Source organism: Centroberyx gerrardi, chromosome 4 (genome assembly GCF_048128805.1).
Source record: "Centroberyx gerrardi isolate f3 chromosome 4, fCenGer3.hap1.cur.20231027, whole genome shotgun sequence".
Lineage (NCBI taxonomy): Eukaryota > Metazoa > Chordata > Actinopteri > Beryciformes > Berycidae > Centroberyx > Centroberyx gerrardi.
This window is the reverse complement of record NC_136000.1, coordinates 16,328,078-16,457,637: the sequence shown is the minus strand read 5'-3', so window position 1 is coordinate 16,457,637 and position 129,560 is coordinate 16,328,078. Positions and strand designations below refer to the sequence as shown.

At 42.1% G+C, this 129,560-nt stretch overlaps 2 protein-coding genes across 7 annotated transcripts; both read left to right on the top strand.

Moving 5' to 3' along the window:
- Positions 1-13,108: 13,108 nt before the first annotated feature.
- mef2aa (myocyte enhancer factor 2aa) lies at positions 13,109-75,826 on the top strand. Of its 6 annotated transcripts, none has more exons than XM_078282931.1 (11): positions 13,109-13,214; positions 20,713-20,842; positions 33,420-33,643; positions 42,197-42,400; positions 59,069-59,203; positions 60,831-61,053; positions 67,455-67,639; positions 69,456-69,479; positions 71,144-71,270; positions 71,407-71,530; positions 72,079-75,826. In XM_078282931.1, the coding sequence occupies exons 3-11, from the start codon at positions 33,590-33,592 to the stop codon at positions 72,413-72,415; spliced, it is 1,413 nt and encodes a 470-aa protein (XP_078139057.1). In that variant the 5' UTR covers positions 13,109-13,214; positions 20,713-20,842; positions 33,420-33,589; the 3' UTR covers positions 72,416-75,826. The 6 variants fall into 6 exon arrangements, with proteins under 6 accessions (XP_078139057.1, XP_071783344.1, XP_071783345.1 ...); XM_071927243.2 differs by lacking the exon at positions 13,109-13,214 and adding an exon at positions 17,808-17,922; XM_071927244.2 differs by lacking the exons at positions 13,109-13,214; positions 59,069-59,203 and adding exons at positions 17,808-17,922; positions 58,870-59,001.
- A 2,277-nt stretch (positions 75,827-78,103) lies between these two features.
- On the top strand, positions 78,104-112,262 carry mctp2a (multiple C2 domains, transmembrane 2a). The gene is made up of 23 exons (XM_071927240.2): positions 78,104-78,266; positions 79,052-80,098; positions 81,285-81,344; positions 81,436-81,544; positions 84,499-84,641; positions 84,815-84,891; positions 85,003-85,117; positions 85,218-85,241; positions 87,648-87,830; positions 88,581-88,711; positions 88,819-89,005; positions 89,471-89,564; positions 89,660-89,762; positions 89,852-89,954; positions 90,092-90,193; positions 90,352-90,426; positions 90,740-90,859; positions 100,969-101,088; positions 102,205-102,246; positions 107,208-107,317; positions 107,436-107,545; positions 108,759-108,856; positions 111,016-112,262. Exons 2-23 carry the CDS (start codon positions 79,079-79,081, stop codon positions 111,073-111,075), a joined length of 3,186 nt encoding a protein of 1,061 aa, XP_071783341.2. The 5' UTR covers positions 78,104-78,266; positions 79,052-79,078; the 3' UTR covers positions 111,076-112,262.
- The last annotated feature ends 17,298 nt before the right edge of the window (positions 112,263-129,560 follow it).

Here is a 129,560-nt window from a genome sequence, read left to right as displayed (position 1 = left end):
ACTACTCTATTGATACACAGATGCATAGATTAGATATGGAAATATTTATCTCATCATGTTTGTTCTGTATTCTATCTCATCAAGATTCAGAATGCAATCTTTTTGTTAGTGTCCAGCAGTGAAAGTCAAACCATATCAGCATGATATGTTTGGTCAAATGAGGATGAAGTGAAGTATCCACCAAATGTCATATTGATATTTTGTGAATGGCAAAGGAACAAAGAGAAGAGAGAGTCATATCCTCAGTTACATATGGATTGAACAGGATGCACATGTAACCAGAGAGATGAGAACGCAGCTGGATTTTGGAGTTTGGCATGGCTTGAAAGTGTGCTGAGATACTGTGTTCAGCCCATAACAAAAAAAAAAAAGCATAACCTAGACAGCGGAGTCCATGCCACTTAACATTCATAGCAATGTGTTTGTCCTGTAACACTGCTTGATAATAACAGTGTTATTTGGTATTACATTGCACTGCTAATAGGATTACATTCATTTTAAAGTATCTTTAATCAGGTATCTCACTGACAGACATCCTCATCAATATAAAGTCATATTCCATCAATGCAAACTGAGCAGTAGCCTATGCTGTTCCTTTCAAAAGCTCTGATACCAAATATGGAACGTTTGTATCCGTATCTGCAGGAGGAACAATATACATAACACTGAAACTGATAACTTTAGCCTAGATACGCTACATATAGAGCATCAATGAATACTGTTCTGTTAGAGCCTCTTCACCTCTCATCCAAACAAGATGTTGGATGGTTCTCATATAAAATTGATGCTTCTACCTATGTGAATTAACAAGGCTTTGCTCCAATTAAAGGTCTGCAATGGGAAATGGCGTAAGAATAATGATAAACTGAGTCAAAGAATGAACCAATCCAAGGCCACTTTGTCTGCTCACCATATCTGCTTCTTATAAAATCCACGAGCATCAAGAATTTACTGTAAAGCAACTGCGGTGTCACAGTGCTCGCATGCACGTTTTGCAAATGCAGGTCAATGATGTGTTTTCCAGGTGCCACTCTGCTGGTGATGGAGCTGCTGGTGTTATAGGTACAGTGGGCCTCTGCAACGGCTTTAAACACATGATACTCATTACAGTAGAACATCTCTTCAGCTGCTAGGGAAAAATGGAGCTTGGAAAATTGGAGCAGCATACCACACAATCCCTCCCTGTGACTTCTTATAGCCTGGTTCTCTCCAGCTCACTTGGCATTGGTGAGTTAAACACTGTATGAAATGAAACAGGAAGAAAAGGCTCAAGGTGTTGAGACTGTGACAAGTGTTCTGTTTTGACCTGGGATGGGCCCAAACAGACTCAAAGTTCTCCTTACTTAGTATTAAGCTGTACTTTGACAGCACTGTGTTTGCAGTACAGTCTGCTTTTTGTAAGTTATAGAATTTAATCTTCAAGCAGTATACTGGATGCTAAGATGTCTACAGATTTGATAAGGTTATTGATACAGTAGTTCCTCCTAGCCGTTTCTCTATTGAAAATCCCCAGCAGCGCCCACTGGGACGTTTGTGCTTGTGGTACAGCTGCCCATGTTTACCATCCTCCACCTCCGGCTCTTTCCACTGAGAGAATGAGTGCTGGCTGGGGTGCAACTCTGCAAATCCCACCTGGATGTGGCATTTGTAATAAACAACCTAGGGGCATGGCTGCCACCCTCCCTCATTGCACTCCCAGCGCTCCTCCTCAAGCCCCTTCCCCTCACACAGCTCTTTTCACAAGCTCCCCAAACAGCTCCTCATTTGTCCCCTGATTAGTGCCATATATATTGTGGTGTGGTGTGTTGTGGTTTCTTCACTTACTCCATTGGTAACATGTGACATGGCTATTTCACTGCAACGCCCGCCCTGCACTACTCTCTCTCTCTTTCACACACACGCACATGCACACACACATGCGCGCTCACTCTTTATCACTGTGATAGCACATGAGGGGGAAGATACAGTCATTCAGGGAATTATCTGCCTCATTGGTGCCATATCTCATCCCATGCTTTTGTGCCAAACGGCTGTGTTTCCATGGAGCCTGCCTGTGTTTACTGTGACGTGCCATGGCAGGGCCCTCTCTGGTACAGAGGGACTTAGCGCACAGCAGTGGAGGGTATTTCAGTCCCCGTCTGGAGTTTTGGGGCTTACTTCTCCAGCTCTCCCCTCTCCTCCCACCTGCTCTCCTTGCTGTTCCTTCGCTGGGTGCCTGTGTGGCTGTGTGCTGGTGCTCCTGGCCCTGTTCTTAGACAGACAAGGCTAATTGAAAGGGAAGGCTGCTCTCTGCTGATCAGCTCTGACAGCAGTGTCTTGCCAGAGGTGGGTGTGCCACCCCATGCTGAGAGTTTTCACAGCAAAATAACAGCGCTGTCGTGAAAAACACAGACCGTGCCACGATTACCCGGGCAGCTTGCCAAAGGAGCCAGATGAGTTTTGCGGACAGAAGAAAAAAGGGGGAAAACCCACTTGGTCCGCTTTAAAATTGTAGAGAGGAGAGCTGTGCCAACGTTTAGTGAAAGTCTAACAGGCTCACTCCCATTCTATACGGGGTTAGAGTTCAACGAACACCTTTTTTTTAAGTATGCAGCAGCCTTAGCTTTTTAGATAATAGGTCTAGAATGTGTCTGTTTGTGTTGCTTTCCAAGGTTACAGAATTAAATGAATTGTTCATACCAAAGGAAAATTCAGTCATTCACTACTCATCCCCACTGAACTTTGTATAAACAAGCACAGATCTTGTACAGACCCACGGCCCCTGTGTTCAATTCAATTCAATACACTGCAGCATTACGACACGGTTATCAGTTAAATAATTCCACTAACGTCACTTAGATACCACAAGCAATAACGTTACCTAAAGTTAAAGTTTATAAGGCAACGGAAGACGTGGATGTATGTAAATTAACGGCAGAGAGTGGGGCTCAGTGTGTGTGGGAGCAATGCTCGGCTAGTGTTTATCAGTTGTGAGTGTGGCTCTGTGTGGGATTTAATATGGCATTATCAGTATGGGACTGAATGTGCCATTTAGCCCATAGGCGAGAGGCCATCTCTTAGTCAAAGATGCCCTCTAGAGGCCATCTCATGAAAGCGACATCTCACAAAGCGTTACCTGACTGGCTGACTGACTGACTGACTGACTGACTGACTGACTGCATGACCTGAATTTGCCTCGTGATGCCCTTGGCTGCGCCGTGGGAAAAACAATCACAGCGCGAGTTAGCCTGCATAGTTCCATCTCAACCTTCCTCCAACCCTTACAGCTCTAAAAAAATACATAAAATGACCATCAAACCTCTCTAAACAGCACAATGCAGCACAATCCAAGTGTTTTGTAGCCAAACGATTGCATTGTGGGTCCAAAAGTCCCATATTTTCCTCATTATTGCCTATATTTTCCTCAACAGCATCTAGAACGTGCCAACCGTTGCACATTCTAACTTCCACTAGAGCGCTGTAGTGTGCGCACATGACCAAGCACTTGACTGTTGGATATTTTATGCTCTTTTTTGGAGCTGTAAAAAGACGGATCCATTGACTTCAGTAGTTTGGAGGAAGGCTGCGATGGAACTACGAGGTCAAACTCAAACTGTGCGTTTGGTTTTCATACGTACTTCAATGGAGTTTCGACTGACATGGGGGGTGAGTAGTTCATTTTGGGGTGAACTATTCCTGTAGGCCCAAGTTTGGTAATCCTATTCCAACAGATAATTGACAGTTAATTGTTTTCATTAGCTTCAGGTTCTTAAATAAGCAGCACCTCTTTCAAAGTTTTGTGTTCTGTAGTCTTACCCTGCTTGCAGGTCCTTCCCACTGCCCATATCAGAGGTGCCAGGGACCAGTGTGACTTGATGCACCAGGACAGGCTGGGACCCCTCAGCAGGCCCGCAGTGGACAGCTGTGATTACTGCTGACAATAATTTATGGTCCCCTCTGATTGAAAACATGAGAGCTGGAGATAGGATGGCGGGTGCAGAGTCGAGGCAGCACCTTAAGATATAAAACTGAGGCCGCAGCTGCTGTCAGAAGCAGGCCTCCTGCCAAGCTCTGCAGGCCTTCTGCCCATCCAGACAGACACAAGCTCTCGTTCTGCTCTCCTGTTTCTTCCTTTATACTTTCCTTCCCCCTTCTCTCCTCCTCTTTGACTTTTCGCCTCGGTCCTCCTCTGCATTGTTTCTCACATCAGTTCTCTCTCGCTCTACCTCTCTTCACAATAATGCGTTGTTCTCCATGTTCAACTTCATGTAATATCACACCAAATGACCATCTCAGCAGTTTAGGAAAAGCAAACACGGATGAACACTGTTTGTAAGAATTGTGTGAAATGTAAGAGGAACAAACCCTTATCCACCCCGACTGATCAGGTGTCTCTATAGTGTGCATTTCCAGCCTTGAGATTACCATGCTAATCCTAACAACAGCACTGTGCAGCTGGTTCGAACAAGTATCTGCACCATTGTTTATATTGTCATCCCTGCTGGATCTTACTCATGGGGAGAAACCATTTTAGTGGATTTGCATTTACTATTTCAATGCCATATCCAGGGATGAAAACATTCCCCTGAAATGATGTTCTGGGTATTATGTTCAGTTGCTAAAGAGGCCATGAACTAAAGAGAAGGGGGCAGCAAAGCTCTATTAGAAATGCTGAACCTTGAATTAAAAAATTCTTAGATTGAACTGAGAAGTAGCCCAAATGGAATCAGCTGGGATGAAATCAGTAATACACAGTGACCTGATTAAAATGATTTGCTTTAAAAATATATATTTACGTTTTATTGTTAAAGTTTGGATGCATCAGTTTATTATGACTGAGACATAAAACATACCAGCATGGATCTTGATGTCATATGTAAAGCTTTATCCTCCTACACCTGATTATAGGGTCACAGTTCCCACCTTCCTTGCCTGGAAGATTGCTTGTTCTTAATCTCTTATGATTACCCTTTGCCACTAGGTTGTGGTCATTAATCCCTCCCCCTATAGTGACTGACAATAATCCCTGCACTTTGTCCCAGCGACACCACAACCATTCATCACTCTGTCACCTCTCGCAGGGGACCCAATGGTGTCCATTTATCCATTGGGGAAAAAAAAAAATCGGTCTGTGTATATTCAGACCATAGCCTCCATGACTATGCATGGAAAACTAAGGAAAAAGCAGAGAGAAAGTGAAAGGAATAATGTTGAATTCTGTGTGAATGTAGCCCTGTTAAAAATGGTGTAGGATTACTTATTAATGGCACTGGAAATATCCATTATACTATTACAGAGAGAAAGAAAATGCAAAAAGGGAAACTAACATTTTTATGGCCTGGTTGATTCATGGCAGAGTTGCAGTTTTTTCATGGTGGTTGTTGCTGGTTGCCTCGTGTTTTTTCGCTCAGAGTAGACTGACACTATCAGACCTCCTATCTCTTTTTTTCGTTCTCTCTCCCTCTCCCTCCCTTGCTCACTTTCATTCTCTGCCACCTGCACACCCTCACATACACACACATCGATGACATAAAAAGACTGCTTTTTGATGAATAAATTTGTATATTTTAGAACCTATCCCCATTTCAGCAAGTATTCTCCAGAGGCCCTGCCTTCTTCTCTCCTGAGTTCCCCTGCAACCCAGTGGAGTCATTAGTCTGCTTGCTGTGTTGAACTCTTTAATCATCTGTGTGTTACATAAAAAGAGGACTATTCCTCTGTGAAACACAACGGCATGCTCAGCTTGGTTGGGGTTTGCTTTGATGTGTATAGGCTGTTGTGTTGTGTCTGCACTATAGGCTTCTTCAGGTTCAGTTTTTCCATTTCTCTGTGGAGGTGAGATAAGATGTCAGTCTTCTTGTTGCAGTGAAGATGTGACTGTGAGTGTATCGTTTTTTTTTTTCTCTCTTCTAAATGGGAACAGTGGGCATGTGTAGACATACACCCTACTACAGCGCAGTCCCAGGTTTATCCCCTGTCCCTACAGTCCCATGATCACATTCATCTCTCCTGTATGATGAGTATGTCAGTGAATGCAACCGCTTGTACATGCCTGTGGCAAGAAGCCCATCATTACAATACACATCTTTACAACAGCTCATCTACACTCTTCTGGAAAACATGTGTTGATAACATATGTTGTGTCAAAACAGTTGACTTATATTGTGTCAAACAGCGAGACAAATATGTGAAAAGGAATGTGCTGAAAATGACACACACCCTTTTTAAGAGTAGCCACTTATAAGTTAGAGCCATAAAACTTAAACTAGTTTTTGTGTAGACTTTGTGTGTTAATTTCATTCAAACTTGCTATAAACATACACACACACACGCACAGATACACATACACATGCTGCATCACTGTTCCATGGGGAGGGAGGCAGGCGCCTGCTGCCATGGTATCAGGTTGCAGGTCTGTCAGACACAATGGTGAGGTGTGCCCCATGGCTGGGCCTGGGAGGGCAGAACAATGGAGCCGCAGTGCAGACGGAGCAGCAGAGGGCACGAAGAGCCGATCTGTCAGCCTGGCAGAGCTGCGCGGGCTACTCTGGCCCCAAACCCTCTCCTCACACATACAATGGAGGGTGGGAGATCAAGAGCATGGGAAATGGAGGGGAATTCCCAGCATGCTATAATAAAATCGAGTCTTCTATTTTGGTGACTGAAGGAATAGGACAGACTATAGGCTACGCCCAGAATACATCATAACTTTGAGTTATCACAATGAAGTCATTTCAATGGGTCAGCGTGCAGCTGGAGATAATCAATTTATGGGTCGGTGGTTCACTATTTTGGAGTACTGCTCATTACTTTTGAACATAAGTAAATGGCTTGTCTGACTGACTGCCGAACTTGCACAGTGAGGCCACAACCACGTGAGCAGATGAATGAAACAGCCTCTGTTCTCTTCATGGTTATCAGAGCTTGTCATTGTACAATATGGTCACAAATGACATTCTGACATTTTGAGAGGAAAGAAACAATTGTTCAATAGTTTCCTCTCTCTGAATTTTAGTAGAATAATGAGTAGCATTTGTGGCGCACATCTAAATAGTCAGCTCAATATATTGAATTGTAAAATTGAATCATGTCAAGCCATGACATCCCGTAAAGCTGAGCGGTTTGTGTTTGTCTCTCCCCGAGCTGCCTGTATCAATCGCGTTTCTCTGTGTCTGATCTCTTGCTCCACTTGAGTTAGAGAAGGGGGGTGGGGGGCTAGAGGATAGGAAGAAAAGAGAAAAAAAAGAGAGAGAGGGAGAGAGAGAGAGATCAGTTTGGAACAATTCTGTCCTGATCTCATTGTGCTCAGCCATAACATCTCCATTCTTACCTTTTATCTATGGAGCAAATATGCACTGCTCCAATCTGTTTAGTGAGACCAGGCATTTAGTGAGGGCTGTGTACAAACGGAGGTCCTGAAGACTGTTGGCCTAAGAGTGGTGACTAAGGGGGGCTAGTGAAAGCCAGATTTTGTTAAGGCTCTTAATAAGGCACAGTGTGATATATGAGCCCGCAGGCGGCAAAGCTCTGTGTGCAAACACTTCAACCACTCCTGTGATAGGGCAATCTGTGTATGGAACAGTGGATGGCCTAACAACGTTGTTATTTCACACGCGACCCTATTTGGCCTCTCTGATATACTTAATTTGGTAGCTGAATTTGATATAGTGCTGCAAATATTTGCTTAGGCACACATTAACTCTGTTTGCCTGGTATGTTACGATAAACAAACCGCAATGGTGTACTGAATGTAATAAATGTTAAACAGTGCATGCAATTATATACTTCACATATCTGGCCCTCCGCACTGAAAGCATGCTTTGTGGACCTGAGCTCTATTTTGACAGATCGTTATTCCCCTTCCTGACCACCTAGGGTTACATTCAAAAATTAACTGTTTATGAGATGCCTAGGGTAGATGGCAGATTTTAGCCCATATTTCAATGTGATGAAAATATTAATTTTGACAGGAAAATTTCACAGTTTCAGGGAGCAGATTATACATTCAAATGCATGTGGAAAACAGGTACTGGTTTCATGCAGGCTATAGATAGAGTATGCCTTTTGGTCTGAACTAGCTTTCTCTATACCTCTCAGCTCTATTAGCTCCCCTCTAATTTCTGAGCTTTCCCTCCTTTCTGAATATTTGTTTTTCTTTTTAAACACTCATACATTCAGCCCCAGACTCTTGCAAGCTCTCCTCCTGTCTTTCTTTCCCTTCTGCCATCAATTCTTTATTCTGTTGTTGGTGCTCTTCCCATGCTCTCGCCATGGCAATGGTGAACATCGCTAAGTGTATTTGTCATAATATATTCAGGTCTTGAGAGACTGTTGTCATCTCAAGGTTTATTCCCCTCTCTGTATTGTATTCTTTGTTCACCTTTCAGGACCTTATGAAACACTTTTTTTTCCTGCACTGCATCATCTATTGTTCCGTTTGGAGTGCCCACAAAAACACTCAAAAAGACAATAAATTACGCAAGGGAGGTTTCTATGTTGGACAAGGGTTTGATAGACCTTCGTCATCAGACCTTCTGCATCCATGGAATCAAATTGTTGGATGATGAAACTCAAGTTTAGTTTGAGCAAATCGTATAAAACCAATGCTTGTCAATTTCCAAACAATAAATGCTTCTGCTTTAATTTAAACTTTTAGTCCAAGGACAACTATTCAGCCTCAGAAAAGGGTATCATTCATTTAACAGTAGTGCTGCTACGTTACAGCACCCCTAATACAAGCCCAGAATACAAGGAGAGTGTGTGTGATCACCAAGAAGTGGAGCATCAGCGGTCAGTTGTGTTTGGCTTATAATTCAACATGCTTTTAGCTGCGCTGCCTGCTGATTCAGCTGTTTCTTGGTAGGGATAGTGAATTATCTTAATCCTGTGTATCTAGGGGACACTCTCTGAAGGAGGAAGAACAAAAGAATGGCACAGATTGTATTGTCAGGCGGTGGCTTGACAAACACCACAAAATATGACTGTAACAACTCATAGATGAGTTACACTCTTAGGGTTCATTCATCTCTGGTTTTCTTTTTCTCTTGAGTGACAGGTAGGAATACTGGCATAAAACAGCCTGGATATTGTGCAGAGGAAAAATGAGTAAGGGGTCCTGTTTTAGTGCTGCAACTTTATATCTTTCTCTGTGGGAATACATTCATACCCCGCTGCTTCAGAAGGCGCAGGCAGTTTCTTTTACTCCTTGATACTGTAGTTGTTCTGAAGTAAGCTTTTCCGAGGATGGTGACAGCTTGCAGCACTGGTCTGAGAGGAAGAGAAGACAAAGCACTCTGTACTCCGAGGCTGTGTGTGATTAATGACAGAGGTGTGTGTTGCAGTGGGCACCCTCGGAGCAGCTACAGATCAGTCTTCCTGTAAGACAAATCTGACACTCACCAACCCACCGCCCCACCTGCTACCCCCTCACCGCCATCAAACCCTCAGCTCCTCACAGCCAAGTGCACTCAGCACGACATCACACTCATAAATCATCCTAAACAAAGCATGTTTAATCTGTGACGCGCAGGCCTGACACGCAAATTTATTACCTGTTGTAGGAAAACTGCATGTGCCCCACTGAGTCAAGCCTCTATTTACCTTTGAGAAACCAGTAAAATACTGGAAAGACAAAGTCTCCAACAAAGAAAGCTGATGATGGCGGTGTCTTTCGGCTGAATTCACGAGACAAAGCCCCGCTTTACTCAACCACTCCTTCAGCCTTTTCATGGCGGATGACATGCTTGCGCGACTTTCTCGACTGCACTTGCCAAAAAGATTTAGGGATTTTTCTCAAGCACATTTGTAAAACATGAATACCAAATTATCTCTTGTGGATTAGAGTTGGATAGCTGCTCTATGCCTGGTATGAGTCACAATGCTTAGTGGGAACTGGGCACCTACTACCTACAATTGCATGATAGTGTAGGTTTTTAAACATCATCCATGCAGCAATAGAGCATTGTGAAGGAATGTGCATGTTACATTGTCCTGCATGTCCATGTTCAAAAGCTGCAAATACAGACACTTCAGAATGTACTACAGCAAAAACACAAACACAAAAGCCAGTAAAAGACAAATAATATTATTCTGAGGATCACTTTCAAAGATTGAAAACATATGTACCTACAGGTCACATTACATTTCAGGTGCAATCAGTCTTTGGAGCCCAGCTAGTGTACCAACATCTAGTCAAAATGGACACATATTTTAAGAAATATGACAGCATTTGGAGCATGGAACACCATGTATTTTCTAAACACTGCCTGTAGGTAAACAGTGACAGTATATTCTGATATCTCTAGCTTTCTTGCTATATGGTCTGACAAACTGAATTACAGTAGCAATAGCTTGATGTGGAGTCATAGCTAAAATGCCAAGGAGAATTGGTTGAAAGGCAGAAATTAGAGTGGTCTCTCCCACACATTCCCTTTGGCAGACTCCCTTGATCCTGCTCCTCCTCAACATGTCTTTACACTGAAAATGGTGGGAATGTGAAGTGATGGCACCTGCTGACTGGCTAAGGCGATGTCAGGAACACACACAAATACACCCACAAACACACAAACACACACGCACACAAGCAACAGCCGGGTTTCTTTTTTGCTTATGATGCAATCATCGAATCATTTGGAAGAGTCCAAAATTCATGAATTTAGCCAAAAGTGAAGCATAAAAGTTATATCCAATAAATGGCAGAATGGTTCTCAATTATCCATTAATGTTGTTTTTTGAAAATGCAAATACAAAGAGTTTCCATTTTGTTCTTATTTTGAAAAAAAGAAAAAACAATGAATAGTTAAATCAGAGAAGGTGTCTTGCTCCATCTGAATAGATAAGGTTGTTGCTGAAAGCAGCTAATATCACCTAGCAACATATGACATTGTGAATTATTTGACAGTCATTCCAGGTGATTAATTAAATAATACTTGAAATTAGGGACAAAATGAATAATGGCAAGAGCGGTTTCATTTCTGACCTTGTTCAATTTTTAATGAGCTCAGTACGACACGGACTACATTTTATAAATGGAGCTATAGGGTCTGTGATAATTAAGGAGCGCGTGATATTATCTGGATCTCTGTACCTCTGTAGGAGAAAGGGCCCGTCCAAAACAAGCAAGACAATGGGATGTTTGGGCCACTCCACCTTGCAGCTGAAAAGTGCTCAGCAGTGTGATAAACAGAGCTGAACACATCCCGGTCCCGGGAGATCGGTGATCTCAAGAGAGATCATCAGCTCATCATAAGGACCTTTGTATGCCATCACACTCCGCCTCAAGAAGAGCAAACCTATTGCACAGTGTCAAAGCTGTGCTGCACCGCTGATATAAACAAGGGAAAAACAACAACACGCAACACTTTGGCAGTCGGTTCTATCATTAAACCACTATGACAACTTTGAAACGGCATTTATTTTCACCAAATAATTTGATTAGATCCTGTGAAGTAATGTCGTGGACCACGTTTGACCATTCCGCTTCACCGAACACCTTTCCATTGACCCACATTTAATGGTATCCTCATGGCTCTATGTGATCTGCTCCACTTTCCTCAGGGAACTGATATCATAAAGGTTTTCATTTCAAGTGTCATACCTCCACATTAACAGTTGTGTGCTATTCTATGCTATTTGGAGCTGGCAGGCCTTGGTTAGTTTTAATTACAGTGGGTAATGAGAGAAGGGATCCAGACTGTGAGACATGGAGTATTTTTAGATCCTCAACTTGATTATCTAACACATAGCTGCAGTCTGCTCAGATACAACTTTGTTGGAAGACTTTTCTTAGTGAATATGATTAATATTACTCACAATCACTCTGGACGGAAAGTTTTATCACTTTATAATCGTCTATTAAAACAGATTGTTGCATTTTTTTTAGATGCCACCCTATAACAAACCTTCTGGGTCTGAATGTTTTTGTACTCAGATTACTATAGAAAGTACTAGCATATTTGTTTCATATTCCCAATTGGTAGGATATGCAAGGAACTCCATAGTTTTCAGAGTAATTATCTCAAAATTCACTCAAACTGATGAAATCACCGGCCATACCGCAGTATGGCGTCTGTTGGCAGTATTTGCCCCATGATTGAATGTGTAGTGTGCAGCGAGTGAAGGACTAGGGATTGGAGAGGGGTGTTGAGGGCTTTTCAGAAAGGCTGTTTTAATGAGCCTCAGATAATGAAATGTTATTTCAGAACTCGGTGGCCAGATTGCAGTCTCAGAAAATTGTGTGACACAGGGATCTGTTTGTGCTGTTCTCATTTACAAAATAAACATCTATTTCTTTCCCTCACTATCATATACTAGATCAAACTTGACTTATACAGCCTAATAAAGCTCACTGCATGAGAAGCGTGTTTTAGTCCCTTTTTTAATTGGAGAGAAAGAGTGTCTGGGTCTATTTGTGGTCTGGTGCAATGCTGGAAATGCCAGCTGTCTCGCATCAAAGCCCTGCTGGAACGAACCGTTATGTGGCGCGTCCCTGCAACTTGTTGAAATACATCACTTACTATGTCATAGATGATCATTTATGGGTTTTTTTTCTTAATTTGAGAAGGCAAACTACCTCTAATGGACTTCAGAGTTTTGATTAATAAACATTTTGATTGATAAAAATTAAAGATGTGTGTTTGTATGTAATCCAAGTAAACAAAACGTTGTGTACTATGAAGATTAATGTTACTGCACAACTGGAAACCACACTACAGCACCAACCAAAGAGAATCCTGCCTGAGCCTGTGAGCATCTTCCCTACTACACTCCACTGTGTTTTAGGAAATGAAATTGTTTGCATTTTTTCACACTTTCATCCATGAATAGAAGAGGGAAAATTCCTCAACACCTTCTGCAGCTATGACTGACAGCTGTGGCTGGTCCAGAGAGCCCAGAGCCAAGCCCCGTCACATAACGCATGCCCGACATGTCTACGTCCATCTGGGGTCCTACCCTTCAAACCACTGCCCCCCTGCTCTCTCCCGGCAGAGAGACCAAGGGACGAGAGGAGGAACGGGGTGTGAAGTCGGGCCTCTTAGGGGCTCGAAGGAAAGCATCCAAAGCCAGCTGGTCTGGCTTTGAGGTAAATCAAGGGGCAGAGTGAAACAAAGGCAGGAGGAAGAAGAAGAACAGTTTTAGACAGAAGGAAAAGAAAGTCAATACTTGCAGAGAGAGAGAAAAACTGGAGAGTCTAACAGCAGGTTCTGTGAAGGCATTTGTGCAGCAACAACAATCAGGTGAGATACAGGTGCCAGGAAAGGTCTTGACTCCTTGCACATGATGAAAATGTGATGCCAAATGTAATTTAATGCCTACTGATGCTAATTCATGTTACAGTAAGTTTGCATCAGCTTTTTACAGTGAATCCAATATGCGATTTTATCTTTTGTGTGATTATGTGGGCACAAAATATTGTGCCACATGCAGCATCAAGTTCAGCTGAGGCTTATAAAACTGATACAAATCACTGCCTCAGTTTTTGTGATTAAAGTAAAGCATTTTCGCTCGTATATCTTTTTGTACTGTATGAGTGTCTGTTGAGGATGGGGGGAGCATTATGCATGGAGGGTTTCCTCTCTGTATGTGGACACAAAAGTGCTGCTAAGGAGATGCTGAAAGCAATTTCATGGCATGGATGACACAGTGTCATGACATGACACTGTTGTCAGATGGCATCAGCCTGAGCTCACATCAACTAAGAACCACTAGATCATGGCAGAAACTTTACTGATTGAAATTTCTCCAACAAAACTGGGGACTAGTTCTTTGTAATTTATTTGTCATGACTGTTATAGTCTATTGCTATACACTGCACTGGAATGGATAAATGGAATAACGTGTATGCACCCTTGATAAAAGTGACCATTTAGTCACTTAGTAATCAAATACAGCTTTCCGCTGGTTGTAGAACAAATTGTAATAATGACACTTACCTGTGTTGTACAGCACTTAGTGATACATTATTAAAAAAGGTATGTGTAGAATTCTATCATTAATATATCACTGGCATATCATTGGTTGAGGTCATGAATTTGAATGCTAAAATAGCTGCTGCTGGTACAAACAATTGCACAAACTCTCTGCTTTGTGCTCTGTTTCATTTTGTCTAATCCACTTGGTCACATTAGGAGTTCTTGGGATTGACGGGTCGCAAGTCCTCAGAATCTCTAATAGCAAGTTACACATAAAAAACAGCAGGTGGGAAGCAATTATATCCTGCTAGAAAGCAGCTGACTCTGGCAATGAAAAGTGTTTGTTGTAATTTATTTGGCAATGACATGGAGAGAAAATCCTACACTCATTTACATCATAGAAAAAAAGAGCAGCAGAGAGAGAGAGAGAGAGAGAGAGAGAGAGAGAGAGAGAGAGAGAGAGAGAGAGAGACCAGTTACAGAGACAAAGAGCAAGAAAATGCACCTTCTGAGTCAATAAATGTATAGAAATAAGCAGATTTTAATGAGGGGTTTAAGTGAGAGATTGATTCTAAGGATTACTTCACACCTTGAAAAAAATGTTTTCTCAACATCAGCCTGTTAATTTAGCTTAGTGAGATATCACTAGTATGAAGAAACAGGTTTAATCTGCCAGGTCCTATTATTTGTATAAAGGCAAACTTTTCTATACCACCTTAATAGGATGGCTGAGTAAAATATCATGCAATACACAGAGCTTATCATGAAAAATGTGTGTAAACTGTGGACTTTCAGAAGATTGCGATATCTAACACATTGTCTCCATAAGTCATGAGAAAGCTAAATTGAAATTATGTTGAATCAGTATAAATTATAGGCCTCCGTCATGTAGAAAACATTAAAGAAAAGGTGAATAAGTGATGAGTCTCTCTCAGTTTCAGGGAAAGCCAAAGAATTCTATAAAACTAGGATGGCATCACCATCACCTCTTATGGAGAATTATGCTTAATTTATACTTGAACGGTAACGGTGCGTGCAGAGCTGCACAAGGCGTCTGCAGGGTGTAGACACCCTGTGCAGCAGGAGAGGCTCTACAGATGCTCTGTGCACATCTAGAAAAACGTAACTACACTCCAGGGGCCGCAGACACTGCAAATATGTTCATTGGCTTACCAGAGAGGTGAGGCGGATGTTGCGGTGAAAACAATACTTCACGTTCGTTCTGGCACTATATACTTGACTCATCCAAGATGGAACAATTTGGGGAGAGTTTAGTGGAGCAGGTTTGCTGGTACTGAAATCTCTATGACCCATCTTCTAGAGATTGCAAAAAAAGTGTAACCATATATTCCTGGAAAGAAATCACCAAAATTCTGCAATTTGATACTTAAGAATGCACCAGAAAGTGGAAAAACCTTAGAGACAGGTTTGTTAAAACAAAGAAAAAGCTAGCTAAAACAGCAGCAGTACATGCTCTGTGACCTATAGGTGCAATCAGGGTGCAATACTATAAAGGACTGGTGCAGACGCAGATGGGAGTACTGTAAATCAAGAATTACTGTGGACAAGGATAGTTCCCTTGTTGGACAAGTATTTACATGTTTACTTATTTCTTTTTGAATTGGCATGCATATGTGATGCATATATAAGGTTGGATTTGATTAGATGCTACCCTATGAAGTCATGTCATGGACCACGTTTGACCATTACGCTTAACTGAACACCTTTCACAGTTCAAGCCTCAACAGGCATAGATGGTAGAAAATAATGGGCAAAGTGACTTCACCCATTGACTTTCTACTGGTCTACTGGTCATGTATTGTATTTTTGGAGCCAGAGTTTGTGCAATAGAGCAAAAGGGTGGAGCAGGTGGAGCCAGGGTGAAGCATACAACTGCAGGAAGAGCCAGCCCATATTGCCTAACATGCTCATCAAGCATGCCCTGTGTAGCTATCATTGCCAAGAACAGGATTATACCTTACATGCACTGAGACGCAAATATTTTCCTAATGGCACAATTATTTAAAAAAATCACCAGAAATTAAGACATACGAAGAAATGCAATTAGCTATTTAACTTCTTCTAGAAAAAAATATTGACATCATATTTCAACATAGAAGATGGGCCTTGGTCCCACTGACCTACAGGATATTGAGGTGTGTGGCATTTTAAGCTGTTCTGCAGCCAGCAAATACCTGGTAATAGAGGGATCTGATCGTCTGTCCCAGGACGTCTGCATTGGCTTCAACAGCCATGGCCAGTTGTGGCTCCTTGGCCCTGAGGAGTCCAGAGGGACAGCGGGCCTTCTCCCTGAGGGTAACTGGTTACAAAAGGTGATACAACAGAGATAGATACAGTAGCAGTCATACTTTCTCAAAACATTTTTTTCTTTATTAGTGAGCATGGACTGTAATGTAAGAGGATGTTTCTCCAATAAAGCACTAATTACTTTTTCAAAGTGAGATCAAAAGGAATCTTGCATTGTTTTACGATTCAATCAAATCACTAAATCTGTTTGCACATAAACCTGGTTATGACTGTTATTTGCTATTGCAGAATCGCATTACATAGCCAGGGCTTGGAGTATTTTCAAACTTAAGTAAGTTAGCCTATGTTTCGTGACTGTAGCAGTATGAAATTACAGCCATCACTCAAAGTAACCAGTAATGTGTACAACTTGTGTGCAACTTCCCCAACTCCTCTGAGCCCCTCTGAATAGTCAGATAAACTGGGGAAAAGTTAAATGATATCTGTAAAATAGGTAAATAAATTATATTACCCTGTAATAAACTAAGGTTATTATTTCTTGTAACCTGGAAAATTTGCCAAATTAAATTAGTAGAATAGATTCCCTTGTGCATCTCCTTATTGCTAGTTACTCCAGCAGCCTGTCTATAGTCACTTGTTCGCTTAATCGAGTTGGTTTTGCCAGTCTCATACAGTATCATACTGTGCACTAAATATGTAACTGCAACAGTAGATGTTCATCGTGTTGGATTTCTATCGCACCTGCTTCTTTAAGTCCCAGTGAAAACAGTCCGAGGCCGGCACCACACCTCCTCCTCAGATCCTGCATTTACACGTGACATTTCCATATGCGAGTCAAACACATCCCGCCTTCCTTCTCTAATTGGCTGCTCAAGAGACGCTGAGGGTTTCAATTGGATGAGCGAAGCGCCCTTTAAGCCAAATTCCTTTGCTGTTGTCTTAGAGAAATGACGTCAGTTGTATCTAATGTGATGAGGCTGCGCCGAGTAATTTGGGAAAGTAGTTGTCCGAATCAGAAATCACACTGTACTTTGAATAAACACATTATATGCCAGAAGTTATTATCAAGCTTCAAACAGACTGACTAATGCCTTAAGCTTTTCCTATATATGTTTTTTGTGCCTATGGTGGAAAGGTTTAGTTCTAGCAAAGTTTCCTTCACTTTGTCTGTTATGAATTATTACACTGTAGTTGCCTCACCCCTCTGTCTTGAGTTAGAGCAAAGCGGTATTACGAAAAATATGACATGAATCAAATAATAGAAATAGATTTAAAATCCGTGTGTGAAACGATAAGGCTGTATTCTAGTCCATGCACTATCTACCTTATGTGAGAAGCTCTTATCCCCAACATTTAAACTCGGCTTCATTTCAGCTTTTCAGTTATCTTTTTTTTTATTTTTTTTGTATTTTTTTTACTATTGTGATTATGTGTACGGAGTGAACTGTTTTCCCCCTGTTTGACAGTTTTACTACTTGTTCTAATGTTTTGACGGAGAGCGAGAGAGAGATTGAGTGTGTGTGTGTGTGTGTGTGTGAGAGAGAGAGAGAGAGAGAGAGAGAGAGAGAGAGAGAGAGAGAGAGAGAGGCTATTCGTCAGATCAGGGGAGGAGTCTCTCGCTGACAAGAGGGAGTCTGGCTTTTCTGAGTTTGTCAGCTCCCCCCTAAAATAGCAGTCAGTGTGTAAATGTGAACTGAAATTACGTTTATCCAGCGGAGCCACCGATATAGAGTGTCTATATACAGCGACTGACTTGGGAGTAAAGGTGAGTAACGGAAATAGAAACAATGTTGCGGAGTGTGGCAGCAGTACAGTAAGTGAGGGAGAAAAGGCGCAAGAGGGAGACGTAGAGTGGATTTGGGAGACGGAGACGTTATCTGTGTATCTGCTGTACGGGGGACATGCACAATATGAGATTATGCCTCTCCAGTATGTAAATACTGTGCAGTGGCATTTAACAACATTCACGTTTAGTTATCGATAAGCTTCCACGCTCTAAATGTCTAAAGGTCTGTGCGGGTCCGGTCAGACCGCGCGCTGTTGATGTCAGTTAATAGCGAGAAACTTTTATAGGATTCATCGTAAACAGTGATCCGCCGGTGAGCTCTTTAGGTCCTTCAAGATGGGGCGATTTGTGAATTATTATCATAAAACCCATAAAGTGTTTATTGTGGGAGCGAGATTGTGAAATATTGAGGTTACTTTGTAATGTAAGGCTTTTATTTTGGCAAAAATAGTGATAAATGTGTGTTTAGTTGTACTGTAGAACCATCACAACAACAGTGAGATACAATCCGCCTAACGGCAATAGGAGTTGAGGACTTGAGGAGAGTTTACTGTAAATAGTATGTTGTCTTTTTAACAACACACTACGCAACTTTTGTAATACGTAGGCTAGAGAAAAGCCGACAGGAGCAGTAGGCTTTATTTACTACATTTAATGTGTTGCATACGTGTGTGAATGGTTGTAATGCCAGTAAAATAAATGCTTGACATTATTGGTGTTGAAATCTAGATGGTGCTGGTCAGCTGGTGCACCGTGGTGTCGCTAAACTTGCTTTTTGCATGCTTGTCAGGCCATACATGTTCTCAGCAGTGTTGTTTGAATGTGTAGAACAGAATTTTACATGGCAAACCTCTGTCAGTTTAAAGTATTTTAAGGGTGAGTCAGACCTAATTCATCATTATTTTGAAAGTTGTCTTTTTTTTTTTACATGGTTAAAGTGCCTATACTTGGTAGAATATTATCTGAATAAGCAAGTAAACAGTCCAGTCATGACAGAAGGCTTAAGTGTAGTTTATAGGGAGTATAGTTTTAAGGGAGATGATGGGGGGGGGGGGGGGGGGGGGGGAATTAAGTTGAAATAAGCTCAATCTTCTCTATCTGATGAATTAATGCTAAATGTTTTGGAGATCATTTTTGTAGGTCTGCTCACACATTATCTGGTAATGTGGGACAACACATAGTAAATTGAAGATTAGCTGGCTCTGTGACTATGCATGACACTGTGGTATATAACTCAACATGAAGGGGACTGAGCCTGTGAGTGTGAGTCTTTGCTGTCTCGTGGTTCTTTGACTCCGTTTGAGACTTGTGACCTTAACCCCTGTCCAGAGTGGGTAATGGCCAACAGTAACCTGACCTTCTCAAGTGTTTCTCTCCAGGTCAATTAAACACCATGCACTTATCATTTATACTGTAGCTAAGTAGTAATTTTCTTTTAATTTTAACAGACAGGAAAATGCCATTCACAAAACTCTAGGATTTTTCTCCATAGTACTTCTCTTTTCTTTCTTTTTACAAGTTATTAGAATGAATTTGGTCTTTGGTAATTTGTGGTTGCCTAACATGTTGCAATATGTGACGTGTGATTCCTGGAATTGTATGGATGAATGCAAAATCCTCAAGTCTCAATTTGTTTCTAGAAGTACGCACAAAGTGTGGACCGGCATAAATTTAAGCTGTAAATTAAAGCTGTAATTATTCAAAAATAATTGAAAACATGTGGTTTTAGCAGTGTACAGTGAACTGCAGTATGAAGTTTATAGCATCTTCACTTGGCTTCCACCCCAATAGTAAATATATTACCACTTACTTTATATCCCCCAGCGATCAGATGGAACAGATGAGGAATTTAAATCATTTTCCAGGCGTTGTGGCCTCAGTATTAAAGCATACCTACGCATATTTTTCATTGTCTGTTTTACCTTACCATTGTTCTGATGGCATTTACATTACCATGCCAGTAGGTTGCCAGTGATTTCTAAAGCAAAGCAGTAAAGCACCCTCCAATCTGCAGTCATTAGCTTCTGCGCTGCCCCAGGCCTAACCAGTAATGGGCCTTGTTGCTCATGGTCCGCGTCACGTGAGCTCTTATGTCTAATGTGTGGATGAGAGGTTCTGTCAATGCTGCAGAAATGAATATCATTTTAACAATTTATGTTGCGTATTAGTCAAAGGAATTAATGTGATGTCAGGGAAAATACAGATCTAGCCATCGTAAATGTCTTTTTCATGCATGCGCTGAACTGTTGCTATTCAAATATTGTACCTTTGCCGTTATCCAAACACACAGTGAGTCATTTGAGAAGCATGAGAATATGATCATCACCCTGAAACATGCAATGATCTTGCAATACTATACAAGATAGACGCATGATATGGGACTTCTATGATGACTACCACTGCACACAATATTGTTTATGAAATGTTTTAGCCTTGTTACATTTGTAAGCCTTGTTATGTTTGTGTGTCCTGCATGCCTCTGCAAATGTGCATCTTATGGTATTTTAGTATAAGTTCTCAGTGGAAATGGGGGAATGAGAGGTGGTGACTGGTGTGAGGAACGGGCAGCTGCAGCATCTTTTACTGCACTCCTCATAGCACTTCAATCTCACAGGCTGGTCTCAGCTTCTCCTTCCAGGAGAAATGTGGAGTGTGTGGGCGAGTCGGATCTGCAATTAACGCTGGTTGTCAGAAAGAGAATGCTGGCGTTTACACGATGCCTCTGAATCACTGAGTGAAACTCTTTCTCCTCCATTCTCCTCCTCCCAGGACATTTTCCCGAGGAGGACAAAACGCCAGAAAGCTGAAAGAAAAGGATACAGTGAAGGAAAAATAAACAAGAGATAGGAGCTGAATATTCTTGGTCCAGTAAAGAGGACAGCGATTCTTTGATCGTTTGGTAAGCCAAAATGTTCTTTTATACTGTAAATTCTGCAGCAATATTACAACAATTATATATTTTACAATTTTGACATGATTTTGAGTCTGTTCTTTGAATCTGTATGCCTTATTTTACCATATTTTGTGCAACATTGAAGTGACGACTGTACAAGGCTGGTTGTTATTACTAAGTTAGACCACTATATGTTGTGCAACTGAGCTGATGTCAGTTGCAGTTGTCTTATAGAGCTAGAACATATTGAATACTGTTTTTTGTTGTTGGTAAGATATAAGCTATAATAAGCTACTTAAGTTAATAGCTATGTTTAAACAGGGAATAAATCAAATATCAGAAATGTGTCAGATCTCTAACAAAAAACAACTGCATGCTTCGAGGTGACAGCAGACTCTTTTTGTCTTTGAAGTAAATAATTGTCTTGCTATTGATCTCTCATCTCACTCTTTTTGTAACCATTTACACAGCTCATTATTATTCTCAATTTTTTTGTGTTAAGCCATGCACTTCAGATCACTGGCATGGATAACAGTATCACTCAGTGTCCATTTAACGTTCTCTTTAACTAACAAAGGCCTCTTGGCAACGTGATTCATTGTTTATTGGAGCTCCATCATCAATATGGAGATTCCAGCGTTCTCCTGTGAGACCTGGAGGCTGGATGCAGAATCTTGAGCCCAGCAGATAATGTTTTAGACCACAGTTAACTCCAGTCCCCTGTAGACTAAGGGGAAAGTACTTGTACTACTTTTCATAAACAAATAGCTGTCCTGTTAATGAAGCTATTTTCTTTACACCAAACCATGGAAATATATTGTTTGATTATTCCCATTTTAGTACAGTAACCCAACAATCAGAACTGAACTACAAATTCAGAGCTTTTGTTGGGTCTCTGTTTGACCAGAGGACCACATGTTTTTTTTTAATGTTTAATGCTAAATGGGTCACCTTAGGATAAGGGTAACATGTTCTACAAACACGCAAATTCATAATTTCAAATTTCAAAAGTCTACAAAATGTAATCTGTTTTATCTTGCAAGTATCAGGAGTGCGGGCGGCACGTTGACTCATTAGTTAGTGCTGTCACCTCACCACAACGAGGTCCTGGGTTGGGTTCCCAGCCCTGACCCTCTCTGTGTGGTTTGCATGTTAGGCAGCCCCTTAATGTGCTGTGATGATGACTTCGAAACCATTGCCATTAACATCCAGAGCTGGCACTGAATGTCAGATAACATGAACTTGCTAAATGCTACTTTCTTTCTGACATGGAGTTGAGGTTCCAAAGTTATAGGAAGTTCCATTTAAACATTACAGTACAGTGCTAGTACAGTCTTTATTGCATTAAAAAGGAATGGCATAATGAAATGTAATTTTCAGACATCATTGAGTCAATTGATAGCACTTGTCTTTATAAGTGCCTATTTAAGCTTTACTAAAATATCTGTAATTCAATTAATGGCATAATGAATGCAATAAAATCATAGAAAGCCCTCAGGTGGAATAACTGAAAACTCCACTGACTGTTGGAAACTCTGTTGAGAATCGCCACTATCCTTTAGGTATCAGAAACAGTAGTGGCTTAGGTCGTCTAATAGCCTGGTGTAAGCTAGTAGGCTGAATGTATGACTCGCTGAGACACTGTTTGTCTAGCAAGACAGCTAGCAGTGACCTTTCAACTGTCCTGCCCTTGACTGAGACCTCTGGTGGTAAGCCACCCCATTTGGTCCACTCAGCACATGTGCTGCTGAGCAGGGCAGAGCGGCTTAAGGCTGCACCGTCTTTTCCTGTCTCCCCTGCTCTTCCAAACGAGGCCTGACTGGAGGTCTCCTCACCCTGGGCTGCGCAGGAAAATCAGCAGTAAGATCCTCCAGCAAAGCAACAGTCTAAATCTGCTGTTAATCCTCTTTCACCACTATGATCCTAGTCTCTCCCTCACTCCACATCCACACTGGTCCTCACCGGGTCACTTAACTCTCAATACAAACAAACTTATTGTGTTATACTGTAGTTTTAGACCTGTAGCCGTAGTAGTATCCTGAGATAACATCACAGTTATATCTTATAGTTTAAGACTTAAATTCTCACAGTAATGTCACATTATAATGTGTGTTTATCCTATATATATTAAGCACAACACATACTTTCTTGTGCCCCCGGTTGCTGGCTATTATGTTAAGTTTCAACATGCCACATTCTCTGATGTGAGGAAAGAATAGCACATGCAAGTGTGGTTTGCGAGGGCAGACTGTGGAAACATGTGGTGGAGCAAAGGTGATGGCTTTGAGAGTCAAGTCATTTAGCACCTTTGTTAAGGTGCCTTCTCCTTCTTCTTTGACTTTCTGGAGTGCAAGCAAAACCACAGAATCATGCTGTGCATCATCTCGAAAGTGTCTGAGCCACACTACAAGACATACAACCCAAAAATATGTGTACTGTGGTTTGGCTATAGTTATTGTTTTTCAGCTTGTTGTTGTTTACATGAAACTTGCATCTATGGGCATGGAGACACGATAATAGCTGATGACTACGCTACTGCACAATACTGTAGAGATGCATATTAAGTTTAATCATTCATAGGGCAGAGTTGATAGTTGCATTGTGCCTAGGAAGTTAAGAAAGACATCTCTTTGCTGAGTTGCATTTTAACTGAATTTTAATGAGACTTTGAAAAAACATAAATCAAAGGAATATATTAAAATCTAATTTACTAGATCAAAAGATCTCCTGTGATTGCTAATATACCCCACTGTATTGAATTTCTGATGCTCTACTGTACGTCTTAAAAAGCATCGCTCACTGGAGAATTAAGTTCTCTGGCTCTGCACAGAGGCAGTACTAGGCAAGTACTAGCATCATGAGCAAACAAACTAACAATGGAATTATGTACAAAGTAAACTTTCTTCAAAGTCTGGTAAGCCCTGCTTGATGAAACATTACATATTTGTGTCACTAGGATAAAACATTATCTTAAAGAAAACCATGTGCTACATTGTTACTGAATGCTAAAGCAGTCAAATCTGAAACGTCAGTTACAGCCTTTATCACCATTTTATCTAACTTTCCATATGGCACCCATACCGTGAAATAGAGTCCATATGAACAAGTGTTTATGAATGGCTGGTGTAGTGAATGCAGCTGTAGGACCTGTGGGTCACAGTCCCTACAGCGAGCCCATTTAGTAAGTCCAGTAGCTGCTGGTAGGAGGAGTTGGGTCTCCTGCAGCTGGACTGGCCCTGTGGCCCCGTGGGCTGCAGGAAGGGGGCCTGGCCTGCGATATCCTTGTTTTTCTGTCTGTCTGAGAAGCCCTCCGAACCAGGACAGCTGGGGGGATGTGATTCCTCCCATTATCCTGCAGCGCACGCCAGCCTTATGAACAGGGAAGGGAAGTGACCCAGCAGCCCCCTCTGCTCTGGAAGCTGCTGTGGTCCACCGCAGGGCTCAGACTGCAGTTCAAAGTTGTGCTCCTCTCTGCTGTGAGGGGCTTTGCTCTAGCAGCGTGAACACTGCATTGTCTTATGCGTTTTTGTTTTAGCTACAGCACGAGCACGTGCAGTCATTTCTGCAAATGAGGCTCAAAACTACAGCATCTTTAGATCTTTTTCCAACAATTCTTATATAGTAGACTGAGATATATGGTGATTATGCGGTGTATACAGTGAAAGCAGATTCAGGATGATAAAAGTGTCTTGACCTCACCCACTTTAGGAGAAGTGTAAGCCGTGTTAGGAGATATCATTTTTACAAGCCATGACATCATCCCTGGGCCTTAACAGTTCTGGCAGCATCCTAACAGGGAAAACATTACACCACTCTTTCAGTAACAGTTTCAAAATCACTCTGCATGCTGGTAACAGTCAAAACAGGTTATTACATGGAAAAACGTGTCTTTTCTAATCAAGGACATTCATACAGTATTGCCATAGCATCCTCAGCCTCTAGAGCCCAGCTCTCTGCAGTGTGACTGTGATTGTGACTGAGGTGTTGAGTCTGCCCGCTGTTTGTGCGTCTGCCCGTCTGTCTTCTCCCTCTCTCCCAGGCCACTTTCCATCTGTGTGCCGTGGGCTGCGAATCCAGGTGAAAATGGTGTAGTGTTACCGCCGGTGAGCTGTTGCCTGCCTGTATTCATGTCAGACTGTGTTGCTCTTGATTTTGTTCCCCTCCCCTCAACCTCTGTCACTGGTCCAACTGCCAGGGGTGTTCAGAACATGTATAGGGGCGGGGGAGGCATCCATCATCGGCCGCTGGGCCCCACTCAGGGCCACAGGCTATCAGCGAACAGTTTGACTGAAAAGATTCCTGGAGAGGCAAGCAGCAGGGCCTGTGGGGGTCTCTCTCTCTCTCTCTCTCTCTCTCTCTCTCTCTCTCTCTTGAATACAGTGTTCATGTGATGGCTAGCACATATCATCTGATTTGGGCGAAACTGTGGGCTCCAGCTGCAGAAATACCTCTCACATTAATTGCTCAGTGAATGCCATTCATTCATGTCAATTGATTTAAGATAGACAAGAGAGAGAGAATGGATTCCATCATCTTTCAGATTGAAATCAGTTTTCCCAACCACTATCAATGATAAAGAAATTACTTGTTTCCCATCTTTTGTGCTGCCTGCCCTGTGAGATCACATGGCTTTCAGGGATAGGCTGTTGTTGATATTTCTATTTACTGTAAAAACACAGATTGTTCACAAAGCAGATATTAATGTCAGAAAGCACATCTATAATTCAAGGCGAAAACTATCTCTCAGCTTTGGCCCGGTGTTAAAGAAACAGATAGGAAGCCCATGACAAACCTCCTGCAAACTCACCAGATTTTGTACATTTCTCAACCACTTCCTGTCTTTTTCATATACAGAAATGGGTGAGGAGGTCTTTATTTGTTTTTTTGTACGTAGTTGAAATGCGTACGTCGTTTTAACACAGTAGGAAGCTGTCGTAGAACCCAAATGGTACAGCTCTGTATCCTTTATTCAAGCCTGTGTGGGATTATCGATAGACTAATTTTATAACATAAAAATGTAAAAAAAATAAAAATAACTACAAAAAATAAATCAATGCTAGTCCTTTCACTGTTGTTATGAGTCATGGCCATCCTTGCTGCTTGGATTGCATAAACCTTTTATGTAATGGAACACTGTGGGAAAGAGGGATCGAGTGGAAGATAAAAATGGGAAGAGAAAATCAAATATTTATTCTAAGCCTTTTAGATTTTTTTTCCATTAAAAGAAGCAGCCATTCGCACACAGTAACTACAATCCTAAACAATATAGGCTACGCGTATCAGAAAATGTTGTTTTTCTGCATCACTCACTGTTTATTTTGTTAAATCTGCCTGCTGATGATCAAACAACATATTTGAGGGAGAATTAAGTATCTGGAATCTCAGTGTCTTATCTGGATCCTCTGTGTTTTCAGAGAGGCGATGAGTTCGGGTAAACGTGCTGCTGCTGAGACACATTAACGCATGACGTCCCTAATATCCTTACACTGTGGATTCCCCCAGGAGGAAGATCTTGATTCATCTTCGCTGTTTACCATTTCTGAGTTGCGGTCTGTGTAACATCAAAAGGCTGCCATGCCACTTAACACAGCTCGCAGGGTTCCTGGGAGGGTGGGGGGGGTGGGGGGGACTGCTGCTCCCCACGGTGCTGGCATTATTATTGTTCCCTGGTGAGAAGTCCATCTGATGATGGACAACCATGCAAATGGACACATGGACTCATACCGTATCAGACCACAGCACCACACAATATTGCTATGCAAATTCTTAAACCTCTAGGATCATGCATACATTACTTTGTGTGTGTGTGTGTGTGTGTGTGTGAGTGTGTTAAAGAGAGGGAGAGAAAGATTTAGAAAAAAAGCCTGCATTAGTGTCTCTCCAATATACAGGAAAGGATTTCACAAATTAATGAAAATTGTGTATATTTTGAATAAAACTTATCTCACATAGATACTCCACATGTAAGCTCATCAGCAGGACTTTAGAGCAAAGGGTGACACGGGAAGTGTTCATCCATAAAGAATGTTGAATACTGACGTTGCGCCATGTCAAGAAATTGACTTGTTAAACTGACATACTGTCATAAGGAATGTTGGTGATGGAGGGCTTTTGCTCAGAGACATAGTTTGTTAAGCCAATGGTGTTAATATGAAGTGAGTAGTTAGCCATTAGTCTGTCAATTGAATTTTAGTGATATAGAACGACATACTGATTTACAAGGGTCAAAAGGCTCATTTATTAGGGAAGTTAGTCTGGTAACATTGATATAGCAACAACTGCTCCACTCTGTTGTACCGTCCTGTGGAAATATGAAAGAGGAATAGACTTAATGTTTTGAAACTCTAGCAGTACACTATAGCAGCTGTACCGTACATCTATGATTTCTCAGTTGTTGAGCACATTCATTTTTAATGAGACATAATTCATCACCCTACCCTTGCATCAAGGAAGTTATCATCATTTTCTTTGTTCATAAAAGTTTCACTCAAATACGCATCAAGGGATTTACCTTGAGAAGGAGAGTAGCTTTTCTACATGAAATGGATATAACTGTTAGGAGAGGGTCATCTCTTTATCCTTGAGAAACTGAGAATCCATTCATTGGCTGGGCTCGAAAACCTGACTGACGCAAATGGATCATTGGGAATAGAAGTGTCCCAGCAGTAATTATGTTACAACGCTGCTACCGCACACTACCACAGAGGTGGGATGGGATGGGCGCGGGGCGCTTCTTTTAGTCTTGTTTCCCTTACATCTTTCCACATAGTTAACACACAGTCATGCTGTCTCTCTCTCCCACTCTCTCTGTTTGACTCTCTCTCTTTCACTTTCTCTCTCTGTGTCCTTCTTTCACACACAGACACACACACACATACACATAGTAGCAACTATCAAACACAAACATGTGCAGTGGAAACTTTTGGACTTTAACATTTACCCTGCTCTGCTGAACGTCTCGTCACTCTGTTGAATGAATGTTACAGTAAAGAAACAGCAAAAAGTTGGTAGTTGATCTTGTCACCTATTTGTCACTGTTGTCTTCCTGGCCTTAGATCCCTCTCCCTGTGCCTTGAAGCCAAAGTGAAATGTCTGTTTCATTTTTTTCCCCTCTGTATCCAGGACTCCATGGCGCTAAGTCAGTTAAAAAAGAGACATGAAATTAATGTAATGTCAATGGCGTTTTCTCATGGAACCCCAAGGCACTTAGTCAAAGTCACCTTGCATAGTCCTCTCATCCCCCGACAGTACTGTGAGAGTGAGATGGAGGATGTCTGTCTGGTAATGCTGTCAGCATCTGATGTCCTTTGGCTATTGGTTGATATATCCACCCATCATCATTCCCCGCTTTGTAGATAGGATACATGTCCAGTATTTATCTGAAGAGCAACATCATTTCCCATTCAGCCCTTAGCATAATGTGGCCTAGAGTGAAACATTTTCTCGGTGAGATACAAGAACAGGTTCATCCTGTGGGGCTTTCCTTCCTTTTGATGTCATTTTGGAGGTGATAAGTAGCTTTCTGTATCCCGGTCCCTGTCTACAGCACCATCCCCCAGCCCAGGCAAGGTGCTAGCAGCATGGAGGATTGTTTGAACTTGCATTGATCCAATGTGGGATTACAGCTGGGTCATTGGAGAGTTGGACTGAGCTAGCAGTCATCAGGGCAGATTAACCACTCACTGCCTGCTTGGCTGCCATTTCAGTGCAGGCTCTCACTGCTGGCTTTGTGACTGTCCCTACTGTGCAGGTCACAGTCTCCTCTTGAACAATGCATTTTTGTATCTTACTTGATTGAGTTAAATTCAGTCTGATTTAATATGTGGAGAAAACATTACTTGATGAAATAAGACAGAAACGGACCACAACAACATTCTTACATGCTCTAAATCTACAAGCAATCTATTTAATATTTACCAATCTCAATTATAGCGTCTGACTATCTCGGTTTTTGGCCTGCAGGGTTTCCTTTTGTGGCCATTATATGTGTTTCCTTTAACACTGTCATGGTATTCATATCATAATCATTTTAGCCCGTCATTTAAATGTGCTTTAAGTCATTGTCTGGTAAGATAACATCACCCCAAGCAAAGCTTTAGAGAGGAAGAGGATGTGCTGCAGAAGGTCCGTGTTTTTGCAGACGACCCCACCTCTCTCTCTACGTTTCTCAAAGCCTCTTTCTCACTTTTTTTTGTTCACGTGCCCCCGTGATAGATCTTATTAATTATATCTCATTAGTTGCCTTGGAAACTGAGGTGAAGGAATGTATAGTGTGCGTTGAGAGAAAGAAATGAGGAAAGAGAAGGAAAGAAAGAGAGAGAAAGAAAGAAAGAAAGAAAGAAAGAAAGAAAAGGTAGGAGTGGTGAAAAGAGGAGAAAGTGGTTGTTGAGGGATCAGCCGTGTGTCAGATTAGCATCAGGAGACATTAACACTAGTGATGCTGCTGGGGCCACAATCCTGCCTTTCACTGCTGGAGAGGGAGATAAGCGAGCGCTCACAAAGGGAACAGGGAGAGCGTGCGAGGCTGGCTCGCCTCCACTCCCCCCCAGGCCAACAGCCCCATTTGCAGGTATAGCACCGCCTGATGAAAGGAAGAACAAAGAGGTGGATGTTCATTTCCTATTGCACTGATGTCAGGGCTCCGTTGAAATAAATCAGTATAGCCGAGGTTTTAGGCTACTTTGCTTCTCGTCCTCAGTCTGCCAGAAGCTGATCATAACCGGGCCATGTGCTGACACTTTCAGTTTGACACAGTTGCGAATGTTATCGTGGATTATTTCAGAGAACTCCTATGTCAATCAGACGCCTCAGATTATGAGGTTGTTATATCACGTCAGAAATGTGTTTTTTCTCATAAGCATGCAGTTTAATGTATATTTACTTGCGAGAGAGCTGTGATTCATCCTTATGTAACCGGGGGAGTGTTTGAAGTCATTATCAGCTCTGGCCATAACAAGGAAAAGGCCTCTGCCTACTAATTGTAAAGTCAGTGGCTGAGTTCAGCATGTGCACGTCGTCCAGCCGGTGTAATGATCCTTCCAGTAAACATAATAAGCACACAGAGCGAAGCCACAGGAGATGAGCTTCTGTTGTTGTTTAGTCTCGGACTTACAGTCAGGAAGGTAATAAGGGGAAGGATCAGAGGGGAAGGGTGTCCCCAAGGCGGTCCCTCCCTTTCTTCCCCCCCGTTCCCTCTCTCCGACTCCCTCTGACCCACCCCCCCCGCGGAGGGCATGCAGAAGGGTCCTGAATAACAGGAAGTGGAGAGGCAGGAAGTTGAGTCTTGTCTGCCCACGGCCTGCGGTGGGAGACTGGGGCTGAAGCTGCCTCGCACAGGAAGATCAACTGTCATGGCTATGCTCAGGACTTTGGCTGCTGTCCATCACCGTCAAAGAAATGGAGGCATGCATGAAGCACATAGTGGGTGTTTCTTTAAAACAGGTCAGATAGGCTAGATTTGCAAATAGCTTTTGATATATTAGACTTTACTGGGACATTTAGTTTGTAGACTTTAAAAGAGATTTTAGGGGTAGAGATTTAGTAAAATTCAGATGAGTTTTAATTACATACACACAGCTTGATTAGAATAACACTGACTTCATTTGTTGTTCATAAGGTAAACCAGGTAACACATGTTTTCTTTTATATAGGACAACAGTTGAGGATGTAATGCTTCTCCATTGTGGCTGTGTGTGCAGCTTACACAGGCTTACTAGCAGAGGGGAGGAGGATGTGCTGGATTCAGTAATTACACTGGGAATTGAGCATGTTTTATTGAGTGTGAAAGGGCCAGCCCTGTCACCAAGCCTCCCAGTCTCTCAGAGGTCCGTCTTTAGGGAGGAGGAGACAGACAGGGCCTCCTCTCGCCGGGCCAGTCTCACACCACGCCAGGGAGGATCAGTGCGGCTCTGGTCAGAAACCATCACAACGCTCAGTCTCTCATATGAACATATTCCAACATTATATGCATGTTTAGCAGAGGGGTCCTGAGTAAGGCATGGTTTCACTTTGCTCATTCTGTTGGACATGTCGTATTGATTTTTATGTCAAGCTGATGTGGTCGTTCCTATGGAGACATATTCTCTGTGCATTGATCTCTATGGTACAAATGTTTGGTAAGCAGCTTTCAGAAGTGCTGGACTGCTTTATATCAAAGTGGACCAGGTGTAGCATATCAAGGTCTTTTTAAAGAGTACGTGATGAGATACTGTTATACAGCGTGCTGCTTTGTACCTACAAACAAGTTTTAATGGGTTGAACTGTTATTCTGTCTACCTTTGTTGAGATAATGTTGCATGAGGCCCGCTTGGTGACAGCTTGCACGTAGCGGAGTGGGACTAGTGCAGCAGGATCCCATGTGTGTGTACACCGAGCTATCGAGATGGCCTTGTAGCTTTGTGTTGGCTTGCTCCTGCTTCCAGGCTTCCATTGGCCCCCTTGCCTCTGTTTGTCTCTTTATCAGTTTATCACTCTCTCTCTAACACTCACACACACACACACACACACACACACACACACACACACACACACAGAGCACATGATTCAGGCCTTGAACAGTTACTCTGTCCCTTTCTAACACTCCAGAGAAGTCCCGAGCATCACACATCGAACATGTACTGTTGTAGAAATTCCAACTTCCAGCAAACAACTATTTTAGTACATTTAGACATTGTGCTTATTCGTAATCTGATCTTCTTCTGACATGTCTGTGTGGGTAGTGGTGTGAATAGGTGCGGTTGCACAACCTACAAATGACGTGTAGGACAGTACAATTACTGTAGATAGATACTAAATTCATTGAAAGTCTGCCACTTAGTTCTTAATGTTGAAAGTTTGTATTTTTCCCATACAACATGGTGTGATACAAACAGCCACAGTATATAGTGGGTATGACATTTAGACTTGATCTTTCAAATCCTCAAAATAAAAGTATTATCAGTAAGATGTTATTGCTTTTGACTAACTTTTCTTGAGTGTGGCCAGTAAGTTGAGAGCGCAGAAAGCAGCGCACCTGGAGTCTGAGGGCCCTCTCAGCTTGTCATTTCATATTTGTGTAAGAGAAATGTCATGACACAGTCTATTATGCCTCTAGACTTGAACTGTCCTGCTGTGACAGCTCCTCTGCATAAAGACACGAAAGTGTATGCGCATGCGTGCGTATGTGTGAGTGTGTGTGTGCCTCTGTGTATGTTATTCTCTGGATTCTCTCCGATACAGTTTTATTGTACAGTTGTAAAATGAGTAAGACTGTAGCGTTTTCGAGAAATAGATAGATAAGACATGTCACTAATGGATGCTTGCTTAAACACATGCACCCCCCCACACACATACACACTGTGTCAGTAAGTGTAGTTGGAAATGGTGAATGAACAAAAATGCTGTCATTCTCTCTGGCCTGTTGTGATGTGGTTTAGGGAAATTCTTTGTGGGGGTTCAGGCGGTTACTTTCCTGGCCGAGACAGCCATGCGTGGGTAGTTAGCTGGGTGATCTCAGTCAAGTTTGCCTGCAGTGGAGCCCCGATTCAGACAGCCAGACACCATAATGCCAGTCCATCTGTAACCCATAATGACTGTGTGGCAGTGGAACTGGTCATTTTCATTTTCACTGCCAATTCGGCCCTTGGCTTCCTCAGCTCACAACTGCTGACTGCATCTAACGGCCTGCGGTGACTACTGAGTTGTTAACCTTTCTACATTTGTACTCATAGGGGAAATGTAGTTGTTTAGACGTTTTCTATTTGCTGTGTGTCTGGGTGTAAGTGATGGATGCTCCTCCAGGGAGGGGGCAATATCTCTTCTTGCAGAGCAGCAGAGACAGGGCAGAGTTAGTTGTCCCCTGGGAAACAGCTTGGTCTGAACCAGTGGCCAGGTTACAGGCTCACGTGGGAATACACCCCTCCTTCTCCTCCAGCCCAGGGGATTTCAACCACTGTCAACCCCAGACTGGGTGCTCTCTTAATCATCTTAAGAGCAAAGCTGGCATCAGGGTGGGTCGGTTCAGGAAGAGCTAGGAAATGTTGCTGCTCTGTCTCTGCAAGCAGTAGAAGGGAGACAATCTTCCTCTCACTTCAGGTGAACTTGGCTTTGCAAAACTCTTTATTAACAGATATAGAGGTAAAATTAGTCCAGTCACAGTAACGAAAATGTAAAAAGCTATACCAATAATAACAACTATACCAATAATTGTTGAATAGATATTTTGATCATTTTAATCATTTTAGAAAAAATCTTTTTTGTCTTCCTTTTTTGTCTTCCGCATGAAATTATGTACAGTACAATTTAAGTGTGTAAATTGTGCTCAGCAGATCTTATATAAACTGCAGTCCTGTTAGTCTGAAGCCTTCTCTCATTGACTCCAGCTGTGGTGCAAGTGCAGCAGGGGCGATAGGGACACATCATGTGGGTCTCACACTTTCTGAATGTGCTTGAGAACAGAACACAGGGCCGTTCGATGCTTTGATGTGCCTAAGGAGACATCATTGAGTGTCATGTTAACTCTCTCTCTCTCTTCCTCTCTCCCCCTCTCTCTCTCTCTCTCTCTCTCTCCCTCTCTCCCTCTATCTCTCGCCTTGTCTTCTTGCAGATTGTGGTGTGGTCTAGTGAAGAGCGAAGAGTGAAGAGCGAAGAGTGAAGAGTGAGAGAGCCAACAAGAGAAGAGAGAGTGTTGTACAATGTGCTAGGAGAGCGAAGGAAGAAAGCTTGTTGTTTTTCTGATATTGTTGAGGTGTCAGAGAGACCGGACAGGACGCAGCCATGGGGCGGAAGAAGATACAGATCACCAGGATCATGGATGAAAGGAACAGGCAGGTCAGTGTTGTCAGAATTCGTCTCACACACAAACACCTACACACACACACACACACACACACACACACACACACACACACACACACACACACACCAGGCAAACGGAGGTTCTCCTAATGGTCTAAATAAGGCTAAACAGGATTGGCCTTAACGTTTTCCATTTGAGGTCGACTTTTGACTGTCATTTAGTTATTTTCATATTAACTAATCATTTTTTCATGTCAGTGAATGGCCATGTGCGTGTTTTCAAGCCAGTGAAAACATTTCATTATTTTTAATGCACAAATATCATTTGGTATGCTTTAGAAAAAAACAAAAAACAGGAAGAAAGAAACAAAATAGAAAGATCTGAATTAGAGAATATAGGATTAGGAATATAGGATAAGCAGGCTTAGTGAAAACCAGCTTTATATTCCATATAGAAAATGTTTCTTTATGTATATTAACTGTTTTACAAATGACATAAAAACAAGACAAGTATGTAATCATGTTACAGCCTCTGACAACATATAATCCCCAGTAGTTTGTTTTTCAGCAGTACTTATTTTTGGATAGATTCAAATATGATTCAGACGAAATATAATCCATTATATGTTCAAATAAGATAAGCTCAAATTCAGTTAGCTTAGTTCAAAAGATGCTATCTTTATTTTGCGTCTACTTGGTAAAACGTTTGCACTGTACCTGTCTGAAGGTTACATTTTTTCCACCCTCCCTGTCTTGGACCAGAGTTCAGCAGCTGTCATGGAGTGCATGGATCTAAACAGGCAAACCTCCCTCCCCAAAGTCCCAGCCAGCTGAACAGGGACCATGACATTTCTTTGTCAGTGTAGCTGTATTTACAGACATGATTCCCCTGCCACCCTGCAATTTCAGCCAGAGAAGTTGATGAGGCAGCAGGAGCGCTGGGCTGCAGTGGGGGCCTCATGGCGTGGGAGTGAACTGAGGGTAGAGAGGAGCAAAGCGGGCCGCCTGTGGCCTCTCCACACTGCAGGGCTTGTCCCCCGGCCTGGCAGCATTGCCGGGCCCCTCGCTGTAGCCCTGTGTGTTTGCAGCTGCTTGGTAGTAATTAGGAGCAGCCACTGCACCACAGCACCCTCTCATTTGCAGGGTGGGTCAGCAGGACACACAGCACCCTTCTCTGCCTCAGCTACACTGGTTCTGGCTAGCCGCAGAGAGGGAGAAGGCTGGAATTCACTCTGTCTGCTCCTGTTAAATATAAACTCCTAAACAGCAAAACACTGTACAAAACAGCCTGGGTCTGTTAGGAACAAGAATAACGGGCTTGGATATCTATAGTAGGAAGAGTGTGTCCATTTCTTTTTTAGCTGCAGTATACACCCTTTGAGTTGAGAGCTAAGTTGAGAAACAGTGAGCGTACTTTTTGATGAATTATACCCAGTAATGAAGATGTGTTCGTTTTGCCTGGCCAAATAGGACGCATCTTGTTCACACCCGCTCCAAATATCATTTGCACTCCCTCACAGGTGGAACAACTTTTTTGCTGCGCACACAGAAAGCTAATGGAGGTTGTGCTTCCTCTCCTGAGGGTGATAACATGATAGCTCGTGGTACTAGCCAATCGCTACTCTGGCCCGTGCCTCTGACTGTTACTGTGGGGCTAGCAGTTCAGCCAAGTGAGAAACAAAAATCCACACGATGGGCCAATTATCAGTATAACACCTGGCTCTGGGTGGGATCCAAACAGGAGGGCACAATGCTTGTATCTACACTGTAGGCAATGACCTACGACATTGAGGGAAAAAAGGAAAGAAGGGAAATTACATGAAATCAGGTTGTCACTGATTGCTAGGTGAGCAACCTAACCCCTTGAAATGATCCATGCTGTGTAATGTATACTAAGTGAGCGGAGGACGAAATTTTGCCCTATTGTTTCACAGAAAAGTGGAGCTGTGAAGAGAGACATCGCTTATTGTTAATGTGTCTCTCAAAGTCTAGTGTTTGCATCAGATTCGAAATGTCTCACTGTATCATTTGTGGGAAAGTTTATCAGCAGAGCACAGGCATTACAGCTTGCGTTTAGTTAGGTTTAGCTGGCTCAGCAGAGAAGCTGCTATGACAATAGGCCACTGTGCTAAAATAAAGCTTTGGTGTAATGTGATGTATGTGTGTGTATCTTTTTTTCCATGGGCCATGAAGCACACAGCACCATCTCCCTGGGGTGCGCTCTTAGCCAAGGGGGAATAGCCATTAGCATATGGTCCCCATTGTCGGGAGACAATTTGAATCTTTATCTACCCGGCTCCGCTGCTAGCTATCCGTACTCATAGCATTAAAATGAAAGAAGGCCTTAAGTGGGCTAATTAAATAATATTGCAATACGGGATGTTGCGTTGGGACAGCGGGGGCTCCCCGCATTATCACTGCAAGTGCTTTGGAAGGGCTGTTAACCTTTCAGGATTTATAATATGGTGTGGCACTGGCTGAGAAGGTCTGTAATTGCACAATCTATCAAAACAAATGGATTAACTTCAGGAACCGTGAGTGCAGAGTTAGGACAGGCAGTGAACTTGGTTGGTATTTTTCTCTATTTCGTTTTTCGGCTTGCTTCATGTCACTCAGTAAAATTTAACTTGTTAATAATGGCAGCACATTTTTTATAATTCAGCAGTATTCAGAGTGTGTTATTGTACAAAAATGACAAGTATGATATGATAACAAGTATGGCGTTGTACAATAGTTGCGTGCATCATGTGTAAGACCTTATTGTACAGTTTGATGTTCACACAAAGGTCTGTGTCTCTGCTGTGCGGCCTTGCAGAGGTGTACCGTATGAACTGTGAAGGCAGCAGAGGTCCTGTCATGCATACTGTAGGATGGTAAAGAGCCAGTTCCTGAGCCAGTCCCTAAGTGGTCCTAGAGCGCAGAGGCAGAGTCATCAGCCAGACTGACACACTGATTGCAAACCTGTGTAAGAGATGAATGCTAGATAACAACCAGACAACAGAACCACTCTGGTAGCCCTGCCCACTTCTCTGCCCACCCAGAGCAAGGGCTGATTTATTCACAGACGACAATTATTACCTCTTTTGATCACACACACACACACACACACACACACACACACACACACACACACACACACACACTGTTTCTCATATTTTTTCTCATTCTCTCTCTGTCTCTCTTTCTCTCTCTCTCTCTCCCTCTCTCTCTCACACACACACACACACTCATATAGTACCTGTCTCATTAGGCAGAATCTGGCAGATGATTTAGAAGGAGGAGCGAGATACCTAGGCTACCCCCTGAAGAAGAATTGGTCTTTATTATGCCAGTGGACTCAGATGGCCCAATGAAATTTAGCCTTCCGAAAGAGAGGAGAGCTGTTGTGGCTTGATTGTGCTGTGGCAGGTTTGGGACTCATGAACAGTACAAAATAACAACAACAAAGCCTGTGGCACTGTTCTCTCTGAGCATGTGCAGGGTCTTTCACCTAGTGAAGAGGGGGGATGATGATGATGGGGAAGGGAGGGTACACATTAGCCTCGTAACATAGGGTAGAGAGAGGCTGGCTGGTGTAGTCTAGTGAGCAGTGTCTAGTGACGTCCTTTGGATGCCATTAAGCAGGCTCACTGGGGGTAATTGCCCAAGTCATTAAAAGTTTGATGATTTTGCTGCTGGGTGGAGGGTTGCCTGCCCTTGCTGTGGCTCATTTTGGATTTTGCTCTGGCACGTCGAATGCCTGTAGGCATAGAGCAGCTCTCTCTCCCTCTTTCTCTCTAGGGAGCAACACAGCACATACCTCCCATTTTTCAGCCCTCACCCATTCCAGAAGTTCTGAAAGGTCATCATTATTTTTTGACAGGTATAAAGCTTGTTGACAGAGAATGGACAGAACAGAGGAAAACTGTTAAATGTGACAGCCAGTGCATATATTGTCACTGTTAAAAATGATATGCAGTTTCCTTAAAACTAAACTGAAGCAGCAAAACATGAAGCGGGGAGAATGGTGAGTTGTATTTGTTGTATTACAGAGGGGTCGTATCTTGTGGGCTGCTCCTGATGTTTTGCTAAAACGCTGACATTATTTGATGATGCAAAATTATTTGCAGTTTAGGAGGACATTTTATCGACACAACATGCTGTCTCTCATGACGATCACTATTTTTATTAAATTAAACAAGTGACAATGAGCAGCGTTGTCTTTTTATTGCATCCCTCTTGTTATCGATTAGAGCCACTTCAAGGAAACCTAGTTAGATTTTGTTAACTAGCGTGTCATCCCCTCTACGAGACAGGATCAGTCACGGCTACTGTAGGTTTCAAGGTCAATCCCACTCAATGGAGGAGGCCTTTGTGCCCTCAGTTGTCCACATGGGGATCCTGGGGCTGTCCTCTCTCCCGGGGAGAGCTGATCCAGGCAGACAGTAGGGGTGGCCCTGGCCTGTCTCCCAGGCCCCGGCACTCTGGCACTGCAGAGCCAGGGCAGCAGCCACAGGGCCCGGGTCACTCTGCCAGCTGGTGCCAGGCCTCTCTGTCTCTCAAGCCCACTCTCGTGTCTGCCACAGGGGCCATCAGAGGTGACATGAGGCTCTCATAAGGCCGCGGGCTCCTCACCCCTCTGAAGGTGTTAGTGACTCAGGCATCTCCTGCCATGACCGAGCCACAGCCTCAGTCCCAGTCCCAGATGTCTTGTTTGTCATCTTGGCACCTCTGCCTCAGGACAGACATTGATAGACCCTTTGATTGACACATCCACTCTGTGTGTGTGTGTGTGTGTGTGTGTGTGTGTGTGTTTGTGTGTGTGCGTGTGCATGTGTGCGGTAGCTTGTTGTAGCATATGTTATTATATACTATACAACTTTCCATGGCAATGTCTGTCTATTAGAGGATGAAAAACAAGAAAAAAAGGAAGTTTCAAAGAATCAATGAATGGGTGAAAGACACAAATACCCTTTTGTAGATTTAAGATGCTTTTTTCTCAAGCTGCACTATGCAACTGTTGCACATTGGCGGCCGCAAATGGCAGCAAGAGGTTTTAATGTAGAGGATTTCAATACCCAGGAACCATGTAACAAGACATCAGTTAACTGCGTACAGCACACTCATGTTTACCAACCCGGCTGGTCTGTGATTATTTTATATCAAAGGCTATCAAAGGCATTGGGAAGTAATTGGTGAGTCCAACTTACTTGCTTGCTTCTGTTTAGGAGCACATTTTGTAATTTGCCCTTAAGTTTTGATTTGTCCTGTGTGTGGAGAAGATTTCCCGCCAGTGACCGCACCAGAATTTTATTTGGGCAAATAGAGTAAATCTACGCTGTCTCAGTTAGAGTAGATGAGACACTCTTCTCTGTTGCAGCCCTATTTAGGCTGATAACACGGGTGTACTTTTACATAAAAATGTAATAGTACTGTAGACAAAGTGCCTGGTTGGGTTTTAAACACATAAAACCATTCCCCAAAGTGTAAAAAGAATATGCAAAGAACGGAATTACCAAGCTCAATAAAAAAGAAAGAAAGAGGTGATGGTGGTGGAGCACTCAGGAAGAAGTTGGGTCTGTAGAAAGTCTTATGTGAGAGCAAAATTAGCACCTCAGCTCCACATCGTGAGAGCATCTGAAAAGGTCAGAGTTTTCAGCCAGGCACAGACTAAATGAAATGCTAGTATAGTCACTGATTTGGCTGCTATTGTGTGGGTTGTTATAATGACCTTATCAAAGGCTGGGAAAGTTGGAATCACTCCAGTTTATTGGAAGTTTAAATGTGTTCTCCCTTCTCTTTTGTCCTGACATTTGATGTCTCAGCACAGAACTGCTGTAAGATGCACTGAAAGATGCACTATGTATAATGCAGCTTTACAATTCATCTGACGCTGAAGCTGTCATTGTGAATTACATGAATTAGTCAGGGCATTAGATGCGCACAACTTTTTACTGTAAGAACCAAGGTTATTATCGTAAAGTAAAACTAAAACAGTCATAATCTGAAATGGAAATTAAAACAAGACTTTGTGAATAAACTAAAACTGAACCAAATCTATCTTGTCTACTAAAGCTAAAATAAAATAAAAATGAAATGTCTTTTTGTGAAAAAGAGAATGAATTTTGGGCAAAGAATTTTCAGCCATTTCTAGTGTTTTTTTAAAAGAATTTCTGAGTTGTTGTTTGTATTACACAATACATGTGGCAAACATATACAACTCAAATTCAACCCACACTGAGCGTCTTTGTGGGTCTCTTTGACTTGGTGAACCATAGGAAAGCTCTGCCAGCGAACCTCCCACTTGACCTCAAGGATGTCTGTGGTTTTCCACTGTCTCACCAGTCACCCCAGAGAACATGGAGGTGGAGGGAGGTTAAAGCCCTGATGTCTGCACATCTGTATGCTCTGAACTGTGTTGTGTTGTGCCCTAACACGCTTAGATACCATAAGAGAACCAGAGAAGATGGCATTTGCACAAAATAGCCGACTTCTTTCTCTATCAGAGATAACCGTACAAGCACAGAACAGTTATGTGGTGTTCACCTTTAACGGCAGTGTGAGCAGCAGCTGTGTAGAGGCACTGTGTCTGGGGCTGGGGCAAGGACCGAGTCTCAGCGCTGCTGCTGAGGGTGAAATGAAGCGGTGCCTGGGTCAGCAGCCCCGCACTCAGCACTCTGCCATGCATCCAGGTGGAACAAAGTCCTCGCTCAGCGCCTCATCCTGGGCTTCCTGCTGAAAGGTGACATCTCCATGGCTTAACAGCCACATTCATCTGCTAAAGAGCATACAATTTGTTAATCATTTCTCCACATGACAGTCTCTGCTTTCCAGATGGTTAAGCAAACAAACAAATATGCAAGCGGGCAAATGAGTGAGCAAGCAGGCAGCCCTGGTGTTTAGTCAGATGAGGCTAGTATCAGCTGGTTAGACCTGCAGGTGAACCAGGAAGGACTGTGCTCTAACTAGAACTGAGTAGAAACAAGTCCTCTACGGTCCAGGGATTGGCCACAGCAAATACCCTTGTCTGCCTCCATGCAGAGATCCACCTTCTGAACATCATCAGAATGACATACACAAAACCACACAAGTGCTTTTCTTGTCCAGCCATACTTACTCTAAGGCTTTATGTGTCAGAGATTTGCAAGGAAACATGTTATTAGATTTAGCTGCTCCTGCATTTAAACTGTGTCATTTCAAGAAATGTCATTTTAGTATTTGGTTTGTCATATGAGCTCAACTAACATTGGTGCACTGAATAGAAAATGACACAAGGAGAGGCTCCTGTGTGTCTAGAGCAGGAATAATGGCCCTGTGTAATTACCTGTAGTGTGGAAGATTTGAAATTCATTTTTCACAGTTGGAGTGACCCTACTGCCTGAGTGGTTACACAGATACTATACAACACATAGGATTATACTGCATTATGCCAGTTTAAATGAGGGTATAGCCGCAAGCTGTGACCAATTAAAGTTGAACAAAGCCAGCTCATCTGCTCAACTCCTCTCTTAGTAGGTCAGTGAAACTGATGAAGAATACAGACACATACACTCCTCCATGGCTCTAAGCACAGCTTTTACTAGCACAAGTCACGCTGTACATTTAACAAGAAGCATTCTCTAAGAAAGAAAAAAAAATCTTGAGGCAGTGGTTTCGAGTATACAGATTTCTCAAAATACATTTCCTACAAATATGTAACTATAACAAAACCAAGGAAAGAGTGTCTGAATTCCCAATTTCCCTACTTCTAACTGGTGTTTTTAGCATGAGAAAGGAGTGTAGCATGCTGTATAGAGGCGGTGTAACATAATGACATGTGTATGGGGCTGAAGCGACCACAGAGACAGAGCTGCAGAGATACAGGACATAAAGTCACTTTGCAGAGAGGGTTGGGTTACCATTGGAGTGATGTATGACCCGAAGTCCCATCTGAGGACTCATGTTACAAGGCTTATGCTGCACTACGGAGATAGCTTTCCGTATATGGAGTCAGGGGCTAAAGTAATGTATGGACCCCTGTTGTTGCCAAACCTCTGACTCAGCTGGCTGACTTGTGCTTCTGACCCTGACCTCTGGCCTGATAACTAGACATTTCAGACCTGCACTATGTTATTGCAATAATCCCTAAAGGAGAACTGATATGGTTATCTGTCACCTTGGTTATAGTAAAATTTGTGTAATGAGAATTTTTTATCATATATTCTTATATTCTTCAGGCTTAGCCTAGATTGTATACACTCAAGATGAGAGTATTTGTTTATTACATTAGTTGCATAACTTGTAAACTTACCTAAATGGTTTAAATAGTATTTAGACATAAATTGATACATTTTGTACAATACATTATACAATACATTTTCTGTATGGAGCAGGCCTGCAGCATCATTTAGGGGGTTGTTACCAATATAGCTTTACAATATAGATTGATTTAAAAACATTAGTTATTTCCCCTACAAGTAAGAATGCTCAATCTGTTTATTATTTACGCTTGCATACATTGTATGTAGATATACTAATTTCAATTTTGTCAATTTAAATGTGATTTTTTTATGTAGAGAAACAGTTTCCTTCTGTAATGGGTGGTTTTGTTTTCCCTGTGTTCCTCAGGTTACCTTCACAAAGAGGAAGTTTGGCCTGATGAAAAAGGCCTACGAGCTGAGCGTACTATGTGACTGTGAGATAGCCCTCATCATTTTCAACAGCTCTAACAAACTGTTCCAGTACGCCAGCACAGACATGGACAAAGTGTTACTGAAATATACAGAGTACAACGAGCCCCATGAGAGCAGAACCAACTCTGACATTGTAGAGGTGAGTGAGCGCCGCTTTCTTGCTTTATCAGGGTGAGAAAACTTCTTCTTCATTCTTTCACACCATCGCCTTTCTCTTTTTAATAGGCACACTATTATACAAGTACAATCTTATATCCCTATTTAGGCTAAATTAATCAGCAAAATATTTATTATTATTTTGGTATTAGCTTCAGACCAGCAGTGAGAAAATATGCACAACCAAGAGGCGTAAACCTTTGTTATATGCTGCAAGGGTAATATTTTAGACATACTGTATGAAAGTGAGGAACAAGTAACAGTTTCCTTCTAGTCACCATTCAGATAGGGCACAGGAGGTCTGCATTCCCTGATAAGTCCAGCTCCTCTTGGGCCCATCAACTGACGTGGAAAACCTATCTCTGCACACAGTAGCTGCTGACCACCATGCCGACCCTGTTTCCCGTAGATATTGTACCTGCATGGCTTAGTCATCCAGCAGCCCTTCTGTACCACTGCTCACGACAGACAATTAGCCTGGCTATTACTATAATAGTTTTCCAGTGAACATGCTTGAAATATTCCTTTCATGCGTTATGAAAATTACACAAGCACTTGGTCTTCCTGGCAGCTACTGTCTCCCTGCATTGCTCAAGCACTAGCGGAAGACTAAGCCACTTGTTATGCTAGCCTACAAAACTGTCAGCCAAAAGCGTCAATGAAAAGTAAATGGGGATGATTGGCGATACATCCGGATCCAAATGTCTTTCAATGACGCACTTGTGGTTTTTTAAACTTATTCAGGATCTGCTTTCAGAAGCTAGTTTCTTCATTCTGACCAAATGAAAAGCAAACACATTTAGGCCTTGACAAGAAAATCACGATACTACTAATAAAAGTTGCCTATTAATTTTTATAGCCAATATTTAAAGTATACATAGACGGGCTCTTGTTTGGACTGAGGTGTTTTTATTAGACAATGCAGACTGTTCCCAGATTTCTACACCGCTGCGTCATAATCCTCTAATGTTTTTACTAGCACCTGTCCACGGAAACATACCTTGTTATTATTGCTGCTCAATAAAGAGACCTTAAGTGTTTAAGATGGTTGAGATTGCAAAATTTCAAGAATCTTAGCTTTGGAAAAGTCTTTCACTTGGAGGAATGAGTAGAATTACATGCAACATAAAAGAGTCAGCTGTGGCCCGTTATCTTTTATTCATGCTGCTGCTGCTTGTGAATTACCTGCTTGGCAGAGCTGCAAAAGAGCGCTCTGGCATCCAGTAGACCCATGCAGTCAATCCTCCATCAGGGGCCCTCAGAGAAGAGCAGGGGCTCACCTGCATAAAAAATACATGGATACATTCCTTACTTATGTAACAGTGACCACAAATTTGTTTTTGTGTCGTGACTTGGGAAGCCCTCTTATTTTAACTAAAAGAAGAAAGGCAAATACGACAAAAACAAATACAACAGCTTCCCATAGTCAGAATCGTTTTGGATTATTTACTGCCTATCGGTTGGGTCATCTCCTTTAGCCTATAGTATATATACCTGTGGTCTGTAATTGGCAAGTGCATGGTACATAATGTCTGCACGAGGAGCACCAGTGGTCCATTGCCAAACAAATTGGAGGACAAACTGGTAGTGATCTGTTCATTTCCCACTTAGCCCCTCTGGCTACTCTCAAGGAGGCTGCCCCGCTGCACGAAAGGCGAGAACAATGTAGCGTTGTTCCTGCTCACTCGGCCAGCATCTGTGCAGATATGCGCAAATCCCCCTCGGCCTGCTGGCTATGTGGTCAGGGTTCAGAAGTGAAGAAGCAGAGCAGAAGTAACCAACCCAGTCCACTTCCACAACATTGCCACACAACCCCACTATTCACTTGGCCAGAGAGCGGCACAAGAGCAAACGTTACAGGAAGTAGAGAAAGCTCCGGCACTGTGGTTTTATCTGGTCAAGAGTTTTGGCAAAAAGAGTGTTGTCATGTAGAGAGAATGGCCATTTCTTTTATTAAGAAATGAGAGGCACAAACCTAGTCTGGACTAGTCTTATTTATACAGCCCTTTATCACAGTCAAGTCTCAAAGGGCTTTACATACCATCATGTACCATACCACAACATACATACTACATATATATCTGAATTTGAATAGTCAAGATGTTATCTATGCATTTTCCATGCAAGAATTCACAACAAATTAGCATTTGTTTGTGTGTATGTTCTGTAGTTCTTTCAGTGTTTTGCTGACTGCCTATCAGTGAGCACTTTGTTTCATCAGTATAGGGCATATGACATTGCTCTCCTCTACAGATCCTCGTACACTACATACATGAGGAGGCCATGCATTTGTAATGATGGGAAGATGCCACCCCTCCCCCCCATCTGTCTGGTGAAATGGGCCTCACATGAGGACACTTACACTGGACACTTATCTAAATTTTTAAATTGTATTAAACCAATATTTGCCATGTAAACAATCATGTGCTCATTTGCCTGGTTTGGGAGGCCAGCAAATCCTTTCCCAATTTTCATTGGGCAGCATACGCTCTCATTCCGTGTGAGAAACCAAATCAAAGGTCACATTCCTACTCAGTAGTACCATCTGTAGATAAAGGGTGGGCTGTGCAGTGTGGGAGAACAGTCTCCATGTTTTCCACAGATGGATGCATGCCTGGGCCACAGTTTGATAACCCAGTGGAGGGCTATGGACTTTGTCTCAAACTTGGCTCACAGTCCAAAGCAGAGCAGTAGGCTCAGATTTTACTTCTGGAGGTGTGTGTGTGTGTGTGTGTGTGTGTGTGTGTGTGTCTGTGTGTGTGAGTGAGTGGGGTGGTCTTAACCTTAGCAACACTCCAGGCGACAGGTGATCTGTTGCATGAAATCTCTGTCAATTGCATTCACGGGTGTCCCTGATCACATATCTTTCTAATGTAAAAAGTGACAAAACACGACTAAGAAGGAGTTTATTTATTTATTTATTTTATTAATTTATTTATTAATTCTTTCATTCATGCATTTATTTATCCATTCATTCGTTCATTCACTCATTTTTACTGAGAATTAGCTCTGCTGTTGGATCATACTCACCAACACCCTTTTTACTTGGAAATAAATGTGGTATTTAATGTGCTAGTGTTGTTTTGAACAGAACAGAGTATTAGTGTGTAAACGTTTTACAGTGTTGTTTCTATTGTGTTTCTTATTGAATTCTATTTGTACCACAAATGAAAATGCTGCTGTTAGTCATTAGATTAATCTAATAATGTTTACTCTTCCTCCCCGCTCCGCTAGTGGAGGTAATAAGATTTTGCTCAAGCTTCTCTATAACCTCACATTGTTATCCTGGACACAGAAAGATCACTGTCTCCAGAAGATACCTTGAAATCAGATAGTAACTTCACAGGCATCATTTGGCGTCTATCTGTCCCCTCTTTGAGCAATTCAATACGATTAAGGTATATAGTAAGGCAAAGATTAATTAGGTTTGCATGCACAAGGAATTGACATGAAGTCAACACTTTAGAAATAATCTTATAAAATAGGGGTGGTGAATATGAGGCTTTAACCCAATTTGGGAATGCAGTTTGAGCCAAATGCCAATGCCTTGCCATTGTAAATAACTGGACTGTAGCGGATGCAAAGAACTGACTTTTCACTGCTCTTTTGCATGTCTTTTATACCTTGCCCATCGGTGACAGTAAAAAGAGCATTCATAGGGAAATTCTGCTTATCTTCTTCATACTCTAGAGGGTTGACTATTGTTAATGTGATTTGAGAAATACAAATAATTTCCCTCTGTATTTTAAGATTTATGATAAACAGTCCCTCTCTCACCAGCCCCCTTCACTAAGAGGAAATCTGCATTAGAATGTCATGTAATTTCCATTAGGTTTTATTTCATTATCATTATCAGCTATTGTTATAGATGGGACTGTATTAATCATTCAATAAGATATGTAAAATTTGACCGTTACAGAATGTCAGGCCCTGTATACTTTTCTTTAGCACTCTTCATCTGAATTATCCCTCTCTTCCCATTGATTATCAAAGCTGAAATTTGCCATTTGCAGGTTTCAACAAAAGCCATTTACACAATTATCACACTTGGTGATTGCATTTGTCATCATCTCCCTTATTCTTTATGTTGCAATCCTTAATGCTGAAGTTTTGAGTGATAGAAATGACACAGTAAATGGAGTTGGTGTGTCTCAAAAGTATTTGCAATGATTCACAAAGAAAATGAAATCATCAATTTTATTACCAGTTATGGAATGTATTCCTTACAGAGGTGTGGACTGTGAATGGGAACCAGGAATTTGAGACAGGGGATGTTTATGTTGTCAATCAAAGACTGAGCGGTGATTAAGACTCATTTCTATCTTAATGAATGCAAATTGGCACATCTGCTATGGTGGGCTAGCTGTCCAGACTCTTCAATTAGCATGATTGATCAATTATCCTCCTCCTGGTGGCTCTCTGGAAATGGAGGCTGGGGAAGAGATGGGGTGGTGAGCGGCGGTGGGGGATGAAGAACTGTCGAAAAACCTTCACTCAACCCATCAAAATACAGTTTCTTTATTTGACTGGACTAAAACAATAATGCAATTTCTTTTGACTAAAAGGGGGCCTTCACTTTAATGTGCATTCCCTAAAAATAGACTGTGACAAATATAATTGAAATTATTGCCATTTTATCTTTGAATGTTTTTTTTTACTTGGAACGAACACCATTACTTTGAGTCCCTGCAGGCTGGTTAGAGATCAGAAGGTGATCATGGCTTAGATGACTATAATAGAGAAATAGTTGTAAGTTGAAAGGTTCTTATTGTGTAATCATGGAGAATAGTGACTCAAACTGTAATTTTGGCAATGTTGAAAATATATTTTTCTTCATCGATTTTGTTCCTGTATTTCATCAGTTTTGTTTGTGTTGCCATTCCCATTGTAATACATGAATTTTACATTACCAAAAAACACCATTTGCATTGTAAATCTCTATCTGATTCTCCATCAGCAGAATTTCTGATCAAATATTCCTGTGAGAAATGAGCTTGAGCCATGCAAATATAGATCAGGACTCTTTCAAGTATGAATTCTATTGAGGATATTGTAGCGCGCAGCTTGTTTGTGTTGGTTTTATAATAGTAAGCAAATTCCTTGAATATCAAAGCACACTGGTGAGATTGTCCTGTGTGTGGCATATTTCTAATTGTGAAATACAAAAAATAATAGGGACGGTCAAATGAGGCTCTGGCTGGTACACAGAGAAACTGTCACTGCTCCCACGTCCTCTTATGCAACTTGCAGAGAGTATTAGCTATCAAGACAATAGAGTATTTGCATATTATTTACTGTAGAAATCTGCAACACATTGGTCAGATAGTAATGAGAAAATGCTCTGGGTTAAAAACCAGGTCAGCTGTACAATCTTCTGTGCAATGATTATATATCTAATGGAATACAAATCAATATTCCAGCACACAGGGTCACAGAACTGATCACAACCATGATCACTTATCTACCCAAGTGCACGGTCAGTTTAATAAGTCAAAAGTGGTTTGGATGTTAGTATAAAGTAATGAAAAGTCACTGTGTGGTGTAAGTGTTGCATAATTAGATACATGAGGCTGCGGTAGGCTGATAAATCTTACCTTATTGCTGGTGGCATTACTTGTGGCTCATGCAATTTAGGACACTGATGTCAGGGACTTGTCCAAAGCCTAGATTATCCCACATCAAACGAAAAAGATTTAACTAAAAGAGGTCACAGTCACATCTTATGTTTAATGTGAACAAAATGATAAAACAAAAGAAAACATTAGTTCTTCAAGGACCTAATAAAAATCCTACAGTCACTTTGTGACTTCAGCAGATCTAGAGGCATAAAAATTTACTTTTTTGCATGACATGCTATTGTTTGTGCACAATATATAAAACGTGTGCCTGAGTTACAAAGAAAGCGTGTGAATAGATACAAAACATGCACACATAATAAGCTAATATATGACTCCAGTGCAGCTGCACCAACCCTGCTCTGAACCGTGGTGTTGGAGAGCTTTAAGTGTTGACTGATACAAATCCTTGCATCTGGTTGATGATAAAGTCTTTAATATCCTTCAAGTCTCACATTAACAATGGTTAAACCCATTAGCTCTCATTATACTTGTCAATTATTTCTTATTAACAACGGCTTGCATCACAGCTGTCAATGAGCAATGCCTTGATAACTTATCCCCTTTTTTTACCTGAAGAAAAACTTGATTAATGAATCTTGATAAAAGCCTCATTCAATTAAATATATCTTTATTCAACAAAACATCCTATTAAACTAAATAAATCAATGAAATTAACTAAATTCAACTAATTATGGCAAGTGGGTGAAGTCAGTTTGAAACTTGTTAAATGATCTAAATCGAGCACAAGTTTTAAAACCTGCACATTGTATTAAATTGTGAGCACATTTTAGGGTTACGGTTTGCACAAATTATGAAATTGTGCTCGCAAAATAATGAAAGTGAAGGTACAATTTAACCAAACAGTAACATCGTGTGCCCTCAGTGTAGTAAATCATGGTCTCGAAATATCTTTCTTTTTTTTCTGCAGCCATTCCTGTATAACACTGAAGTGTTATACAGTATCTATACCTATTCTCCTCCTATAGACAAGTCTGTACAACACAATATCACTTGCCATTTTCAGTACAGTACCAATTTCCTCACTTACTCCCTTTCCCCCCACTATGCTATCCTCCCATCCATATTGGTATTGGGCCATAGCTAGCTCACAGCAGCAATGATGAGAAATGCCTTTTAAGCTAAATCAAATGTCATTGCTATTGACATAGACTTATTGGGTTGATGTTGATTTTCCAGGGCATTCCAATATATGTGAAATATTCTGCCAGCCCATTTTTAATATTACAGAAGAAAAACAAATATGTACTTTTGGGCCCCTGTGATTTATTGGAGTGATATTAATTTGGTTTTTTTTTATATTATACAGTAGATCACATAGTTTTTACCTTAAGCATGAGTGACTTTTTTTGGATCAGGCACTGTGCAGTTTATAGCATGATGTTGATTTGTTTTATGTAACTGAGTTAAATGTTAGTGGGATTGGAACTATATTTTTTTAATTAATGGATGCATTTGTAGCGAGGAGATTCTCTGTGGCATTGGTTTGTATTGAGGAAGAAGTTTTTCTGCTTTTGGCATCTACTGTATGTTACTACATAAATACAAAGCATGTCAGTGTTTGAGTATCAGTGCACTGTATCTCTGGAGAGGGTGGTGAAGTAACCATTAAGCATTGAGCAGCCATTAATTTATGTGTTTGTAAAATCCTATTACTACCTCTTCATTTGATGTTCACATAAACACACCGTGTTGTGAAGATGTGCAACTTCCTCTTTTCCTGTGTGCACAAAGTGTTTTGTGTTCTTCAGAGCAGGCGCTTCACTTTTGGCGCATATTTCAGGACGGGTCAGGTCCAAAGTGAACTTATGTTGCCAGTCTGCAGTCAAAACAAACACACTGTATTTCTACAGCACCAGAGTCTATTTTGAGAATAGTGCAGTAGGACAAGATACCTAAAAATAAATGAGGACTTACAAATGTGTATGGTGAAAACAAAGAGAGAGGGAGATCTTTGTCAACCACAACAATACATAGGAACCCTGTCCTTTGTCAGCCTATAGTTACAGAATGTTGTTTCAACTGTTAGAAACTGTGTGATTAGCCATTGTGATTCTTATGTGCAGAGAATGACAAGATAAAAATTACAATTAGTTCTTGGTTATTTTGAGAATACAATCAACAATGCATTTTACCTGAGACATTCAATCGTTTCCTTGTATAAATAGGTGTGATATACTCCCAGAGGCCTACTGCTTTTTGTACATATAGGACTACAGTAATGATACAATGACACACATTTATTTTGACCTGTTTTATTTATGAAGTTAGGAATGTGTTAGTGGAAATTCTCTTGTTCATTGTTGAAGAAAAGGATACGCAAATCATTGCTCTCCTCTTGGCATATAACATTTATATCTTAACATTTATATCTGTTCCGTAGTTCTAAATGATCAAACTATTGCAATTTCCAAGTACTGCGGTGAGAGTTGTCTGAAAAAGTCTTCACTTGCCACAGTGAGTGAAGCAGTACTAATGGTATTGTTGCTAGCAACATGCTGGGTTTCAAAGTGCCCCTCTTTATAGGACAAGGACTCCTTTTCCTCTGGGCTTTTAGTGAAAAAGGGTCACCAGTCCTCTGTTGGAGTTTTTTGAGTGTAATGAAAGTAACTGTGGTGGTAATTTTCATGTATTTCACAGAATATCCTGTTATTTCTATCTACTGTTATGAAACGAATACACAGTTTGCTACTTGGTAATTGAGGAAATACATTTGATTTTCAAACTGGAAATGTATTTTGATTATTAAAATGAAAGTGTCCATTACCAGCAGTCACTTGCAATGAATTCCATACAACTGAACTACAGTAAGTGTCTGTATATGTGAAAGTATACAATAGTTTTCCTGTGAATTGTTGAGTGGCTGAGCTCCATTATAAAGTAGTGGTTTTCTGTGTGTTTTACATCCATGTTCCCATTGTTTTATTATGTCTCTGCACTCCTGTGTGTGATGCTTGTTACTAGGTTACTGCTAAGAGATTTTTGTTTTTGGCACATGTCGAGCTTCATTGACGTCAGAGCTTGTTTTCCATCCTCTCAACTATGATTCGTATTTCTCATTTCAAATCTAGGTCCTCTTGGACAGCATAGAATGAAAAGAGACACAACAACAAAAGACCACCAGCCATGGGGCCTTCTTCTAAACATGAGTTTCCAGTGATACTAATGAGACATACTCTAATCTCAAATGCTTGAGCACCTCACTCACAGTCTTGAACTAAAAGCACCAGAGTTTATTCACTAAGGAAACAAGAAATAAGATGTACAAGTTCATTTTTTTTTTAAGATGTTTGGGAAATATCATAGAGCGCTGATCCGATTCCCTGCTCACTCTGAACCAGTGGTTAGATGGTTAGATGGCCATTCTTCAAGGTTGAAGAATATGCCACCAATATAGATATTTTATATAAGATACTGCATTTGAACTGGTTGGTGTGGGTGCAGCTCTCTCTCTGAACCTAGCGTGAAACCTGGTAAACAGATCTCAACCTTTCCACAAATAAGACAGAACCTGATCAACCTAACCTGGCTGCAGTCAGCAGAGGAGCATGACCTATTGTATACCACACATGCAACAATATCATGGTACGCTCCATCCCGCGTTACAGGTTGTCTTCTTATAGCGTCATCAAAAGCCATGTTTTCATTCTTTGTTCAACGTGGCTGATGACATGACTCTCAAGACATGTCATGGAACACGGGTTAAAGGAATAGTTCACCCAAAAATAAGAATTTTGTCATTATATACTCTTGTGGCAGTTGAAACACTTGTGAAGTTTGTATGTCAATATAACACACAGTGACACTTGGATTACACTGTTTGGAGTAATTTTATGGTCATTTTTTTGCCCTTTTTGGAACTCTAAAGAAACAGTCTCCATTCACCCCAGTTGTTTTGGAGAAGACTGATATGAAGCTGCGCCAGCTAACTCACTATGTGTTATATTGACATATAACTTCACCAGTGTTTCAACTGGCATGAGGGTGAGTAGATAATGACAAAATTTTCATTTTTGGGTGAACTATTTCTTTAAGCACTAAACTTTGACACCAAGACGAACAGGGTTTGACCTGGTTCTCCACCCTGATCTTGGTTGTTTTTTGGGGTTGACTCTGTGTGTCCGGGTCACTAGTCCGGCGTGAAAGGGTTACTAGTGACACTTGTGGTGGCTACTTACAGGTCCTGAGAAATCTCTCTCATAACCCACTGAGTGCAGTTATTTCAGTCAATTCAGAGTGGAGGCAAAGAGGGCTTTTTCTCTTAACTGTAGCAGCTCCTCTTACAGCACTTTGTGACATTAAGATGTCTGACACATCAGTTTTCTCTCATGATTAGCACTGACAGATTAAGTTGAAGCCTTGAGGTATCTGCCCACTATTTCCTTCACTTTGTTTTTTTAGTGTTTTGCTCTCTCAACTATTTGAGATCTGTATTCTTTATATATTAGCTTTGACATAGGCTAAAACATGATTACACACTATGTTGCCCAATTAAAAACGTGTTAATGTTTTTATTTGTATTTCTATTTTAAACCTCATATAGCATATAGCAACATATGTTTTCTACATAGTGAGCATACTACAGTATATAACGTATAGCTTCTCAAGTCCCATCTAGACACCTGTCATACAGAACGTACTACATAAAATGGGTCAGACATTGAGCTGGCCTAATTTGGTTTGATCTAGTTAAATTACAGGAGAGCTACAGTCAGAATGCATCACTAAGCTGGCTCTGTGGTGAAAAGCAGAGCTGATATGAATGACCACAATGGCTCGGACAGAGGAACAATGATACTAATAAAGTTAAAGTTCATGAGAACCACAATCCATGAGTCCACCCCCTGCGTCCTTTAATGACCTTGTGGGCCGAAAAGACTGAAATGAGACCTTGCATTCATGCACCGTGGTTTCTGCACGTTAGCTTGTGCAACAACCAGCTTGCCCTTGTGCCCCCCTCCTCCCAGTGTGAGTGCTGTGTGGCCGGCCCCTCCTGCCCAGGGGCGAGGACAGAGCAAAGCCTGCTGGGAGGAGGGGGTTGGGGGTTAGCTGGCACCGTGCCACCTTCCCCTGGCTGCCTGGCCTGACTGGGGGCAAAGAGGGAGGTTGCTGTGTCTCAGATTGATGAGGACAGGTCTGTGGTCTGGGTATAGAGTGTTGCAGAACAGACGTCCTGCTGGCACATCCTGCCCTCTCTGCCGCACGCCCCCCAGCCCTCCGTACTCGCCTTATCGGAACTCCTAATTGTCCTTATGAATATTTTAGAGGTGAGCAGGAATGGGAGTTGAGGGTTGGGGGTATGGTTTCAAGGGCCCTGACAGCTAATGATCCACTCAATGACCAGAGAGAGACAGAGAGACAGAGACAGAGAGTAAAAGGGTGAGAAAGCTAGTTTATTCTCAATAATCTTTGTTTAATGGTTATGTTTTTGGTCTAGATTGTAATTTTTTACAATCTGTTGTATATGCTTGCCACCACTTCTTTCTGTAGAGTGAGAACAGAGCCTGTGTTCCCATTCTTTTCAATCTGTAGATAATGATGACATTGGTATGCCTTTATCCTCAATTTGTACTTTAATTCCCTCTTGTCTATACTGAAAATATGCAGTCCGCTGATTGAGACTGTTCTCTTTGACTGTGGCAGCTAATAGCTTTGTCACATCAGTCATTCACCACAGTCTCAGAGCAGCTGGCTCTCTAAGGAAAGGCACTGCTCACTCCACTGCAATTGCCTCTTACTCGATAATATGGATAGGCTATATTTAAGTGACAATCTAGTCGGTCAGCCACAGGTAATCATCTGATTTACTGTATACTGGGTTGGAATAAGATGATAGCTTCTTTCTAATATGCATCTCTCCTTTAGAGATTTGGAGCGCATGACTCACGTTGGATTACTGGGTCACTACTAGCCTGACTTTGAGCTCTCAGTTCATTGTGTTCTGTCCATTGTCATTGTAATGTCAGGAGGGATTGGATCTCACTATATTGTATATTGTTTTTCAAACAGCTGCGCTACGGCAACAATATCAAAATAAAATGCAGACGGTTCAGCTGAGAGCCTGCCCCCTGCCACTGCTTTTCCTGTCGACTGAGTAACTAGACAATAGAGTGAACCAAAGGAAGGACATGAATCTAGCCTCACATCCTGGTGTCAGTCCACTCGATGTGTAATGGTCATGAGATTAAACAAGATATGTCTGGGAATTACAGAGGTTTCCTTATCTAATGGCCCTTCACTCCCGACTCAGTATATGAGGGGAGACAGAGAGAGGCAGCCGTAGCCCTGCTGCAGTACATTAACCTAGTGCTGGGCCATGGCGCACACTGCCCAAAGAACAACCAACAGAGGCTTTTATTCCCCTCAAGTGAAAACTACAGCACCAGGGGGGAAAGGGAACATGGTGGTGAAAGACTTTTCTCTTAAGATGTTATATAAGAGCAGAAATATTCCTTAGCAGATAAAAGCCTTCCTATCAGCCGCCTCCCCATGCTGATTTCCTAGTGCGTTCACACTCAAAGAGGCCCTTTGATAAGCACATTAGATGGAACAGCCTGGACACAATGGTGATGTCATGAGGATTAGCACGCTACCTTGCTTAGTGTGGCAGCGGGCACAAGGGCTAATTCACAGCACTGCAGGGCGAGAGAGGCTGGGACACCCAGTTGAAATGAGGTGAGGGAAGGCCTCTGCACAACAAGCAGTTAAAATATAGCTTCTAAGTATATTACTAAAGGCTAAAGGCTTACTAAACAGAGCATTCATCAACGGAGCATTCATCAACAACATTCACGATATATACTCCAATTTTGCACATTTTGTGTCATTTGTTGTTATGGTGCCATTTCACTAGTAACTGTCTTGCTGTTGAGGGGCCCGTAATCAGAGCTCCGCTGTACTAGTCATAGGTCAGGTGGCACTCTACCAATAGTGAAAGCTAAGTATAGCTTTTTGCTGTGATTCAGGCACAATGGAAGACACTATGGAAACAGCCTCTTCATGCCTTCCTTTCAGCCATCTCCCCCACAATTTTGAAGTTCAGCTTTTCTACCTAACCACTATCTGTCTCCTTTCACCCTGCCTTCTATTCACATACAGTACTGTACAGTACATGAATAAGTTAAACGTAAAAAGCTCTCTTGACACAAGAGAGGGAGGACATCAGAGTGAAATGATGTTCCAAGACACACACAGCAAAGTAAATTGCTTGAGCCCATTTCACTGAAAGTACTTCTCAAGGAGCAGGTGATGTAGGTGGCTTATGCAATGGTTTCAGCTCTATTTTTAATTCATGGAATAGTGTTTGCTTCAATTTTTCAATGAAAAAATGTAGTGTACAAAGTTGTCAAGTTAAGGTCTAACGATGAACTTACTGTAGGTATGAAGTAAAATGATGAACTTTCGAAAATATGTTTTTGACTATTAACGTCCTGCTTGGCTTATTAAGTCTATATTTTCAATTATGAAGCATCATTGTGCAAAATAATAAATAAAGAAGTCGCACTTATACTAAATCAAAGTGGTATGCCAGATTGCCTTGCATTGTGCTGTATCCTTCTGTACCGAACATATAGTGCAAAACTGGAGAGGCAATTACTGTGCTGAATGCTCCCCATAGTTACAGCTAGGTTAACAGTCGGGACACAGGTGGAGATGACAGATAGATGTTTTCTTCAGCACAAGGAAGCTTCAAGGCCTCCTGCAATGGAAAATGTTTTTTAGGATAAGTTGAAGTATCACACAAGCAGACAGACAGACACGCATTCACGGACATGCACACACTTGCTCACGCACACACATATGCATGCACACACACACACGCACACACACACACACACACACACACACACACACACACACACACACACACACACACAATAGTGCCCTGCTGGTTTGATGTCAGGCACTCAGAGTCTCATTTTTATGTGTAGAGCCAAATTTCTATCAATACAGGTTTGGACTGCTGTGAGAAAATAGCAGCTGGCCTTGTTCCCACTCATCTTTGTGAGCCTCTCAGGGCCTTGTGAATAGATTACACAAGTTCCCTTGTCTGTACTCTCTGCGGCCCCCGTTACAAACAGAGCCCATATCTGTCATCATAAATGCTACTGAAAATCCCAACCTCTACTGTATTCACATCCATCCAACTTTACTTTCCAAAGTGCAAACCACACAGCTTGATCCAGCTTTTGAAAGGCATTTTGAAACTCCTTCTTTGTCAAACTATTCATAATACAAAAAGAAGTTATCTTTTCGGGGGGCGTCAAGTCTCTTGTAGGTTTTCCTTTTTCTAGGTCAGAACACTGCAGTGGTTGGAGCAGTCAGCAGCGTTGATATGAAACAGCAAAGTTGGACTCGGGTCGGGTGGCCTTCAGGGCTCCGTGTGGTCCCTTCTACGGCCATGTCTTTGCGCGGCTGCCTCTGATTGGCCAGCGTGGGGAGCCAGGTCTTGACAGGTGTTTGGGAGAGGGACACCTGTTTGGCCATGTGCTGATTTAGTGATCCATTTACTGGGAGCAGTGGGCAGCGTCTGTGGGACACCCAAAACATGCCAAGTCATTTAAGAAAGAATTACAGCCATGCTTTCCCAGACCTTCAGTCTCGTACATGCATAATAAGCGCGCCGCAGAGAGCCAGTCAGTCATGATTAACTCGTTCGCTGACAAACTAATGTGCACCAAATGCTGTGCACACAGAGTATGACTCTACAGCAGTTTGCATCATAGCTCAATAGTTTGTATTTCCAGTCTTCCGAGAAAATATTTATCATCGTGATGCATGTTGTGTCATGGTGCTGATCTGAGTGCTGCCTGTCCTTGTCTGGTGCTATCTGGTTCCAGCTCACCCACTGTGCTGCTGCAGCCCCTCCCTAAGTGGCCTGGGCCTGTGGGTGCGGCAGGCTGAAGACCGGCCAGGCTTGTTGTGAAAGTCGTGCGGCCCTGCCCATGTCACACAGCCATGCCCGACCAGCCCGACCAAGCTATTCCCATAATGAGCAGGTTGGGACTTAAATTTGCAGGTTCAAATCAGATCTTTGGCTCTCTGGTGGAGAAAGTGCATAGTTTCCCCCCAGTAAACACAGGCCTTTCAGGACACTAACTAAAGAGGGTTAGTTCAGTAAACAGGAAATGAACCAGGAAGGCGTTTTCTTAGAATGAGAAGAATGCCACTGCTCTGTACCACACCAAACAGCAATGCATCTGTGGTACAGGGCCTACCATTCATTATCCAGAAGACTTCTCTCTCTCCCCTGGGCATCACGGACAGTTATGTCTGAGGAGATGTGGGTGCTTTTCAGAGCTTCCTTATTTCTGTCGCAGCTGTGCACAGCTGTCAGCCGTCACGTTTCCATCCATACAATGTACATCAACATCGTTCTTGTGCCGTGGCAATATATGTGCAAATCTGATTCAGAAACGGCATGCACGCTAATGCAGGGGTGAGCCGAGCAGCGAGGGATTTAGAGCGCTGGAAGGGCGAAATCAACTAGATTTAATGACGCTAAGTAATAGTCTCACAAAGCCATGATGGAGGTTGTAGGAAATATGAGTTACACTGAGGTTGTGGTGAGCTGTGCTGGGTTAGCCGCATTGTCTGCACAGACCTAACCATAATGTCAGATCACTGTCAGAGGATGCAGCAGCTGCAGCAATGCCCCACACCCCCACCCCTCGCCACACACACACGCACACCCACACCCAACACAATGCACAGACATGCACGTATGGACACCTGCACGTACACACACACACACGCACACAATCCTCCACATTGTTGGGTGATGAAGACAAGAGACAGAGAGTAAGGTCTCATTAGTGTGTGTAGGTTCCTCTCCTCTGGCTCAGACGGCGACCCCTGGATCCACGGGAGTCAGCGACCTTCCTGTAGACACGAGGCCCACAGACAGGGCAGGGCGCTGCTGTGGACCTGCAGCAGCCTGATAGAGAAACCTACAGAGCCACACATAAATCATGTTTTGATGTACACTGCCTTGATATCACAAGCTGTCACATGCTGTCAGCAAGTCTTGTTAACACTGCTATTCAGAGCTCTAATGAGGAGCAGAGAACAGCTTCTATGAGAGTTAGCAATGGAGCACGACGTTTATTTGTTTAGTTGTATAGCATGTTTTTTTTTTTTTAAAGAGTTAGAATAGGCTCTTTATAACACCACAACATATCACCCTATGCGCTTATGTGCTCTTTGCTCTTACAATAATTGCTCCATTTCATGCTCAAATAAGCATCTTTGACCACATTTGATAATCCATTTTATTTCCTACATGAATTAACTTTGATAAGATCCCATGAGTGACAACCATACTGAATTAAGGAGCGGGACCTTCTAAAGTGCTCTGCTGTGGGATCTTCTTATGCCGGGGTGTCTTCCAGCTGGGTGGCTTATGATAACTGAAATATAATGAAAAATGCAAACACAAACTTGCAGCAAGAGAAGGAAGAAGAGGGAGGGAGGGAGCCGGGGCAGAGGGATCGAGATGGGAAGGAGAAAGAGGGGAAAAGGAAGGACAATATTTCGTTTCTCTTGTGCAGAACACTTCTGAAGGGTGAAAGGATATGGAATGACATTTCAATTTCCCAATGTGCCATAGCCATATATTTGTCTACTGCCTAGCCTAGCATTGGTATAGCAGCCATTATGTCTGAATACAGTTTAAAAAAAAGGACAGATATAATATAACTTTAGATTTTGATGCACTCTTTTTTTTCTGCTAGAAATGTATATTTGGTGATAAGCTAAAATAAAGAGCCACTTCTTGTATACTGTTTTTTTTATCAACTGTCCAATTTTATTTCAGAAATTAAGAAACAAAGGCCATAATGACTGTGCTAGTCCTGATCCTGATGACTGTTTTGGGCACAGCCCCCTCATGGACGACCATTTCGGCAAACTAAGCGAAGAGAGTGATTTAATGTACAAGCGCTGTGGTGTAAGTACTTCCTTCGTCTCTTGCTATTTTGTGTTGATTCCTGTCTTTATGTTGATGTTCACTACAGGCGCTAAACAAGAAAGAACACAGAGGCTGTGATAGCCCGGACCCTGATGCCTCATATGTCCTCACTCCTCACACAGAAGAAAAGTATAAAAAAATTAATGAGGAGTTTGATAATATGATGAGAAATCATAAAATCGTAAGTACTGTCAATGCAACGTTTTTGCTTGGCTTTGTGGCACAAAGGATTTTCACTCTCTTTTTCATTTAAATTTTCCTCTTTTTGTTACCCCCCCAGAACTTCTGTCAACTTCTTTCAGAACTACTCTGGCATAACATTTATGCCCCCTTCACTGGGAGCGCATTCGTTTCTTATGTTTATTTGTTCTGCAACTGATATTTTGGCACACCCTGATAAGATCACATTGTACAGACAGGTGAAATGTCACACACTGGAAAGATCGCACCATAGTATCATGGTCATGCTATCATAAATCGAATATCAATTGCTAATTGAACACATCAGTAAGGTAAATATAATACGGTGAAATTCACCGTGAGAAAATAATTTGATTTTTTTCCATAAAGTTCTGCAGGTTTGGTGATTTATGGGTGGGTTTTATTTCCACCGAAACTCAATTTTCACCCCAAAGCAGATTTTTCAAAAAAATTGAATCTCCTTTATTTTCACAGTTCCTTGATAATGTGATGTAGGGGAAATGCTTCTTTCATGCTTGGTGTTTCTACTCCCCCTCCCCCCTTCAGCCTTTGTATGATCTCTCCCCATGTAGCCTAGAGTATCTCCTGAGCTTCCCGCTATATCTTGAGCAATTCCATCAGTACAGTGTTTCCGGAGCACAATAACGCTGCACTATCATTCTGTATTTTCCTTCTCCTTCATCAAGCACCACACTGGGTCACCCTCTAAAATACCACAAGTCTACTGTGATCTTATCATGCGTGACAATATTAGAATTGTGCAAGAACGTAGTGCTTACTAAGCAGTTGTTTTCTCTGTGTTCCTGACATGAAGAGCATCACTGTTTGCCATTAACAAACTAATGATAACACCTGACTGCCTCACTGGATAATGCTATGATGAAATGTTCTCACTGCCACCTGTCATTCTCACTTAAGCTTTGCATAGTCAGCACTTTGTAGGTATGGATTAAATGCAAGTGAGTCACAATTCCTCTAGTACTGAACGCCCACTCCCTCCCCTTTTGCTATGCCAAGGAATACATGACACAGTGTTGTTACGAAAGAAGAAAGTACATCTGTAGTGCTGACTACTGCAATGCCAAAGTGATCACCTGAACGCATGTTTTTGGAATGTTTTGTTTGTTTAATTTGTTTTCTGTTATTTGTTTTTTTGTGAGCAGAGCACAGATGATTTGTGTGTATTCTGTATATGATGTTAATGAGACTTAATACACTTTTTTTTCATAATTGTATTTTACTTAATAGCCCTTAGAACATGTGTGTCAAAAATATTTCCTAATATTTTCTTTGGTATAAAGGAACTATAGAGCATTACAATGTATATCCTGCTTTATTCTGAGTGATTATTATTATTCTTATTATTATTATTATTATTATTATTATTATTATTCCTTATGCCTTTGCAGTTCTCTAGGGTGATTGGCCTGACTATTTTGTGAAGATAGTAGTTTGTTCAGGCTAACCCTCTCTGTTAATGAGGCCAAGATAACCTCTGTACCTTTACTCATCATCAGGCCTTTGATTGTCCGTCTTTGTGTGTGTGTGTGTGTGTTGCGTGTTTGTGTGTGTGCGTATTCGTGCGCGTGTTTGTCTCCCTCTTGCAGCCCACAGCATTGCCCCAGCAGAACTTCTCCATGCATGTGGCAGTGCCCGTATCCAACCCTAATGCCATGTACCAGCCAGGAGGGACTCTGGGCACCCAGGCCCTGGCAGCCGCCACCGCCTCCCTGAGTGACAGCGGGATGCTGTCCCCGCCTCAGGCCTCTCTGCACAGGAATGTGGGCTCTAGCGGAGGCTCGCAGAGGCCAAGCAGTGCAAGCAATGCAGGTCAGCAGATAACACCCCGATCTCATTTCTGTATTGGTCAAAGTACCATACTGAGGATGATCCTTTTCACTCAGAATGGGTGATTCAGATTCAGGTTCAGAAAGTTTTATTGTCTGTCACAAGCATGACAGAAAATTGTCTTTGACGTGCTTCATAAAAAATACATAAAGACATACCACATAAGAACAATAATGGTTGATGAGGATGATTTAAGATCTTTGGTTTTTTCTAATGCGTATAGAGTCACCACTCATAATATTTTCAAACATTCTGAATCAGTTAAATATTAAAAGATTTTGCAAAGGTCTGTTGGATGTATGGGATGTGGTCATGTTGACACCTCTTAAGCGGTGTTAGTGTGATATGGTTGTCACTCTTGACACCTTCAGAAATACTCATCTTCACACCTTTTCACTGTATAGGCAATGTGGAGAAATGACGTCAGTCTACAACAGTAAGTGCTTGTGGGAGCTGTCTGAGAAAGTCCAGTCCAGAGTACTATTACAGGATTCTGATATACTGCATAGAGTAATCCAAGTTGGCTGACACGCGTGGTGAAACCTAAACATTCAAACGGAGTTTACTAAATGGCTGTTTTATATTATATCTCCTCATTCTTTATCATTCTTGACAAGGTCTCACATTTTTATCTCATTAAAAAGATGCATTTTGGATCATCACATTTCAAAATATGGGGAATTTTCCTTTCTAAGCCCAGGTGGCATGCTGGCATTGTGTGCTTTGACGTAAGTGTATCTCTTGAAAGCGTCACCTTGGTTGAGTGCAGATGGTACGAGAGGCTAAGATGAATGCCTGATGTCCAAGAGAATGAATACCTGCTGGTTGCAGATGTGTCTTTACAGCGGAAGGCTGCATTTCCCTTCTCAGTGTATACTTTATAAAGATAACAAACACCATACTGAAGACAGCTTGATGTTGCTTCCTTTAATCATACAGTATAGTGAAATCTGCCCTGTTTCCATACGCCCTACCACAAGGACACTGGCGAGAGAACATGTCTCCGTTTTGTGTGCTGTGAAGATAGATCTACATGACATTTTCATGTCTGGTCTGGCATCTCCATCACATGCTCTGCTAGTTGGCAGAAGGATGCAGATGGTTAATCATATCACTCTGTGCATCTCATTAGGTGGCATGCTGGATACCACAGACCTTTCAGTGCCAAGTGGTGCGGGCTCCAGCCCAGCGGGTAAGTCCTCCCGGAGAGATTCATTAGCTCTCTGTAGCTCTGCCCAATAGGCCTCCTGCTTAGCACGCGAGCTGGATCCTTACGTATCCATCTGTGATTGGTCCAAGACGGTCATCACCACCATTGATTGGTAGTGCCTTTGTCCGACTATATTTTCATTGCATGCTAAGTGAATACATGTGTTGCTCCTCTTACCAGAGGAAATGTACAATACGCTCGTCGAATTTGAGAGAGGGGAAACTGCTCAGCAGCTAGCCACGCAGTGTGGTCTTTTTGCTTGAAAAGGTTAAGCAGGCAAGGCGATCAGCTGTCCAACTGACTTTGGCAGGTAAATAAACACAGCGTTTCCTTTAAACTTGTCACCTCCATCCAGTCCTCCCTCCTCCAGTTTCCTTCCCTCTATTGACAGGTGCATCTGTTTTCCCCAGTACCCTGGCAGCCCTTATAAGGCTGGAGAGGGTCTGCAAGATGCCTAGACCAGCATAACCCTGAAGGTATTCGGGCCATGACATCCCTCTAAGTCCTCAGTACACAATGACCGGACAGCCTGTCATGGCTGCAATGCACTGTGTGAGAGGCGGAGGCAGGTGGAGTTTAACTCTTTCCTTGTCACTCAGCACACTGTATCCCGTATAGTATTTCTGATCAAACGCATTATGCCGTTATGGAACGGTGCTATATTCAGTACTGATAAATTAAGGAAGATCACCAAAAGGCATTTTGATCAGATATTGGGTTACAAGCAGATGTTTGGTTAGGCATTGGTTAGAAAGTCTGACGAATGACTTGAGACAACCTTGGTTTGGTTTGCAGGCAGCATTTTGAACTCAGTGCGGAGTAAGGTTTAAGTTTGGGGTGTGGTATTGGCCGAGGGGCAGAGTTGGGATCCTCTGCCAGGGGGTGTCAGCGTTTGGCACAGTGTGAGCATGCTGCAGCTGTTGTTTGTACCAAGTGTGTGGAACAGCAGAGACTACAGGGAGGAGAAGCCTCTCCAGTCCTCCTGTCAGATGACCATTTCTGACATAGCTCTGATTTTTCACAAGTAGCAGCTATGGCCAGAGCAGAAGCCTTTCAAAGTGCCCAGATGGAATGGTGTTCTCTGGGCTGTGTGATCTCTTTTCTCCTGTTCGGTGGAGTCATCACTGAGAGAAGCTTACAGACAGCAGGGATGTTCAGTCAAATACTGAAACACTGCTTAGATCCAACGGCAACACCGATTGAAACTTTAATTCCAAATGATAGACAGCTTTTGTCAAGAAAAATAAACATACAGATCCATCAGTTAATTTCAAATGAATTGCTTTTTCTCACTCGAGCTTTGTTTTGCTTTTTTTTTTTTTTTTTTTTAGTTTTGTGAAAATAAGCCAAAAAGAAGGGAAAACAAACCTTCTTTTCCACATGACCTCTCAGTGTCTGTTACTCGTGATGGACAGTTGATTTAATTGTGGGTTCTAGAAGAGTTACTCTTGATTAATTCTGAAAATTTCCTGGCTTGCAACCAAGCGCACATAGATGTCATCATTGTTCAACTGGATATTATTGGTGAGATTTTTTTTAGCAAATGAATTTCAATTGTTCTTTCTGAAATGAGCCATCTGCTGTTCTTGTCTTGTCTTTGGCTCAGATAGTGGCTCTAAAGCTACTACACCCTCAAATAAAAGCAATTCTTTGAGACACATTTTCTAGTGTTCCGCTGATTCCAGTGTGCAGTTTTATAATGCATCTTTACTGAACTACTCACACAGTTAAACCTAATTACGAGCTCTGTTCCTTCTCTGCTGAGCATTAAGAATGAAAGCTTTTGAGAACTTGAGGGATTTGAGAGAATGCTCTCTGTTATGCAATATGTCTGCAAGCTGCAGGCATCCCTTCATTAATACTGAAACATTACAAGCCCTTGAAAAGCAATTACAAAGCATGTTGATGTGTTTGGAATTTATTCCATCAGCACATATCAATCATATTACTATAGTTTCTTCACGTCTGTGCCCTTTATTGGTGTGTTTAATGAAATATTATTTTCAAAATGTTAGATTTCTTTATTATAGTTTTATACCCTCTGCCCCACCCATTAGTATTTTGAATTTGTTTACCTTTCATTGGTAGGACTATCTTGATATGAAACATGTATCGGAACTTATTGGAGCAATTAGCCAGCCATTCACATCTTCGAAGAAGGGGAATCACCTCCATGTTGTTTGTAAAAATTATCCAATGCATTCCTCCTGTCAACAACAGTTTTTAGGAAAGAAGTGAGGGGCAAAAACAACTGTTTACCTGGTCACAGTCCTCTGTGTTAAATCTGAACAAAGTGCCCACTGCACATCCTGCCTATAGTCTTCAAAACAATGGGACTCACTGTGCAAGTGGTCTATTATTAGAAAATTGTTCTCTTTTTAGAGGCCCTTGATTCACAGGCATTAATGTCTTCTCATTCGTTGAGACATATATTTTTGCCTGAACCTGGTGCATGTGACGTGTTTGGCTCATGACAGCCGGACAGACCAGTGTCACTTGCTGCACTGTTTTTTTTTTGTTTCGTTTCTTTTACTTCAAATGAAAACTGAATGTTGGAGTTGTAAAGACAAGCCCTTATGTAATGCCACTCCCCAGGCCGTGTTAATTATTTAGGACAATGAATCTATTTATTTACCCAAACAGAAACCAAACAGCCTTCTACATGCACTGGGTTCATTCAGAGAGGATTTAACGGCACAACCAATCTGTTAAAGATGTCTGACTCTGGAATGAGGGCAGACAGCAAACAAACCCAGCGAAATGTCCCTGCTAAAATGCTGGGTCTGAACTGGTGTCTCAGAATTAACTTTGTGGTCTTTGTGGTATTTATTCAATTGATTTGAATTCATGTGTTCCTCTTTGCAATATTTCTATGACTTTAGAAATGTTGGTATATTCATCATCCTGTATGAGTATGCCTGGTTTGTGCTTGGGTGACTTGACGAACCCGGGGCTCGATACCCGGCCTTTTCTGTGTGAAATTTGCATATTCTCCCTTTGCGTCAGTTTCATCTGGGCGCGTCGGTTTCCTCCCACATTCCAAAGAAATGCAAGTCAGGTGGGCTGGAAACGCTAAATTACCCTATGAATGTGAGAGTGAGTGTCTGTCTGTGTGTGTTAGGGTTAGTGATGGACTGGCGATGCGTCCAGGGTGTCACTCTGTCTTCCAGCGAGTCTGTGTTTGGATAGGCTCCAGCCCAGTGCAACCATAAGGATTAAGTGGATAAAGAAAATGAGTGTAAGGTTTATACTTGCAGTGCAAGTGTATTCCTGTTGCATTGGTACAGTGCTACCCAAAATGAGCGTTTCTTCACTGGAAGGGCCATTCCAGAGAATTACATTACCGCAACAGCTTTTCATTTTGGACTGAATCCATGTTGCAGTGTAACATCACAGCCCTCTGACTGTAATCTGAATGCTGCTGGACCTCCTACAGTAAGACACAGAGAACATCCCACCTTCGTCTGACACCTGCCATATTGCCTCACTGCCACACATTCCCACACATGAAATTGTATTTGCACTAACATCTCTTTCCCACCGAATGACATCTTGAATGCTTCTAATCAGGTTTGCTATTTTTAGGGCCTTGGACATTTACTCTGCTAATTCTGTAAACATTGTTTTTTGCAGCAGCCATGTCTTGTATGATCAAAGCTAGAGCTGAGGGCGATAGTAGCTTGTATATACTGTTGATTCAGCTGTGAGATACTATTGTAGGCTTCATAACTGTTTATTTGACCATGCATTGTTGGGGTCCTTATCTTTAGTCAGAGGAGCTATTGTTCCATTATGTTCCTACGCAAGAGCCTACTCATTCTGCACACAGTTTGTGTTTCACTGGGATACATGGAACACAATGGAGAAGTCAGCTACTTGTTGAAGTGTCACTGATCTGTTGATGCAATACTAGATAGCATTCTTTCTTTCTTCCCCCTGTTTTCAGGATTTCAACACATTCAATAAACTTCATTTTCAGTTTTCAGATGCGGTAGAAGGTGTATAGAAATTGAGTAAGACATCTCAGCAAGTAAACTGCATTTCAGTTTGTGCACTTGAAATAATGTATTACTTTCTGTGGAGCTTGTTGATTTTTCATGTGAATTACCAACTCACAGCTCAATTTCTGTTGGTGCTCCAATAGAATCCCACTGCATTGTCTAGTCAAGGTAAACAAGCATAGACCTTGTTCAGATGGGCGCTATCTTGAAATTGAAAATAAAGACTACTGTAGGTTGACAAAACCAGGAAGCATTGATTTTCTTGTGAAACCTGCATTTAAAAAAGTGGTATGTATCAGAATAGCAGGTGCAAACAGTTTTTACTGCTCTAACCACAGCTATCCTCAGATGGGTTTTTTTTTTGCTTCAGAATGGTTTTAGTTAATTTTGCATATTACAGTGATATATGGCATGGTACAATACCTGAAGACTATACGTAAATCAACACAGATGGCAGCCCATAGCATGGTAAAGTCAATAACAATTATTAGTTTCCTGGAATTCAGAAAAAGTATTTATCAAAGATAGAAGGAATCTCCCACCATTGAGTTTTGATAATAAGTTCACTCCCACTGATAAGATTCACCCTTTGCATGGGATGGTTGTCCAGTTTTGGAATGGGAGTGAGGAGGGGTGGGGTTCCTAGAACAGAGGTGGGACTGACTCATATTGACTTACAGAAAATAAGGAAATGACAACTAACACATGCACAAAAAGGTGTGGATGCTGAAAGGAGAACGCCTTAGTCTACCAGTTTTACAATTGTTTCTGTGTTCAGTGTGGAAAAATGCTGCCTAAAAAAAGAACATCTAGTGATCTTATAGCATTTCTACTCAACTGTAATGGCTTCAACTATTTCTTTAAAGCCGTCACAGTACATTTGTTAGTGAACTGCTCCACATCCCAAGATGCGAGGAATTGACTTTGATGTAATCATTCACAGTAAAAATGAAAGGCTCATCAATTTTGAAATGGACATTTTATTTTTGTAAATGTGCAGGATAATTATCCAAGTCTATTAAAACTTCCCAGAGGGTTGGAAACACTTAACGCTGCGTGCCACAGCAAGCTAGAAAACAACACTGTGCCAGAGGTTTGGCTGATGACTGCGAGTGTTGTCAGTCACAGTCCATGGTTTGACGATGCGTTTCTGTCGTTGTGTACCTCTGCAGGGAACGGTTTCGTTAACTCCAGGGGCTCTCCGGGCCTCCTCAGCACACCCAGCGGCAACGGCCTGGGCAAAGTCATGCCCACCAAGTCTCCACCACCCCCTGGAGGGAACATGGGGATGGGCAGCCGCAAGCCAGACCTGAGGGTTGTTATCCCTCCATCTAGCAAAGGGATGATGCCCCCACTGGTGAGTACGGAGCACACCACTGCACATCAGCACCACCAGCTGAGGGACCCTTAAGTATCTCTGCTCCAGGGTGGAGCAGAGTTCGCTTTAGTGTTAGTCTCTAGACCTCTCACGCATTCATGGAATAAGTTTTGCAGTAATTTGCCCACACAAGTTTTTTGATGTTACCACAGTGATGCAGCATGCCATGCTAGTGAGGTTGTCACCGGGAGGGGGGGAGTGGTCCTTCTTGCCTCAGGATACGGACCCCTCTAAGGACCTATGGTTTTCTGCAGAGCGGGACTCATTTACAGTGTGTAGGCCTCATTTGCTCCTGCTGGTAGCGAGCAGCGTTCTTCTCATGCCGCATTCTTCTGTGATCACCTCCATTAACATGCGGACGGAGCCAAGGACCTGCAGCCCAGGTGCCTTAACTCTCACTCAATTATTCACATTGAAATGAGAGGCTCTCTCTAATTATAATAATTAAGGTGCAGAGAGCTCTGACCACAGTGAGCACCTGAGGCTACACTAGACTCTCATGGTCATAAATCAGCATTCAAAAACTGCAAGTGGGGGATTCTCAGAGACCGGCCAACAAATATACTCTTTCCAACCTGCGTGTTGCTGGTGCTGTCAGCAACAGGAGCTACTCCAAGAAAATGATTGTGTTTGGTAAATAAACCTTGGGTTACTGTGGGTGATCCTCCTTTGCTCAGCCTCCACTAGCCCGGAGCAATGTTTAAACAAGTGTGTGTTACCATGCCGGCATGTGGAATCGGTAGAGCAGGATTGGTTGTGTTGGAAGAGGCACAGGGGTCTGAAACGTGTTAGGGAAGCGAGGCAGTGGTAGGGGGGTTGGTTCAGTTCTGTCTGAGCCAACCAAGCCTTTCAGACTGGTAGAGGCTGCAGAGGGTACTAGCTGTGGCAGGTCTGCAGACAGCCTGTCATTAGGCCATAATGGTATTAAATTAATCACATCTCAGTGTGACAGAGTGTAGATGAAGACTTAATCAGGGGCCCAGGGTGTGAGCCAGATAATATCTTGTCGCCCTTGTCGTGTCTTCCTGCCGCTATTGATTGAGTGTGGGTATTAAGATGGCCCTGGCCTGGGCACAGTATGTCCCACAGCACAGAAAAGATGGAAGATGGGCTTCCAGTTCCCCGTCAGCACAGCAGCACAATAGACCTCAAGTGTGGAGAGGATGAAAATGTAAAGCACTATGCGCTCATTGTTGATATCAATGTATAAAGTTTATCTCTAGTCTTTGCTGATTAAAAGCTGATTGCAGTGACGCATTCGGAATCAGATAAGTAGATTTGACCAACAGGCAGAGTGTTAAATTGATGTGGCTCTAGCAAGAGAGGTTAAGCACATTTTTAATTGGAGGTCAAGTCCATATCCAAGCACGGTTTTGCAGCCTTACTCTCCACTCCTGGCCTTACTGGCTTTTCTCCAGGACTTGACTGTTCGTTTATAGGCTCAGAAGTTTATAGGCCAACAAACTACTGCTCCAAAACTGCACATCCCAGTTACAGAGGCTGTAATGCAAGCTGTTTATTTTGTGTGATTATTTGGTGTAGCAGTTGTGGCCACATACTCTACTGTTAATAAAGAATGTTAATGATTTGGACAAAAGGATTCATAAGAGTGTTACATGAACTGTAGAATGAGTGTGGATTTATGGTGAGTGCAGAAGTCACCCAGACCTTTATACTCCATATTGTACCTTTTACATTCTAGATATATAGCTGGCACTTTGAACCAGAGCGATTTATATCCGCTCTGCCTCTTTTCTGTAACTCTGCCTCTCTTCTTTTCTTCTGTTGAGGGCAGTCGGAGGAGGAGGAAATGGATTTGGTGAGTTCTGAGAAATGCCTGGGCAAATGGCTATGTGAACATGCTTCCGGTAATCACACATGCTGGACTAAAGGCAGTGCTTGAACCGGAGATTGGCTCTCAGAATTGCCAGAAATAACAAATAAAAAAAAAGACACTTTGAGTTTGTCACTGCATGTTTTGGGTTTGGCCTGTGAAAATTGCCTCAGCCTGTTAAATTGGCTCCTCCACTCCCAACACGTCAATGTTAGTCATATACCACCATAGGTATGTGTGTGTGTGTGTGAGAGAGAGAGAGAGAGAGAGAGAGAGAGAGAGAGAGAGAGACTTTTCATGCGTAGAAGTGGATGCTGTTATTTCTTTTAAATACAATGTATATCGTATCGTATTCACATTAGAAAATATCCAGAATTAACAAACTGTTGAGTGGAAAAATAAATATTTAATATTTTTTTCTGAGCAAGAGAAGATTACTTCATCTTGAATGATGTCATTCTGTGAGATACTTGGTGAAGTCATCTGGCTGGAGAGTGTTGGAACAATGCGAGGAAGCCATCAACTAGAGCAGAATGGAGTGTTGCCTCTACTGTAACCCCCGGCAGCTGCACATATGTTTGTTAATATATATTCAGGATTTGTTCTATTGTTCTAAACTAATAGTATGTCTGCATTTGATGAGTGTGTAGCTATAGTGTGTGTGTTTAGCTTTCTAGTCTTGCTGCATGACCACACCATGCTATGTAGGTATGTTTGTGTGGACTGCATGCCAGTCACTACACTAAAAGACACTGGAGCTTTATTCCCATGGCCACAGTGTTGTGGGAATTGAACGTTTATGATCTATATCATCCTTTAATACCTTTGTAGGGGGCGATTATTCTCCTTTAAAGTCGATCACTATCTATCTTTAGATGCCATAAGTCAAAGACAAAGAGGTTCATACAGTAGTAGCCATTGTAGAAATTACCCTCACCTGCCCTGCATTATTCCTATAGTAGTATTCTTTCTCAAGTCTAACAAAGTAAAACTCACAAGTATTATGCAACACTATATTGTAAGAAATTTGTTTGTTTCGATAAACTGGATAATCCCTTGTGCCTAACTCATACAGTAGTTGCATACAGTGCTTGCGGTAAAATGTGGGATTTCTACAGTGGCTACATCTGAATGTTGAAACATTTGAACTTGATGGGAGAAATGAAAGATTTAATGTAATAAACAAAATCCACTCTGCCTCTACTTAAGCATATGACATCCATTTTGATATGGTGATTTTTAGTGACTTATAATCTCTGAATTGAATATAAAAAAAAAATCCCATTAAGAAACCACACATCACTTATCAATATTGAATGCTTTGTCCCTTTATTTTTGTCTTTTATTTTGACATCTTTGCCAAAATGCAATTTTTTTTAGAGTGGTTCAACAATGTGATCAGAAAGGTTTCAGCAGGACTGCCATGAAACTACACCACCACCTTGTGGCAGCAATTATTATAACACATACATTTCATTTCCCTTGAACACAATACCACAGTGAAAACTTATGAAGTAAAATATCTTGAGCTTGAAAATGCCTTATATGATATAATAATGCACACATATTATGAGTATTATAGTGTCATGTTGTTAGAGTGCTATATTTTGGACTTATGTGTTGTTGTGTTGGTTCTTTGTGTTTTGCAGAACACCCAGAGGATAAGCAGCTCCCAGTCCACCCAGCTGGCCACTCCAGTAGTGTCTGTCACCACCCCCAGCTTACCCCCGCAGGGCCTGGTCTACTCAGGCATGCCCACCTCCTATAACCCCGCTGGTGAGTCTGGCCGCACTTTCCCCTGATACTGAAAACAACCGTTTGATTGCGAGCTGTTGGTTCTTGCTCTTTTCTCCTGGCGTACGGTGTTGTAACTGAAATGTGAGTGAGTGCGGTGCTGCTCTTGTTTTTCCAGAGTACTCCCTGAGCAGTGCAGAGATCTCTTCCCTACAGGGCTTCAGCTCTCCTGGGCTCTCACTGGGCTCCATGTCGGCATGGCAACAGCATCAACTGGGCCAGGCAGCTCTTAGTTCTTTGGTGTGAGTAACACACTTCCAAACAAAGGCACACTCTCCAGACACCCTCGCAAATACAGTAACATCCAGTGTCCTCCAGTGTGATTTCATGCTGAATTACACACTACCAGTCAAAAGTTTGGATACATGCATTTTTCTTTATTTTTTACTATTTTTCGTATTTTAGAATAATAGGAAAGAATCAAAACTATGAAATAACACATATGGAATTATGCAGTGACCAAAACAGTGTTAAACAAATCAAAACTATCTTATATATTTCAGATTCTTTCAAGTTGCCTTGATGGAAAGGCAAAGGCTTTGGAAAGAAATTCATACATAGACATCAACTTCACTATTTATATTTGTCAAGCATTTAAGCATAAGACTTTAGATCAAAATGGCTTTAAGATAATGGAAAACAGTACATTCAATCAGGTGTGTCCTAACGTTTGACTGGTAGTGTCTATCTGCACACTGCTGGTTGTACCTTATGTTCTCATCATCTTCTCAATGTCCGGTCAGTCTTATTTTTGGATAAACACCAACTCTCCTGCTTCTGTTGTCCACAGTGGCGGAGGTCACCTACCGCAGGGCTCCAACCTCTCCATCAACACCAGCCAGAACATAAACATCAAGTCGGAGCCCATTTCCCCGCCACGGGAGCGTGTCACCCCCTCCGGCTTCCCCCCTCAGCAGCAGCAGCAGCAAGGGTCCAGCCGACAGGACCTGGGACGCTCGCCCGTCGACAGCCTCAGCTCCTCCTGTAGCTCGTATGACGGCAGCGACCGCGAGGACCACCGGCCAGACTTCCACTCCCCGCTGGGGCTGGGCAGACCCCCCGCCAACTCCGAGGACAGGGAGAGCCCCTCAGTCAAGCGCATGCGCATGGACACATGGGTGACATAAAGAGCCCAGAGTCGAGCCTCCAGTCACCAGCCAGTCAGAGAGAGGGAGGGGTTAGACATGGAGATGAAAGAAACAGGAAGGGTCCTTAGAACTATCATTATGATACTATTATTTAACTCCATTTCAATTTGTAAGACTGAGTGGTAAATGTAATAAGAAGTGTCAGGACATATCTAAAGTAAATTCTCAAACTGATACAGTAAGAAAAGGAAAAAAATAAAAACTCAATTAGCTGGACTGAATTATATGCACAAGCAGATGGTATCAGGTACTTTGGTGCAAATCAGATAATGTTTGCAGAAGAATGATGTTCAAAGAAAATTGTTAAACAATAGGCGATAGATTATTGTAGTCACTGGTCTAGTCTGACACTTACATGTAGTTGCTGTTTTGCTGTTGTGCTTGCAAGTTACAAACAATCAGAGAAAGTTGTGTTGCTTTCAGGCTGAGGACCCTTACATACGATGTTCACTGCAAGAACTCTTTTTAAATTATGCTGTAACCATACAAGACCTTTATCTCAAGTGGCCTCTTCTAATTTATTAAATCAATTGATCAGGCGCAGAGATACAGAGAACATGGAGATAAATAACATTATACAGGAGTTACAGTTTTGATCATAAAAAATTTTGCAACAGTTGAAACTACCTTGCTGTATAAATGAAACAATACTGTTGGAAGTTAAAAATGAGATAGCAAAAGAATTTATTGCAATAATAACATAACATTCATTTTATAATTTAAAAGAGTAGGATATATAATGTGCAATTAAGATAATGAGAAGCTGTCCAGTTGAACTGGTGAGAAAATCAAGATGTTCACGTTTGTGCAACAATTCATCAGTAATATAAGCCAAAGCTGTTCTTTTGTGTTGTTTTGTACAGTAGCTATGGTTTCCTAGCAATTCTCTCAAATGCACCATTTTTTTCCATCATAGTTTTATTTTTTATTGTGCTTTATTACAAACAGTGTAAAGTCATGTAAACCAGATCTTGAATCAATATCTAAAGCCATGAACATTTGCTGTTCTGTTTGTATAATTGAAAATTTGAGCCAAACATTTTCTTTTGTTGTGTAAATAGCGACTTTAATATATATCACCAGGGTGTGAGTACATACTGAATGTATTGTACCGTCACCGTTTTCAAGAAAAGTATATTTTTGTGGATTACAGCCAAGTTTACAAGAGTAGACCCTTAAAAAGTAGATCATTCACTGGTCAATATTTGCTATTTTGTTAATTTTACTGTAATCTCTTCTAAATTGAATTATCAACATAATCATCCATGTGTTTTTAGTTCCAGATGGTAGATTCGGGGTTGTTTTCCCTTTATTAGTGGTGATTGTTTGTCCTTAAGAAATTGTAATAACAATGCTGTGAGGTTGAAGTTCCACTATTTCATATTTGTGAAGGATGATCACAAGGCTAGGGGAAATAGGGTTTCTTCCCTCCTATTGTGTCAGCTTGTGTTAGTTGTATACCTGCAGCTGCTGAATACACTGCCAACATTCAAACCCAAGGTTCCAACCGCGCATTGAAGAATAATCCATTGTTATTGTGTAGCTCAACTGAAAGACATGCCATCTCTCTTGCCATTTCCACAATCCTATTATTGGTTATTATTATGGAATTAAAGCAGAAGACATAAATCTGGTAGAAATGGCCGCTGACAAAATTGTCCATGCCTGTGTTCATAGGTTGTTGTAAATATCACAGTCTAATTGAAATGTCAGTCATAATAATGTACAAAACTCATGTTTTTAGTTAATTGGCTCCAGAAATGATGTCTTATATCCATGCCCCATTACTAGTAAGAGTACTGTAGGCCTATAGGAACCTTAGGAGCCGGGGAAGTGACAAGGCATTGAAGGCTGGGATGTTGCCTGTGTTACCAGACAGACTCAGTATCTGTTACAGGGGGAAGGGGGCTCTGACTTGTATTCTGTCCCATCATCATAGAAGCAAAGAATTCAGCAGCTAATTCATAAAAAGAACAATGCAATGTCATTGACGTAATCTCACTGCTGGATTGCACACATTTGTATGAGAAGTTTGCTGTATGAGAGAGGAGTATCACTCTGCATTCGCCGCGGCATATCTTGTGTGTCTCTGAGGTTTCTGTCCTCTCCGCCCCATCATCAGCTCCATGGTTATCAATAATGTGCCCATAATGATCTATGCAGTTTTAAACCCAATATTTCGCCCAGATGCAACCCCCACTAGGTCACATACAGTAACAGCTTCAGAATAAGATGTCATTACAGGTCATGTTTAATCCACAAAGCATTAGAAAGAAGATTATGAACTTACTACAGCTTGAGCATCTGAGGGTAGACTGTTAGCCTCTTATCCTGAAGTGCCACAGCCAGAGGGTGCTGGGCTGCAAGTTATACACACATTACATTTAAACAAATTATTGATTTGAATACATTGAGGCAATATCCTCACTTTCACATACAGTGGTAGACATAGTTTGGAAAGAACATTGCCTGTTTATATCCACCATAATGTAATCCAGTCTAACACAGCAGGTGAAAATAGCAATAATACATAACGACAACAAAAAAATAGTCTGTCTTGACAGCATCACCTCATAGTTGAGCACACACTTTAGCACTTGATAACATATCAGGGAATTTTTGTAGTTTCTCTATTTATATGCACAGTTAGGAAATGCCTTATCCCAAAGAAAAACGACTCCGCTTTTATCTCTCAGTTTTACAAAAAAGAAAAGTACTAGACAATGCAGAGATCACTCACACTTGACCAGTCCTGCCTCTCCTCAGATAAGATTCACACAAGAACATGTATAGGGAATGCAATGTGATACACTTGCTCTTTTGGTCTATGTCCAAATTGTGCACAACTGATGAATGTGAAAGGAAAGGGTAATCAACAAATCTTTGTAGAGAACTTTCTTCACTTTGCTGTGCAAGAGTACACTGCTTTGCTTCATGGCTTTTATAAACAGAACTATGTGTTTGGTAAATGTTTGTAGTTGATAGTTCACATAGCTAAAGAAGCTGTTTTCGGTTTGAGCGCTCAGACCGTTTGGCGGCACAAGCTGGACTTTGTTGCCAATAATGAAATTATTTGTTTCAAAATCAAAAGAGATTTTAAGTTAATCTGCTTTTTATTTCCCTTCAATGTGTTGTTTTATCTTCATCATACAATAAATATTCAAGTGAACTTTTTATTAAACAATTAAGATACTATGCTAGATATTGTTGTACAAAATTTGTATTCTACCTTCACAAAAGTACAAATATTGGCTTTTAATGTGTAATTTAGGTTATCTCTCTTATTCTGTATAAAATGAAGTGAACAACTCTTACATAGAATTTGTCCTCCTGTGAAGTCCCAAACAGTAGAAACTGTCAACTTTATTAAACACCTCAATGTATGCTCAATCAGAACTCCATGTCTATTCATGTTTGAATTCTGCCCAGAAATTGTGTTTTATTGACCACATGCATCAGTTAGTACACTGGGGCCACTGCCACTCTATCACATAGTGGTAAACTGTACAGACAGCAGAATGCTGTCAAAATCTTCAACTCAGTGACTTTATGTGTCAGAACATTTGTTTTGACAATTCTTTTTCATAGTCAGTGAGATAAATCCCCAGATCATGTTGCCTAGCATGTTAACATTCATTCATTTATAATTTATACTTTTAAAAGGGAGCGCTACTAAGAATTCATGTTATTCTTATGGCCTATAGTGCAGTTTGTTAACCCAAACAACTCTTGTCTAAAGCTAGAAGACTAATTTGCGATGTTATAGCAAGGTTTAGCAACTCATTGACAGTGATTGGAAAACTGTTGAATCAAACAGTGTTTGAACTTTTTTAATATTGTAGTTCTGTCAATTCTAAATGAAGAATTTTGGCTTCATCCTCAATGTTTTTGTTTCAGGCTGAATAAAATATAGATGAATGTTCATTCATACAGACCAAATTCATACAACATAATCACATATTTTAAAGCAGAGTAGCTGACATTCTGGTTCTTATTGTATTTTCCTATACAGATGATGCATTTCCACAATCACACCACCAGGTGGCATTGTAATACAATACATTACTCGGGAGGTTGCTGCACCATGTTATGTTCGCCAATATGAAGGTAAATAGTTAGCCCACTGAAGCTAACAGATCACAACGACTCCAAATGTATTAGCAGAACTCCAAAGAACAACATACTGTTGCTTCAGTGAGTAAGCCGACTGCTATCTGTACACACGTGAAGATGTAATTAAGTGTCCACATGCGTATGAGACAATGAATTTTTAATATGAATGGGATAAGTTACAGCAATGTCAGACTTGAGTAATTGCAGTCAGCCGCATTTGCAGGAAGGTGCAACTCTGCACCCACGTGCACCACATGGTACTGTCCGCGGCAGACTTACTGAATATAAAACAGCTCTATACTGTGGGACTACACAAGACAAACAGGGGTTTTTAGGTCAGTTACGTAGTTGACAATCTCCATCTTTGATGATGGCTTGCATGTGCATCACTCGGTTATCCGTCCCCAAGTGCATGTTCTTGGCTCCCAGTCCTCCAGACAGCTGTGCTGGGGGCTGGAAGAGGTCCAGTGTGCATGTGTAGAGTAACCAAGCAGGGTTTTGGGTCTGTTTGAGTTGTGTGAGGAGGAGGGCGACAGGCCACCTGCCATAGGAGCTTGCCCTGTTCGGATCCTCAGCCCTGCCTTTCAACTGGGTGCCAAGTTGGGCTTCTTTCATGTGGGCCTGAGCTCCTTAAGACATCAGCAAATATTGAACAAGGCTCGGTCCAGACTCAAACACATCTGTTGTCACATATAGCCTCCAATGCTAGGCACAGACAGGGAGAGTGTGGACACCAGTGGGTCTGTTGCATTAGCTTCTATGTGTGGACAGAAAGCTATAGTTTATACTCTGCAAACACGAATGCTCACTTTTGACGAGCTTAGGCTAAACCATGTTCCACTGTAAACAAATATAGGGCTGTATGAAAGGAATGGAGTTTGGTCTGACAAGGCAGCCGCTGAATGCCAGACCCATGCTGAAGATCAGGGATGAGATAAGAGGAACAGATAACCAGCATTTCATATGCTTCAGACTTCATGTTGCAGAATCCATCAGCAGTACTTTGGGACTGTTTTGGACAGATAATAAGGACAGTTGTGTCCTAGAATTAGGCTAGATTATGGCATTAAGTTTTTTCAAAATACTTGGGCCTTTGAGAAAGCTCATATTAGGAGAAGAGTAATGTGTACAAGTCTTAAAACAATACAGACAAATAGCTTAAAATGCAAATAAACAGACAAACATTCAAATAAACAGTAAACAAACAGGCAGGCAGACCAAACAGGCTTTTCAACCCACTGTACCCAGTTTCGTCATAGCCTCGGTGCTGATTGTGTATTTAATTTGCTGTTGGAATGACTTTGCCTGATAATATTTATATCTCCATAATTGTTTTGCTTTCTTCTGAAAACATAAATGAAATATGTAGCTTATGCATCATAGAACCTTGACTTGAAGAGTTGACCTAGATTGCACTCGCCATTGTGGCTGTGACTGGCAATCTCACAGTCGTCAAAACTCACCTTGTGGGACTGGTATGGCCAGTTTTACCCAGTTTGGACTCTCAGTCTCCACCAATCACTTAAGTTGTATTCAAGCAGGAAAGTGCATTTACTGTGTGTTGTGCTGCTGGAGACACTTCCTCATTTCCACCATAGTGAGAATAGTTGAGCTGCCTCACTGGAAGTTTGCTGCTGCTCTCTGAAAGCTCTTGACTTGAAGAAGCTGCTTCAGTGTGTGCCTCTGTCAGGCTGTTCAACACAGGTCTACTGGACAGGTACAGTGGGAGATTTTCTTTCTGTCTTAATTAGGCTGCAGCAATCCAGGCGGTAAAAGATCAGTGTTGTATAGAGAAATATTTGTGAGAATTTGCCTAGGCCTTAGTCGTACTGGAGATTTTATTATCATGTTGTACCTTGCCCACCCACTTTTTGTTTTGTTATGTATTTGTGATTCAATAATTAGTACGCATTTGAAGTATTTTCGTTAGATAAAGAGATAAGAATGGAGGAGGATGATACGAAACCAGCGGTGAGACGCTAGTTTCAGATGCCAGACAAACAACAGAAATGTATTTGATATTGTCTGCTTACAGTGACAAATCCTTTGAAGCTCTTTCTCTGCCATTCTGGTACGATATTACATCTTAACCTACATCTTCACCTTGTTTAAGGACACCACATAATAGAGTGCCAGTAGATTAATTTGTACCTGTGGGAAATATTCTGCAAGAAAAAGTGTCACAGAGGAAGTCTAGTGTAGAATAATAGAAAATTATGTAAATGCGTGCCTTCCAAAAGTTTTCATTTTTTGGTCAAAGTTTAAGTGAAGTGCCACTTTTGAGTGTATATACCCAGCTTTTTCTGGCCTGACACATTTTTCCTGGAGACATATGCATAACATTTGGCCAGTGGCCAGCTCCTTTGCACATTCCATAGTTGGCTGTTGCACTTAGTATCGCTGTGGAATGCATCTTCGTAAGACACCTTGTGGCCTTGTGTTAAGCCTGCATACATATAAATCAAATTAATCTTGATTTCACTGTTGTTTTTTATCTGACAGGTATAGCCGATATTAATATTACTCAAGATGGATCCCAAGAAAAAGAACTTCTTGGAGAACCTGCGTCTGAAAACTAAGTTACCCAACCTAAAGAAGCCAGGTAAGAAGGCCCTTGGCAAGCAGGGAAAGAGGCTGGCCCACCGACGCAGTATTTCAGTACCGGACCTAAGGTTTGTGCCAAGTGAACCATTTCCTACAGATAGTGCCTTACTGTCCACCGCCTCAGATGCTGTCTTCTTTGGTAACTCCTCTGGTCACAGTGATACCGATTCCATTGCAAGTGGTTCGATCAGCAGTGGACCACTTTTTGCAGACAAACTGACTGACTCAGTGCCAGAAACTAGGCGCAGAGTTCCCACAGGTAATAGAGCTGTACTTGCCAATAGAATAAGTGCGCCTCTAGAGACACGGATCCTCTATGAGGAAGTGGACAACGCTATAAGGTCAAATTCAGAGAGCAAAGTGAACCCAACAGCAGAAGCATTGTATGCACAAGTGGATAAAAGAGCCAATGTTGTCAAGGGGAATATATCAACACCTGCATTTGCTCCTGTTACTGCACCAAGATCTGTTTCTACCAATGTACAAGTGCCTGCACCAAGACCAAACCTCTCAGCAGACAGAGAAAATGTGTCTACAGAAAGACTTCACACCATTGAAGACTCTCCAACAGACCAAGCATTTCCAGGAGGGATTGCTGGAGCACTGGCCAGAGCAAACTCATTTGGAGAGCAAGTTAACCTTAACGTAGAAAAAAAGACCACATCAGTTGAGCAGATGAAGACACCACCTGAAAGAAGAACTCCACCAGCAATCAGAGTGAAGGTTCCAGCAGATAGGTGGTCTCTGCCTGTAGACAGTTTGGGGACTCCAGCGGAGAGCGCAGATGGTACCTCTCAGGACTCCGCCTGCGGGACCCCCAGTGAGGAGCGAGTCAACTTGCCCTGGACTACAGACTCCGAGGACCTGGACCGAGATCCCTACATGTCAGAGGTCTTCTCCATGGAAGATCCCCAGCTGGAAGAGGCCCAGGAAGAAATGTTGGAGGTCAGTTTCAATGCTATGACTGTGCTCTTCTCACTTCCTTCACTGCATCTACAGTCAGAGGATCCTATTCTTATTTGAAGTCAACAACTCGACAATCAACATATTATATCAGAAAACACTATGCTAAATTACAGACATTTAAGACAATTTCCCTTTTATAGCGATCAGTCAAGCACAATCCAATCCAAGCTCTAGTCGTTTGCACGTAACTAAAGGATTTCAGCGACCCTATATTTCCAGAAATGTTTTAGATTAAATTCACCAATTAGAAATGAGATAAAAAGTATTCATCTGTAGTACTATAAGGCACTTTTGATAAAAGTGTCAAGAGGACAAGAGCAATAATAGTGCATGTAAAATATCACCCTAATATTATTATGCAGGAAAACATGTCACTAGTTGTTATTAATATAATACGCAGCGACACTACAATAAGAGAAACATAAAACACTCTAATGTTGGGCACATTTGCTTGAATGTTTGCAAGCTATCCTTTCACATTCAAATGATGTGGTTTGGTTTTTCACACTCTTTAGCTGCTGTGCCAAGAGCTTTAATATGCTCTACTGCATGAAATAGACATTCTTTATCCTCTCCCATGCTTAGAGTGGTGGTTCTATTACCATTTATCCCTTTAACACTTACATATAGCCATATAGTACTATATACCCATATCCCCAGTGTAATCTCTCTACTGCTCATGTCACAGATCTTTGGTGTTAAATGTAAACTGAGCACATGGGATTTGACTTTATACAGCCCCTGGGTATAGTTGAAACTGCAACCATTATGTCCTCTTTTGCTTAGATCCTTCTCTGATAGGGAAACCAGTCCAAAACCGGCCTTACTAGTTAGAGACACAATGTGGTGTTCAACAAAAAAAGGACACCAAGAAGCTGATAACATCTCACTTTGCCTAACACTTGTGTTTTGTTACTGTAGTAAGCAGTATTTACATGTAGTGGACAAATTGCTTTTTGTACCTCTGAGAGATATTATCTGCAACAATAAGGAACATTTAAGTCCTGAAATGCATTAAAAGCTCAACAATTTAAGCTTTTTTATGTCAGCCAGAAAATGTCATGTGCACCACAGAGCAATGCACACCTTGACCACCCACCTTGACTATTCAGATGTTTGCATTTTAGTCTAAAATATTATGTTATAATGACCCTTTCCCACATAGATATCCAGTGAACAGAATGACCTCTTTGACGAGGCCATGCGGGATCTGTCCGACAACTCTGTGAGTACCCACTGGACTACTGTGCTCATTGAAGTAGGGCGAGCGTCTGACATGGAGAGAGCATACTAATGTGAATGGTTCTCCACAACAGGTCATGACAGCAGGGCCTGAGGTCTCAACATCTGTCCCTTTCCAGAGATACCTACTCAACATCAACCTTAAAGAGGGAAGGAACCTGGTCATCAGAAACAAGCGCTCCGGTAGGTCAAGAAATAATAATCTGCTGGAGATCCAGGGCTTTCACAGAACTATAAAGGATATAGGCTATAAGACTAAAAGTTGTCTCTTGCTCAGATCTTGAGAAGACATGTGATTATTTGTAAGCAAACTGTTCCCTTTACCGTGGGAATTTGTTTAGCTGAAACACCCTTGCGTGGATCAGTACACCACCAGTACATCAGTACATCAGTAGATGCCACGTCTGATTTCTCGTGCATCCTAAAAGAATGCAGTTCCTTGTGTGTTGGCATTTGGCCACAGCAAAAGAGTGGGCCCTTCATATGACACTGGAAATGCATACACATCTTGCAAATCCGGCTGTGTATACAGTACATGCCATTCACATGGCAGAAAATGAGAAAAGGGAAATGTTTTGGTGCTGCGCTGTCATGTGCATAAAGGCAGGATAGTATGTGTTCAATAAATGCTACTGTTTACTTGAGGAACCGAGGTCTCCTGTCAAGTGTTGTAACGCACAAAAAAACAAAACTACTAGAGAGGTATGCAGTCAAACCAGAATAAAGCATTCACTGCCAGCAAAAGAGAGACCAGAATAAGGCAATCACGACTAACAAAAAAAGAACCCACGGCCTCTACAAGAAGTCGCTGATATACTGTACCTCATTCAATAGGTTGACACTGAAATGGTATATCAGTTGAAATGATAGCTGATGCATTCCAACATTTGATTCATTATATAATGTCCATAACTCCTCACTTCATAACTGATGGGCTTTCTGGAAACAAAGGAGATTGGAGATTTTACGTAAATAGAGTTATCATGGCATTCACAAGAGATTAAACTAGCATATTACAGAACACAACAGATATTTGTATAAATTATGTTGTTGTATTTTTTAGTTTTTCCCTTTTCCCCTTCCTTCCTTTTCCATAAAAAAGGAGAAGAAATGCTGTTGACTCAGATGGCTATAATATACATTATATGCAGCTGTGTAGAGTAAATCTAGAATCAAAACTGTGACTGATTTTGACACCTTTTTTATTTTATTTTATTTTTATTTTTATAAAATGAATTATTTTAGTTCGATAATAGTACCTGTGTATTTTTGGCTATGTGTGGGCAGCGCACGTATCCTATTTCCACGTTTATTTTTCACCCGTAATTATAAGTTGTCATCTTCTAGAGTGTTGAAATTGTAAGATATCTTTATTATTGTAATTGTATAGCATGCTTGATTTAAAGTGGTACATTTTAATCCATACTGAGGTAAATTTATTAAATCCAGATAGTAAATCTGATATGGACTGTGAAAGATAGATTTTAACACATTTGAGTCCATTGTTATTCTTAACTGAGTTTTCTTTTGAGAATTGAGTCCCCAATGACTCTATGATATTGATCTGTGAGAGAGAGAGGGAGAGAGAGAGAGAGAGAGAGAGAGAGAGAGGGGAGAGAGAGCAAGTGTCAAATACAAACCTCCATCTGTCTTTTCTTCATGCTCCTCTTGACCCTTCCCTGAGGCCCAACAGACCCTATAGGGTTTACTTTGGGAAAGCAGCGACCTCGAGTGTCCACAAGTGGAACCACGGTATTAGAGTAGCATTATGTTTGGCCTCATGACCTCAGGCACTAACGCTATTTACTGACTATTTATGGCTATTTTCTGACTATTTATGTAACCTATTTTACTTAAAGTCAAAGATTAGCTTATGCTGGTCATTTTAGACTGACATTAGGCTGCATTTTCCTAGCAGAAATGTGTGATATGAGATAATATGTAAAAGCTAGATCTGTCTTATTTCATTTAACTTTTAAACCATTAGGCTACATATGCTTTGGTTTTTTGGACTAGCTCCTGTGGAACTGGGAAGTCATCTTAAAGAGGAATGGTAAATGGATGTTGCTCACAGAATGATTAAGTTTTTTTCCCCCCCTGCATGGTGGCAGCAGATCCTCCAAGCCCAGTGCCCTACTCCCTGCTAGTTGAGACCTTACTTTCCCTGACAAGATGGCACCACGATGATGCAATCCCCACACGCCCCCTGTCTCTCCACTGTTTGCCCAACAATCAACACCGTGCCAAAGACTCACCAATGGCATACATTGTCATTACATATTCTGAAAGGACCCACGCCACCAGCCCCCACTCCTCGGTTTTTGTTCTCCCCTTTTTTCCCATTAATTTCCATCGTCACCGTTCTCAGTCATGCCAGAGCTTTTCTCCTTGCTAGCTGCCACATTCTCCTCCTGTCAAGTTGCCTGGAGGTTTCCCTGTCACAGGCTGGCAGGGCGGAGCTGCTGTGGGTCCTGCCTGCCTTTGCGAGATGTTCATTTGGAGTGGGGAGCTGACAGGCCTGACAGCCCATCCCCACAGGGCCTTTGTCATGTGATTCAAGCCTCCCTGCAGGCTCTCTCAAGCACCCCTTTATTCCCCTATACAAATGAAGGCATGGGACTGGCTTTCATTTTTTGGCCAATCTGCATGCCATGGCAGAGACAAAGAAGTCCCGTACCCCCACCCCACTCGCAGACAGACTTTCTTAACAGGCTTGGGAGATTAACACTGGTTGCTTCTAGATTTTGGTTTCTGGTTGCCTCATGCTGGCGAGTGTTTCTACTCTTTCACAATTAAACAGCTACATCCCTCTGTTTTTGCCAGTAGATGTGGGGCGCACCTCCTCCTCACATATTTCAGTCTCACACAGCAGCTCTTTGATTTAACCAGCATGGGGGAAGGGTGTGTATAATATGTGTGCATGTGTGTGTTCTCATGCACCGTGTATGTTTTTAAGAGTGACAATATGTTCCGCGTGAAATAAACAGAGTTTGCATTAGATAATTCATTTGTACCATAGATTGCTATGGGATCAGTGTTTTTACACCGTGGTCGTATGTTAACGTAACACTTTATGTTAATTGCGCACTATACTTCATTGTCTTGTTGGTCTGCTCTTTTTTCCTTGTTCATTCTAGGTACAAGTGATCCGTATGTGAAATTCAAACTTGAAGGAAAACAATTCTACAAAAGCAAAGTGGTGTATAAAAACCTGAATCCGCGGTGGAACGAGTCCTTCTCCCACCCTCTGCGAGACAGAGAGCATGTCGTCGAGGTTCGGGTAGGCCTCCTCTCACTCGTTCTAAAAACCTCTGCTTGAACGGCAGTGCAGTATCTTATGTGAAAAAAATGGATAACTAACTTTTTATAAACAGCTTTGGTCTACAGCAAAAGTGTTGTACAGGAGCCTATAATGTACATGTCAAATTAATTATGTCTGTAATCTTGTTGCAGGTCTATGATAAAAATCGCACCTCTGATGAGTTCATGGGTTCCAGCACTATTGCCCTGAAAAATCTCGAATTATACAAGTGAGTAGTGCATTTTTATGGCATAAAATATAATGTAATAGATTATTATTAGGATATCCTTAAGTGGCCATCAGTGTTAATCTTTTTCGTGGCCTTTCTGTCTCTGCGAAGAACCTATGAGACGGAGCTGCGTCTGGATGATCCGAAAAGTAAGGAAGACGACATGGGAGTCATCATCGTTGACATCTGCTTAATGTTTAGAGATGCCACCATCAAGAGAAGCCCTGTAAGAGTATTTCTGATGCCAGAAGCTTTTGCAGATCTAATTTTCTCTCTCTACTTCTCCCTTGATTGTTTGTGCTGATTGGATTCTTTTTGATTTACAGAGATGGCCACCAAGGAAGAATAAGGTATGGATTTTGATATCATCACATCTGCTCTTAAATTTGCATTTCCAAATTTGATCCAAAATGAAATCACTATGCCAGTGTGCAATATTGACGTTTTAATGTTAGTGCTTACAGTTTCCCTGATGTGAAGCACTAGGGGGCAGTAGCTCACTGTACTATAGTGCAACAAAGAATGAGGTGTACGCCCAGGACTCCAGCTTTTGTGTGTAACCTTGGTTTCAGCACAGCCTATTTCTTTTGTGGTTTTATAGCGAACCTTTTTTGCAATGCATATTATATTCAGTGGTATATCATTTGCTGCAAAAAAAAAAAAAAGTATTGAACAATATTACACAGTGATCAAAGTTTGTCAAAATACTGATATTGACAGAATATGTTGTCTTGAAAGAGCCCTTAGATTAGAGTATTATACTACAGCATTGGGTTTTGTAGTAAACAAAGTTCCATCTCTTTTCAAGCGGTATTCAATATATTGTAGCTGTAATTAGATTCAGAGTGAAATAGGAGGGTTGCTGTTTGGGACTCGCACTGCAGTGATTGTAGCTGTGGGTTTATATTCACACCTATATAGTCACTACATCTGCCACTGTTCAGTCTCTTGATGGTCCAGTAGACAATCTCAATTTGATATTAGATGACAAAGGAATGAAGCCATTTTCATACACATTGTAGGTTATCCACTACAGATGGTTAAAGGGACTCAGAGGGAGACAGAAATGTGTGATGGGACTCTACACAATGTTCTGCTGCCTAAATCACAGTGCTAATTTAACAATGTAACAATGCCATTTTTTTTTTTTTTTTTCATTTCATTTTTGACAAACGTACAATATCTTATTGCATTTAACACCTATCCTGGAGGTGCTGAATACACAGCTCTTGCAGCTCCACTCCCCCTCTTTCCGAACATCGTTTTCTCCCTCTGTGTTACCACCACGGAGACAGGGAATGGCAAGTGCCTAAGTAAAACTCTGCTGTGTGATAGTGTTTCAAACAGGAGGGGGGCGTATGGGAGAGAGGAGGGGGGCCTCTGCTGTTTGAGGCATGTTGCCAGTGTGGGATGCCTAAGATCGGCAAGGCTGATAATTCCCAGGCATAGCGGGCAATAACCCAGATGTTAGGATGTAATATCACAGCTGTGGATGGACAGAGCCGAGGTACCAGCCAAATGGACCTGGGTCTGAGCTCGTCCTGCTTGTCCCCATGCTGTCCCACCATATGGAAGCAATCGCACAGCCCTTTTAGGACCAGGAATAGATTCTCTTTAGGGGCCACTTACAGTTAAGTGGAATTGTTTTATTGGCCGCTGAGATAGAAATGTGTCCAAGATAAACACTTGGGATGACTTGGCTGAGGCCTGTTTTATATCGCTCCTCCACTCCCTCTGTTCCTCTTCTTTTGAAGGGGGTGATATTTATAGGGCTGTGCCTGTGGTATTCCATGTTAATTCAGGTCCCTGAGATGTGCTTTGATCCCCTCCGGATTGGGTGGCAATGTGGGTTGTGACCCCGTAGTGAAGAGGAGGGGCCGGAGTGGCAGGGGAGTCGTAGCGGGGCTGTTTGAAGCAGCGTCGGCCGGGGCAGCCGAAGGAGCCGGGCAATCAAAGAGGCTAGAGCAGATTACGGTCCTGCTCTTTAATTACAGTCAGCCCTACACAACCTCTCTGCTGTTTGTTTTTACAGCCCTGGCCTATCACCGCCCGGCCTCACGGGAACTCTAACACATGGAAACATATCAAGGCCCCTCTCCCTCGCTCCCTCTGTGACACACGGCAGGAGTAGTGGATTATTTGCCGGGCCTGTCCTTGATTCCAGAGAGTTCTCATATGCAGAACATTTTTGTTAATTTCTTAGCTCCGCTTTAGGATTTAAGATTTAGGATTAGGCATTTTTGTACACCAGGATTTTGCATTCTGCTGGTGAAATTAAAATTGGAAGAATATGCCAACATACAGTAAACATATATGCTGGCCATACATACTGCATGTATGCATAATTTGCTGATGAGAGAGCTATGTGGTTTGCATCATTACTCACTGCTGCCTGCTGTCTCTAGTGCAGTATGCCAAGTGTCCTGCCTCCCCACACTCAGTCTGGGAGCCAGTGATGAGTGGGACTGTCACAGCCAGGGACATCTGGCGGCTCGCTGACGTCCCTCTCTCCCTCTCTCTCCAGGAGCGTCCGTGGTGTGGCTTGCCTGTCAGTAGAGATGTGCTAATGTGCTCCAACAGAGATGTGCTGTATAGTGTAAACCCTTGTCCTACTTTCATGCACTCTATGAACATGATGAGGTGCCAGGCTGAGGCAGGAGCAGGTAAACAGAGTGGAGCGCGCAGAGCTTCCACACACATGGTTTCCACGTATAAAAAAACTGTAACTGTCTGTGTGTATTTGTGCCCCGCAACAGAACCAGGTCCAGCCGGTGACACCGTCCCAGCGCACAGCCGAGGCGCAGAAGAGTCAGCTGAAGAACCAGTTGTGGACCGGGGTGTACGGTATCACCTTGGTGGAGGGACAGGACCTGCCGCAGTACGGCCACGGGGACATCTACGTCCGCTTCCGGCTGGGTGATCAGAAGTACAAGAGCAAGGTTGGCCTTGTTCTTTACTAGTTTTTCTCTTTCACTCCTTCTCCCACACTCCCTTTTCTCATGCTCCTCTGTCTTTTTTTCATGTCTTCTCAGGTCTTACTCTTCATACTTCATCTAAGACTTTTTTTCCCAGCCCCTATCTCTCTCCGTCCCGCTTCTCTCTCAGCAGGTGCCTGTCAGTGACTCACCTCCACCTTGGCTCACTGGGCCATGGCAGAGGCAGCTCATTAGACTGGGCATGGCTGCCACTCGCGTCTCCCCGTGCTTCAGGTGCTGGGCTTCACTGCCTTCATTTGCATACCCAGCATGCCCTGTTCATCTACCTCTACTTGTTGGCCTCCCCCCTGATGATTCTACGGTGCACTTGTCTTGTGTTGTCGTGTCATTTCTTTGTAAACCTCTCTGCTTTCCTCTCTGCTTGTTTGTTTGTTGAACAAAGCTGATTCTAATTGGAAGCTGTCAGTGTTTACAATCCCAGAGTGGCTACCGAGGTGTACACATACAAGCACACACACACACAAATAGACACACGTACACAAACACACACACACACACCACCAACCTCTCCTTCTCCTCTCCTGCCTCGTTCTGGTTGGACTGAATGAAGACTTAATCCACCTGTCATGCAGGGGCTGCTCAGTCTGACAATGCATTAAACCTGACATTGCATCAACGTGTGTGTGTGTGTGCGTGTGTGTGTGTGTTTCCATGTTACTGTATGTGCTGAATCTGTGGCTTTACCGCCCTCAGAACCTATGCATTCAGGCCAATCCCCAGTGGAGAGAGCAGTTTGACTTCAATCAGTTTGGAGATAACCAGGAACCTCTGCAGGTGGAGGTGTACTCCAAGAGAGGGAGGAAGAGTGACGAATCATGGGGGATGTGAGTATGTCCTGCTGGGTAGTGTTAATTTTGCTCACATTTGCTCCTCCACAGGACAAGTAGACTTGATGTGTTTCAATGGAGCTATTTCCCTTAATGTGTTTCAGGTTTGAGATTGACGTATCCAGACTTTCAGTGAATGAGAGGCAGCTCTGCACCCATGTGCTGGACCCAGGAAAGGGCCGGCTGGTGTTCCTGGTCACCCTGAGGCCCTGCTGCGGCGTCTCCATCTCTGACATCCACACAGCTCCGCTGGAGCAGCCTGATGAGAGAGACGCAATCGTGGAGAAATTTGTTAGTTTTTTGTTTTTTTTCTTTTCTATAAATATTACTGGACAGCACACCTTTATGTATATTTATTTGCCGCACAATTTATTGGTTCATATATTGAGGGATTCAGCACCCAGTCACGTCTGTAAACTCAAGTAAATTGAGTGCAGTGTGTTGTGTTTATAGTTTTTTTTATTTTTTTTTAGCATAAATATAAGGATTTTTCTGTCACCACCAACAGCCCATCTTCCATCTTCCATCCCATATTCAGGATTTACTAAGGATTCTAATATCACTTGATTCAGTTAGAAGGAATGCAATTATATTGATTTTATGAAGTAGTGGCAGACAATTATTTCAATAATAACAAAATAATTCTGGTACATTTTGGGCACTAAGAATAAAATTTTGTGTGGGAGATTATTACTTCAACCATCTTCACAGAAAGTGTTTTAAATAAAGATGACTTCATCACATTCCTTTTTGCAGTGCTTAAAGAACTCACACAAGAGTGTGACGGAGGTCGGCTTCCTTCAGGTCAAGGTTATAAAGGCAACAGATCTTCCAGCAGCAGACCTCAACGGTAATGTGGAGCAGAAATTCACTTCTCTGATTGTGTTCCTCATGGTTGTGGCCTTCCTTTTAGATTAAATAATAAAAAGGCTTTGTCATTTGCAGGAAAAAGTGACCCCTTCTGTGTTGTTGAGCTCGGTAACAGCAGGCTTCAAACTCAGACAATCCACAAGACCCTCAATCCAGAGTGGAACAAAGTCTTTACATTGTGAGTAAATACCATCACCATCCACAATAAATGTGCTGTTTTTTGTTTAGATAAATGTGGATAACTTATGTATTAATCTGATGTTACAGCCCAATCAAGGACATCCACGATGTGATAGAGTTCACTGTCCTTGATGGGAATGGAGACAAAGCCTCAAACTTTTTGGGGAAAGTGGCGATCCCATTACTGACCGTAAGTTTGATTGTGATCATCCAGTAGGTTACCGCTGTGATATGATTTAGTTCGTAAAGGCCTGAATTTCTCATCCACAAAATTTCCTGTGATGATTACTGATGCTATAGATTGTATTTCAAATCCTAATACAAAAGGTTCAGAATGGACAGCAGGTTTGTCGGTTCCTGAAGAAAGAAGACTTGGGAAGGCTGTCCAAAGGGACGATCACACTGGTGCTGGATGTTATCTATAACAAAGTAAGGATCAAGCTAAATATGAAAAGTGGAACTTCTCCATATCATATGGTGATTCTGTTAGATGCATACTGAGTTTTTAATACAATAGTTTGCTGTATAGGCTAAGACCAAGTGTTTTGTTTTTGTTTGTTTGTTTTTTTCATTACATCTTTTCCCAGGTCAGAGCCGGTGTCAGATCCTTCCAACCAAAGGAGACAAAATTCATGGAGGAAAACATAAAATTCTCCAAAAAGGTTATTTCTATTGATATTTTAGTGTTATTCACTACATTATGCTAATACACATAATAGAAACCAGAGTAGCAAAAAAAATGCCAGAATGTTCCCCTCACAGCCCACTAATAAAGTGGCCACAACAAAGCTGCACATGGTCATAGTTTGGATTGGTCATAGTCAAACTAATTAGTTTAATTGGCTTTAAACATCAAACTACATAGTAGCAAATAAGGGATTGTAAAGCTGAATCAACCTGATTGCAAAGTCATAAACATTATGTCCAGTATCAAAAGATACTAACTGGTGTTTTGTTCCAATTATTTCCCATTAGGTTCTTGCCCAGAATATATATCGGGTTCGCAAAATCAGCACAGCAGTTCTGTACACGTTACAGTACATTAAAAGCTGTTTTCAGTGGGAGAGCACGCAACGGAGTCTAATAGCCTTTCTGGTAAGTCATTGCCTCACGTTAATGAACTCGCTTTAAGCCTTGGGGCGAACAAGTTTTGTCCCATTTCACTGCAGCCCAGTTTTAACTCTTTCATTTTATGTGAATTAGATGTTGAAGACTATCTTTGGTTTAGCCATTTTCTCTCTCTGCTGCTCCTTTTCCCATGAAAAACAATGGCTACCTTCTGTTTTCCTCCAATGTGTATGTGATGGATGTGCTTTATCCTTTAAATCAAACCCCACTTGGCTTTCCTTCAGTTCTGATGACATTAGAGTGTATTTGAAGGGCTGGGGCTTGGGTGTTTGTACATCTGACTTCTTAGCAAAGCCTCGTAACCCGGGGGACGGTGTAAGGAGGATCACAGTCTCGGCTTCCTTGGGTGGAGGAGTGACAGTCTGCCTCTGAGATTTGAACCTTGTTTAAATGTCTCTGTTTAGCTGTTTTTAATGAGGGTATGTGATCTAAGGTCCTAAGCTTAAATAATCTTAAATCACCCTGTGAATCCCCCTCCGTACAGCACATGTAATGTCATGATTAAGAGCGTACACTTGCCATGAAAGCCCTGCCAGCGCCGTGTCAGGGTGAGGAAGCGGTCACAGACAGGGTGTGTGAAGAACTCCTCTTTCACCGCCTTTCTTCTGTCTGCTCTGTCTCAGGATGACATGCAATTCATACCTGGTGTATTCTATAAGCCCTTCTCACTGATCCTGAGGTGCAAATCCCCCCAGGCAATGGCCAGGCTCAATGTATCACAGCCTTTAGAACAGCAAGGCACACAGACAGGCAGGCGGACACACAGACAGGAAGATCGAGAACAATGCGTGCGATTGTATAAGGATAGAGTGGGAGGCAGGCTACTATCTGGGAAAGAAAGTTGGAGCGCAGAAAGAGAGAGGCAGACAGTTAGGTAGGGTGCAGTGTATGCAGGCAGATAGCGAGAGACTTGGAGGCAGGCAGGCAGGGATATGGGCAGGAGAGCAGGAGGATAGGCAGGCTGACAGGTGACAGGTCAGCGGGATGGGGCCATCTTCTTCCACCTATAATTAGATCCTCCGCAGGCGATGGGAGTGTGTGGTGGCACACTCTAATCTTTCATTTCCACTTCCACTCCACCTGCTGTTTAGGAGTGCAGCACACAAATAGAGATCTTAGAAGGAAGGAGAAGGATTGACTCTCTCACACACGCGATTTTGATCATGATCAGCGTTACTGTAGTCTAATGGCTCCCAGTGATGAAATTACCTCACGTTTCGTCAGGTGTATGTCATGTGCTCCTTGTTAGCGAAGTGAATAATTCTTGCGATGTGTACTTTAACTATAGCTGCTTTGCCATGCTCCTGTCTTTCTGTTTGGAAAAAAAAAAAAAACGGCTCTGTTTTCAGACTAAACACCAGCACACCGGTTGTTATTTTTAAAAGCAGACAGTAACACTAGTTGGAGTATGCCTTTGTCTGCGACGAGGTGTGCTTCAAATAGTGTAAGTGTCGAAGGTGCATGGTGAGAATCGCCCAAAGAGAGAGTGAATCAGCCGCTGCGTGTTCATCACCCACTCATCAGCAGACTGAGAGTTCAACGAGCGAAAGGTTCTCGTTTTCAATGATTTATTACACTCCCAACGAGCAACAGCACAGCCAAACATGTAAATCGCATACGAATATTTCCCGTGATTGATAGCGAAAGGAAAAAACTCCTGAATTAGGCTGCAAACAGACAGACGTGTGAAAGGAGAGGGCAGCCACAAGGCCTTGACTGGCTCTCATTACAAGCCTGGTGCCATGCCACTACACACACTATTGCCCCTGCCCGGCCACAGCACAGCCACTCCTCCTCCTCCAAGTCATCATTTGCAATTAAGTTAGTGTTCGGAGCTGTCTGAAGCAGCATGCCACCATGCGCCTTAATGAAAGCAGCTCCCACTCCTATATTTATATCTTTAGGCAGTGGTAATAAGGTAACTGATTCAGACATTGACAGATGGCCTCTGCTTGCCTCTCAGATGTGCATAATTATACCACTAGTGTCTGCTCTTTTCTACAGTGGCAGGCAGCGCAAGGCTTCTCGGGGTATGCCGGTAGGAACCGCTGCAGCGGTGGGTCTAGCTTTAATATACATTACAATACATTATTTATCAAGCAGGCAGACCAGTCCTACCGTTTTACACCATATACATCCTGTAATGCATTACCGCTGCTGTGGTTTCTACTGGGACTGCGGGATGCCTCCGTAGTGCTTTACCAGGAATACTTAGCCATTATATCACTCAGTCCCGCAGGCCAATTCTCTGACCTCTGCACAGCATGCAGTCTATATTTCTATCCTGTTTATGTAGATTCATGTATGCATTATGAAGTGGTTGTTGGTGCGTGGTGTGTAAGATATTCAAATTTTGCGTGAGAGATCATTGGTCTGTTTCACGTTAGCCAAGTGGATGGGAATGTAATAAAAAAGAAAAAAAAAAGAAAGAAATGGATGAATTTTTTGGAGACTTCTCCGCATTCTCATAGCAAGATAACTTTTCCTCTCATGAGTGGCAATCAGAAACTGTGCATTCAGGAAGATATAAATTGGGCATGCACAGTGATGAGTTCCAGATTGATGGCTCATTTGGCACTATGCTGCCATTGAGTATTATTGTGTGAGAGGAAAATCTGTAAAGAATGGAAAGTCTTGCAGTATTGTCATTGTTTGCGGGTGCTGGAGGTTACTTGTTTTGATTGTGCAATCTCCTCAGCAAGCAGAGTCCATACTGTTTGAAGTTGCCTTCGATTTTCCACCCATGGGTTGCAGTTTTAAAATAGTGCCTTTCTAATTAGGTAATGTAAAAAAAAAGAAAAATCTTTCTCACGCATTTAAACAAAGTTCTGGCAAATCCTCATAAACATCTTCATCAGTGAAAGGAAATACAAACAAGAAATTTGGAATTTTTTTTTCTCTGCTTGTTTATGCTACAGTAATGAGCCTAGGATCTGCGCTTTTCAAGAGTTTGACAACAGCATGTTCCTTTCTCTGAGAGAGAGAAAATGTGACAGCTAAAATCTTCATAAAATAACGGCCTTTAGATGTGCTTTTCACTAAGACTGAGCGAGATGAATGTGCTATACATCAGCAGTGACTGCAGAGGGGTCACCCAGAGTTCTTTGCTGCAGACAAGGATGGGACCTGTAGATGGAGCTATAGCACTGCTGGAAATGTGAACGGAGGCGCTGAGGAGATCAGTTACTTTTCCCAACAGGAACCATTCGTGGGAACAACTTGGAGTGAAATCCTCCATTCTGTGCATTAGACCGAGAGACACAAGTTTCTCCCCAAGAAAAAAAAAAAAAAAAAGAAGAAGAAGAAAAAAAAAAAAGCTAAATGAGCATGTATTAGCCAGCCAAATTAATCTGTTTCAGAAGTTTAAAGTTGAGAACAATTTTGATTTAGATGAAATGGATGAAAGTTAAAAAAAGAAAAGGGATCATTTACACTTGAAAGCTGATTTTGAGCTTTGCTGTCATTAGACCGCTTTAAGTATTTAAGTAGAATTAATATTTTAACATATGAGGTACCTCATCTGTCAGGAGTTAGACTAGAAAGAAACCTGTATACCTTATGTGAGTATTTGAACCATTTTCTTTTTGACACTGCCAGGTAGCAACCGCTTTAGACATCATTTGACAGCCTGTGAAATGCTGATTGCCTCACATCACAGACTGTAAAGATGGCATTTGATGAATGTTTGATGCGGTGCAGCTGTAAACACAGTTGGCAGCTGCAACGGACTCTTTTTTTTTGGGCTGATAGAATCATCGTCTCCCCAGATGAGGGCAGGACAGGGTCAGATCTGGCTCCAGAGGTCTCAGGAGACCACCTGTGTAGAGCCGTGGCAGTTGGGGCCATTAACCAGAACACCAGCACAGCCAAGATCAAAGCCATAATCAGAGTTGTCATAATTGTTCTTGTTAACACTGTCCCTGAAAATGAGATGTTTTGTGGGTCTTGGATCTGCCCGTTTGGGGGTTTACTGCAATGCAGCGCGGCCGTGCTTTTTGTGAGAGCAGCGAGAGAGCAGTGTGTGTGTGTGTGTGTGTGTGTGTGTGTGTGTGCGCCTGTGAATTGTCTTCTTGTTTCTGCTTTGCATCTGTTTTCTCTCTGTTTGAAAAAGTTGGAGGCCTTAAAGGAGTGGGTTTCTTCAGTCTCATGGGGGTTATGCTCTCCATCTCCATGGCTGTGGGAGTTCTCACAGAGCATGCAGTGGGAATGTGTCTAGGATAAAAAAAAAAAAATGGCAGCGATGGTGATGTGTGTGTGTGTGTGTATTCATGGTTTTGAAAATAGTCCGAGATCTATTAATTATTAAATGATAGGCTATGAGTACCTGCAAACTGCTCTAATTTGACATAGTGTTATTATTTAGCTACCCTGAATGGCTATGTGTCAGCTGATAGCTCTTGAGGCTAGCTGGATGCACCAGTATGTAACCTTGAAGCATGTCCCCACATTAGTGGGATTAACAAGCTTTGTCTGTTAATATTCACCTCATTAGGGCTGTAAAACCATGCCCATTTTAAATATGTATGTATGTTTTAGGACATGGACACATTTGATTCAATTTAATCCAACCTAACTCACTTTCACTCAGTGTTATAAAGTAGCGCAAGGTAATTTCTAAACAAATAAAGTGGCTTCAGATGAATAATAGCCTACTGCACTAAAAGTGTTGTCACTTCAGCAGCACGGTTTACTCTGTGCCTCTGTTGCACTGTGTTTTATATTGTGCTTATTTCCAGCCTAGATGAAGTGTGCTCTGTGTTTAACCCCATTGTGTGTGCCGTATCGTAATGACTGCCTCTAACACACTCGCCACCTTCCCAGTCACAGAGGACACCTCTCCCCAGGCAGCTGAGCCGGCGACCTGTCCGCCCCTGTGTGTGGCTGTTGTGGGGCCGGTCTCGGCCCCGGCACGTTAACGTGCGTGTGAGCCGAGCTGACAGGGAGAGAGAGTCCACGCCACTCCCTCCCCGCCTCCTCGGGGGAAAAGGCTCGCATGGCAGATCTGTCACCCAGGAGGTCGCTCAGTGTTAACGCTCCCGACACGGATTAAACACTCGTGGCCAGTGCCGGAGCGCGGGGTCAGAGTAGCCGCCACTGACAGGCACCACAGGGCCCCCGCTGACCGCCCCGCTCCGGCCCCGCACTGCCGCTGCTCTGGCCCTGGCATGTGTCAGACAGGCGGGGAGACAACGGCCAGCGCTGGCCCTCTGAGCAAATGCTAATGCTTTGCCTCGCACGGCTGCTCTTCCTCGGCGCTTTGATAAAGAGCCTGCTATCACTATTGCACTGCACTCCGCATGCATCCGTACAAGCTGCGGCGTTTTCTTATCATTCTCCAGCGGCTAACCTTCTGTTTACCACTCAGAATAATTAGTCAACACTTAATTCACTCAAATTAGATGAGAAGTACACTATGTTATACTATTTTTTTATTGTTTAGTTTTGAAATTAGTTTAGGAATATAGATGTTTACGGTTATATTTAGGTATGGATTTATTACTAAAATCTATACTTTTTTCTTGTGTATGGTTTTCATTTAAATGTGAAGCTATTGATGAGAGAAAAAAAACAAGCACAAAACTAGCTACCTAACTAACTCGGTAACTAAGTAAATATCAAGGCTTGTATATCAGTATTTGATTTAAAAAAAAAAGAAAAAAGAATTGTAAATTGCATTGTACTCCAGAGCTGCTACAGCTGATTTAGCCCCGCTCAAGAGGGAGATGAGATTCCCCATTTTATTGCTCTCAGTAGAATGCAGCCTCTCTCTCTTTCTCCCCCTCTTCCTCTCTCTCCCTCTCCCTCTCCCTCTCTCTCCCCAGTCGATAAGACTTGAGCTGAGCGTATGTGAAATATTTATTCAGCGTTAGCTCAGAGCGCCACGGCTGCCCACACACTCTACCTGCCCCGAAGAGAAATCTTATCTGTGCTTCCTCTGCCTCCGACACCCCCTGAAAGCCTGTCCCCACACTGGCCCAAGCTCACCACAAATTACATGTCTCATTGCTCTGCGTTTACAGCTACTTTAAAGCCTGCCGCTGCCGTCCCCAACATAAGCCCTCAGCCAGACTCTGTTCCAAAAAAAAAAAAAAAAAAAAAAAAAAACCTGCGCGAGCTGAGCTGCCACTTGCGCCTTTGATTCATTATTAATCTCTTTTTTGTATTTTAATTGAGGAAGTAATGCAGATTAATTTTTGCTGCCCTTGATTTCACCCAGAAAAAGTACATCTATATCAGAGCGAAGACTGTGCAAGATTTTGTACCCGCTTTTTATTTATTATTATATTTTTTGTATTTTTTGCTATATTCCACATACTTCTGTGTCTGTGTATGCACACACATAGATTCTCTCTCTTTCTCTCTCTCTCTCTCTCTCTCTCTCTCTCTCTCTCACACACACACACACACACACACACATACACAAACACACACATACACAAACCCTGCAGCCTGTAGTCAGTCTTGTTAAACTCTTTCAGTATATGTTCACGTAATCTGGCATCCATCCACAGCCCCCATGACTGACCCTCATAATGCTGGCTGGCGCTCTCCTCGCTTTGTTTAGCTTTCCAAGTGGAGTGCAACTGAAGAGAAATAGTGTAGATACAGCCAAGATTAAATCCTCTCTGTTTTTGGACTGTGGATAGTTTTAAAAAAATACGGGTATTTTTTAAAATCTACTGCATAATAAAGGATAGGGGAAAGAGAGTTTTCACTTTGTTATGTTTTTTTTTTTACAGCACCGGTAATGTAATTGTATGGCCCCATATGCTATAACATTACACTAATTTGGCTCATCCGCAGTATTATGTCTGCTATGCTGTTATGTGATGCCTGTATTTACGGCCCCTTGTCTGCTGTAGTGTATAAGGAGAGTGTTTGGCAGCCTTGCAGTCTGGTGTTAAGTCTGCCAGTCAGTAGTTTGGGTTGGTAGACTCGGCCACCCCCTCCTCTATTAATCAATTTACAGGATGGTAGAAACTCTTAGTGAGGGTGTCTTTGTCCCTTTGTTCCTGCTACGATCTCTCCCCCTCCTGGGAGAGTGTGGGTGGTGGGAGCTGCCATGCTTGCTCAGCTTTAAGTTATTTTATTCACACTTTTAATCGCTGAGTGCTTTATTATTAGGTGCTGGATTCTGCTGGCCAGGGGATCTGCATGAGAAGGCGCAGAATGCATTTAGTGGAATCATATTAATGGCACTATAAAACAAATCTGTCAGGCTGTTCTTAACCCTGCTGGCAGAATTGCTCTGCCCAGGGTTGCCCCTTCTCCAGGCGCTTACAGGTGGCTAAGGAGAGTGCATCTCCATCACCTACTCCACCGTGCGCTAATAGTTTTATTAATTCATTCTTTTTTTTTTCCCCCTGGACACCCCGTGCATAATCATACAGACATTTTTCAGCTAAATGGTGTTTGTCAAGGGAGGTTTCCTACATTAGAAACACTCCTCCCAGACATACATACTAACACTTGTTCAATTACAAGTCGTTCATTATCCAATTCTGCTGTGTGTAAACCTAAATGCTCAAGGTATATCATTAATTATTGCCTCCCCTGCTTTTGTTTGTTGCTTTATGTCCTTTTGGTTAAATAAATGACTGCTTTACCACCCATGTAACATATTAGCATTGTAGTGTTTAAAGGTTTAAGGTTTTACTTGTCATGTGTAATTTGTTGACGGATGGAGGAAAAAAATGCAGTCAGGCCCTCAAGACAGAAATGGAGCCTAACTTTGACGGCAATTAAAATGTGGATTATTTTCTATACAAATTTACACTTACGCTTGAAAGGTTGCACTTTGTCCGACACGTCCTTTAATCACTCAGCTGCTTGCTAATAAAACATAAACCACTTAGCGGGGAATTAGTTCCGTCTCCATTTCACAGAAGCTCTGGAGAATGTGAGGAGACAAGGGAAAGGTATAGTCCTGCCTCTGCTCATTACTGAGGGATATCTGACGGCAAAGTCTCAGTCTGTGCACCTGAGTGAAGGAATCTGAGAGCTTTTCCCAGATGTTTCTCTCTAACGTTTTTATTAGTGTTAAAAAAAAAAGCATGTAAATCCTGCACACATGGGCTGACATACCATGAGGGAGGAATTGAGAAGCTATTTCTGACAGTTTTGGTTTATACCCTCATTTAAGCACTCAGTTTAGACACAAGGCATTGTATTTCTGTAGGCTTTTATCTTGTCCACTGAGCCAGAACGCGGTGAGCAGAAATTTGCATTAGTGGGCGATTATGAATACCTGTGACAGATTCTCTCTGCCGGCTCCCTGGGCGGAAATGAATTGGCTCCCTCTGTTGACTTGCACAGGGAGACAGAGACCAAGCAATTAGACTTTAGTGGTTAATGTAGCAGCTTTTGCAGGGAGGGCAAGGAGGTTCAACATTCCTGCTGGGCTCATGTCAGTTTCCAGGCACATTTTCCCCCCTTTCTTTTTCCTTTTTTATGAGAATGCTGGGGATATGACAGGCTACCTGTCCACCAGCCAGCTGAATTCCTCTGGGGTGAGGAGAGCGTCGCTTTAGAATAGCCTCATGGGAACTGAGGTGACAACATATGACGTAGGTTATTCATAACCGAGAGGAGATGCACTGCAGCTACCAATCATGCATATTCATTGTTTACCTTTTTTTCCCCACCAGCTCTAGTTTGCGGCTGTATAATTCAAATGAGCTGTTATAGGAAAATAACAATAACATATTGTTCATATTATTTCTTTACATCTTGGTCGTCCCGCCGTGTTTCTGCGCGTTGCTTTTGTTCACCCACCATCTCCCAGATTGTATTGAAGGATAACAAGCGGTACAGTGGCGAAGCCTAAGGCAGTCGGGCCACAGTGTTGCGTGCATTACTCATGGTTCACGTTTCCCTGGTGGCCGTTTGAACCTAGGCCTGGTGTGGCAGTAGGTAGGCTGGCCCCCAGAGCAACATGCACGGACTCTGCATGGTTGCTATGACAGGAGCAGCCTGCTGTTCACAGGCCTGCTATTGAGGCCTGAAGGCCCCAGTGCTTCACATCCTGTCTCAGGCTTAACTCTAACATATTGTTCCTACTCCAAGCAGCCTCCAGCTCTTTGAGCCCAGACTGCACTGTGCTATCACACACCAGCAGTGGTTTAGCATAGCAGTGATGCTCAAAGTTTTGAAACAAACAAACTTTGCCAAAGAATAAAAACTTGGTGAATTAATTACAAAGAATGTAACTGATACAAATGATGCAGTACTTATAGAAAATGTAGAATATAAATTATGACAAAGAACGCACATTCTATACAGTATATGCGCTAAATGAGAGAGGACCATATGTTGGATGTATTGGCACATAATCACACTATAATAGATTTTAAGATTCAACTTGCTGTGGGGGACGTTTTTATTTCATTCCTGTCAACCTTCTGGTGTGATCCTCCTCACACATTCCTGATAATTTCAGTTGGAGACAGACTCATTAGGCTGTCACTAAATGGGTTTAAATGCAGCCGACCAATTAGTGCTCTGCTGTGAAATGCAGTGGGTGTTGTGCAACGTGCTTAGCACCACTCCTTTACAGAATTATGAGGGATTACGCATTCAGTGTGATCCATCTTATTTCTACCAGGGGTCTTGGCTTTTCTCAGTATCATCGCCATGGAGGGGGTAAATGTTGCAAATGCTCCTCCAGTTGCCATATGTGCATAGTCAGAGAGCCTCGCTGCCTCCGAGTCTAAGAGGATTTGATGTGCTAGTTAAAAGACAGCATACCATGCCTACCCATGTCATACTTTCTGTTCAGCAGTAAGGCACTTTGCCAGCGCTGTGTTATTGGTGCATATAAATAGGATTTGAAGATATTAAAAGTTGTCCCCAAATGTCTGTTACTTTCAAACCACTAAGAGCGAAATCTGTTGCCATCGGCTGCAGATCTCAGTGGGTTTACAGTCTGTAGTGCTTTTCATGAGATTTGGGATGGGGGGGGGGGGGGGTAAAAACCATTATAGATTTTGCTGTGGGAAGAGGCTTGTTGAGATTTGAGAGGGGGGCGAGGGTGTGTGATGTGCTATGCTCTATACTGTCACGTCCTGTCTCCTCAGATCTTCCTGGTGACGGTGTGGCACTGGGAGCTCTTCATGCTGCCCCTCTTCCTGCTTCTGCTCGTCGGCTGGAACTACTTCCAGCTCAGCAAAGGGAGGGCCAGCTCCAACCAGGACCTGGTGAGTGACGTGCGCTGTTCATCCACACAGATCTATAGAGGCACGTTGTTACAGCGCCAACATGTACTGTATGCTAACCCACCACTGCTGAGACGCTATGGGTATAATACATTTTGCCAGTTTTCTATTTATATGTCATCTTAAAACTGTTACGCTTACACATCTACGGTATATTACAATGGAATTATTACTACTATATTTTTTTGAAACACATGGGAGCTGTTAAATTAAATGCATGGCACACTAGGGTTGATAGTGGCACAATTCTGCATGTTATAGAGCTGGTTAGACTAGTTTCTACAGTGTCTCCAGAGGCCCGACGAATCATCAAGCAGCAAAATGCCGTTAAAATTAAATTACTGCAATTGTATGTATATAATGTATTGGTATAGCTGCACTACATTTGTAAAGGCAGCGCCGCAGCCCTCTGCAGAACATGCCACTATCTCCTCTCTATCTACTGTTATGGAAATATGTTTGCCCTACACATGTCTGTGAAGGTTAATGCTGTTCACACTTCTGACTGCCCCCCAATTTCACTGTGTTGTAAGCCATCTCATCGGCCAGCTAGGGGCCTGGCCTGCTCACACGCCCTCCCCGGAGCAACATCCCCAGCCCAGTGATTGTGTTTATGGCTGCTGGCAAAGATGCCGTCCCTGGGCAATGTTAAAGCCCAGGCTCACCCTCATATCCAGTGTGGAGACTCTGTCACCTCTGTGTGACCCTCTGGCCGGCAATGACACAGCTCTGTTCCCAGGCAATGTCACAGTGTGCACCGCAGCGGGGTCAGGGATGACTTGATATAAAGTGATCTAGGCAACAGCATCCAAATTAAATGTTTTTTTTTCTCTTTCCCCTTTCTGTTTTTCTGTGTGCTTATGTTGTGGAGAAATGAGATTGCTTTGGTGTGACAGTGCTCTTGTGAGGAAGGCCCTCTTTCACCTCTCCTTTTGTGTGAGGTCACCCCTGTGATGCAGTCTCTATGGAAACAGGCCTCTCCCAATAGGGGTGAATGTACTCGAAGAAAATTTCATTACTAGGTGTTTGTTAAAAATGCTCCAGTGCCCACATGTCCCGTTCATTTGAAATCACCCTCTACCCTTTATTCTCTCTTAGGTGAACATGAGCATGGCTGATGATGAAGAAGAAGATGAGAAGGTATTTTATCTTGTCTCTTTCCACCGTTTTAAGGGATAATATGTTTTGGTAGAGCATTAACAACACTTTTTAGTTTTAATAAATATTTTATCATTAACATTTCAGTTAACAGTTAACAGTTCCAAAATTTCATAGTGCTGCTACTGAACACTTTGTCTGAAAATCATATAAAAAATATATATATAATATAACCCTCCTAATATTTCTTTCTGAATAACCAAGGTTAAATCAAACAAAAACGTCTGGATGCTGTTGGTGGTTACAAATATTTGGGTCAGCAAATGCCACAGATTACTGTTCTTGTACGCATGGACATTTGCTTGTTAAAAAGTACAAATTATTCTACCAAAGTAAAGACGTCATACAAGTTCTAGTTGGGACTTTTGCAAAGTTACAATGACAAATATTTCTCAGAAGCTCACTTCTACCCAAGAATAGAATATTTTCATGCATCCCAAATGAGGACAACATCTATGAAACAGTAATAGCATGTGAACACACACTTCTCCATTCAGCACTTTATCCTATTCCTCTGGGTATTCAGTGTCACTCTGCAAATGCACTCTGCTGCGATATCCCAGCCCTTTGAAAAAATCTATAAATCAACTTTAAACTGTATCATTAATTGAGGTTTGTGCAGCTGTTGGGGATAATATCAGTAGATATTTGTACCAGACTTGTCTAAATGGAATGGTTACATTGAGAATGACCTTTTACTACCAGAACAAATCAAGCTAAGTGCAATAACACAGCAATAAAACTATTCTTAATTCAAAAGGTTATCAATCATTTTCACAGTTGTTCATTTGTAAGAAATCAACACTGTCATTTCTTTTAGTAATATATCTCAATGGGATAGTATTATTACTACAACAAATTTTAAAGTACCCTGAAAATTGTACTTCCCCCACAGCACATATTCAATTACACTCATCCCACTGTTTTCTATGAAGAAGGAAGAGTTAACAGGGATGTGTATTATTGCTTTATGGCAATGAAGTGTGGAACTAACGCAAAGCCTCCAAGCAGTGACCCTTGTGCTGCGTGTCTAGGCCCAGGATTCATATCCATAATGTGCTCAATATATTCTGCTGTGATGACCCGGGGCTACGGAGAAAGCCAGCTTCTTTTAAAAACACAGGCCCATCCACCAAATCCTGTCTGAAAGGATGGGCTAATTCACGGATGAAACTCGCATGATATGTGTGCACACACCGAGTGGGAAGCGGCACTTGCCATCATCGCTATAGGAACAGGCAACCTGGTGCTTAAACAAACAGCACTGATACAGGGAATTCAATGTTTTTTATGAATATTGAATCGGGCAGGACTGCCTTTATGCACCGAATTTAATAATGTCACCCCTTCATAGAATCATTATTACCAGTGTCTTTACACTACTGCAAAACCCCTCTATAAATAATAGAAGTGTTTTTGCTTTTTTACTCTTACTGTAGTTTGAGAAATAGCAATATTTTCAAAATGGTTTAAGAATTTCTGAAAACCCTGCGTGTGTTTCAGAACTCAGCATTGGCCTCTTAAAGCTTTTTGAAAGGTTTTCCATGAGCCTCCTAAGCCCTTTCACACTCAGAGGAAATGAAATATCTCCTTTCATTTACTAATTAAGCAGTCACCCATGTTTGTTTTAAGCTGTCAGCTTTAATTTAAAGTGGCTTATTTGAAAGTCTTGTTATGGTCTTGCTGTCACTTGAATGTGATATCATGCAGTTAGATCAAGCAGTGTAGCTTTACACCTCCTATCAAAGTCTTCTTTAAAAATATTTGGGGTTAAAGAGTGATCAGTGTTAAATTTGATGACTTCAAAGGCTTTGCTTTTTTCCCTAGTCTTTTCTCTAACATGTGAATAAAGGCTTTTCCCTCTGAGAAGGTTATGATTACCACTCAAATATGTTTTTATCCCCCTTTTTTCCCCTTGAGGAAGGAAATATGTAAACCTCAGACAGAGCACCAAGAATGTGAAGGCATGACGTTAAAGAGAGACGAAAGGCAAGGCAGTGTTACAGCAGGATAATACAGAACAGATCCTCTCCCTGTGAACAAATCTGTCCTCAGGGAAAGAGACAGCTTACAAATTATGTGTGGGCAAAGTGACTTCCCTTTGGCCTTAGGTATCAATTGTGCAGATAGACAATATTTAATCATAACATAAAGAAACAGAGAGGCAAAACAAGTCCATAGATCTCCAATACAAATGAATGTGGGAAGATGAAACAGCCCTTCCATTGCCCCCGGCTGGCAGGGCTGGTCCGGGGTAGAGTTGCTCCCGTAGCCCAGCCCAGGGGAGTTGGGAGGGGGGGTCGGGGAGGCAGGGGGGCAGGGGAGGAGGGGGGCGCTAGACTGAGCTGGGGGGGGGGGGGGGGGGGGTTACTCTATCTCTCACCCCATAGACCACAGTCACCGCTGGGTCTCCTTGAGAGCACCAGTCAGACAGACTGCCCATGTCATAATCTGCGGCGTGCATTACCAGAGCGACGGCACATGGACCCACTAACACATAAAAGCCTCCAAGAGCTTTTTGTGTTGTGCATCAATTTGTTTGTTAGCTCTTTATCGTACCGTGTGAGATGATTTCCCAGGAACACAGGTGTTTTTCAATTACATGTGCTTCTTGTCTTTGTCGGAAAAAAAAAAAAAGTCACTAGAAAATATTCAGTCAAGCTTCGGCTGAATATTCAAATTTGGCACCGTTTATTCTAATTAAAATGACGCTAAATGAGCTTTTTCCAGCTTTTGATAATGCCCCACATGCCTGGGAGAGTATGTTTACCTTTGTGCAGGAGATCAAATTTGTTCTCCATTACGGCACCTTAAAAGGAAGCTTTTACAATTTTATCTGAAATGAGAATATGATTTGACACAGGTTTTCTAATCAGTAGACATTTAGGATTCATGTAGTCCATCCCCAGTTTACCAATCCCTTTCCATTTCACAGGGAGCTGTTTTATTTATTTTTGTTTTCTAGGAGAATTATGCACTCTTGTACAGGCTGAAAAGAGAAATGAACAAAGATAAAGAATATCATCAAATGATTAATGTAGGAAGGACTTCAGTGTTGGTCGCTAAGGAGATGGAGGATTTCAAGAATCTTAAAGGAGATGAATAATGATAATCATGAGAGCTGAGCCTCTTGATGCATACTTCAGAGTACATCTATTGGTCTGTTTTTCCCTTAGAAATGAAAGCCACTGTGTTTTCTCTTTTTTTCTGCCTGAGCTGTATTTCTGGCTAAATTTACCTTGCATGTGTATCCGTTGCAGTTAAATAATGGTTCATATCTCTTATTAGATTTGAATTCTAATTCATGTAATTGGGTCCCTTAAACAAGTTTAAATGGAAATATGAAAGGGAATCTGAGCCTAACTGATGCGTCTCCATATCTAGTGAGCTATCATTTCTCCATGCGTGGCTCTCTGGGTCCATCAGGAGCTCACCGACATGGATTTTAATGGCTTTTAGCAGGCACACACAGTGTTCCCTGCTTTCAATGAAAACTTAGGATAAAGAGCTCAATTAACACCTAATGTGGAGTAAAGGACCCGCATGAACATTACGCAGGGGTTGAAGGTTTGCTCTGGCCCCCATGCAGCAGTGTGTGGTAAGATGATGCATAAAGGCCAGTACTCCCCGCTCCCCACAATGAGACCACGAGACGTTAATCTCTTTAGCTATCTCACAGAAAGCATATTTGAGATAGTTTTTCCTTTTTTGGAGAGTGCCGAACCTCCAGCGTCCGTCCAGATCTGAGCCCGATGGGGGAGGCTCCGCTAGTGTGGGAATTGCTCTCTTCCTGCGCCTTTCGTGGAGGAGACCGGGCCTGACGGTGGGGAGTCTCTCTGTGCTGGCAGACAGAGTGTTCCCATGGGCCGCTTCATGAAGCTCTGATAAAGGCATTCTGTCTGGACGCTGTCAATGCACACGGGCTGGGGCTCGGCCGCCTTACAACATAAACATATAGACATCCTCAAGCCTCCTGTTAGAGTCCATCAGACAGCGCCCTCCCCCACACACACACACACACACACACACACTCTCATTCCCCTTCTCCCTTTCACTCGTCCTCTCCCGCCCTCCTCTCTGTCATCATTCCTGTCATTATTTCCTCCTTTTGATGTGAGGCTTCTCAGCCCTCTTTAGCTTGTGTTACTCGTGTTATCTCTAGTTACTCCTCTGCCTCTGGAAGGCTTCACACACTCTTCGCCATTTCCAGCCTTGATGTGATCACATTTATTTCATTTCAAGACAGACCAACCCCTCCAACCCCCTCAAACATTGACTTATTGCTTTGCCAGGTCCACCAGGTTTACAAATATGTCTGCCAATTCACACCCACACCGGTATTATGTGCATTAAAACAAAGTAAAGCAAATAATACTTTATGTGCAATGTTGGTTTGCGACAAGAATCACATGAGAGTGTGAGTGAGAAAACATCCAACCGGTGCTCTGAGCGGGGTGAGGCATTTCTCTCATGCCTAGCAGTGCTAGGATAGGTCAGGATGACTGTTCAAAGCCGGGACTGACAGATTTGTAAAAACAAGTTCAGACTTGCCCTGTGTAGGCTGCTGGAATGGAGTCTCTCCTAAGTTGCGAGGCCCCTGCACTTCTTGTCTAGGTCGTCTCGGCTGCCTGATTGCGGATGGCCATTTTGTGTACTTTTCATCTACCAGAGAGTCTTGATTGTGCTGCACTTGTGCAACAGCTCTATTGTGTGTGGCAGACAAAAGCTGAAATCTCGCAGCCATCCACATAACAGCTTCTAAGCACTGAGTCTGTCTCATCTTCAAAAGCATATTCTGAAGATATACTGTGTTTGCTCATTATAGGCCATTCAATAGATAAATCACACATAATAGCACAGCAGAGATAAACTGGTCTTTGTCTACCCTGCCCAACAATTGACATACAGTGTACCTCATCAGTGTCTGTGAATTTTTTTTTCAGGAATCCGGAAAAAAAGGTTTGATGGATAAGATACATATGGTGCAGGAAGTAGTGATCACCGTCCAGAACATTTTGGATGAAATTGCAAGCGTGGGGGAACGAATCAAGAAGTAATTTAACCATTTCGTATTTGTTCTACTGTGTTGATTTTATGAATCTCAAATTATTTTCACGGGATTTTTTTTTAATAGATATTCACATTAATCTGACACAATCATTCATCCACAGCATATTCAACTGGTCTGTCCCGTTCCTGTCCTGCCTGGCCTGCTTGGTGCTGTTTGGGGCAACGACAGTGTTATATTATATCCCACTGCGCTATGTTGTGCTGATATGGGGTAAGTTCTAAAATTGCAATTCTTTATTTCATAAATATTGTAAAAATCTATACTCCCATACCAAGCATTGTTGCAAAACACAGTTACAGCTGGCAGCTCTTATGCATTCTTCCCAGCTGCAAATCCAGCATTTAATGAAGTACAGTCATTTAAGAACTTCCTCTCCCTACACCTCTGCAAATGCACAGAGATCAGACAGGAGGTTCGCTCTGCTCAGTGTGGGCTGCTGTAGCCGAGCCCAGCAGAGGCAGGGCCTAGGGTTTGTGTGAAAACAAAGCAGAGGTAGAGTATCAAGCTGTATATAATACATGATGTCCTTGGGCAGTCTGTAGGCTCCTGGTCTAGCCTCTCATTATCTGCTGTAGTCATACAGAATAGACAGTCATCTCAGTGGTCAGGGAGAGATGCTGCCCTTAACAGGCTCTCCTCCTCCAGCTGTAAGCCCACAACCACTGTACTTCCACACTGCCTTCAACACAATCAATACCAAAAAACCATCATATCAAACAAAAACACACACTCGGAGACACTCTTCTGCCTCCCCAGTTAACCCCCATCTCTGTGGTTGCAAGGCAAGTCTTTCAAGTTGTTTGCACATATTTAAGTCCTTAGGTTCTTTGTCTGCACATTGAGGTACATGCAGTACCAAGCTGTGAATATAATGGTCCCATTACAGCAAGACCCCAGAGATAGGCTTTTCTCTGTGGTATGCAGCCATGTGAAAAGTAAATATAGATGTACAAGAAATGATCAGATTGAAGAAACCAATACATTTGGAAAGAAAACTCATTCTGCACATTGGAAGGAAAGTGTTGTGGTTTGAGTTGCTACTCTCTGCTCTTGGCTATTTAATGTATTCCAAGAGACCTGCGTTACCTTTGGGGGTCACACAGTAACACATGTTGAGCAGCCAAACAGGAAGGCTCATTTGGAAAGTTCTCATGGATGTGTGCATGCTGTTTGAATTAAAATAATAGATAACATTGTTTATCTATTGCTCTATTCGTACAAGTCCCCGTTGTATTGGTCTGTCTTGAATTCAGTTTGGCTCCCAGGGATCAATTGAAATAGCATTGCATAGTGCAATTTGAAACACATTGGTGGAAACAATATACATGGCTAGGGTTACACAACTCTTTTTTTTTTTGCTCTGTGTAAAAATATGCTGGTTGGTATGACACCTTTATTTATTAATGTGTTCTTGTTTTCACAGGCGTTAACAAATTTACCAAGAAGCTGCGCAACCCGCATACTATTGACAATAATGAAATACTGGATTTCCTCAAGAGGGTGCCTTCTGATGTTCAAAAGGTAAGGGTCCAATTTTACATACAGATAGGGAGGGAATTCCCTGAAGATATCTGCATTATTTGCTCTAACAGAATTCCCAAGTGTTGAGGAAATATATCCTCTGGCTTTGTTTGATTATTAATGGACTCTCGCCTTTAAAGCACCCCTGGCCCAATTATTCCTCAGTGCAGTTTGATGTAGTCGCCCTAGTGGAGATACTCTGATCTGTCCTCAGCCACATCGCTGCAGCCTTGTCCGTGATTAGCAATTTTGTCTCTCTGATTGTAGCGCTGCGACATTAAGGTTGGTGATTGGCCGAGGGCCGGCGGAGGGCTCCTGACGTCTCTGGCTGTTGTGTCAGCACACAGACTCTGACGTGGCCTCAGTCACTTCGGGGCGGGGGAGTCAATTAATGTAGTCGTGAGCCCCAGTCGTCCTGCTGGGTGCCATATGTGATTATATATTAGCCACGGCTGATATGCCATTTGCATTTACATCACACAGCTAAGGAGAGCTGTCAGAGTGGCGCTGGGCGTTCACTGTTCTCTGACTGAGAATTTTGCTTGGCCAGGAAATGGAGTGCCATACAGTGCCTTCATCTCCCAGGTACTCACCAGACAGAATTCAGCCAGAAAGCTTGACAGTCTGGATCTGGAAAGACACTCTCACCCCAGTCTCTTTCTCTGCTGCACCCTTGATGTCCTCCTGCTGCAAGCCATTGCTGATTTCCCTGTGATGTTGTTGGAGGGAGGCTGTGTTGTTTGAGATTTGGCTGACTGAGTTGGCAAAACAAGATGGTGAATAAATTTTGATTCAGAATCCTTTGTATGTCTTCTTCCCAATGGGATACAATGTTCAAGCTTTGAAAATGACTCACTTTCAAATCCCATGGAAACAATACTTTTTAGCCTGGTTTAAAAGAGAAACTACATCTTGAAAATAGCTCCAATCATAAAAAAACAAAACATCCTTAAGATTCATCATAAGTACGTTTCATTATGTACTGTGAAAAATAACCTTAACATCATATACACAGGAGACCCAAAACAATAGAGCACACATTTTGTTTTTGTTGACTTAGAACTTCAATCCTCAGATAGGTGTGGACACAAATGCAGCACAAAGGCTGAAAATTGACTCCTGTCTTTCTTGCAAATGTGACTTGGCAATTAGTGCCTGAGCACATCTACAAAGTCCGCCTCAAACGGGGACTTCTGACAACAGCGTGTCTGTCCTGAAATAAGAAGCATCTGTCAGTTCTGAGGACAGTTTCATGTTCTGATGCAGACGGCAGTCACTTTGTTCCCACATTCCATCTCCCATTCTAATAATCGAGACCAGCTAATTAGCATAGAGTTCTTACCTTTATTCAACAGATTCACCGTATTGTTTGAGCTCAGCAAGCATGCTTCAAAAGCAAGTTTTCAAATTCAAGCCCTTCTCCTTTTCAATTTTCCCTATGATCAATCTTCTTTTGGATTGTGATTTGGAAAAAATGGACAATTGCATCTTATTGCTTGAATGTCAAAGATAACATGATTTTAACATACATTTATTTTGCAAATCCATTTGAACTTGAAGGAATTTCTGAAAAAGATGGGAGACTGTGAAACATGAGTCAAATTATGTTGGGCATTGAGTGTAATTCTACATACATAGCTAACAGAAAGGAAACAAGGTTGTAAGTTCAAATATCATATTTCAGGTCTCTTTTATTTTTTTCTGAAGAAATCAAAGTCAAATTTCGAAGTCCTGTACAGCCACGGAGAAAGTTATACATTCACCGATGTTGGTCGCTTCTCCACCTAAACAACACATGCCCTAGGCTATTCTTAGCCTTTTACAAAGTTTTCTTAAGGGGACATAACTTGCAGTGAGTGATTATGCAGTTTACAACTCCCTCACTGGCCTGGCAGGTCATCTCAACAGTTGATGTCTGTTTCTAATATTGTGATTGTGGTGGAGGATGAGGGGGGCGTACGCTGGTACGGAACCCTTGACTCTTCAAATCCTTCCTCCCTGTGATTAATCCCCTCTGCTCCTGTGTTTAAAAAATGATTCATTACAGGCGAGCCCGCCTCGCTTTCCCCTGCACCAGCTCTCCTCAGGGGAGCCATTACCGTGCGCTCCACTGAGCTCGGATTACCTGCCTCTGACCAAACTCCTGTTTGTTTTTACAGGTGCAGTACAGCGAGCTGAGAGCGCCCACCATCCAGAGCCAGCCACGGAGGAGAAGGTAAGCTCCGTGGACACGCTGGATGAAAGGCCGGTCTCCTTTTTGAAAACGGTACGGCCCGGCCCGTCTGACAACAATGCTCCAGTGCCAGCAGAGCCCGTGACCCCGCGCACCCCACCGTACCACCCTACCCCCTGCCCCCTGCTGCTGAGGGGCAGCCAGCCGCTCTCTGGCTTGTGTGTTTGCCACCCCCCTGACAGGGGCTGTGCACCGCAGCGGCCGGGAGGGCAGCACATGGCGCTGTCAATCACAGACCCGGAGGTAAAGAAAAGAGGGCGCTGCAAAGCTCAGCCTTCATCCATGGATACAATTTAGAAAAGGAATGAAAGGCGCCGGGTTTGGCTTACCTTAGACCTCCGCTGTTACGCTTTTTATTGACTTTGGTGAAACTGAGAAATTTGCCTTAAGGTAAAGTTAAAACGTAAGCTTATCAATTCACGGAAAACAAACCGTGTCAATATTTTTTGCATTATGCATGTATTAATATAATTAAAGGTCAAAAGGTCAATGTGTATTGCAATGCATTTTCCAATAATCATGCTGACTTCTCCAGTATATTTTGTCACACACCCGACATATTAGCAGGACAGACTATTGACCGTGCTTTTACTATCCTTTTTATGGAGAAGACAATGCCTGATGAAGGTCCTTGACCGTAACGTTGCCTCCTAATAATTTTATTATTTTGTGATGTGCAAGTGCAGACAGTGTGCGGATGTTTCCTCTATTTTTGTGGATTATCGTTCTTCTCCTATGAACCTGTCACTAAGACTCTCAGGTGTGCAAAAGCTTATCTTTATTCATTATCATTTTTATGGACAGAATTTACTGTAAATAATATATAATTCCTTTACCGTAATATTTTCTATATATACATATATATTTGCATATATAATTTTTATATGTGTATGTAATGTCCTTTTTGAAAAATATATGTGCTTATATTCATCAAAACTGAAGGATAAGAATAAACCAAAGAATAACTGTCCACTTGCCCTGGACTTCATAATTAAGCAGACCCAGCAAGGCCAAACTGCCTTTATTTTTCTGAATTAAAATTTGTACAGAAATGTTATGTTACACTGATAATTTTTGAAGTTCTATTCATATGGATTTTTACTTACTGGTATGCATCATCAAATAGAGAATTTGCAGGAATATTGAATAAAGATTCTATCTTGATCAGTTTGAGTTTTTTTAGCCTGTGTTTTTTTTATTTATTTTTTTCTATAACTGCACTGTAGTGAGGATGGATTACACCACTTCTTTACTTGAATACACAGTAAACACATCTGATTACACAACACAGCCATTGGAACAGAGCTCACACACCGGCCACCGCTGCGCCTTGGTTACCGAGCTCACATCAAAGCTGTGTAGCTCCAGTGTGCTTCCTAATGCATTGCTTTGTTGCCTTCTCACAATAACAGGGTCCAGATGAGAGAGAAAGAGCTCATCTCATAGAGAGTACTCCCTCCATCCTCAGCACTTAGTGCTTTACATTTCCATTAAAATCACCTCGCCTATCTAATGGTTACACACACACACACACACACACACACACACACACACACACACACACATGCAGGCTTTTCCATGTGTCTCTCCACAATGGGTCTCCAAGTGGAGGGATGTACAGTATCTCCTTCTCCATCAATTTGTGCATTAATATTAACTTTACATACAAAGAGATAATCAATTGAGAGGGCCTTTTGCCCAGATTTCATGCAGACATTTCCAACAGTCGTAATAGTATTGTCTTTGATTTTTTTGAATGGCTCTTTCATTACCTGTCACATAATTACTATTACCAAGATAAAAATTAATTTCTCCCATGATATTTTCAGAGTAAAAGTTCACACTGTTTAATTGACTGAATATATAAGCTACTCTTCATACATCTACCAGTTGATCTTTCACTGTGTAAATATAAGTGTTGGCATGGAAAAAGAAGTTATGAATTTTGCCTTCACACAGACTGCCTCAGTCCACACTGTATAGAAAAAGGCATATTTTGAAAAGTTGTCATGTTTTCTCACATCACTCTCATGGTAGACAATTGATAATTGAGTAACTCTCTTTTTAAAATATACTTAGTTGGAATTGAATTTGGGCTGAACTGAGGCTTGGACCCCAGCAATGAGAGTTTGTTCTAACTGATTGGGGGACTGAGCATCCCAGCCGGGTGCCCCCCTCCTCTGCAGTAGCACGCTGGTGAAAGAGCATCCGTCTGTGCTTTGTGAAGAGTTTGATTGGCTCAGGGGGACCTGGTGGAGCCCCGGGCTATCTCTTTTGACAGGCTGATAGAGACATCACTGGGCTCTCCCAGGAGCTGCCACCAGGGGTCCATTTCAAAGTGAGGGGGTGTGGAGGTGACCCTGAGCTTCTGACGAGCTAAATCCCACACACTGGCTGAAACCCTCCTGCATTCTTGGCTCCATCGGGGCTGGGGGTTGGTTCGGGCTGTGTCGGGAGGAGGGCAAGAGTTGGGGAGGGGGGGGTACAAGACCCAATGAAGTGTCCCCAAGAGGTGAAACCAATTAAGCAACACTCCCAGGGTACTTTTAATCGACATTTCAGCAAACAGCTAAATTGCCACACCAGGACATCTGAATCTCTCTGATAGAATACGGAAATATAAAGAATCGACCATCTTAATGACTGATAGCGGGCACATGCAGTCCAGTTTGACTGAAAATTTCACACCCCTTAATGCCAGACGTGACATATTTTGTTGGACTTTGGTGCATAGCAAGATGACACAAGTTTAAATAACATTGTGTCATGAGTAGAGATATTGAGGCAAATGCTGCCAGTGACATTACGAGAGGTCATGTGGGAATATGGTTGCCTGCCTCCAAGCTGTCAGATCTGTGGCACTAAGGTTGTGGACTTGGATGTTCCCTGTGTAATATCATTCATAGTCATTGGATCAAACAGAAGACTCTGACAGGGTTACAACAATCGTTGAATCCTCTCTGCATGCACCGACGCATACACTTGCTTACTTACTTACACACACACACACACACACACACACACATACACCCCTCATCAAAGAGGTGTAATCATATTTAAGGAATTATTTATCAATTTATTTTCTCCTGGGAAAGCTACAAATCTCTGCAGAGGAAGTCACTGTGCAATATGGTCCCTGAATGCAGTAGAGAAAGAAATCCCTGGATGTTTTACAAGCTTGCTAATGAACATTTGAGCCACACAGCAGTTAACATTGTCTGATCACATTTTTTCTCCACTAGTTGTTGTTGTTGTGCATGGTGTGGCAGTGATGTCTTCATCAGCCTGTCAAAAAGGAAGTGCCTGCAGCTGTGGCGGATCCCCCCAGAGCCTGTCACACTCCTTGTTTCCATGGCAGTCCTTCAGGCAGCACCACAGGCAGGCTGTGTGCAAGGACCCATACAACCTGTTTTTTCAGCAGCCGCTCCTCTGATGTTCAGCCCCGAAGCGGGCGTCAAACTACCAAGTGCAGAGACAGAGAACACTGCACCCTTTCTCTCAGTTGCAGGTCTGCCCAGCTTTACAAGGAGATGCATAGCAAAAAGCCTCATTTGAATAAGCCACTATTCTCAGCACCTCCTTAGTAATTGTTACATGAGCAATGCCGTTAAGGTTCTCTGACCTCCTCTCCGAGAGACATTATGTTCACAGTAGGACAAAGTAACAAAAGCACAACGCATAGTTGACTTACATGTGTTAAAGCACTTGTGCGTGTGTTATTTGGTCTGGTTGTACCACCTGAAAAGCAGGTCATGGAGATTAGTGGCTGTGCTCTAAGTCCCAACTGGCCTAAATTAAAGGTGCAGAGGTTAGGGTCTGCCTCAAGACAGGACCCTGACACCAATAAAGTGTAGGATTTTCCTGGCATCAACTCAGCAGTAATGCAATCCAAATGACAGGCCAGATTGTGTTTGCTACAGTTACTGATTGCTCCGCCTGTATAAGCACATCTACCTGAGGAGGCTGCGGGGGGAGCTTTTGAAAAGCCTCCTTTTTTATGTTTGTTCTAGATTGTAACTATCCCAGTATCCACATTGCTTTAGTCAGTCCTAATGACAGAAATCATAAAGCATGGTAACCAGGATTGATGTTCTCTCCAGGAATAGGGGTGAAAATATGACTGAGATAACAACAAAGAGATAAATGACTGCTAATGGCAGCTGTTTTCAGCAGCCTCAGTTTACTAATAATTCATTTGGTGGCCCACAGTACACACTGGTGTTAAGACATGGCAAAAGCCATAATTCTTTATAGCATCAAGAATAGAAGATGGCCTTTAAGAGCTGAAATTAAATCATTGGCCTTTAAAAGCATCTCTCCAAGGGGCAAGCTGCATTAATAAATTCAACTGATTCTGCTTTAATATTATTCAGAGTGCATTAAAATGAAGCCAACAGCTGGGATCATGGCCAATCTCTGGAGTATTGCTTGGGTCGGTGAAGTGCCGGTGAAATGCAAAGCATGTCTGAGCACAGACCTGCGTTGTGGATGTGGGGACACAAGGTCTCAATGTTACAGGTGCAGGCCTGACAGTTGCTGCTCCTGGATCAGGGGTTCGTGGGTACTGACATGGGCCACAGGACAGCTACTGCCTGCCTCAGAAACAATGTCACATGAGAACAGACACCCCGGCCACCCAGCCAATCAGGCCAGCTACTGCCATAGTCATGACAGTACTGCTTATGAGAACTATAAGAACCTTCAAACTCTTAAATGCTTTGTATTTATAGCCGTTGTTCCGGATAGTTACGGACTTATTTTGTTACGCTGAAAAATGGATAAGGTATAATAAAAAAAATAAAAAAACGCTCTGCGACTTTGAAAAAAGGAGAGGAAATAAAGTGTTAAGCTTTCTAACATTTGGTGTTACATCAGTGCTCTATACTTAGCGTGAGCACATGCGTCAGGCAACAATACAAAGAATAATTGAACTGCATATTTCATTCTAATTAACAGTGATATAACGCAATGTGACTCTCAGCCTCCTGAGGAAAGAGCACCATATTTTGTTTGATGAATCTGCTAAAGCCACAGCTAGTCTCGCCACTAACCCCTGGGGAATCAGGTATCATTAGAGATATGAACAGATCTGCTTTTTGTCTCACTGAAAGAGGGGGAAAACACATTTCCTCAGTGCTGGCACATGGGTGACTGTGAAAGTGTTCAATATTAATAGCCTTTCATCAAGGACACAATTAGGACACCTCTATTTGACACATTCTATAGGTTCTGAATGAATATGGATATATGGTCCCAAGGAAGGAGCCATTGGCTGAATAACAAAGTGAAATCTCCAGCAAACCCAGTAGAATGGAGAATGCACAACATGACAATCAGGAGCTGATGTATTTTGATCTGTTGTGAATTTAAAAGAAGCAAGAGACTAAAAGTGTATTATTAGCCCTATTCATAATTCACGGCCCAGGGCAAGTTGTATATTTATCCAAATTAGCATACATGCAGAAATACAAACACACACACACATACACAGCGCACATATTAAAGAGGCCACACTACTTTCATCTAATACACTTAGAGTAAAGTATTTCCGCTCATACTTCTACTCAATTATAAATGGAAAACACATACTTGTGTTTCAGTATTCCTGTTCCCTGTACTCAAGAGGAAAAAATGATTGAACTCCTGCACAGCCCGCTTATTCAACCTTGATTAGTGCAGTTGTTCTCTGACTGACCTCGATACAGCCGTGACACCGGTCACAGATCGGCCACAAGTTCATACGAAGGAGATTTGATTAGCGGGTGCGGTTTGGGCTATGCAATTTTCTACACCAGAGGTTTGCGATGCCGGCTGTAAAGCGGAGGTGTGAAGAGGGCTGCGGAGTGTAGGAGACTAACCAGACGTGTATCACCTCGGAGCACAGCCTCCTCCTCCTAGCTCTGTCAGACTGTGACACCAGAGAGTCATGTGGCACCGGAGCACAGTTAGGCCCATTAACCAGAGCGGCTAATTACCAGCTCCTACAAGGTCTTCAAGCTCTCAGGCAATGCATGCATCTCATTTCTGATTAAAAACATAAATGCATGTAGAAAAAAGGATCAATTACGGCGAGGCAGAAAAGATAACAGGCCCATACCAGAGTAATTAGATTGGGTGTTTCATCGGAACCGCTTGCCTCTGTGATGAAGGTTTAAAGAGTCCAGTGGCAGAAACGCTACAACTGTGTTTGTTTTATTTATGATACTGCAGTGTCACCCACCGGGGCCCAATTAGCTTGCGACTGATGCCTTGGAAAGCCTCTCCCCGCTCCTCTTTGACAGGAAATGAAAGCCCCACTTGCTCGCGTCCTTCCAGTGACCTGCGGGCTCTTGCTTCAACCTGTTAAGGGCAGACTGGCCGACAGCAATGACTTCAACATGCCACCACAGCCTCCTTCCTCCGATCCTTTCAGGCCATTTGCCAGTATATTTCACATCGCTTAACTGTGTCAACAGAGGACACTGTGGTGATAATGTGCAAGTCGCGGAATGGACCTCTTCAGGCAAAGTATGTAGACTCCGACGGCTGGCTGCAGTTTTACTCCCAGGCCAAACTCTGCATGGCTGATTTGATAGTGATGCTCTGTAATGTATGTAACCGCATACTCAGCGCTCCCTACCCACATGAGGGAGCACCACCATAAGGAATGTGCCTGATTGCCATGTTGGCTTGAGCTCTTATACCAGCTTCAAACAGTTTGTCAAAGTAATTTTCTTAATTAACTGAGATGTGCTCTGATTAAAATGATATTTACCAATTTACATCATATCAGGCAGCAGTGAGTTTAAATTGCCTTTCATGGATGTAATGCATACGTTTTACAACAAGAGAGGGAAATAAAGCGGAAAACGATCTAGCCAAGCTATTATAAATACTGTTCGATTTTTTGAGGACGCGTTCAGTTTTTTGCGAAGGGCTTCTCCATTCAGTCTTGACAAAAACATCTCTTAAAACTGCAGTAATTCATAATTTCAATAGCAGTCCTTCACATCTTCCTCTGTGCCATGCCACCATTAGAACTACACAGTGCTTCGTGTAATCCTTCAATTACCACACACACATGGACATAGTTTATTAGTTTCAATAGGCAAATAAAAAAGAATGTCTACGGACCTTTAAGCAAGCAGCAAGAGACCAATTAGCAAGTATCTCTATTCAATTCCTCCATATCTCTACTTAGTGAGTGTGAGGGAGAGCGAGGTCTGGGGGGAGGAGTTTGAGAGGCACAGACAGGAAGAGAGAAAACAAAGCCATCATCTCCCAGTGCTTGCCCTCCTCTCCCCTCTCCTCTGCAGCTCCAATTACTGGCTTCTCTCCCTGCCATCAGTATGCAGCAGGGCCGCTCCTCTCCTCCACTCGCCCCAGGCCATTGAATACGTTACCTCCGCTATGGGGCTAGGGGCTCAGGGGCACTGCGCCCCCTAACCCCCTGGATAATTTGGGATTCCTGCTCCTGCCTTGGAGAGCTGAAAACAAATAAAACACCCAGATAAATAAAGAAATAAGCTTGCCTCACAAATATCCAGAGATCTACTGATTTATTGATTTGTTCATTCTTCCATTTATTGTTATTTGTAAATCATTACTGATCTGCACCCACCCACACCTCCATCCTAAATATGAGGATATGAATGTGCTGCATTCAGGATAAAGTTTTTCACAGCTGAAGCATATTAAAATAGTTTTTACAAGTCAGATTTCTTTCTTTTTGCAGCAAAATTAACATAGGAAATAATTTTATGGGGGGACTCTTTTACAGAGGAATATTATAAATTCTGAGATGAGATTTATTTGGAACATATCAATTATAGTTTTATGCTCATATATTTTTGAAGACTAGTAGTAGAAGCTTCTCACAGCTTTCTCATCACATTGCATTTCAAAATACAAATGCCATTTTGCATCCATGTTTACAAATAATGCAAACATTTTCTAACCTTAAAATACATTTAAGTTGTTTAAGAAGTTGATTGGCTGCCACATCAGACGTCACTTTGTATCAAGTGACAGTCTGACAGTCTGTTTTAGAATGAAAACAATTGTCTCAAATCTCATATTCTACAAATTTTCTGCAGGAAGGCAACCATTTGTTTTATTACCAGACCATTACAGATAAGAGTAATCCTTTTCGTTCTTTTACACCCAAAAGTCTGCACAATGCACTTGAGGCAAGTCTATAAAGCTGTTCAAACTAGAATGCCTTCGGCTTAGATTTCTTTTCCATCTCCCTGTCTTTGGCCAAGGTTTAAGATAGCTCACAGCTGCCCAGACCATACAATTCTTATTAAAGTACTTATGGTGACTTGCAGGATAGAGAAAGGCAAAGTTATGTTTAAAAATCACTTTTGAAAAACAAACAAAAAAATATCGCATGGAAAGTCCAATAATCTTGCACTCTCCCCCACCAGTAATACCAGCATCACAATAATGAAATAGATCTGAATATATTAATATGCACACAAGTTGGGCCTTTCGATGACCCATTTAAAAACCTTGAATAACAAAGCAGTGTTCCACTCTGTGTATCTAAAATTGTGATGGAGTATCACTGTCTGTTTCCTTTTATGTTGACAAACTCCTACACTGTAGTTCGCATACAGTCGTCTTTGTCCACAGCTGCTCTTCCCACTCGCCTGCGAGCAGATGCATGCTTCGCTCTTTGGGTATAGCCTCCTGACTGACTGGATTGTTTTGAAGATAGTGATAACAATAGTTGGAAAATGCAAAGAAATGGGGTGGAAATGGTGGCGTGAAAAAGAGATCTTCCACTTCATTGTGCCGCTCGAGGAAGTAACCGAGAGCAAAACCCTAACATGGGCCGTCCAAGTCAGATAGCACTCACATTGCACCCAAACCGTTCCATTCTCCTCATAGTGACATTAATGCCTGTTTAATATGCTTCTGTTTCTCCAAAAACAGTTGGAGTAAATGAATACTAGATTACTTAATGTAGCGCTGAATCAATTCTCAAACATGTCTGTCCCTGCTATAGGGAGCAGGCGGGGGGGGAGCACAGTGAGACAGTGAATATGATAGAGCCATAGGGGGAATTATGAGACTATTAAGGAGACATTGTTGTTACTCTTGGCTTCTTAGAGGATTTTGTCAGTGTATGTATCTCCCTTTTAGTAGTTGGCAGCGACTGGTCATGGGATGTTAAATCAGCTGGCCACAGGATTTTATATTGTGATATCGTCAAATAATGTGTTCACAAATTCGACCATGAGGTAATGTTAGGTGAGGTAATCCACTTACAGTGATTAAGAGGCCCTGGACTTTTTTTTTTTTCCTTTTTTCCCTTCTTCCATCCCAGCGCACCAGCAGAATTCAGTTTCAACTTCAAGGCTTGTTGCCTGTAATGCAGCGCTGGCCAGTACTGGTCAAATTCCATTTTTGAAAACTTGCCATTTATGAGGTAGAATTTGTCAAGTTCATAAAATATCACCTGCTTAAATGCCTTATGACAATGTAAGATTAATGACAGTCCATTCAGTGCTAAGCAGCAGAGGTGGAAGAGGCACCTGCTCCTCAAAGGCCAGCTCTAATCATTCTCATCTGGGCTCCCCGCTGACACACTAACCTGCTGTTCCTAAGGAAAGGAGATCTGCCTCCCAGATCCTCAAACACTTTTCTGGGCCCGTCGTATTACCTTCCTAATTCAGCCCAGATGTGACGTCCCCACTCTGCCATCCTGTTTTTCCCCCTCTGCTTCATCTCATTCCCACCTGCTAGCTGACCTGGGGACCCAGGGCCCAGACTCTCATTTGGTTTGCCTCTCTAAAAGTAAAGTCCTGTTCTTTGAAACGCAGCAATCTTTCTTGCCACAGCCTGGAGGGTCTGTAGTGAAGTCCGCGTACTATAGAAAGCACTGGAATCTTCCCGCTGTCACATCCTCCCATGCCTTTTGTTGTCTTAATAAGAATCCCCTTGTTCATGCCAGAATGGTCAACCTCCCATGTAGATGGCTAAGGACCAGTGATACCTACACACCTTCAGACTCCAGTCTGTTAGGCTCCACACGTACTGTAAAAAACATCACTATAGCCCTCCTTCTACACCCACCTTATCTCATGAATAAACAAGTATAATCAATGTGTTAAGGTCCATTTTAGGGTTGCTTTCTTGATGCAAACTACTGATGGTCTTCACACATTTTTGCACCTCTCTCTATGTAATCTTGGTTTGAAAAGCACTCTTTTGTCTTGAGAGCACGCTGGATTTAAATGAAAAACTAAAGGAATGTCATTGTTGGATGATGAACACCATCGGCTAGCGCTGACCGCCTGAAAGATCTCTGCTTTAATTGGATTGCTTGGCTATCCCAAGCTGACGGACATGCTTGTCTCTCAGGACCACTGAGCGTCTGTCTCCACTGGATGGGCCCCAGTAAATAATCTCTCTCCCCTAAACGCTTACCGTTAATTGTGTTTTTTTTTTTTTTTTTTTTTTTTTTTTTTTTCGAGACACGGTGGGGGAGTTGGGGAGGGGGATAATTAAGACAATGCCTTTTGCGCTTCACTTTGGAACGGGGATCCCACTAGGGCTGAGGCAGGTGCCTCTTACTGGAGGAGACTTACTGACAGGGCCTGCCAATCAAACCTATAGAGCTCTCCGTTTCTTCAGCTCTTAGATGCTCTATTCCCTTTAGTCAGTTTATTCCAAACACAGTTTTAAAATGCTGGGGATTAAGCAGGTAGCAAACAGGCCCAGTCTGTCAAAGGGAATCAGTGTTCCCCAGCCTACGTGTACATCGTCTGTCTCACCCCATCTACAGCTGCAGTCATGGAGGAAGGTTTTAACTAACAAATGATTATAGAGCTCATACTTCAGCCATGGAATTATTATCAACAAAATGATCACTGTTATTATACGGACAGCACACAGAGGGATGACCGTGCTTTTAGAAAAGATTTTGAGAAACTTAAATGTCCGGTACCAGCATAATTTCTTCCACTAATTACTTTCCTTAATTCGATTTCTTGTATGTTCCCTTGCCCACCACAGAAGTTGTACACGGGGAAGCATAAACTATTTGGTGGTGCTCATTTTCCATCTAATGGCACACACTGTATCTATATTTTCTCCGCTTGTCTTAATTCACGCTGAGCATTAGCGCGGAGAGTCATGGAACAATACAAAGAGTCTTTGAGGAACACAGAAGGAGACGCCTATTGTTATTCTTATACCTGACCTGGAGGGCATTGTCAAACTGCGCAGAAACATGCGGACATAGCTTATAGTATAATAACATAATCAAGGAAAACCGTAATGGTACTGAAAAGCATTGTATCTCTTTAGACTTGCTCCTGATCTGGTAGACAGGCTGGAGAGAGGTGCCAGCAGCTATTCACGACGGAGCGGGAAAGCAGGTCATGGAGTCACGGCCACTAAGAGCCGCTGTGCTATAGAGTGCCACTGACAGGCTTGTACAAGGCCAGGGCCTCATCTGGCTGCTCTGCAAAAATTTGGGGACTGCATCAGGTCTGCTGTTTAAACATAGAAAAGATATCCTTGCCCAAATAAGAAAGAATGAGAAAGCTACATCCACAAGCAGGTGAAAAAAAAAAAATCAGTAAAGGCTTAACACAGAAGGAGGTGAGAACACAATAATATGTTCCATGTGAAAAATGGGAAACAGTAAGTTTGACTCTCGCTCCTTGTTTAATTCTCATGTAACAACGGTGAATAGTTTCTGATTTTTATTTTTGAAAAATGTGTGAACGTGCTTTGTGCTAAATATAATATGGGAGTTAAGTGAATGCGAGAGTGGATCTGAATTCCCCAGCAACCTAGCTGCTCGTCACACACAGACAGGAAATGGACAGCCACTTTGGGGAAATTCAATTCAGTTGTCGTCCACTGTGAAAAAGATTGAATCATGTAGACATTTGAGGTGATTTAATGGTGTTAACATACGCACAGTGCAGCTCCATGACTTAAGCTGCACTGACTACGGATTATTGAGTTCAGTGTAAAATCAGTCACTTCTCTAGAGTCCATTTGACTGAGAGAAATGGATGGACATTAGCAGAAATTCTGAAAGTGATCTGTTTTGCGAATAAACTAGTGATGGATTTAGCCTCGCACACTATTGTAGGAATTGCTAGTAATTCACTGGGTCTCATTTTCTGGATGGGCACGTCTGCTTTGTCTTCCTTAACTCAAATGCATTTGGATATAGTCAGAACTTGACTTTTTTTTTAAGTTGTCTTAAAAATTCTCATATATTTATGGTTAAAAGAGTAAAAAAATCTTTACCGGAGAGAGTCTGGGGGCCATTTTTTGGAAATTGACGGGGGGTTTGAGGCTGGAGGGCTGTTGATACAATAGACCATATGTCTATAGATGACAGCTTCCTTTTTTTCATAACTCTTTCTTGATGCAAAGGGCCGGAATATCCAGTGCATTGATGAATTGACCAATGAGCATCAGAGTATTCCGGAACTTTTCTATTTGGAACTTCTGTAAATTCTAAGCATCGTCAGAATTTCCTTTTGCATAATCAGAATGTCGTTCTTTTGGAGCATTCAGAGTTTTCTCTGGTGAAGAAGGAGCACATGATCCAGTGTTTACCATGTTAAAGTCACAAGCTAACCAGCAACGCAAGCTAGCTGCCTCCAATGCTGTGGAAACACTTCAACACACATGAAACCCATGCAAATCATGATCTCCAATTGACATGGCCAAAGGGGTTTATTAGTATGAATGTGTGACTATTTATTATCTATGCTATTTTTGAAAGATACGATCGGATATGAGAAAAGACCCAACATGACCGAACTCTAAATGCTGCGTGGTGTGTGTTACACGGCAGGATGGACCAAACAGACTCAATGATGTCATCCAGGACTCTGACATCCTTTATGAACATGGTGCATTGTCTGTTTTTCCCACCAATCTTTCTCCATTTGATATTGCTTGCGCGTCTTGAGATGAATGAAAATGTTATTCAAAAAAGTGCTAGCCTAAGGTGAAAGGTCCTGGGCTTGAAGTGATAAATTATTCTATGATCAACGCAACCTTTCCTCTACTACTGTACCAATTATTGATTCAATGTTTTGCATACATTACTTCTAACTTAATGAAAGGAATATTTTATGCTTGAATTAAACTTTTATGAATTTAAAACCTTTTTGAAAAATCAGCTTCTGTAAATTTTGGGGCTTCATATCGCTTTCAGTCAAGTTCAAGAAGTAAATTTTCTTCAAAAATCCAACACATAATTATAAGTTTCTATTTAAATTTTTCAGTTGGTTAAGCTGAAAGGGAATTTGCTTGATTCAAGAGAAATTCAAACTTCACCTACTTTCATGAAAGACTATTTAAGAAGTTGAAGATAACTAAAAAATACCTGAAATGACTGAATATGAACATTAACATATTATGAACCCCTTCCAACTATACTTCATATATACATTTAATTCGACTGGAATTGACACTTCAATGGAAATGTGTGTGACAGGAATTTTTCCAAAGGCCCCCAAAGTGTCTGTCGTGGGGTGCAAGTGACCGCCAGGCTTGACTTTGTGTATCACGGATTGTTATCGACCACAACACACAACCTGAACATTCCTATAAATAAATGTGGGTAAAGGAGAAATTTGCTTTTTCTTTTCTGTATCTGGTTGTCATCCCTCAGTTTAAGTTAGTATAAAGTGAACACTCAAAGTTTTGTCCATCCTCACCAGCAGAGACATGAACAATCTCCACTGCTATTCCAAGACTTCCTCATCAACTGCAGAGACCGTGGGAGTACTGGTATCTGGAAACAAGCTTTAGCTGACTTTTTTCAGATTACAACAACATCCTCCTCCCTCTGCTCCATGCACATGTCCTCTCACTCCATGCATTATAACCCTGATGAGCTGACCACATCCTTGGAACACTTCACAAGATAAATAATTGAACTCTCAATAGCCCTTGATGGACAAAAATTGCTCCTCCAGCTGCCACTTCTTCTTTTGCTTTGTTCTCAAGAGCAACAACAACAAATGGGCCTTTGCAGAATCCCACACTAAGAAAACACATTTCACAATGATAACACATAAGAGCTGGGGTTGCATTACTCTCCTGTTCAGATGATTTGTGCCATTAGAGGTAGCCTATGTGTTGTACAAATAGTAATAAAGAAGCCATCAAAAGAGATATGTGATCTTAAAAGAGTGTTTTATCCCAGCAGATGACTGATGTCACTATCATCAGTTATCTGTTACCAGCTAACTTGTCTTTTCAATAATCAAGAAAGAAAAGAAGGCAGACAAAGGTTTCAGGGGAAGAACTGTAGGCTTTGAACTATAGGTGGCAGTGTGCTACCACAGAACGCAGCGAGGCAACTTGTCTGGATCCAGTCTTGGCAGAGGAAGGCTTGAGGCTGTTCTGTGGATTTAATTAGACAGAAACAGATACTCACATGTTCATTTCTCAGCTGCCTCCCATCCATTTCTTTACAGTCTGTTGGGGGAAAAACGCTTTATGGTCCAATTGTAACTTTAACTGTGAGCACAAAAAGAACCACACATTCATAGTGAAAAGCCAAGTGTTAAGACCTTGTTTCACACCTCCTACAGGCAACCATTACAGCAGGTAGATCTGTCAGAATCACAGGCCAACTGTTAAAATACTCAAAAGAGGGGGCAAAGACTTTATTCCATGGACAAAGAAAGTATTTTAGAAAATTCTTGAGGTATGCTCCTGCCTGAAGACCACACCCAAGCTACCCAAACAAAGACCTCTAGATGTCTTTGTATTTGCAGAAATGACAATACCGATGATTCTTCTATGTATTATGATTGCTAGACGCCGGCTTACTCTTTCACCCTAAGAAATTTTGCCCGTGACAGGAAAGTTAACTATTTACTGCAAATTGCATTGATGACTAACATTATACACTATAGCATTCTAGCAGTAAACCATCACACAAAATCAAATTCACCAGTACAATCTTCATTCTGTAGAATCTAACTTCTAATCCAGGAAGCAGGGGGTTTGTCAAAAAAAAGTCACAGGGGTTTGATGTTTCTATTAGACTGATATGCATTAAGAATGTGAGCAAAGGAACAAAGTATGAAAAAAAGAAAGGAGGCATAATTCAATGAGAGCGAAAATGTGGTGGTGGTTTTGGTGGAAGAGTGACTAGGAGCTGGAAGATCAGTATTTAGACCAGCGGCAGTCGAGAGAGTGGCTTGGCCCACCACTAACCTTCACATTCATATTAAAAGGAAGGTGTGACTGCATGCAAATTAAAAGTAGCCGGCTAAAGCACTGTTAATGAACCCAGCCATTGAACTCCATACAGCAAGCTTGCCTTTAGATAGGTGCATCATAAATAGTCCATTTGGCAGAGAGCCAGAGTGAGAGGCTAAGGCAGAGTTACTAGCAGTAGGATAGGGCCTTTATTGTGTTATGACAGACAGAGGGGATGATCAGACAGGATAGAGATATGGGCTTTCCTTTCCAGATTAATTAAAGAAAGGATCAATTAACAGTGATGAAAACCATGGCGGCATACTGACTAGCTGATAGGCCAATCAAGCCTTGAAATGCAGAGTAGTTGGCATGTTTTATCTCTCCAAACTTAATTGCAATTTTCCAGAGAGAATGACGTGATCAAAATGGCGGGGTGAAATTAGCTTCATATGAATAAAGTATTTACAACGTCGTTACAAAACAGTGGAATTTGTTCTGTGATTTCTGGTGTAACTCTCTTCTGCATACAAGCAAGGGGAAATTTTACGCCATGCAAACAGAAGTTCCTCATTTCACAATTTATTCTTCCCCTTCTCACCTTTATCATGGTAATTGTGAACAGGGATTCACTCTTCAACATTAGCTTTTGCTGAGTAGCAAAACGCCTTGGCTGAGGACAATTTGTCCCACACTGCCCAATCATGCCAGATGCATGCGGTTATACAATATGGAGCATTAATTTGCATATTAGGACATGAAATTCATACCCCTCACCACCGCTACCTTGCAACAGATTCTAGGCAATAATGACCTTGCAATGGATGAAAAGAACACAAATTTGACTGCTCCGCCTGTGGGGATAAAATGAACAAGTGCAAAGAATGAAATCAGGGAATAATAGGCATCGAGGAATATGACGAGGAAGCCCGCTAGAAAAGCAGGAGTTTGCAAATGTAGCGATGACCTTTAACCCAAGAAAACAGAGGTTACGTCTTCGGAGACCTTGCCCATCCCAGGCCCCTCACGGGAGGTAGCCGCGCGTCTCGGGCAGCAGTTGCTCAGTGAAGGTGCCGAATGCTTTCTAAATCAACATAATTACAATTACAATCACCGTGAAGCTCCACTGTACTGTTAGAAGTTGTACGGTAATGCAACAAAGTCAAGTCACACTGGTGGTCTTTAGAATGTTACCATTTGCTTGTTTTTAATAATTTATCCAGTTATTATAACAATATTAGCTAAGATTAAACACACACACATTGCTCATTACCTTGGGAACACAGCCCACCAAAAGCTCATTTCCTGTTGAGGAAGACTGCCTAACCCCGATTGACCCTCAGATATTCCCATTACCATGGGCCAATGTTTAAGGGAAGGCTTATTGAGCTACCTCAGCTGGAACACCCACCACTGATTTATGAGCTGGAGAGTACTCTGCTTTTAATTATTATCTATTTATTTTTTTCTCACAAATCACATAAGAAACAAGGATATGGGAAGTATTATTCAAATGTGCAAAAAAAAAAGGAATCAGAGTAGAGGAGCCTTCTGCTTGGTGAGAAAAAAAAACACTTTAAAATGGGAGAAAATAAGATTTGGAAAATCTCTTGAGGGGGGACAAAAGTTTATTTTGAAGTCAGCTTTTCATTTGATGATTTTTATTATATGTTTGTATCTATAAAACCTGTGCATGTGCAAGGAGCCAGTAAAAAAAAAAGGGATGTCAAAATGTTTACCTCTCTTTAGTGTATATGACTAATTAATTTAATCCCTTTCTGTCTTTAAACAACATCCCAGTGGAATCCTTTCACTCCACACTACATTTCTCTGACACCTTTCATTACAAGAAAATGGTCTAAAATATACGCTGTAGCCTCTCTACCTTTCCTGGTGGTGTACAACCATTATGCACAACAAGAATCCCAAGATCTATCCATGTCAGTAATGCTGCTAGATGGAGGAGAAGCTTAAGTGAGTCTGTCATGGTAATTATGGTGGATAGTTGAGGACTATCAGGTCCTCAGCTCGCTCACTGCTAGTCTGATCTATCCTGAACATAAAGAGTCTCCTGTGAGCTTGGGGAAATTGAAAAGATGCACTTATCTACCTAATGGCAATAGCTGAGGCAAATCACATGCATTTTATGGCAAGGAATAACTATATTTGAGACATATTATCAGTGTGTGCCCTGTGGCCATATTCAGGGGCTATGTTTGATAATCCATCAGGCTATGTCAGAATGTGAGTGAATGCTACTGTAACCATCTGACTGGTTAAGGCAAACGTAATGTCACAGAATTGTCATTCATTTTATAATTTGCACGCTGACAATCCAGTCAGTCCTTGACAGGAAGAGTGTGTGAAAGCAGCAGCCAATATGCACCAGCACCCATATGAAGCAGGTATGAATCTTTTCTTCCCATTTCTGCATGTCTGTTGACAGATGCCAATGCAGTATAATGCCTTCTAAAAATAAAACACATATTATATTGACTCTCTTACTTTTGGCTGTGGTAGGGAGATCTTACCTTGTTGAAATAATTTGCATTCTGATTTTAAATGAGCAAAAAAAAAGTCTACTTCCACGCCACTGTGGGATTTAGTTAAGGAATTGTTATCCAAGGAGATGGTATTGTAACACAACCCATTATCTCAAGTGTGGAAGTTACATGGCTCAGACAGTAGGACTCAATGAAACCAGAGTAAGCCAGTAAATGTGTTTGGTGATGTGGCAGAGCCGTTTTACAGTCATTTGTCTTAAAATGGCAAACGTAACGTAATAACGTTTGGGAAGCAATTGTTTTGATTGGGATGGGATAGTCAGTGGAACTGCAGTTACATGGTGAAAACACAACATTAGTGTCCATCATTTGAGGTAACTAACACGGTCTCAGTTTCAGTTTTTTGGGAAATCCAATTAGTCTGCCAGACATCCAATTTGCGTTTTGGTTTAGTCAAATGTAGCTGCTGCATGAAGTGCTGTAGGGCACAAGAAAAGAGGAAAGTGGTTCATTTGTGTTACACAACACAAAAATGTGCTGCTCTTTATCTGATATGGAAACTTTTATTTTGCTAAGCAAAGAAATGACCGGTGCTCAATGTACTGAAGACCTAGTAATCAAAAGGTTCACTCACAGCAAGCTGCTCAGCAAATCTGCTTTGAATAATACATTCCCATTTAAAAGCCTCATTAAAATAATTGTTGGTCAATAAACTAGCGAGAGTAGAAGTTAGCCTCCAAACGCTCGCTGGGATTGTCAAGCTTCTACGGTGAGCACATAGTTC

What these genes read in the sequence shown, in the direction of transcription:
- mef2aa (XM_078282931.1), top strand. Translation starts at nt 33,590, where the DNA reads ATGGGGCGGAAGAAGATACAGATCACCAGGATCATGGATGAAAGGAAC. An exon ending in AAGGGATGATGCCCCCACTG is followed by an intron (nt 67,640 to 69,455) that starts GTGAGTACGGAG and finishes TGTTGAGGGCAG; the next exon opens with TCGGAGGAGGAGGAAATGGA. An exon ending in CACCTCCTATAACCCCGCTG is followed by an intron (nt 71,271 to 71,406) that starts GTGAGTCTGGCC and finishes TTGTTTTTCCAG; the next exon opens with AGTACTCCCTGAGCAGTGCA.
- mctp2a (XM_071927240.2), top strand. Translation starts at nt 79,079, where the DNA reads ATGGATCCCAAGAAAAAGAACTTCTTGGAGAACCTGCGTCTGAAAACT. An exon ending in CATCAGAAACAAGCGCTCCG is followed by an intron (nt 81,545 to 84,498) that starts GTAGGTCAAGAA and finishes TGTTCATTCTAG; the next exon opens with GTACAAGTGATCCGTATGTG. An exon ending in GGAGTCTAATAGCCTTTCTG is followed by an intron (nt 90,860 to 100,968) that starts GTAAGTCATTGC and finishes CTGTCTCCTCAG; the next exon opens with ATCTTCCTGGTGACGGTGTG.